General features: G+C 40.9%; 5 protein-coding genes and 2 non-coding genes across 15 annotated transcripts; 4 read left to right on the plus strand and 3 right to left on the minus strand.

Moving 5' to 3' along the window:
• Positions 1-18,308: 18,308 nt before the first annotated feature.
• Positions 18,309-23,310, minus strand: ACTRT3 (actin related protein T3). 2 transcript variants are annotated; one of them, XM_061168297.1, is made up of 4 exons: positions 23,226-23,310; positions 20,773-20,910; positions 19,980-20,226; positions 18,309-19,401 (listed from the first exon to the last, which is right to left on the minus strand). In XM_061168297.1, the coding sequence occupies exons 3-4, from the start codon at positions 20,174-20,176 to the stop codon at positions 18,483-18,485; spliced, it is 1,116 nt and encodes a 371-aa protein (XP_061024280.1). In that variant the 5' UTR covers positions 20,177-20,226; positions 20,773-20,910; positions 23,226-23,310; the 3' UTR covers positions 18,309-18,482. The 2 variants fall into 2 exon arrangements, with proteins under 2 accessions (XP_061024280.1, XP_061024279.1); XM_061168296.1 differs by lacking the exon at positions 23,226-23,310 and having other exon boundaries at positions 20,773-21,276.
• TRNAV-AAC (transfer RNA valine (anticodon AAC)) lies at positions 21,968-22,040 on the plus strand. The gene has a single exon. It is a non-coding gene; the product is annotated as a tRNA-Val (tRNA).
• A 314-nt stretch (positions 23,311-23,624) lies between the features above and the next one.
• MYNN (myoneurin) lies at positions 23,625-41,163 on the plus strand. 3 transcript variants are annotated; one of them, XR_009697097.1, is made up of 9 exons: positions 23,625-23,774; positions 24,717-25,013; positions 28,662-29,452; positions 30,154-30,313; positions 33,854-34,032; positions 34,908-34,991; positions 35,879-35,965; positions 37,619-37,939; positions 39,754-41,163. XR_009697097.1 is itself a non-coding variant. In XM_061168289.1 (8 exons), the coding sequence occupies exons 2-8, from the start codon at positions 24,748-24,750 to the stop codon at positions 37,879-37,881; spliced, it is 1,830 nt and encodes a 609-aa protein (XP_061024272.1). In that variant the 5' UTR covers positions 23,626-23,774; positions 24,717-24,747; the 3' UTR covers positions 37,882-41,163. The 3 variants fall into 3 exon arrangements, 2 of the variants coding, with proteins under 2 accessions (XP_061024272.1, XP_061024273.1); XM_061168289.1 differs by having other exon boundaries at positions 23,626-23,774; positions 37,619-41,163; XM_061168290.1 differs by lacking the exon at positions 34,908-34,991 and having other exon boundaries at positions 23,626-23,774; positions 37,619-41,163.
• A 111-nt stretch (positions 41,164-41,274) lies between these two features.
• On the minus strand, positions 41,275-64,548 carry LRRC34 (leucine rich repeat containing 34). 4 transcript variants are annotated; one of them, XM_061168293.1, is made up of 12 exons: positions 64,430-64,548; positions 59,345-59,459; positions 58,723-58,841; positions 58,562-58,626; positions 57,370-57,453; positions 54,450-54,578; positions 52,445-52,540; positions 51,039-51,193; positions 50,518-50,673; positions 49,767-49,893; positions 47,990-48,175; positions 41,275-46,170 (listed from the first exon to the last, which is right to left on the minus strand). In XM_061168293.1, the coding sequence occupies exons 1-12, from the start codon at positions 64,527-64,529 to the stop codon at positions 46,162-46,164; spliced, it is 1,341 nt and encodes a 446-aa protein (XP_061024276.1). In that variant the 5' UTR covers positions 64,530-64,548; the 3' UTR covers positions 41,275-46,161. The 4 variants fall into 4 exon arrangements, with proteins under 4 accessions (XP_061024276.1, XP_061024278.1, XP_061024275.1 ...); XM_061168295.1 differs by lacking the exon at positions 47,990-48,175; XM_061168292.1 differs by having other exon boundaries at positions 41,275-48,175.
• Positions 64,549-66,010: 1,462 nt separating this feature from the next.
• LOC133073886 (coiled-coil domain-containing protein 137-like) lies at positions 66,011-66,890 on the plus strand. Its single transcript, XM_061167870.1, is given in 2 exon segments — positions 66,011-66,561; positions 66,563-66,890. Coding segments are annotated over 2 exon segments (876 nt in total). The 5' UTR covers positions 66,011-66,013.
• Positions 66,891-68,531: 1,641 nt separating this feature from the next.
• Positions 68,532-68,621, plus strand: TRNAY-GUA (transfer RNA tyrosine (anticodon GUA)). The gene is given in 2 exon segments: positions 68,532-68,568; positions 68,586-68,621. It is a non-coding gene; the product is annotated as a tRNA-Tyr (tRNA).
• Positions 68,622-71,032: 2,411 nt separating this feature from the next.
• LRRC31 (leucine rich repeat containing 31) lies at positions 71,033-119,282 on the minus strand. Of its 3 annotated transcripts, none has more exons than XM_061167873.1 (10): positions 118,981-119,282; positions 112,621-112,764; positions 110,495-110,662; positions 106,608-106,775; positions 105,923-106,090; positions 104,973-105,137; positions 101,699-101,866; positions 98,609-98,776; positions 88,214-88,304; positions 71,033-71,373 (listed from the first exon to the last, which is right to left on the minus strand). In XM_061167873.1, exons 1-10 carry the CDS (start codon positions 119,165-119,167, stop codon positions 71,346-71,348), a joined length of 1,455 nt encoding a protein of 484 aa, XP_061023856.1. In that variant the 5' UTR covers positions 119,168-119,282; the 3' UTR covers positions 71,033-71,345. The 3 variants fall into 3 exon arrangements, with proteins under 3 accessions (XP_061023856.1, XP_061023855.1, XP_061023854.1); XM_061167872.1 differs by lacking the exon at positions 71,033-71,373 and adding an exon at positions 86,869-86,941; XM_061167871.1 differs by lacking the exons at positions 71,033-71,373; positions 88,214-88,304 and adding an exon at positions 92,127-93,064.
• Between the last annotated feature and the right edge of the window lie 24,897 nt (positions 119,283-144,179).

Raw genomic sequence — 144,179 nt, forward strand, 5'->3', positions numbered from 1 at the left:
GCACGCATTAACTCTTTTTAAACATTAACTTTTGTTTTTGTTTTTTACCTGTGCTGGATCTTTGTTGCTGTGTGTGGACTTTCTCTATTTGCAGCGAGCAGAGGTTGCTTTCTAGTTGCAGTGCTCGGGCTTCTCATTGTGGCATCTTTTCTTGTCACATAGCACTGGATCTAGAGCAGGAAGGCTCAGTGGTTATGGCACACTAGTTAGTGGCCTCGAGGCATGTGGAATCTTCCCAGACCAGGGATTGAACCTGTATCCCCTGCATTGGCAGGTGGACTCTTAACCACTGGACCTCCAGGGAAGTCCTAAACATTAACATTTAGGTAAAAATTAAAGTAGATGGATATCCTGACTTCAGATACAACATTACTCATAGGAACTTCCCTGTAATAAACAACCAGCCAAATAAGGGGAGAGCCTATTCTGAGAAAAGAAAGGAATGGGATTGGGAGATGGAAAAAGTCAAGTTTTCATTACTGTATATTTCATTATTGAAAAGCTGCACATCAACACACAAGACACACACATAGAAGAAAAGATTCTTTCTTCTCTTAGAATAAGCAGTCTAAGCATTCTTAGGAAGTTGTCTCCAACTTCCTAGTCTTTGGGCCTATATCCCTGAATAGCATAAGTCTCTTGTCAAGATTGGTGCTGCCTCTGCCTTCTGGCATCTATGCCTCTGCTGTTTGATATTATAAATATTCACATGCCACATCCATGGTAGTGGTAGCTACAAAACATCCCTAACAGGAGAAAATTTACTTGCAAATATAGTATCTGAAAGCTGCAAGTCCTGTCTTTAGAAAGGGCAATGCCTTCATCACTGGGCACCCAGGCTGTGGGAGTTCCCAGTGGAAGAAGAATAAGCCCCAGAGATCTCCGAGGCAGGCCTCCTATCTCACGGAGAACATTTTCTTCTAGGACAGAAGCCACCTAGAACAGGAACACAGTACCATTACTTGGCAAGATAGCAATCATCTACAGTCATGCCAGTCCTCCTGCATCATTACACCGATTTTAGTAGAAGCAACAAGAACCTCGACTCCAACTGGCTTGAACAATAAAGTGATTTATCAGCTCATGTGTTTGAAAAGTCCAGAAGTAGGGCAAGATTTACAGTACAGTCCATTAAGGACTCCACCTTTCTCTGTGTGTGTCTCTGGGTTCTGCTTCTCCTTATGTGTTGACTCTGTCCTCAGAATGGCTTCCCTCCTTGTTGCCAAGAGAAGCAACATCAGTTTCTTGCTTCTTCGTTCCCATCGGAAGTGACCCTTACTTCACTCATCCACTAAACTGAAGTGCGGGACTTGTACCAGCTGGACCATCCTAGAACCATCATGATGACAAGGGAAATGGGATTAGAACCGTTCCAGAAAGAGGCCAAGGTCAATCTATCCCACCTGCAATGCATGGCTGTAGCTGAATGCATGAGTCAGGTGTGATGTAGGAACGGCATCATTGTCTCCCTATCCAGCCTCTACACCGATGTTCTCTGTCCCTGTAACTTGGAACATCAGAGCCGTCCAAGAAAGAGACGAACTCTGTTCTTGGTTATTCTCTCTCTCTCTTTCCACTCTTTCCCTCTCTTTCTTTCTCTCATTCTCCATATCATCGTTACCTTCTGCCTTGTGAAAACTGATTGGTGGTGAAAGCAAGGTGGGAAAGGGGACGAGGATAAGACAAAAAAGATATAGTATGTCCTTCATTTAGTTTTCTAGAGTGAAAACTAGAAAACTTCTAGACTTGAGAAATGAATGATTAAATCTACACAGCTACCCTAAGTCTGAAACTGTGGTCCGAACTAATGCCCTAGATTAGCAAAGTGTGTGGTGATCCAGAAAAAAATTTATTATGGAGACCTCAGACGAGAAAGCAAAATAGGTAGATTACCTAGAGGTACTATACCAGTCTGGACAATTCTGCTTCAAACCAATACTATCGCTTGTGTTAGTCATGCACTGTCAGTAATTAAGTAAATGAATAATCTCAAAATATGTCAAGAAGTTCCCTGGTGGCTTAGTGGTTATAATTCCAGGCTTTCACTGCCATGGCTTGGGTTCAATCAATGGTCAGGAAACTGAGACCCCACAAGCTGTGTGACACAGGCAAAAATAAAAATAAAGGTAAGATATTAGGGACTTCCCTGATTGCCCAATGGTTAAGACTCCATATGCAGAGGACACAGGTTCAATCCCTGGTTGAGGAACGAAGATCCCACATGAAGTGCAGTATGGCAAAAAGAAATTTTTTCTTAAAGAAAAAAATCAAAATATGGCAAATGTGCATAATAATTATTCACAAGAGCAGGAAAATAGTTGAAATTAACTTAAATATCCATCAGTAGGTAAAATCTCATGTAGATTATCGTTCAACCATTCAATGGAACATTAAGTAACAGTATTAAATAACAGTTCTGAAGGATCTGCAATATCAAAAAGCAATGCCTATTCGGAGAAGGCAATGGCACCCCACTCCAGTACTCTTGCCTGGAAAATTCCACGGACGGAGGAGCCTGGTAGGCTGCAGTCCATGTGGTCGCTAAGAGTCGGACACGACTGAGCGACTTCACTTTCACCTTTCACTTTCATGCACTGGAGAAGGAAATGGCAGCCCACTCCAATATTCTTGCCTGGAGAATCCCAGGGACTGGGGAGCCTGGTGGGCTGCCGTCTATGGGGTCACACAGAGTCGGACACGACTGAAGCGACTTAGCAGCAGCAGCAGCAGCATGATGCCTTTACTACCAAGTGTAAAAAGCACAATTTGAAAAATAATTCTGTAAAATTTGCATGTCAGATATAATTATGTAAAATATACAGTCAAAAAGAGACTAAAAAGAAATATACCAAATGGTACTTGAGTTTTACTGAAATGCTGGTATCTAGTTCTCAATGTTTTTTGTGATACTGCTACATTCATTTATAACTGAAAAAAAAAATTAGAAAGCATTATTACTTGGCAGATATCTACTTAGCATTTGGCTTTTGTGCTGATAAAAGAGCAGTTACAATTGGTGGTCCGTGGTCTGTCCCAACAGCACTCATTCATTTACTCAACAGCTGTTGAGTAATTATTCACTACCTGCTATGTACCAGACAGGAGAAGGCAATGGCAACCCACTCCAGTACTCTTGCCTGGAGAATCCCAGGGATGGCAACCTGGTGGGCTGCCGTCTATGGGGTCGCACAGACACAACTGATGTGACTTAGCAGTAGCAGTAGCAGCATGTATTAGACACCAGGGATATTTCAGTGAGGTAAATGACCTTGTCCCTGCCCCTATCTCTACAGCCCAGTGAGGAAGACAGACAATAAGCAAATAATTTATTACAAATCAGGAAAACATGCTATGAAGGTAACCAACAAAATGTCATACAAGGAAGGGGAAGCTGCTTTAAAAGGGAGTCAGAGGCTTCCAAGGAGTTAGTATCTAAATCAAAATGAGGATGAGAAGGTGCCCAAAATTCCAAGTGCAGGAACAGAGCAATGCAAGCAGAGGAACTATGGTGAAAGAGAGCTTGGCAAGTCCTGGGAACTGAAAGGAGGGGGCCCTGGGGGGCTGGAGCACAGAAAAAGAGAGAAGAGGGGAGAAAATGAGGTTGAAAAGGTAAGGAGAGACCAGATCATGCAAAAGCTTGATAAGAATTTTAGACTTTATTCCAAGTACAATGTGAAACTATTGAAGAGAAGAAACACAGTCTGGTTTGCATTTTAATAAATTCATTCAGGCTGCTTTGTGAAGAATGATTTGGTGGTGAGTAGGGGACATGATAAGAAGCAGAAAACTAGTCAAAAGGTCTCTGCAGGAGACAACAGTGAACTGGATTAGGTGGTAATGGAATGAATTAGAGATAGACCAGAGGACATGGTGAGGTGAGGGGAGAATGAATCAGGGGTGAGGCCCAGATTACTGGTTTGAGCAGTTGAGTGTACAGCAATGGCACTTACAGAGATGGGAGAAGTGAGCAAGAATTAGGGAAATAAAATGAAAAATTTAGTTAAACTTAGATAACACTGTGGGAACTCCCTGGTGGTCCAATGGTTAAGATTCCACTTCCTTAATGCAAGAGGCATGGGTACAATCCCTGGTTGGTGAACTAAGGTCCTACATGCCATGTGGAATGGCCAAAAAAAAAAACAGATGCAATGTATAACCTGTTTATATAATCTTACTCTCCAGGAAGAACTTTGAGGAGGGGAATATGTTTCTCACCTTTGAAGTCTCAACAATGCAACATGTTACAGACAAAGCATTTAGTAAGTGTGAAATGAACGTCACAGTTTTGCAAGTATTTCATTCCTTCCAGTGTAATAAAATTCTACTTATTGTGAAAAGGCTGATTTTAGACAGTTTCCCTTACCAAGGCAGACAAAGAAAAAGTGATTGACCATTAATGATTCTTTAATTGAAAAAGAAAAAGTTTAAGATGCTTATTTTTGTAATTCTTTGTTTGTTTAGTTTTCTGTAGTTAGACTAAAATGGGAGTTAAAAGCTTTAGTGTGTATGTTTAAATTCTTGGGCCTGCTACTGACCTTCTTCAAGTGAGTTTTACCTCCCAGTGTTTTCGTTTTCTCCATTTGCAAAAGGGAGATAATGGTAGTTGCCTTATCTCACAAGGATGTCATGAAAATAAGTCAGATAAATTGCTTTGCCCTCCTTAGAGAGGGGCTCTAGAAAGTAAGCATTATTACATATGATGATGAATATTCCCAACTTCAAAGATATTTTTAAATTGCCCCCCAAGTCTTTGAACATGTTAAGCCTATGAATAGCACTGTGTTAGGTGTTTATACATTTCTGGCAAGCTTTCACCTCTTGTTAAAGCAGTAAATGGTCTTTGAACAAATGTATTTCTCATTCTTTGATAACTCTGCTTCCTTGTTTGTACACTTGAAAGATGATTATCATCTGGTATATGAGGTCAAGTTGAACTCCTTGGTGCCATTACAGTTCAATTGCAGCTTTAATTGAGTTTTTCTCCCAAGGTTGAAAATAAGTCAATGGTTCACTTTAGTAAGCTACTTACATTTTAAATAATTATGAGATGAATTCAACTATTTTCTGCAAATGATATGTACAAATAATGCTTTTCATTTTAGCTATAATATCCTCACTCAAAACTTGATATAAAAATTCAGTAATTTTATTTCTTCCTTTGCTGTATTATTTTTCTGATGGGTTCTCCTAAAATCAGGTTTAATAGCTATAATTATTCTTTTAACATTTCTAACATAGATAGCCATGATGCACACATAAATATCATCACAGTAAAGACCTACAGCCCTCAAGACGAAACATAGGATAGTAAACATCTTCTAGAACAACTTTTTTTCTTTTCTTTTCTTTCTTTCTTTTTTTTTTTTTTTGCTGGTCATGCAGCATGCAGGATCTTACTTCCCCCTGCTCAATCAGGAATTGAACCCATTCCCCCCTGCAGTGGAAACATGGAGTTATAACCATTGGACCACGAGAAAAGTCCCTAGAACAGTATGTCTTATTGCAGATGTGCACCAAGTTCATTATCAGTGTGACATAAAAAACCTGACATTAGCACTTCCACCCTTACCCATACATCTTTTACCTGTATACCCAACGCAAATCAAAACCACTTTCTGCTGGAGTAGAAACAATGCTCCCAACAGAGTGCTATAAAATCATTCCTTGCAAACTATGAGAATAAGACCCAGAAGGAAACAAAAGGAATGAATCACATCAAGATTAAGAAAATAGACTGTGGATATAGTGGGAAAACTATCCCTCTTAAAGGGGAGGCAGCCTTGTGGGAATGGAGTCCCCAAATTGCAAATATTTCAGGGGGAGACAAAAAAGAAGATATTTATGTGAAAGTGAAGTCGCTCAGTCATGTCCGACTCTTTGTGACCCCATGGACTGTAGCCTACCAAGTTCCTCCGTCCATGGGATTTTCCAGGCAAGAATACTGGAGTGGGTTGCCATTTCCTCCTCCAGGAGATCTTCCTGACCCAGAGATTGAGGTAACAGTACTCCAGGCATCTTGTGGTGACCCTGAAATTTCCACCCTCCACCTGGGTGGGGGACTTAGCTCTGCAGAAGAATTTAAAGATGTTGTTGGAGATATTCCTCGAGGACCCTGCCCCAAGGCTACAGAACTCTGCCTCAGGGCTAGACCATTGTTTCTTGACTGCCCCTCCACTGCTTCTGCATTCCCTCTCCTCCCTGATTAGCCCTCTGAAGCTCAGGGAAGGTCACAGAGGCTGAAAGAAGCCTATTTCCTACAAATTAAAAAAGGGCGACCCAGAGATGAGTTGTACCTGGGAGCCCCACAAGGTTCTACTCGGTTTCAATACTGCACACTTTGATGACTTTCTAAGAAGGGAGATCTAAACCAAGGTGGAGAAAGGGTATGGGGGGAAATGGCCTCAACCTCACCAAGAGATGGTAGAAGCCTCCTCACATCCCACCAGGATCTGACAGATGGACACTAAAGGACAGGCCTATCCCTCAGGCTGATTCACGAAACAAATGTCCTAGGTGTCCTAGGTCCTAAAACTGGGGAAGGAGTTCCAATTCTATTTTCACAATGTTATTAAAGTTTTATTTTTAAATTTCTGTCTTTAGTGATATTTCTGGGGGCCTATAAAAGTTGCCATGAGCATAGCCTGCTCTCAAATACAATTATCTTGCATAGGCCTTTAACTGGTGGGATGGCCCAAACTGCCCTACTTCCAGGAAAATCACTCCTATCTTCTGGTATTGTTGTAGCCACGCATTCTGGGAAACAAACTCACTCAGAAGGACAATGCAGATAGTGGAGTGCAGTCTATTACACTGGTGGGCCCAAGGCAGAGTCTCCTCTTAGCCAAGGACCCCAACCAGTTTTTGTGAAAACCTTGTTTACCCTAAATATACATGCACAAACCCACCTCCCCAAATTCCCTGACAATCAAAGTTAACCCATGATTCATATGCCTTAAGCCTAGGTAGTTAACAGTGGGCAATTATCAATAGGCCTGTGGTCATACCCCAATAAGCATAATAGAATGTATGATTCTGTCGGTTACACAGATAATTAGGGTATTCTTTTAGCAATGGAGACCTCTGGGGCTCTTCTTTCCGGGGGCCTGGTTTTCCAGTTGGTATATCGTTTCCATAGATACTGGGCATTTAGCTCAAAGTCCACAGTCTGGCCCAAGATAGAGTCCTGCTTTCAAGATAGAGCCTGTTCTGTTTCCTCCTTCAGTATTGTTGAATTTACCTAGGCCAAAGGTCACAGATTAGTAGGTACAGTGGGCCAGATTTTTCCTCAAAATGTTTTTGAGTGGCCCATTGCAATGACTTCTGACACCAACATTCAAGTTAGGCCAAACTTCACGGATTAAGGGCATAGTTCTCCATAAGGCTGCCCTTAGTGATATAAGGGGTGATACAGGGGTTCCCCAAGTCATCCTGACTTCTGACCAGCTGGCTACAATTCAGCTGACTACTCCTCAGGTTAGAGAATTCACTACAGTGACTCATAGAACTCAGAAAAGTGCTATACTTATGATTTCAGCTTTATTACAGAAATAAGATTCAAATCCAAACCAGTCAAAGAGAGAGATGTGTATGGTGAAGTCTTTGGGAGGGTCCCCAAAGTGAAGCTTCCTTGCCCAAGCTTCAAAATGTCCAGAGTATTTCTTGGGACTTCATTATGTCAGCATGACTGGTTGAGTCATTGGTCAGTCTCTAACCCCACTACTCTCTTGAGAGGTCTGGCTGATGAGGACATGTTTGGGATTGCTGGTATAATCAGCCTCCATCCTAGGTCATCCCATAAGCTATCAGGTGTGGTCTGAGGGGCCCACCATGAATAAGAAAGGCACTCCTAGGAAATCCCAAGGATATAGGAGCTACTTCTCAGGATTCAGGAATAAAAGCCATCCAAATTCTTTATTGGGGCTTTCCCAATGGCTCAGATGTGAAGAATCTGCCTGCCAATGCAGGAGACTCAGTTTCCATCTCTGGGTTGGGAAGATCTCCTAGAGAAGGGAATGGCAACCCACTCCAGTATTTGGATAGAGGAACTTGGTGGGCTACAGTCTGTGGGGTAGCAAAGAGGCTGACACAACTTAGCAACTTAACAATAACAACAACAAATTCTTTATTATACAACCATACTGAAATGGAGCAGGACTCGATGGTCTTCCCCCCTGAACCTCCACCCCCACCATGTCTTCTGCTTGCCTTTTGTCTGCGGAAAACTTTAGTCAAAGAATAAGTTTGATCAGAGAAGTGAGAAGTGCAGAAACAAAACAGAGAAAGAAGACCAAATAATAATAAGGTAGTCATTAAGCATAGTCAAGGACCTTTAGTTCTTTCTCAAGGGCTATAAATAATATTCTGAGCCATATCCTGTGAGCTGTCTTGGAGAAGTTAACTACAAGATTACCAGACTGTACCCACGACATGAGCTGCCACAATTCTGAGAACTGGCTTCAAAGAAATGGGAACAAATGGACCCTGAAACTGAAGATATTAACTGTACCTAAAACAACCAAGATTATGCTGGTCAGACCACCGATGGCCAATCTGAAGATGACTGTCAGAGCTGACTGTTCTGTTTTTGCAGGTAGCCCCTTCCTTCTATCTTTAAAAAAAAAGCCCTTGCCCCACTTGTTGCCAGAGCGGGAGTTGGCCTTTAGACAGATATTTGCCTTCCCTGCCTTCCTCCCCAGTTGCCAGCATAGGAAATAAAGCAAATTTTCCTTTCCACCAACCTGCCTGTTTATGAGTTTTTGAGCAGTGAGCAGCTTGATCCCACACTCTTTCTGTAACAATATTTAAATTTTATTTTAAATTAACTATCAACAGATGGTAAAGCATCTGCCTACGATGTGGGAGACTAGGGTTCAATCCCTGGGTTGGGAAGATCTCCTAAAGAAGGAAATGGCAACCCACTCCAGTATTGTTGCTTGGAAAATTCCATGGAACTTGGTAGGCTACAGTCCATGGGGTCACAAAGAGTCGGACATGACTGAGCAACTTCACTTTCACATAAATATCTTCTTTTTTGTCTCCCCCTGAAATATTTGCAATTTGGGGACTCCATTCCCACAAGGCTGCCTCCCCTTTAAGAGGGATAGTTTTCCCACTATATCCACAGCCTATTTTCTTTATCTTGAGGTGATTCATTCCTTTTGTTTCCTTCTGGTGCACTGCAGAGATTTAAGTTGTGAACCTTGGCCTAAGTCTTGGATATTTTTGCTGTTTTTAACTTCCATCACACATTATTACCTTAAAAGAATAAACGGGGAAGGAATGGCAATTACCTTTTGTCATTTCATTCTCACCTGAAATTAAAACCACTCTTCTCTACACTTTGTGTGAGTGTGGGTGCAGGTATCTTCTGCTTGTCTCTTACATCTTGAGCCAGGCCAATATGAAACTTTTCACTGCAGAACCAGGACAAACTAAATTAAAACTCATGACATCCTCAAATCAAAAACCATAGCCAACCTTAGAAAAGAAGACTCTCTTTTCAGAGACAAAACAAAACCCATGTTTCTCAGTAATTTAAAATTCTCACATTCCCCTTTATAACTTGAAATTTATCATAAGTAATTAAAACTAAGTTCATTGGTAAGTAATCTTTAAGGATGTTATTTTATTTTAAGCCAGAAAATGATGGTGGGGCTAACACTAATAATCTTTGCAGGCAAGCCAATGAAGCATTAAGGTGGCACATAGGAAATACAACACTGGACTTGAAAAGTTCAAGGGACTAGTTGCTGGTCCCAACTCAGCAAAAAATAAACTTAGATAAGGGAGTTTCTCCACCTGGTGAATGGACTAAAATCTTGTAGGAATAAGAAGTCATATTTGTCATAATTATTATCTACAAAACATTGTCATGTAAATTATCTCATTGGATATCAAATGTTCATACTACTGAGAATTTTCCTTTGGAATGTTTATAAGACATTTGTCAAGGAGAGGATTTCAAGTGTAAGAACAAGCTGTAGTATTTTTTGAACTGTATGTATTAAATCACTACTTTCCTTTTTAAAAACGAGAGAGGGAAAAAAAATAAAAATGAGAGAGGGGCCTATTATACACAATGATGTAAGTCAGAAAGATAAATATCGTATACTAATGCATATATATGGAGTCTAGAAAAATCGTACTGAAGAATTTATTTGAAGGGCAGCAATGGAGAAACAGTTTCAGAGAATAGCAGTTTGCAGAGTTCCAAAGAATAGGAAGGAGAGATAAGAAAGCCTTCCTCAGCGATCAATGCAAAGAAATAGAGGAAAACAATAGAAAGGGAAAGGCTAGAGATCTCTTCAAGAAAATTAGAGATACCAAGGGAACATTTCATGCAAAGATGGGCTCAATAAAGGACAGAAATGGTATGGGCCTAACAGAAGCAGAAGATATTAAGAAGAGGTGGCAAGAATACTCAGAAGAACTGCACAAAAAAGATCTTCATGACCCAGATAAACACGAAGGCGTGATCACTCACCTAAAGCCGGACATCCTGGAATGTGAAGTCAGGTGGGCCTTAGGAAGCACCACTATGAACAAAGCTAGTGGAGGCGAAGGAATTCCAGTTGAACGATTTCAAATTCTTAAAAGATGATGCTGTGAAAGTGCTGCCCTCAATATGCCAGCAAATTTGGAAAACTCAGCAGTGGCCACAGGACTGGAAAAGGTCAGTTTTCATTCCAATCCCAAAGAAAGGCAATCCCAAAGAATGCTCAAACTACTGCACAATTGCACTCATCTCACACGCTAGTAAAGTAATGCTCAAAATTCTCCAAGCCATGCTTCAGCAATATGTGAACCGTGAACTTCCAGATGTTCAAGCTGGTTTTAGGGAAAGGCAGAGGAACCAGAGATCAAATTGTCAACATCTGCTGGATCATCAAAAAAGCAAGAGCGTTCCAGAAAAACATCTATTTCTGCTTTATTGACTATGCCAAAACCTATGACTGTGTGGATCACAATAAACTGTGGAAAATTCTGAAAGAGATGGGAATACCAGACCACCTGACCTGCCTCTTGAGAAACCTGTATGTAGGTCAGGAAGCAACAGTAAGAACTGGACATGGAACAACAGACTGGTTCCAAATAGGAAAAGGAGTACGTCAAGGCTGTATATTGTCACCCTGCTTATTTAACTTCTATGCAGAGTACATCATGAGAAACGCTGGGCTGGAGGAAGCACAAGCTGGAATCAAGATTGGCGGGAGAAATATCAATAACCTCAGATATGCAGATGACACCACCCTTATGGCAGAAAGTGAAAAAGAACTAAAGAGCCTCTTGATGAAAGTGAGAGGAGAGTGAAAAAGTTGGCTTAAAGCTCAACATTCAGAAAACTAAGATCATGGCATCCAGTCCCATCACTTCATGGCAAATAGATGGGGAAACAGTGGAAACAGTGGCTGACTTTATTTTTCTGGGCTCCAAAATCACTGTGGATGGTGATTGCAGCCATGAAATTAAGACGCTTACTCCTTGGAAGAAAAGTTATGACCAACCTAGACAGCACATTAAAAAGCAGAGACATTACTTTGCCAACAAAGGTCCATCTAGTCAAGGCTATGGTTTTTCCAGTGGTCATGTATGGATGTGAGAGTTGGAATATAAAGAAAGCTGAGCACCGAAGAATTGTTGCTTTTGAACTGTGGTGTTGGAGAAGACTCTTGAGAGTCCCTTGGACTGCAAGGAGATCCAACCAGTCCATCCTAAAGGAGATCAGTCCTGGGTGTTCATTGGAGATTGATGTTGAAGCTGAAACTCCAGTACTTTGGCCACCTCATGCGGAGAGCTGACTTATTTGAAAAGCCCGTGATGCTGGGAAAGATTGAGGGCAGGAGGAGAAGGGCATGACAGAGGATGAGATGGCTGGATGACATCACTGACACAATGGACATGGGTTTGGGTGGACTCCGGGAGTTGGTGATGGACAGTCAGGCCAGGCGTGCTGCGGTTCACAGGGTCACAAAGAGTTGGACGCAACTGAACTGAACTGAACTGGAGAAACAGATGTAGAGAACAGCCTTATGGACATTGGGAGAAGGGAGGAGAGGGTAAGATGTATGGAAAGAGTAACATGGAAACTTACATTACCATATGTAAAACAGATATCTAATGGGAATTTGCTGTTATGTCTCAGGAAACTCAGACAGGGGCTCTGTATCAACCTAGAGGAGTGGGATGGGGAGGGAGATGGGAGGGAGGTTCAAAAGGGAGGGGACATATGTATACCTATGGCTGATTCATGTTGAGGTTTGACAGAAAACAAAAAATTCTGTAAAGCAATTAACTTCAATTGAAAAATAATTTTTTTTTTAAAAGGAAAAAAAAAAAAAAATAGGAGAGAGAGAGAGAGAGGGACTTCCCTGACTGACTGTTCAGTGGTTAACACTCCACACTTCCACTGCAGGGGGCATGGGTTTGGGGAACCCCACTGATTTACACAGCAGCCAAAGAGGGGAAAAAAAAGAGAGAGAGCCTCCCCAGCAGGAGGCTCGCTTCAGACCAGCCTCTACCACAAATTTTGTAAATGTGGGGAAGCAAAAGTACCACTAGATGGGGCAGGAACAAAAGACATCTATTTATTTATAGTTCAAGGAACACCAGCAGTCTTCAAAGGCGATCTTAAGAGATCCCTTTCTGAGTAAATGCAAGCTTAGTAAAGCTTGCTGAGTTACTTCAGAAACCTAGAAAAATCTTTGGCAAAATCAGAACTAGAACCTCATTCAATAACTTACTCCATGTTCCTGCCACAAAACCATGTTGATGGGAAGATTCTTCTTCCTTCTTACACAGACAGCATTATCAACAACGGTGTAATTTTTTTCACATTTCTTAACTGAAGGATAAGAATTGTATTGGACAACACTGAGGGACCTACTTCAGGCAGTAAGATGAAGTTCTAGACAGGTTCATAAATACATATACTCTCACAGTCCTCCTGATCTATCTTCTCAGGGTCAAGATCCCAAAAGGGTATCACACTGATTGCCTCTGAAATTCAGGCTGCCTGCTACTCTCTCTCCCAGCAACTGCTACCAGAATAACTGTCTTAAGAAAGTGAAGGCCTCCAGTCAAAACAGCCCTCATCAAAAAGTCTACAAACAAAAGCTGGAGAGGAAATGGAGAAAAGGGAACCCTCTTGCACAGTTGGTGGGAATGCAAATTGATACTACTATGGACAACAGTATGGAAATTCCTTGTGAAACAGGGAATAAAACTACCATATGATCCAGCAATCCCACTACTGGGCATAAACCCTGAGAAAAACCACAATTCAAAGACACATGTACCCCAATGTTCATTGCAGCAGTATTTGCAATAGCCAGGACAAAGAAGAAACCTAAATGTCCAGATTAAAGGATAAAGATGTGGTATGTGTGTGTGTAATGTTACTCAATCATAGAAAGGAACAAAATTGAGTCATTTGTAGTGATGTGGATGAACCTAGAGTCTGTCAGAGTGAAGTCAGAAAGTGAAAAACAAATGTCATATATTAACATATGTATGATATCCAGAAAAATGGTACTGAACCTATTTGCAGGGTAGGAATCCAGATGGAGTGGAGGTGCAAACTGACAGAGCAGCATTGCCAAACACACACAACCATGTATAAAATACTAATAGGTAGCCAGTAGGCAGCTGCTGTGTGGCATAGAGCTCAGCCTGGTGCGTTGTGGTGACCTAGATGGGCGGGATGTGGGGAGCTGCGGGAGGTTCAAGAGAGTGGGACAGGTCTATACATACGGCTGATTCACTTCTCCTGGACAGCAGAAACCACTACAACACTAAAGCAATTACTCGCCAATTAAAATGTTTTTTATTATTATAGAAGAAAGTGAAGGCATTGACTTGGGATGAATCCTCACATAACTTGAAAGTTAGGTTTTATGACAGGAGGGCAGAATGATTTGTTGGTTGTTTCCTAATGGGCCTTTTTCTTTTCTTTTTTTTTTTTTTTCCCTTCCCTTTTAGCAAAGAAACCTGACTTAATTCTTGCGGGTGGGGGCATAAATTTCTTCTTAAATTCCTATCGCCCCTTAATACTTTGCATCCAAAGATGGAGACAAAGATGAAAAGCAACGACCATTAAGGAACATGACTTCCACTGTTTTGAGAACACACTAGATCTTCCTGTTAACAAATAAGAATTAATGATCTCACCAAAAAAATCACCGCTGTTCCACATCCCAGGACTGATCGGGATCAAGTTCAGCAGAGGCAAAAACCTGGACAAAATCCGCAGAGCAGGAACTAGGTTGTGATACACTGATAAAGGCCAATAAAACCAAAGGAGGGGAGGAGGAAAAAACCCTATAAGATAGCCAACTACTCGGCCCATTGCCCATTCATTTGGACTGATTTTGGAGCTGCCTCCACTTGTCCTTCTGGCAGTTTATTTGCAAGCTCTCCGGTCCAATCTGCAAGCTTCGAGGTCCACTGATGGCAGGGAAGACAGACGCACACAGAACGGACTCCCTCCATTCAGGGAGAAAACAGATCCCCCCGCTACCCTCCCCCTTACCGCCTCCCCCCCGCAGTCCCTCAGGCTGCAGGTGTCTGAGCCGAGTCCCGGGTGCAAGTCCCACAGCTCAGGGAAGCGCACCGCGCGCGGGGACCCCGCTCCGTTCCTTTCCCTGCGGTTACAGCCATGCCTCGGCCCACCGAGCGACCCGCGGCTGACAGAGCCCAACTCTTCACGGCGGCAATGGGCACCTCCGGAGAAGCCCCGGGCCGACCGCGGCCTCAGGCGGGGCGCTGGGGCTGGGCGGGCGGGCCACCGCAGGTTCCCGGGAGAGGTGAGCGAGCCAGCGGCTGACATTTTTTGTTTGTTCCACACTGGATGGTGTCTGGCGGTAGGCCGAGGCTTTTCCGCCCGCTGAAAGTCAGCGAGAAAAACAGCGCGCGGTAAGCAAAAGCACAGCGCCTACGCCCGTCTCAATTAGGGTTAGATGAGAAATGGCTGCCACCAACCCGGGGCCCACCCTCCGCAACCCGCCGCGCCGGCGGCTGCGTCTCCTTATGAATGCAGCAGTCGGCCCCTACGCGGATTGGCCGAGCCTGTCCACAGCGGCTCTCGCGATAACCGGTCTCGCAATTTTTTTTTTTTTTCAAAAGTTCTGTTTCCGGCCTAAAGGATAGTCACCGCCCCACCCCACGTTTCTTATCCGCAGATTTGAATCTTTACTTCCGACATGTGACCTTGTGACTTGAAAATTAGCTTGAGTGCTTCTGAGCGCTGCTTTCCACCTCTTAAAACCAGGTACGGCGCACGATATCATCTTAAAGAAATGGGGTTCATAGAAAAAATTTAGGGCCAATACAATGATGCTCAGTTCTGATCATCACATTTGATAGAGAACTGTAATAGATTCCCTAGCAGCACCGACTAAACCAGAATCTTGGTTCGGCTCATTGGGCTGCCTCTGAGATCCTAACCTGTTCCCTCTTCCTTAGAATGTCCTTTCAACTTTTTGAGCAGAGGATGTTTTTATGACATATAACTACTTCATTCTTGATCTTAATATTAAGAACTGAGTCTCCCTTTTACTAGGAAATAAAGGCTTTTCAATCACGGACTTTGCTTTAATGTGTCATGATCACGTTAAGAACGAACAATCCACCATAAATTGTAGCAGGTTTTCATATTCGCTGGTACAATGCTGTTTTTCATATAATTGGCTGATCTTAAAAGTAGAACTTTTCAATTGGGTGAACTCCATGGAGCTGCCACTATTGGCATCTCTATATGAGAGAAAAGTAAAATGTTATAGGGATTGATTTGATACGGGAACAAAAAATACTAAACGAAAATTTTCACATTTTATTTCCCTTCCCTAGATTTCCTGAAAAGGATCATCCATAATCCTAAGAGGCTGGAGACTATTCCAGGCTAGTTGTTGGGTTAACTGCCTAAGAAGCCACAGTTAAATTAGTTAACCCAGTAAGCTACTTTGGGAATCACTTTAAATTTTTATCTCTTAATCTCTTTAAATCTCAGCTTCTTAATTTGTTAAATGGGAATACTACTTGTCTTGCCCATCTCTCTAAGCTGTTATTTAAATTAGGTAACGTGTTGGCTGAGATTTCTTATGGGAAAAAAGCACTTTAAGAACTCTGAAGTGAGGGGGTTGGGATCATTCTACAACGCTTGTGAATCTAGTGAGTATCTCACCAAATGTTCAGACTGCTCTCAGATAATCATTTTCTACACCATATGCAGTCTAGTAGTTGTGCTTACAATCACTATTAATTAAATGGGAAACACATGTCGAAAAATGAAATGCACCTCTTCACAAATGTATCCTTTACCGGCTAAGCCACAAGGGAAGCCCAAGAATACTGGGATGGGTAGCCTTTCCCTTCTCCAGGGGATCTTTGTAACCCAGATATTGATCAGGAATCGAACCGGGATCTCCTGCATTGCAGGCGGATTTTTTTTTTTTTTTTTTACCAACTGAGCTATCAGGGAAGCCCAATTAAATGGAAAACACATGTCAAAAAATGAAATGCACCTCTTCTCAAATCTTTCCTTCAGGCCAAACTGAATTACTTCCTGCTGCTTGTACATACCATCATTTTTACACCTTGAAGCCTTTGCCCTAATGTTCCCTCTGCCATCAGTATGCTTTTCGTCAGTTCTATATATCTGCATACCTACCGTAGAAGTCATGAGGGAAGGGGACAGAGATGAAGAGAAAGCCCACAACTTGTCTTCTAAGAACGTATCTAGTAAGGGAGAAAGACAAGCAAACCAAAAGAAAAGCCTGCATAAATTGTGATCAATAAATGTTCAAGTAACATAATGTGTGGTGAAGGACACAATCAATTTTTGACTCTGCGCAGGAATTAGCAAGAACTGGACCTATAAATTGTCTAATTCTCTAAGCAAAGTAACATTTTGAAAGTGCTTGTAGAAACATTATCTCATTTGTATTTCATAAGGACCCTGGTGAAACAAATAGGGATTAGGATTAGCAACCCCACTTACCAATGAGAAAATTTATATTCAAAATGTTTAAACAATTTGTTGAAATGCAGCTGGTAGGCTGGCAGGGCCTGGACCTGAATCCACATATACTGCCCCTAAGTCCAGAGGGATGGGCAATCTATTAGATTTAAATTCCAGCTTCAAGTTCAGCCCCAAGGCCAAATCTATCAGAAAGTCTTTCTGAGCACTCAAGGTGTTTTCCCTCCTACAAAACCCCATTTCACATTTCTCTTAGGACACTAACCCACTTTGCATCTTATTGTAGTAGGTATGAATTTCATCTCTTACACTGGACTGCTGAATTCCACAGGACACAATCTGACTCCTGATTTAGCATTTACTGCACATAGCACAATGCTTTGCACAGAGCAGATACTACACTTTGAGTTATGTCAACACTGCCAACATTCTCTCAGCCATCTTGGTCATTTCAGAGCCTTCTTTCCCCTTCATAACTAATTAAGCACCAAGACTTGTCAATTTTTCATTTCTTGCTTATAATTTTGAGTGTAAGACTTTACTTCTTTATATCTAGACTAATAACTTTTTAATTGATCATTGAATCTACAGGGCCTTTCCCAGTGCAATTTATCCTCCCAACTACCACCACATTCATCTTAATTTCTTTATGTCTCCTGTTTTCAAATCTTTTGCCTATATGACATTTAAAACAAAATCTTCCAGCCTCTGGCCTTAATTTACATTCCTAGTCATTGCTCTTAGTCTGCTCAATAAGAGCTCTTCATTTTAACTAAACCAGTGTATTAAACATGCCTTGAATATGCTTTGTTCATCCTCATATCTAGACTCTTACTCATTTCCATTATGCTCTTCTGAATATCTGCTCTTTTTTTTTTCACCCTGCCATGCCCATCCTAATGCTACCTCATTCATGATGGCTTCCCTCTGCTATGAAATCTTCCCTCATAGAAAACTTCCCTTCATAAACTTCAACAAACTGAAAGCTATATCACTCATTTGGCACATACCATGTTGTACCACAAATTGCTCTCTCTCTCTCTAAAGGAAATGTGAGATCTCCAAGGTCAAGAATAATGTCTCCTCTAGCATTTAACTTGCTTCCCAGGTAGTGCTAGTGATAAAGAACTGGCCTGCCAATGCAAGCGGTATGAGACATGGGTTCAATCCCTGGATCGGAAAGATACCCTGGAGCATGGGGCATGACAGCCCACTCCAGTATTCTGGCCTGGAGAATTCCATGGACAGAGGAGCCTGGTGGGCTACAATCTATCGGGTCACGAAGAGTGAAAACACAACTGAAGTAACTTAGTATGAGCATTTTAATTTGGTTCAACTCAGTAAGCATCTATTATTTGACTGCTTCTCCATTATCTCCATTATAGAAATGCAAGAGAGACATGGACATTCCAATAATTGAAATATTTTCTGTCTTCCCAGAAACATGTAATATCCAAAGATTTCTGTCACATATACTCAAAACATTTTCTCCTAACCATGTTATCTGTAGTCAGAAGCATCTCTGGTGTACTATATTGGGGCCAACTTCTTTATATTCTGCAGCAGTGATCCACATGTCCTGGAAGGCAGACAGGGATGCAAGAATAGAGCCTCCCATCCACACTGATATTTTCCTTTCTGGGGGAGCAATAACCTGCACAGGGGTGTTGGCAGGTACCATCTTTGCTATATCCCTAACTAGACGTTTATCTAAACCAGGGAAAGAGGTTGATCCCCCAGCAAGGATAATATTGGAGAAAAAAGCATTCCTCAGATCTGCATCGCATTTCATTATGCTGCTGAAGCACATCTTATCAATGCCAGGGGTCTCAAGGTGCATGAGACTTGGAGAAAAGAGGGCCTCTGGACAATGAAAGAGCTGGCTATGGAGCTTGAACCTCTTCCCATCAGGTAGTTGGTAAATCTTCTCTATACAGTCAGATTTCTTGGCCTTTTCTTCTTCAAAGTTCATTGCCACATAGCAATAGGTTTCCTTAATGTCCGTGACAATCTTTCTGTCTGAAGCACGAAGCAGCATGATGCCTTTCTCCTTCAGCAGCATCACGAGGTAGTTGGTGAGGTCAAGACCTGCCAGATCTAGCTGCTGGACACCATGAGGCAGACAGTAACCCTCAAAGATGGGTACACACTGGGTAACCCCAGCACCTGAATTCAGCACAAAGCCAGTTGTGAAGCCAGCAGCAAAGAGAGCTAGCACCCCCTGGATGGACATAAAGAAGGCAGGAACCTCCAGATGCTCAAAAAACACCTCAGTGACCCGTTGCCGGTTGGCCAGTGGGTTCAGTGCTGACTCTGTAATCAAGACTGGGCCATCACAGGGCTTTAGCCTGAGGTTATCATCATAGATATGCTTCCACATGATCTCCATGTCCCCCCATGAAGTAATGAGACCACGTTCCACTGGGTAGCTGTAAGAAGAGCAATAAGATAAATGGAAGCGTTAAATTTTTCCAATTTTCACTCTCTTCAAAACTGGGTTAATCCTTATTTTTATTACCAGTATCCCTTTATGGGTGGTGACTGCCAGCGCCTCTAGAGATGGTAACTGCCAGCAGAAGATAGCCTAGCTACCTTCCTCTGAAATTTTTTGTTGATTTCCATCTTCTCTGCCCCTTTGGAATACCCTTTTTAATTAAAAAGAAAATAGGGAGATCTTCACATAATAGTACAGTTTTCATATCAGTTAGTTGAAAACAAATAGCCCAAATGACAAAGGTACCAGGAATTAACATTTCTAGATGAACTTGTACTTTATGAACGACAGTGTTTATACGTTTGAATATATTCGAATAGATACAAAGAGCAAGTAATGTTCACTCTGTAGGTTTGTGGTGCCCTCAGAGATTTGTGCTCAAGCGTTTGTAACAACGCCGCCTGGCAGAGCCTCTCGTTACTCGCTTCTCATCCTTTCTCTAGCCTCGGCCCCTCCTCTGGGTTCTCCCGCCTTCCCCTCCACCCGGTCCTGCCCGCCGGGAGAAGGCGGTACCTGATGGAAAGCGAGTTTCTCCGCTGCTCCGCTTGGTCTCCCACGCACACTTCCTGCGCGCCCTCGACGCCCGTCAGGCCTTTGGCGCGGCCCACAATGTCCGGGTAGACAAACTGAGGCTCCCGGGACCCAGCCAGGCCCGCCTTGATCACTCCTGAGCCGTGGTCGATCACCACTGGTAGCTGGTGGTAGCTCATGCCGCCGCCGCCTCCTGTCTCCCGGCTGCTTGGACTGCCCAGGCTGCGGGCTGCGCGGGGAGCGCGAAAAGTGATGTGCGGGGTCTCAGGTCCTGGAACCCCGCGTCATAGTGGCCCTGGCACCGCCCCGCCGGGACTGAGCGGGGCTGGCTAGAGGAGGGGGAGCGGGGAGCCAGGGAGGGGTTGGGGGGCGAGAGAGCCCCAGGCAGAGGACTCGATGGATGCAAGGTGCGCCCTAAAGTGCCACCTACAATTGCGTCTCACTCGCCCTGGACCACTCCTCACCCCCTTGGAATCCAGGAATACCAATATCAGGAAAACCTGCCTTTCTTCCCCCAAAAGCTTAATAAAAAACGCTTCACAAAAGGCTGTCTCTAATATTTCCATGAGCTGTAAAACCTTTTATTTCTCAACATCATTAAAATGAAGTCGCTCAGTCGTGTCCGACTCTGCGACGCCATGGACTGTACAGGCTCCTTCATCCATGGAATTTTCCAGGCAAGGAGACTGGAGTGGGTTGCCATTTCCTTCTCCAGGGGATCTTCCAGACCCAGGGATCGAACCCGGGTTTCCCGCACTGCAGGAAGACTCTTTACCATCTACGTTCTGGTTAATAGATGTCTGTCCAGGGTCCTGCAGGAAGTTCTCAGACGCGCTCTTGAAATCGATAAAAGGTGCAGAGATTTGAACGGGGAAAGTGTAGAAGGCGGGGCACGGTTCACGCTTCTGAACTTCTTGAAAGAGAACTTTGTCAATTTTTAAAAGAAGAAAGGGGGAAATGCCAGGATTTAAAGTGGGTTTAACTTTAAAAGTATAATAATACTTTTATTATTATATCTATATATAATCGGCAATACTTTGTTTCTTTCCCGGTGGTTTCTAAACAAAGTGTACTCAAAACCGAAATAGTACCATCTCACTTTAAAATTTTTTTTAGCAATCCCATCAGATTACTCCTCCAATCTCCGCCCCCGGTGTAATATGGAAGCTCACTCTCATTCCCGAAAAATTATTGATTGTTTAGGCATCAGGGTGTATCTGCCTCTTTCCAGGGTAAACGATATTAAGTCATAAGAAGTTCAGGCTTAGAAAATTTATGCACGCTGTGTGGCAAAAAGTGCATCTTGATGTCTGATTTAAAAAAAAAAAAAAAAACACCTGAATTTTGCACACCCTATAGAAGATTTTAAAACTAAGTACTGTCTAAAACTAGTACAGAAGCAAAGGAGGAAATTCAAAACTAAACTACATGTCCTTCCACGAGAGGCTGAAAGCGTTGCTTTCTCTCTAGACGCTAAGATGACGGCTGGGGAGTTTGGTGCCCCTCCTCCGCACCCCGACCCTCCGCCCCTCCGCCCCTCCGCCCCTCCGCCCCTCCGCCCCTCCGCCCCTCCGCCCCTCCGCCCCTCCGCCCCTCCGCCCCTCCGCCCCTGCGTGAGCGAGGACTCCAGGATTCTAGCGAAGTCGCCTCTTCCTAGCTAGCCAAAGCCCCGAAATACACCCGAGACACTCAGCAACAAAGAAGCTAATATACTTCTTTTCCGTAGAAGAAAGTAAACCTCAAAGAAGGACCAACTAACGGGTGCCCAGTTTCTAACCAGGGGCTTTGAAAACAATGTACGTAAATTCCAACTTTTGAAATGCTAGCACTGTTTAACTGGACATATGGTCATTTCCCGTTGGGGTTTCTTTGTTCTTTTGTTAAAAGTTACGGCTAACTTTCTGAACGACATGCCACAACAGAACTATAGAGACCTATGAGGGAGTTTCTCAACCTTTCTCTCTAGGCAAGTTTCCGTAGTGTAGTGGTTATCACGTTCGCCTAACACGCGAAAGGTCCTCGGTTCGAAACCGGGCGGAAACAGCTTTCATTTCCCTTACTTTTTAACAGGAGCAAAAAGGAGCCTGTGATACTCCTTTTCTTACCCTTTTAAAATGTAAAATTCTGATAATAATTTGCAGTACCTTGGGAATTTGAACTTTTAACGTGGATGTTATTAAACAAATATTCTTATAAATGACATGCACGTGGAAGGAGTGTTCCAGACTTTAAACAATTGTTTTTAAATTCAACTCACAACCTGATACTGAAAAAATAATGTACAGCCTAGCAAGCGTAATTAAACGCAGGGTAAAAACTGGTAAGCCCTGTCACCTCGGCACTCTTTGTATTACAAGTCATTCGGTTTTCCATTAGTTTTCCCATTGAGATGGTTGATTTTTCTAAACGCCAGAGACCATGTTTTGCGCTTTCATATACTTGGTATCTGTTTGACACCTACTAGAGACTCACAGCTATCCCTGAATTAATAAATTACCGAAAAGGATTCCGACAAAAATAAATGTAATCAGAAAATTATACTCAAAGAGAAGACGAAATCAAGAAAGAACCAGGCTCATTTTTTCCCCTTATAAACCTAACGGTTGTGGGGCTTCCCCTCCCCCCCATAAACATGGTTCTAACCGAGAATTTACAGAGCAAAAAAAATATGGTTGTAAAAAAAGATCTCGAGAAAAAAAAGAATAAATTCAAGTTTACAATGGTCTTTAAAATAAAGTCATGAGTAAATTTCCCATGGTCCTGACACAACTTTTAACAAGTAAAAAAATGCCGAAGTTTTGGTTTTCTTGGATTTTTGTTGTCCGCATAAAAGTACTCACCCTAACATACCAGCACGTACCGTTTGTACGTCCTTTTAAAATCACGGAGCTAACTAGCACACCTTTCCCTCACTGTGGTTGACTGCGTGCTCAGTTCTGTCTGACTCTTTCCGACCCCATGGACCGCATGTAGCCCGCCAACCTTCCCTCACTGTACAAAATCTGCATAGAATGCAAATAATTGTATTAAATGTTTTCTAGTCCACAGGCAGAACCTTTTCCGGTATAAAGCCCACTTTTCCCCAAGCGCATGCCCAGTGTGCCCTACTGCTTTGCGCCGCTTTCTTGCATCTCAGACTTCTATCACCAGGTAAGGGTATCCTGGATACTGGGCTCCAGTTGGCTGATGCAAACAAGACTCAGTTTCTCAAGAGCTTTTTGGTAGTACCTAAAATAAAAAGGGGTGATCAGTCTCAGCTCCAAAATTCCCATGGCCCAGAGCCAGAGTACACAAAGCAGCTGTTCCCACTCGTGGGGCCTCACGGAACTGGAGGATAATGGGAGAAGATGAGCAACTAACTACAAGCCCCAGCATACAATGCACAATCTGGTTCCTGGAAAGAGGCCGCAACGCAGCGCGGCTCAGCCTCCGCGCAAAACGCAGGCGGAGCGCGAGATGCTGACTGTCTAGAATGCTCACGGTGAGGACGACAGTCGGGGATCCGTAAGCAAGCCCTTAGTCTCCTAGCCAAGACTCTCCCGGTTTCCGGGAGCTCCTGGGATGCTAAGTAGCGAGTTCTCTATGCACCAGCATGCTGCCCTCAGGCTGCTGTTGGACCTCCAGGGTCCTAGAGCCTACCGCGTAGCCGCGGAACGCGCGGGACCGGATGTGACGTCACCGTGGAGGAAGCAGGGAAAGGCGGAGCGTGGCGTGGTGACGTATTTCCAAGATGGCGGAGAGAGAGTGAAGAAACTGTTCCCCCTCGGGTTTCTATAGGTGAGTTCTGTCTTTGCCCCCAGGCCGCTATTCCCGCTCTCTCCAGACCTTGGGGCATTGGAGGGCAGGCTCCGTGGAGTTCGCATTCAGGCCGGTGTGAAGGTGTTAGGGTGGAAAGCTAGGGCGAGGCAGCCCCGGTGTTGGCCTTGGCCACAGCCTCTGCCGTGGGAATTGGGGGAGTGGGAGCTGGGCGAAGGGCAGGAAGGCGGAAGTCGGGAGAGACCGGCTTTTACTGTCACTCTCCTTGCGGCCTCGAGTAGACGGAGGTGGTGGTAGGGAGGAGCGTGGCCTTCTCGGGGCGGGTGACCAGATCTTTGACAACTCTTGGCCCTGCTGGTTCTCCGCCCCCTTCGGCACCCGCGTTGCGTTTAAGCCACTGTATGCTCTGCGGAAGTTAACGGGTTTCGGAAATTTGAGAGCAATTTTACACTTAATCGAAAGGCAGAGAAGCAGTTGAGAAAAATTTTAAAGAACTCGTACCATTTCCTTTGACCATTTGTCCCAAGGAATCATTTCTTAATGGTTTGTTAATTTTTTTTTTTTTTCGTAATTTACGTGTGCCTACTGAGCTTGAAACTGTAAAGGTTCAACTGATGTTCAGTTAAGTCGCTCAGTCGTGTCCGACTCTTTGCGATGTAGAAGTGTGAAATTTTGCGGTGCTTTTTTTTTTTTCACTTTGTGGAAATGTTTTCACACATCGTCATTTGTTGACGTGTCCAAAGGGTTGTGTTAGTTGACCAAGATGAAATAAAAACTAGGAAGGCTTTTTATCCCTTCGGCATTTTTATCCGTATTTGCTTGATAAGAATTTTCTGGGGGCGTAAAATGAGAACAGGCTTTGTTCTTGTTTGGATTCTATGTCTCTCTATTCACCAATGGCTTGGGAGAGAAGTTTGATGAAAACATAGTGGTACTGATTTACTCTCTCTCTTGTTTTTTTAGAACAAGGATAGAATTCGATTCCGATATCAAAATGCAGTATTCGCACCACTGTGAGCACCTTTTAGAGAGACTGAACAAACAACGGGAAGCAGGTTTCCTTTGTGACTGCACCATAGTGATTGGGGAATTCCAGTTTAAAGCTCACAGGAATGTGCTTGCATCGTTTAGTGAATATTTTGGTGCAATCTACAGGAGCACTTCTGAGAACAATGTCTTTCTTGATCAGAGTCAGGTGAAAGCTGATGGATTTCAGAAACTGTTGGAGTTTATATACACAGGAACTTTGAATCTTGACAGGTAAGGTACATGTGTTATTTCCACTTACAACAGCTGGTCAATAGTCTTGAGCTAAAGCAGATTAGTATTTTCCCATTCAATACCTGAACTCTCGGTCTTCAAATACTGATGTGCCCAGTGTTGTTTTTAATAAAGAGGTCAATATCACTGGTTTGCAGTAAACAGACTACATTTCATAGGCACGGAAAGTACAGATGTTCGTAGGAATACAGCATGGTTTTTGACATATTTGACTTATCTATTGAAACAAAGTGTGTGTTTTGAGGAATGGAAACTTAAAGATCGAAATAGAAATACGATGAATTTTCATTGAATTCCAATTTCCCCTTGCTTTTTGGCCTTTAGGTTCCCTCTGGTCTACTCACTCTTCATCCCCTACTTCATAAGATGTTTGGGTGGAAGGTATAGGTGGAGAAAGAAGAAAGAATCTGTTGGTTTTAAAGTGCCCCCTTTTCTAGCCATAAATAGCAACATGCAGGACCTCTTCCTGATCTTGATTCAGAAAAATACAATGCTTAAGTCAGCTAGAATGCTTCTCTGAGGTGTAGAATGCTGTCACTGCACTGAAAAGACGTAGGTTCTGAAGAACCTGATAAGGCAGGCATTTTGTCTTTCATTTTGATGAACTGTGTAGTTAAATTAATACTAATATGTTTACTCGTTGTTTGAGAGAAAGGCGATGGGGATAAAAGGAAAGAGAAACCCATGAAATTACTCCTGCCTTCTATTCTCCAGCTTTTTTGAAAGTGTAAACATGAATAGGTCACCATCTGACATAGCACGATCTTGCCTGTCAGTCTCTATGTTTCTTGGATCAATATACATCCTCTGTAGGCCTCAGTTTCTCCATATGAAAAAATGAGATGATAATAACTACATGGGTTGTTACTGTGAAGATTTAGGATTTACTATCTCCTAGTGAACATTAGTTTCCTTCCTTTATTTCTTTTCTGTCCTACTCTCCAAATCCTTTGAATCCACATTTATTGGAGAAAAATTAAGGAAAAAATCAAAAAAGGAAACATCAGAAATTCTGCCACCCACGGATAATCACTCTTAACACTTTGATAAATATTCTTTCGTTGTTTTCCAGATGATCTCTCTAGATACATATGTGTACACATTAAACAAAATCCTTCCCTCTCTTTACATTGCAGCTTATCATGAAAATATATTTCTCTGAAAAGCTGGAGTCAGGATTTTCCTTAATCCTATTAAAAAGGAAGCATTCATGCTGTTTGGAATTACTTTTAAATTTTGATGTAATGAAATTTTTGTGTCAGTTCTGTATAAGTTGCTTAAAGGAACAGTAGTGTCACAGATAAATGTCACATGATATTATTTAAGTTTCCTGAATATTTGGCTGTACAGTGCCTTTGATCTAAAAATTTAGAAGGTGTAATATAAAATAAACAATCACAAAACCAGTGAATTTTGGTTGATCTTTAATTTAGTGATTTCCCTTTCTCAGTTAACTTTGCCAGAAAAATCTTGAATTGATTTGCACACACTGCAGGGCAGCTTACTCTGAGCCTCCATGCGAGGACCGTGTGAAGAAGGGCCAGATGTTTGGTTCAGCCTTTTTTGATACACATCTTTCCTGGAAAGCTGGGGAGTTAATTGTTTGAGCCCAGCCATAAATGTAAGAGAAGATGTATACCAAAAATAGAAAGTCTGTACAACTTATTAAGAAAACAGAATAATAAAGAAATAAGTGGACTCAGGAGCTAGTTTGCTTGCTCAGATCTTGGTTCTAATGCTCTGTAATCTTGGACGAGTTACTTCTTTGAACCTCTGATCCTTTGTATGTAAAATGGCAATTACAATTACTCATATAAAGCAGTTAGCCATATATCTGGCATAGGTAATTAAATGAATTTCAGTGACTGTTCAAAAAGTGAAAGCAAGTTTGCAAACACTTTTAACTTCATGCTTATAAACAAAAGCAGATCAGTTACTGGCATAAACAAATGTTGGTTGATTTTCTTACCTGTAACTGAGCTTATAGGCTATCAATGAAATAGGTAAATAATTTGTATGAATTACAGTTTCAGTTCTGAACAATTCATGTGTGATTCAGTACTAGTTTGTAGTGGTCTTAAAGGTTATCTGACCTAGTATTGTGGTTCATTGACTAAGAACAATTGTAATTTGAGACCTTGGTATAATAAGTGATAGAATAAATGTGAGTTTCATTCTAATAGTGTCTCTCACTTATTGTAATTTAATAGTAGACTGTGTAACAAAAATCAATTAAAAAATGCTTAAGAAACAATGTTTTTACAGACTAAGTGGTATATACATGCAAAGAAATTCATATGGAAGACTAATAAGATTGTATTTATTTGGGGGGCATTCATACTGTACCTTTGCAAACAGAAAGTTAACTTGATTACAAGGATCATTCCTTATTTGTTCCAAAATTATAGCCAAAGGCCATAAGAATAGAGTAAGTAATGTATTCTTAGCTAAGGAAGTCAGTTTGCAAACAGATGATTGTTGAAAAGTTTGTTTGTAGTATATTTAGGAATTTGGGATGGATTTTCCCAGAATAAAATGTTCACTAAAACTGGTGATTAGGTTTCCAGACTAGTCTATAAATCTACTTAATTTTTTCTGGGGAAAATGACAAATAGGAAGGTTAGTAGAGGGTGTATTTATATGTGTGTAAGTATATATTCATTCTCAAATAATTAAAAGGGCGTGGTTTTGGTATTAATACCAACTCAGCTCTCTGACTTTACAACTAAGAAAATTGAAGCCCCCAAAGATGCTGACTTACTCTAATTAAGTCAGCTAGTAGTCCAGAGCCATTGCTAACATAATTGAACAACCAGCCTTCCCCTGCATTGTAAACTTCTGTAGGGCAGAGACTATTTGATACGTCTTAATATCCCTCTGAGTACCACACATGGTAGATGCTCAGTAAATATTGATTTGCATGTTGAACATTCAAATTGAACGTTAAATTTTTCTACGTAACTCTAATACGACAAGTTCTCCAGCTAATTTGTGTTGAATATCAAACACAAAAAAGCTGGGAAGGTTTCTAGAGAGCTGAGTGCTTTCTAAAACCTTGTTCCTTCAGCTGTGATCCATGGACCAGCAGCATTGGCATCACCAGGGAGTGTGTTAGAAATGCAGATGCTTGGGCCCCAAAACAGACCTACTGAATTTGAATCTACATTTAACAAATCCCTGGGTAATTGAAATGCACAGGAAGTTTCAAGAAATACTGTTCAAGTTCCTCATAGGGGAGCAGAGGAAGATAATAGTTTTTCAAGACTCTTCTTAATTACAAATAAAAGTTGGTTGCTATCTGAAGAGGCCTCAGGATAAATGGGAGGAGGCAGTAGGTTGCCAACAACTATTTTTGTGTTCCAAGTGTTTTTTTAACAAGTAGAGATATTAACATTTTGTTTTTCCATGGTTGTACATGTGAATGATCCGTTACTTTTTATCTTTTCAAATTCTGTAAAACTGAATATTTTTTCCTAAACATTCTGAGTGAATAAATTTGTTCTGTTAATCATTTTTCATCATTCTACTTCATTAGGTCTTTAAAAGACAGAAATATTTGTGTAGTTGTGTTTCAAAAACGTTTTTTCTTTGATCAGAATATTGTCATTTAGCCTTGTTTCCTTACAGTTGGAATGTTAAAGAAATCCATCAGGCTGCTGACTATCTCAAAGTGGAAGAGGTGGTCACTAAATGTAAAATAAAGATGGAAGATTTTGCTTTTATTGCTAATCCCTCTTCTACAGAGATATCTAGTATTACTGGAAACATTGAATTGAATCAACAGACTTGTCTCCTGACCCTGCGAGATTATAACAGTCGGGAGAAATCAGAGGTGTCTACAGATTTAGTTCAGGCAAATCCTAAACAAGGAGCTTTAGCAAAGAAGTCATCTCAAACTAAAAAGAAGAAGAAGGCCTTCAATTCCCAGAAAACAGGGCAGAATAAAACAGTGCAATATCCCAGTGACATTTTAGAGAATGCGTCTGTTGAATTATTTCTTGATGCAAATAAGTTGTCCACACCTATAATAGAACAAGTTGCACAAAGAAGTAATTCAGAACTTGAGTTGACATCAGTTGTGGAAAATACTTTCCCAGCACAAGATATTGTGCAGACTGTTACAGTGAAACGGAAACGTGGAAAATCACAGCCAAACTGTGCTCTGAAAGAACACTCTATGTCTAATATAGCCAGTGTCAAGAACTCTTATGAACTGGAAAGCTCTGGGGAAGAGCTGGATCAGAGGTATTCCAAGGCCAAACCAATGTGTAACACATGTGGGAAAGTGTTCTCAGAAGCCAGCAGCTTGAGAAGGCACATGAGAATACATAAAGGAGTCAAACCTTATGTCTGCCACTTGTGTGGAAAGGCATTTACCCAGTGTAACCAGCTGAAAACTCATGTAAGAACTCATACAGGTAAGACTTTGGGAAGTATAGTTGTCTTTATATTGTGGCTGAAGTGTTTTTATAGGCATTAATATATAGTGTTGACTATATATGTCCAAAATTTAGTATACACTTAAATTTGTAAAAATATTGAGCATGTTAGACTTGAAAATACCTTTGTAATCGTGACCAAATATTTAATGGCTCTTTGTTTTGTTGTAATTGGTACTCTGAAGTCCCAGTGCGTGAACTCTAAACCATTTTTCCTCACAGTTAAAATAAGCATAAACTTAGTTCTAGCTTGCTAACTGTTTAACAGACAATATATTAAAACTGATAAAAAGTAATTACAACTCAGGCTGATTCTCAGATTTTGCCAAGATATCTCACTACCTGCTTCCTTAGACTTTGTCAACTTCTGAATGTAAATTATATGTACATTCCTCCCTCAACTTTTATTAGTATACTAGATTTGTACTTTTCAGAAGCATTATATATTTCTCTCATCACCTTTCACTGTTATGAAATAAGAAACACTAATTTCTTTTAACTCTATTGGTGTTTTTAATAATCAATCTGGAAAAAGATCCTATATGTTTTTTTACTTCTAGCAGATAATATTTTCTGAATACTGAAACTAATACTGTTGAACTCTTTTGAAAGTTTGTATGACTTAAGCAACTAAAACAATATTTCCTTCTAAATGTAAATTTTACTTACTTTTCTTTTAGGTGAGAAGCCATACAAATGTGAATTGTGTGATAAAGGATTTGCTCAGAAATGCCAGCTAGTCTTCCATAGTCGCATGCATCATGGTGAGGAAAAACCCTATAAATGTGATGTATGCAATTTACAATTTGCAACTTCTAGCAATCTCAAGATTCATGCAAGGTAAAAATAAAAGCAAAAAAAAGACATTTGATCTTTTAAGTCTGTCATTCACTGTAGCCTTAAATAGACTATTATATGAGAATTTAGGACAGTAGAGTTCTAATTGTAGTACCATTACACAATATTATTAGCACAGTGAAGGAACCAGAAGGGAGCCATAATGCCTGAAGGAGAATAAATAAGGGAGAGAAATAAGGTCTGAATGGTGTTAAGGTGTTGAGAAGGTAAAGGTTTTGTAGGCCATTATGAAGCTTTTATGTTTGAGAATGAGAAATAAGTGATGTGAACTTACTTGCATTGTAAGATCACTATGGATGCTTTGTTAGCAAAAGATTGTAGGATTGCAAGAGGGAAGCAAAGTTACCAGTTAGGAAGCTATAGATAAAACCTGAGTGAGAGGGATGATGGTTCAGGTCAGCAAGGTAGTAGTGGGAGAGATAAGTGGTAGTCAGATTCTGCATGTACTTTAAAGGTATAGCAAACAGAATTCTCTGCACATTTGGATGTGGGGTATAAAAAAGAGTAGAATTAAGAACGATACGTAGGTTTTGAGCTTTATCATATGAAAGGATGGAATTACCATTAACTGAAATGGGAATTTGTGGATAGAGCAGTTTAAGTAGGAGTGTTTGAGTTTAGGAGTAGAATTTTGATCATGTTAAATTTGAGATGACTATTAGATACCTGAATGGAAATGTGTAAGAGATGGCTCAGTCTGGAAGTCAGGGGACTGGTTTGAGCTGAAGACATAAATTCGGTGGAGAAGGAGATGGCAAACCCACTACAGTACTTTTGCCTGGAAAATCCCATGGACAGAGGAGCCTAGTAGGCTACAGTCCATGGGGTTTCGAAGAGTCAGACACTACTGAGTGACTTCACTTTGACTTTTCACTTTCATGCATTGGAGAAGGAAATGGCAACCCACTCCAATATTCTTGCCTGGAGAATCCCAGGGACAGAGGATCCTGGTGGGCTGCCGTCTATGGAGTCGCACAGAGTCGGACACGACTGAAGCGACAGCAGCAGCAGCAGCATAAATTTGGAGTCGTTGGCATGTCGGTAGTATTTAAAGTCATAATGTTAGAGATGAGATCACCAGGAGAATGAAGATGGACAGAAAAGAGATCAAAGGATGGAGTCATGAGGCACACTAACTTTGAGTTCTGAGAGATAGGCAAGAACCAGCTGAAGTGACTAGGAAGGAACAGCAAAAATAGGGGCAAACAGGAATGTTGGGCAGTCTTGGAATCCAGGTGGAGGAAATGATTTCAGAAGGGAGCCGTCTTTGTGTCAAATTCTGATGATAGGAAGATGAGGACTGAGAATTGACTATTGGATTTGGCAAAGTAAAAGGTTAGCAGTGGTTTTGAGGAAAGCAGTGTTAGCAGAGACTAGTGGGGAAGAAATGAAAGTAGAATTCTTGGAGACTCAGGATCTTACTAAAAGGAGAGGAGAAAAATAGAGGAACAAGTAGGGTCAGGGTCTTTTTTGTTGTTTTTTTTTTAAGATGGGAGATGTATCAGCATATTTGTATTCTATAATCCAGAGGGGGAGGGGAATTGATGATACAGGATGGAAGAAATTTCAGGATTGGACCTGGAGTAGGCAAGGGGGATAGTGTCTCAAGTAAACAAATAGGAAGAACTACCGTTCTTGTATTAGAGTGAAGAAAAGCAAACTCTGTAGATACAGATGCCTATAGGTGGAGGTTTGTGGTGGTAGAAATTTTCTTTTGATTGCTAAAATTTTTCTTAGCAAAACAGAAAGCAAGGACATCAGCTGAGAGGATGGGTGCTGAAGGTTTAGGGAAAGCGAATGGACAAGCAAAAATAATTGCCTGTAGTATTGTGGGCATACTCGACTACCACATATTGCTGATGGGAAAACTTTGAACTAATCTCAGAACTAATGTTTTCATAACAACTGAAACATTTATTCTTGACATTATACATTGAAACTGTTGATTTTATTTTAAAAATTTTTTTAAACTTTTTATTTTGTATTGGAATAGAGCCAATAAACAATACTGTGATAGTTTCAGGTGAACAGGGAAGAGACTTAGCCATACATATACATCTGTCCATTCTCCCCTAAACTCCCCTCCCATCCAGGCTGCCACGTAACATTGAGCAGAGTTCCATGCACTATACAGTAGGTCCTTTTTGTTTATCCATTTTCAGTATAGTAGTGTGTACGTGCCCATCCCAAACTCCCTAACTATTCCTTCCCATCCTCCCCCCCCACCCCCCTCCACGCGACCAAAAGTTCTTTCTCTAAGTGTGTTGAGCCTCTTTCTGTTTTGTATGTGAGTTCATTTATATCATTTCTTTTTAGATTCCACATATAAGGGGTTTCATTTGTTTCTCCTTTTCTGTCTGACTGACTTCAGTCTGTGTGAAAGTCTCTAGGTCCAATCTTCTTGCTGCAAAAGGCATTATTTCATTCTGTTTGATGGCTGAGTAATATTCTGTTGTATAAAAGTATCCCATCTTTATCCATTCCTCTGTAGCTGGACATTTAGGTTGCTTTCATGTCTTGGCTATTGTAAACAGTGCTGCAGTGAACATTGGGGTGCATGTATCCTTTTGGATCTTGTTTTTCTCTGGATGTATGCCCAGGAGTGGTTTGCAGGGTCATGGTAGCTTTGTTTTTAGTTTTTTAAGGAACCTCCATACTGTTCTCCATAGTGGCTGTACCAATTTACATTGCCACCAACAGTGCAGGAGGGTTGCCTTCTCTCCACACCCCCTCTTCAGCATTTGTTTATGGATTTTTTGATGATAAGACATTCTGGCTGGTGTGATGTGATATGTTGTATAGGTCTTTTCGTGTTGTAGTTTTGATTTCCATTTCTCTAATAATTAGTGATATTGAACATCTTTTCATGTGCTTCTTGGCCATCTGTATGTCTTTGGAGAGATGTCTGTTTAGGTCTTCTGCCCATTTATTGATTGGGTTGTTTTGATGCTGTTAGGCATCATGTGAGCTGTTGGTTTGGAGACTAATCCCTTGTTGGTCACATCATTTGCAAACATTTTCTCTCAACCTGTGGGTTGTCTTTTTGTTCTGTTTATTGTTTCCTTTGCTGTGCCAAAGGTTTTACATTTAAGTGGGTCCCATTTGTTTATTTTTGTGCTTATTTCCATTATTCTGGGAGGCAGATCAAAAAAGATATTGCTGAGATTTATGTCAGAGTGTTCTGCCTGTGTTTTCCTCTAGGAATTTTATAGTGTCTGGTCTCACATTTAGGTCTTTAATCCATTTGTTTTTTTTAATGTCGCATTCAGTTTTCCAGCACCATTTGTTGAAGAGACTGTCTTTCTAACATTGTGTAGTCTTGCCTCCTTTGTCACAGACTAATTGATCATAGGTGTGTGGGTTTATTTCTGGGGAAAACTGTTGATTTAAAATACATATTCTGGATCTGTTCAGATGAAACAAAATGCTTCATGAAAAATTGTACAAAAAAGTTTGCTATGTAGCATGATCCTCAGGTTGTTTTACTTGCCATCATATATCTCTGTAATTATTTACTAATAGGAAGCATAGTGGAGAGAAGCCATATGTCTGTGATAGGTGTGGACAGCGATTTGCCCAAGCCAGCACACTGACCTACCATGTTCGAAGGCATACAGGAGAAAAGCCTTATGTGTGTGATACCTGTGGGAAGGCATTTGCTGTCTCTAGTTCTCTTATCACTCATTCTCGGAAACATACAGGTAAGGATGTGACACAGAGATTGCTTAAAACAAGGACAGTTGTAATAAAAGAATAAGGGAAATCAAGCCTTTACAGAAAGTAGGGTACAAGCTTCTGTGTTTGTGCTTCTTGAAGCTTTTTATGTTTCTGATTTTCACATAAGTATTAGATGTAAAAACAGACTGATTTTCTAGAATAATACACAGTGGGTGAAAATTTTTTTTATCATGTAACTTATGTACATGAAAATCAAGTAATTTTAACAGTATGTAAGTTTGAGTTAAGACATTTTTTATGGCGTTAGAGAAACTCCTTAGCCTCTTGAAGCTTCATTTCCCTGGAATAAAGCTGTAAAGTTAAGGGGTTGGGATGAGTTTGGATAGAACATCAATTTAGTAACTTCCTAGGACTTTTTCTACAAAATATTCTAAGATTTGTAAATTAAATAGATACTTAAAACCCAAAGTATCAATTTTTAAGCAAAATCTGTTGTTCAAAGATTTTCATTTTTTTGTAGGGTAATTTTTTAATAGATCTTCCTAAGTGATTTTAATTCCCCTTTAATAATCTTGTAGATAACAAGAATTGAAATATGGATTGATGAATTTTCATGTTTTTAACTTTATAAAAATCAGACTTCTTGCCCATTTTTAGTCTACTGGAAGGATATTTGGAGAAAGTTTTATTATATGAAAAAGTATCAGGTTATATGAACAGTGTAAAATAATTAGTAATGTTCATTTAAGTTGGATCACACTGAAAATACCTCTAAAATACAATATAAAGAGGTCTTAATTTAAATAATACTTGAGAACAGCTTACTATAGATTATTGTAATTGATAAATATTATATTGGTATAGTACACCACTTCGCTATCTTTTATTTTCCATCTAGGTGAAAAACCATACATATGTGGTATTTGTGGGAAAAGTTTTATTTCCTCAGGAGAGCTCAACAAACACTTTCGATCCCATACAGGTCTGTGTTTAGGGAGAACGTATTATTTTTTGTTCTCTCTAATTTCTTTTTATGTAAACATTGACTTTAAACCATTATGGACTTATATGGTATCTAGTCATACTCTAGCTATAGCTATATTTTAATGTATGAGTATCAGTTTTTATTTGTTTATTTTTTTGTTGTTTGGAGTATGGATTAAATTGGGTCAAAAATTATGTAGATTTTCTAAGACGTGTTCCAGGTAATCAGTAGTTTTTAAATGATTTGGATACAATTGCACAGATATGCCAAATAATGAAAAGGGATAGGTAATACTAAGTATCAGATTTTCTTATGAAACAATATTCAGTATGCAAGTTTTAGGGATATATTCCAACAATGACATGGTAATTCTAAAAGGTAGTGTATAGATAGTATGAAGAAAATATTAAATGTTCAAGGTTTTTTAAAACAAAGGAAAAGACCACTTTGAAAATGTACTGTTCTTTATCTTTCTAAAAGTTATTCCTCATAATAGAAAGGATTTTCTAATTTATAAGCTACCTGAGAGTAGAAACCATAATCATGCGTTTTTTTCCCCTTCAGCTACATCTCTTAGCCAGAGTCTGGCATGTAATTGGCACTCACTAAATGTCTGATAGAGTTAATTTTTTAGTTTGAGGTTTCTGTTAGTGAAAATGCTTGATTTTTTCCTTGAAATAGGGAAGCTTTGCATAAAGGAAAGGAGTGCCTATGTATGGAAGTTTTTATTTCACTATGTTAGAGCCAAGAGATTAAAATGGTGATTTGAAAGAAATTAAATTTAAGTAATATAATAATGTTAGTACTGTGTTCATGAATGTTGATATTTTTGCCTTAGCAGTTTCTGGAATACTGAGGCTTTGATTTTTTAATTTATTTTTCAGGAGAAAGACCATTTATCTGCGAATTATGTGGAAATTCTTACACAGATATTAAAAATTTAAAGAAGCACAAAACAAAAGTACATTCTGGTAAATGTTCGTGTTTTTTAAAAACTTGGAGCTCTCATACTTGTGCTACTCCTTAAAATATTGAGATACACGTTGTAACAGTTTAAATCAGATATGTATTTTTTAAAACAAGGTGTACCCATATGAGGAAGGTAGCTTTGTAATGTGTAGGTGAGTTCACTGTTTCTTTCCATATTGACCTTGTAATAAACATTGCTTTAAAATATTTTCTCCTTTAAAACCTGATGTATGAACAATTTCAAGAATGAAAGAATACATAAACAACTGTATGTCACTTTCCCATACTAGACTCTGGGTTACCTGGGTTTATTGTAGTTATTCAGAGAAAGGAGCATCATGAACACTAGTCCAAAAATTGTAGGAGAGTAAATAGGGAAACTGATATGCCCAAATTGTCATAATACGTGAAGTGGAAAACCATACTACAGAATTTTTAGTCTGTTTCTTAAAAATGAATCCTTGAAAAAGTTTCAACGTGCTTACTATTCTTTTATGCCTAGAAACAAAATTAGTCTTCCTCACTGTGTAGAGATGATAGTAAGTTTTTGGTAGTAAACATAAACATCATAAAGATTAAGGTAGTAACGTCTGAAAACTTAAGTGAGTCCTAAATTCGAAGAGCATTTATTAAGTACCTCTAAAGTACACATAACCATTCAGATACTAGGAAAGTGTAGTCCTAGTCCTCAAAGAGCTTACAGTCTAGTGTGGGAAACCAGAAATCTAAATAAATAACTATGATTACAAGACAAAATGTAGGATATGGTAAAGACATAAGAGTACTGAAGAAGAGATTAAGTCTTTCTGACATGAGTATTGGGAAGGCTTAATTCTAGAGAACCTGAAACATGGAGGATGGAAATGGGAAAGGAAATGTTCATCCAGGCAGAGAGAACAATGTGAAGAGAGGCGCTGCAACAAGAGACTGCAGGTTGTATTCTTGGCTGGCTGAACTGAAGAACAGTTTGGCAAAAATAGAGTTATAACTTTACAAAAGTATGCAAGTTTGTCTAATGAGGGTAGTGAGATTGAAATCATGTTAGTACTTCTGGAGTGACAAGAGCATGGGAAAGCTAGTGGAAATTTTGAAGAGAAAAGTGTGTCTTTAGTCATCAGGGTAATTAATCCCTTGAGTAATGCAGAATTTCTTTTGAAAATAAATGAAAGTGCCATACTTCTGAACTTGAACTCACAGAATGATATGAATTACTAATAACATTCAGTGAATTAAAAAGAGTACTTACCTGTGTAGCACTATAAGGTACTTGGAAGTAGAGAAGTATAATTAGACATTTGCTCTAAGGAATATATAGTCTGTTGAGCATTCAAGACATACCTAAGTAGGATGTTACATAGCAGTAAGATAGATAGCTAGGTGTCACAAGGTGGTATATGGAGTACTGACAAATGAGTGATTAAGAAACAGCTTACCCTGGTCTGGAGCAATGAAGTCCATTTTTATAATGGAGTTGATGCATGAACCTAGTCTTGATGCCCATAAGGGGTTTGTGCAGGTAATGAGAAGGGCAAATGAGCAAAAGAGAAACAGTGTGACTAAAGGTGGGGTTAGAATGGGAATGGTAAGTAGATGAGTCTTCCTCAGGGTTTTTGTTTTGTTTTTAAAGATAGTGATTTTTTTCCCTTCTCCTTCAGGTGCAGATAAAATTCTAGATTCCAGTATAGAAGATCATCCCTTGAGTGAACAAGACTCCATACAAAAAAGTCCTCTGTCAGAAACTTTGGATGTGAAACCTTCTGATATGACTTTACCACTAACTCTTCCACTTGGGACTGAGGACCAGCACCTGCTACTGCCTGTCACAGATAACCAGTCTCCTACGTCAGATACATTGCTGAGGTCGACCGTGAACGGGTATTCGGAACCACAGTTGATTTTTTTACAACAGCTGTATTGACTTTGTGAGGAATATGGAATTGCTAAGACGTCTCTGGTAGTAAACATAAACATCTCTGGTAAGGTGCACATATTCACATTAAATTGACCATTCATTTGAGTTGTGACCATTATTTTCATTCACTGAAGTAAAAGCACCTGCTGCTGCGTCATGGCTGCATTGCTTGTTTTGATGTTTGGCTTTTATGTCTAGGTTATACACAGCTTTTAAAGGAGTGAATTATACTGCAGTAGCACTATTTGGGGTGAATAAGTATAACTTTGCTTTAGAGTTGCCTTAATTCCATTTCTGTTTTTCATTTCAGAATTGACTTTCATTTACTGAAGTGAAATCTATCAGTTTATGATTGAGTTTTGACCTGTAGAATATGTTTATTTTCTTCTCAAAATTTAAATAATCCATAATAGTATCAGCCCATGACAGTGCTGTTAGCAAGCTTCATAGACCAGTATATAAACTATGAAAGTCACTCAGTCATGTCTGACTCTTAAGCAAATTCTCCAGGCCAGAATACTGCTTTCCCTTCTCTAGGGGATCTTCCCAGCCCAGAGATTGAACCCAGGTCTCCTACATTGCAGGTGGATTCTTTTCCAACTGAGCCACAAGGGAAGACTTTCACATATAAACTGTGAGGGGGGAAATTCATATTTCTACTAGACAAATTGAGGTACTGAATAAGATTTGTGCTATTTCTCCACTGAAGTAACTTTTAGTTACTTTGAAGTAACTATTAATCCACTGAAGGTAACTTTTCTAATGAAACAAAAAGTGCTTTTCTTAAAAACTAGAAAACTAGATATAAATTTTGTTGTGTAGAACTGAGAATTCTGGAGAAAACCAGTGGTCAGTACTTTTTTTATTTGAATTATCTGAGACTACATTTTCAAAATGAATTTTAGATAGCTATTTGGTGTTTTTATCTTATTAAAAGCAGTTTCAAATTTGATGCAGATTGTTTTAATAAGTTTCTAGATAATTGGAGATGAGGGAAATATACTGAGTTTTGAAAATTTTTGATAAGCTTAATACCTGTTATGCACTTTTTAAAAAATAAAATCCTAAAGAATTTTCTAAATAGAAACTTAGTGCATAGTATAAAACACTTGACTTCTGAATTTGGTACGTTATATTCATAAATAGTTAAAAAATTAACCAGTTATAAGTAGACATTTGCGTTATCAGAAAGCTAGTTTATTAAACATTTTATATTTGAGTTTTTTATAAGTTTCAAGTTTGAAATTTTTATAGATTAAACCATAACAGTTGGTGGTGGCTGTAGTTTCACAGTAGTCCTTTTCCTTTCTAATGAACTTAGAAAATTCAAATTTATTCTGATACTTAACTACCACTTGCCCCTTCCATTTTCCCCACGTATTGATTTAATCTCACTGCCTAGTCTTTGGACATTAAATTTTTAGTTCCACAAAGTCTGTTCCTATACTGCTGATCAAACACCATGATGACCTTATTTCCTATTTCTGCCATGCATTAGTTATGGCTCATTTGTTTTCTGCTTTTAAACTACACCTGTAATAAAATTAATGTATTTTCTATTGGTATTGATTTCTTTAATTGTATTTTCTCTGGGGTCCTAGTCATAGGAACCAACCAGAAGACTTAATAAAACTAAATTCTTGTAAACTGTACAGATCATCACCATTTCACAGCACAGTCAGCATTTTCACAATAGCCACCAGTGGGACTGACTTAAAGTTTGAAATACTGCCTTTGTACAATGTACATCAAACTTAGTATTTAATTTATCTAAGAAATCTAATTATTCATATGTATTAATTTAATATACAGGGTTTAAATACAATTTATAAAGTTGTAAAAATGTTCAACTAATCTATTCTGGCTTAAATTCAATAGGAATTTATTGGAATGTGAAGAAATTAAAGAAAATTAAGACTCAGCCTTTTTAAGAAGTCTGCTGAAATGGAGAGGCTATATTTAATTCACATCTTCATTAATCCAAGCATCTAATGAACAAAATTTCTTTTTAAAAACTGCTACAGTGATGTCATAATTCTGTAAGGGAAGTAGTTATCAGATTTCCTCTAACATGATGGTAATTAGTATTTTGTCTTTACATAAATTAGCCTTTCAATTTATTATTTTTAGGATTAAAGGATTGGAGTGGCTAAGGTTGATTTATTGTGTTTTTCTTCATCACATTATCTGCTTCTTAGCTAAAATAATTTTATTTTAAATTGCCATGGCATGACGCTCTTCCAGAATGACTTGTAAAGAAAGTTTGAAGACTTGAGTTTTTGTCTTGTCATTCTTCTTCTAATGCTGTATTATTGTCATATGCATATATTTTAGTTGTATCTGCTATCATTGTAACACTCATAATTATCAGTTAAGTTCATCTTTAAATATATTTGTTACAGTGCAGTGTTTTGGGAAAGGTCTATTTCTAAATTATGTAAGTATTACTAAGTTTTTTGAAAGTCTTTTTAGAATGCTGAAGATCTTGCTAAGAAATTATTTTCTAAATTAATTTTGTTTTGTATTTGTATTAGATAATTCCTTCTGTATTGTTAGATTTTAGGCTTTTTAAAAAGAAACCATAGATTATATATAAAGGATTTTTTGCTGGTATTTGTTTTATGTTTCATTTCATAGAATGATTTTGATAGACAGATTTTAGAAAAGTCTTTTATTTTTTTCCAGAAGAAAAGGTCCTGTCAGTTCTGTTGCAACAGTAGTTTGTCACTTTTCTGTATGTTTCATGTCTACAGAAATTGTACAAATGATAGTTGAAACGTGCTTATATAAAGACAGTTAATCTACATGTACTCATTTTTTAAAATATCCTAGCACGATTAACATTTGATACACATCAAAAATATTTTAAAAACAGTGGTGTCCAAGCCCCACCACACCTTGGGCCCTTTGAATCAGTCTCCAGAACATGCTAGAAAAGCTCCATAGGTGCTCTTAATGCATACCAAACATAGAAAATGATTATCCTAATCACTTCTTGGTGTTCTTCCTTTCGGCTCTTGATATGTGGTATGTAAGCAGTATCGTGTTTTTTTTTTTTTTTTTTTGGCTGCACCCTTCAACTTATGGGATCTTAGTTCTGTGACTAAGGATTGAACCTGGGCCCTCGGCAGTGAAAGTGTGGAGTCCTAACTGCTGGACTGCTAGGGAAGTTCCTATATTGTCTCTTGATAAATGAAGCTCTTAATATGACTTTCCACTTTTTACTCAGATTTTGGATCTTCGGAATTTGGCTAGAAATACCACCAAATAAATTGTATTTTAATGCCACTTCTGTAAATTCTATGTTTTTACTCATTAGTTATGAGCATTATTGATAGTTATCAGAGCATTTCTTGAGACAGTGATATGATTTACTTAACCTGTCCTTTGCAACCCCCACCCCACTTCATTCAGCAGAGGTGTGATGTATTTGCTTAATGGAGTTGGATAATTATCATGTAAACATAGTAGTCATTCAGAAATAGGGTATTTATTTTCAAGAAGTATATACTGAAATAAACACCATGCATATGAATCAGGTATTTGAATGAAAATATCTGGCTATTACTTGAAATGCTAGAAAATTATTGAAATCAGAATTACATAAAGCCATAAAGATGAACAAAATGGTTTCCTCTTTTAAGTTTACAGTCAAATGGGAAAGACAGGCCTGAATGCCAAGTGTTACAACAGAGGAAGGCACGAAAGGAAATGTCAAGCAGTCAGTGGAAGTTGAATGGACAGAGAAAGAGCTGTTGCTTTCCTGGATAGGTAGGCAGGAGGAGGTGGCTATTGGGAGGGATTTGTTCACAGCTGACTGAGGTAGGGGAATGGAGAGAAAATCTGGAAAGTGTTGGCAGAGATAGGAATCATTAAACACATCTAGCACTATACCTCTACCACCTTCTCTGCCTTTCACTTGTGCTGGGAGAATGGGATTAGATAGCCGGGTTTATACTTCAGGATCTCACACCCTCAACTATAGTTGAATGCTAAAGGGCAGGGAGTAGATGGCCACGTTTGTAACATGCTTGGGATTCCATGCTTGTGATCCCATGCTTGTGATCACATCTGATAGAACACCTTACCAGGAAGAAGTTGGGCTAAGAAGTTCTTAGCCCAAACGAACTACTTCAGACACTTGGTTTACATGTACATAAAAAAGACCATTTAGATCTGGTGCATAGTCAGTGAAGCAAGCCAAAAATCTAAAGGAAATGGTGAAGAAGCAGAGAAAGCTGATCTATAGAATAAAGCAAGGGGATGAAGTAGGTTTGCAGAACCAAATGACCATGACCCTGTGAGAAACCAAAGTTGCCTGGGACTTTGCAGTCACACTCGAGGTGGCATAGCTATGTTTCGTTTCCTTGTGCATGAGTGCCCATGATTTTTGCCTATTAAATCCTTACAGTAAATCCCCCTTTTCTTTTTTTGGCTATGCTGCGCAGCTTGTGGGATCTTAGTTCCCCAGCCATGGATTGAACTTGCAAATTCCATAAATCCCCGTTTTCTTAAGTAGGCTTGAGCCAGTTTCTCTTCCTGCATCCCCAATTTAGTAACCTAAGTTTTGATCCTTAGTGATTGAGTAGATGGTAATGCTATTAATTATGATAGGGAGATAAGATGGAGGTTTATGGAAGAAAAGACTTTTTATCTGCTGGATTTCATTGGCGGTGAGACACCTATGTGAAAATGTCTAGCGGTGGTTGGAAATGGGGACTGAAACCCAGTTGAGGGTAAAGCTAGAGATACAGATACAGCATAAGGCTAATAATTATTGTGACAAATGATTTAGGCAACCCTGGGAGATGGTATAGAAGAACAAAAGATGAGGACAGAATCATGGGGGAATATACATTCTTAAGAATGAGCAAAAGACAGGACAGGAGATGGAAATTGATTACAGGAAGAAAACTAGGGTGGTACAGATTTCACGAAGACGAAAGTGGCTCTGTACTGATCACAGAGTACAGAGAAAGGATTCCAGTCAAAGACAACAGTGGGTTGGGTAACTGGAGCATGATGATCCTTTGAGAAAGGCAGCTGCAGTAATATCAGTGGGTAGAAGCCAGGTGGATACATTTTGAGTAGATGTAAGGACTTTTCAAACTACTTAGTTTGAAAAGCAGAGTGAGTACAGCAAACAATCATTTTATCAAATATCTGAAAAGTATAAACCACTTTATTGCTTTCAAACTTGAAACACTGATAAGTGATGAGCATAATAGTCTGCAGCACTGTAATAGTAACATAATAGACTTATATTACACATAGTCTTAAAGGATGACTGCTAAGAAGGAAATGGAAGAAAATGTTTGACATGCATATGGTTGCAAATTTACTCATTACAATTCAGATGTGCAGAAGAAGTAAGAGTTTTCCTGCAGAACTTAACATGTTCGTCCCCTTAAGCTCCCACCCAGTGGGAAGTCTGGAAAAAAATTAAAAACCTAGTCTGATATAAAGAAGACAGCTTATATCTTAAGGGAGTGCTTAAACATTTTAAAACTTGTCTTATCTCTACCCTTTGTCGTCTCTCTAAAATGGTGTCCACCTATGTGGAGGAGAGGAGGCTTATATGACCAAGGGGCATGAGGGAAGACACTGTTCTTACTTTTCCATTTTCTGGACATCCTGCTGGCCTCTGATGCAGTAGGTAGCAGCTCATAAAATATATGATCAGGTTTTTTCCTAGCCTGGTCAGAGCCCAGTACTTCTTGGCAGACCTGGCTTCACTTTAGTTCTCTTGGATTTTAAAAAAGAGAGCCCTGAGACTTCTGCATAAATGCCTCAAACAGTCCTGTTTGGTTGCAGGTTTAGTACATGACACCCCACTGCAGGCTCCCGATAAGCCTACTTTCTTCACATTCACCTATTTGCTTCCCACTCAGCTACCTTGTGAGTCTCCCCTTGGGAGAACATTGGAACTTGTGGGTCCCCTTCATAGCACAGAGGAACAGAGTAGTCTGGGAAAGGAAACTGCATCACAAAGGTTTACTTTGATGTGACTGTGTCCTAGCCTGGGAGAATCTCTTTCAGAATCCTATTGACACCCCTACTACCCAGCATATTATGGAATATTTCAAAACAAAAGCTGAATGGATTACTGCTACATTAAACAACATGAATGAATTGCACTCCACCTGTATACAGGTCAGGAAGCAATAGTTAGAACTGGACATGGAACAACAGACTAGTTCCAAATAGGAAAAGGAGTACATCAAGGCTGTATATTGTCACCCTGCTTATTTAACTTATATGCAGAGTGCCTCACGAGAAACACTGGGCTGGAGGAAGCACAAGCTGGAATCAAGATTGCCGGGAGAAATATCAATAACCTCAGATATGCAGATGACACCACCCTATGGCAGAAAGTGAAAAAGAACTAAAGAGCCTCTTGATGGAAGTGAAAGAGGAGAGTGAAAAAATTGGCTTAAAGCTCAACATTCAGAAAACTAAGATCATGGCATCCAGTCCCATCACTTCATGGCAAATAGATGGGGAAACAGTGGCTGACTTTATTTTGAGGGGCTCCAAAATCACTGCAGATGGTGATTGCAGCCATGGAATTAAAAGATGCTTACTCCTTGGAAGGAAAGTTATGACCAACCTAGATAGCATATTAAAAAGCAGAGACATTACTTTGCCAACAAAGGTCTGTCTAGTCAAGGCTATGGTTTTTCCAGTAGTCATGTATGGATGTGAGAGTTGGAATATAAAGAAAGCTGAGTGCAGAAGAATTGATGCTTTTGAACTGTGGTGTTGGAGAAAACTCTTGAGAGTCCCTTGGACTGCAAGGAGATCCAACCAGTCCATCCTAAGGGAGATCAGTCCTGGGTGTTCATTGGAGGGACTGATGTTGAAGCTGAAACTCCAGTACTTTGGCCACCTCATGCGGAGAGCTGACTTATTTGAAAAGCCCGTAATGCTGGGAAAGATTGAGGGCAGGAGGAGAAGGGGACGACACAGGATGAGATGGTTAGATGGCATCACCGACACAATGGATATGGGTTTAGGTGGACTCCAGGAGTTGGTGATGGACAGGGAGGCCTGGCGTGCTACAGTTCATGGGGTCACAAAGAGTCAGACACGACTGAGCGACTGAACTGAACGTTGTACAAAAGCAGTCTGATACAAAAAGCATATATATGATTCCATTTATATAAAATTCTAAAACATGCAAAAGTATGGTGTTAGACATCATGATGGTGATTGTCTATTGGGGAAGATGGCTGGAAGCAGTTCTGACATTTACTCTATCTGTATCATGGTTAACACAGATGGGTTAGCTTTGTGATAATTCATTTAGCTATTGACTTAGATACTTCCATTTAAAAGAAGTATATATTAAAAAATAATAATAATTTCAAGAATGAGAAAACCAGAGCATTGGTTTTTAAACTTCAGTGAGATTAAAGATGACCTGGATTGTAAAAATGCAGGTTCCCCAGACTGTTTGGAAATTCTGATTCAGTAGATCCAACTCTTAAGAATCTATTTAAAAGAAAAAAAGAATCTATTTTTAACAGTTCCCCCATTTGATCCTCATTCTCCATACTTTAAAAAAAATGATGATTTAGTATCTTCATTTTAAACTATACTCTGGACAGATGTTCGAGCATAAGAAGTTTGTTATACTGTTACACAAGTCTGAGTTTATTGACTCTCTTAATTGCTAAGAGTAGCATTTCCTCATCAGCTTAATGTTTTCCATGACAATTGTTTAAAATGTTTTTATTTTTTCTAATAGCATGGTTTTCTTAGACATTGAATTCCGTGGCTTTTCAGATTTGATCAAAAAATTTTATTTCCTATTGCATTTTTAACAATATAGAAACCTGACTTTCCTCTGACATGCAACTTTTTTTTAGATAACAGTTATTTAGTTGTAGCTATATTCAGCATGTAATATAAAAGTGCCAAAGAACAGATGCGTTTGAACTGTGGTATTGGAGAAGACTCTCAAGTGTCCTTGGATTGCAAGGAGATCCAACCAGTCCATCCCAAGGGAAATCAGTCCTGAATATTCACTGGAAGGACTGATGCTGAAGCTGAAACTCCAATACTTTGGCCACCTGATTCGAAGAACTGACTGATTTGAAAAGACCCTGATGCTGGGAAAGATTGAAGGTGGGAGGAGAAGGGGACGACAGAGGATGAGATGGTTGGATGGCATCACCGGCTCAATGGACATGAGTTTGAGTAAACTCTGGAAGCTGGTGATGGACAGGGAGGCCTGGCGTGCTGCAGTCCATGGGGTCGCAGAGTCGGACACGACTGAGCAACTCAACTGAACTGAATGTAAAAGAACATTGTCAAAAACAAAGTCTTTTATATCTTCAAAGAAGAAGCCTTAAAAGAAAATAAAATCTGAAACATGCAACGAATTGGAAACTAGTTTGATTAAGAACTAAACTAAGAGTAAAATCAGTAAGTCAAATCAATCATTATAAGTGTCAGGATACATAAAGTCACACTTAGAATTTTGTAGTCTGTACAATTTTTTTGGTTCCATTGTAAACATTTGGTGACAGAAGATCTTCAATAAGTATTTTTTGCAAACAGTGGAAAGTCATGTTCTTTCTAAAATTCCATTATCAGATTGTAGTAGTTTTCTTTTAATATATGAACGATACTTATTCCAAAAAAAGCCCTGAAATCCATTTCACACATTTTGTTATTATTAACATCAACTAATGAGTGTATTTCTCAAACAACTGCAGATGTTTTTAAGGTTTTGTTTTTCAGCACAGACTCAACCTGATAGCAACCATCTGTCCTGGATGATTCAAGTTCATCTCTCTGAAAGCGTGAGAATGGATTTGGTAAGGCATTTAGGTCTTTTCTGGCTCAGTAGCTCAGTAACTCTAGAACATTAAGTGAAAAATAATGGCTCATATAATTTACTCAGATGTTCTTCCCATTTCATAACCATTACCACCATCTGTGCCTACCCCTCAACACCCCTGCGCGCACAAACACACATTTCCCTAGGGAGTATGGAAATGTGGTATTAGGTGATGAATATAAGGAAAAGCCTGATAAATTTTAAAAATCATTAAATCATAGGAAATTTTTATCTTAATTCTTTATTAAAGGAATGGAGAATAAGAGATTTGGGGTTTTTTATAATTTAAATTTTTGGAATAAATACAGTTATGATATGAGGAATTCACAATACTTAAGTGAAGGCAATACTTGGACAACTGTAAAACTGACCACCACCTTTATTTCACCTCTTCACTCAGAACATTTAGAGACAGATGGTTTTTCCTTTTAGGCGCAAAACTTAGAGTAACCTCTTTAAGTTGTCCACAGTTGTTGTTTTTTTTCCTCACACTTTGCCTGGCTTTAGCAGTAATCATTCAGGTTAAACAGTTAAGTGGTATATATGAATAAATTTGTGAACATGAGTCTGTAATCAAAGGATCATAGTGTCTATTGCCTCTTTGTAGAAATCTTAATTTGAAAACAGTTGGCCACAAACAAGGGTAATTATTTGCCATCAAATCATTAAAATGTTAGTGGCATCCTCCAAAAGAGAATTCTCTTCTAAAAGTTCACTGGCAGCACTGACATGTTTGTAAAGTATACACTTATATGTATTTATATGTGTGTCTGTTTATATGTATTTATATGTGTGTCTGTTTATGTATATTTGCCTGTATTTGTGAAATTGTACCAAAACCCATCTGTAAAATACCTTAAATACTTTTTCAACCTCTAAACCCCTTGATGGTCCCTGGAATCTGCCCCCTGAAACTGTTTTACTTCATGACAACTTTCAGTTAGGGTACCTAGAATGACCTTTCCTTCTATACTGCTTTACTCTTTGGGTGTATTTTCTTTATAAAAAGAAATTAGTTACTTGATTTCCTTCTCCAACTGTTCAAATTTTGGTCCCTATTTTGTCAAATTTTTTTGAAAAAACCACACTACTCAGTTTTTCACAGTGGACAGTTTGGAATTTAGTATCTTTTACCTGTCTAACAAAAGTAACTTCTTATAATGTATGGAAAAATTTAATAGACAATAAAATATTAGTATCTGAAAAGTAATCAGACACATAGATGAAAATTACTTTAAAGTTTGTTTTTCATAAATGTTGACCTACTGGTGCAAGAGAAAAACCTGCATTAGATGATGGGCTGCAAGCTTCTCCATAACCTGGTGTCCAGTAATAATGCCTTTTAAGGCCATTGGAGACTTCTGCAAGGTACACGTGTCCATCCACCACAAACGGCTCCACATCTGTATTGTCTGATTTTAGACGGCCTGTGTGAATTAAATCTGAATATGCCTAGGAATTTTAAGAAAAACTGTATCATTGAGAAAATAGCTTATTCATTTTACAAATTTCAACATTCACATTTAGATGTGATAATTTATAGTCTGAAATATTCTGAATAACTGCTGAATTTTAATATTTTTCAGGTATTGTTCACACTGTGGAAATTACAATCTCGTAAAACTCATTTCTGCATTTTAGCTTTAACTATGTTTTGTTGTCTTATGACTCACTGAGATAACAGTTCTATATATATTACCATTTTGTGGGCCAGAGGTTTCATGTCAAAATTTTCAAGTCACAAGGTGACTCATAAGTGAGGGTGGAGTGCTATTGTATATGCCCCTGAAGATCCAGTGAGAGCTGGGGATCCATTTTTAGAAAAATAAACACCCACAGATTTTGGCTTAAAACTGAGGTCATGGACTCCCTGAAGGTAACTGACAGATTTAGGCTGAGAGACCATTCCCTTAGTATTAAATGCTGGTGTAGCTGGCCACATAATTATTTCTTCATTGTAGAATTTTCTTTGTATATCATCTATGGATCATTGACATCTACATAAAGGTGTCATACAAACATGTTTAACTAGTCAGTAAGGTTGTGATTAATTACTGTAGAGAAAAGCAGAAATTAGTTAAAGATTCAAGTCTAGTTGCTTTCTGCTATAGCTTGTCGTTATTAGTCCAACTCAGTTCAGCTTCTAGTGTTATAGAATGTGGATGTGGTGTTTTCTGAAATCAAGCTTTTTTTTAAAATAGTGTACATATTATTAATCTTTTTAGTGATAGAATTCTGATTAGTCTTTTGGCAGTTTTTGAGAATCCTGACACCTTATTTTTCTTTCTATTCTTTCTAACTGAAAACTGTTCATTATGATGCTTTTTGTGTGTTTTGAAAGCAGTATTAAGGGTTCTATATATTTACATAAGCAACATACCAACTATTTTGACAACTTGTACTGTATTTTCAAATTCTGTGTCTTGCTTTAATTATTGGGTAGCAGGTTAGAGAGTGTGCCACATCAAATTTATAATAAATCAACAATTGTGATTTTTTTTTTTTTTAAACTTAACTTTGGAGTAAAATTAGGACTGTATAATTTCCCATTTTATTTACTGATTTGTCTTCAGCTGCACTGGGCCTTTGTTGCTGAGCACAGGCTTTCCCTGGGTGCAGCAAGCAGGGGCTCCTCTTCATTGCAGTGGGCACGTTTCTCACTGTGGGGGCTTCTCTTGTGGAGCACAGGCTATAGGCGCACGGGCTTCAGTAGTTGTGGCACATGGGCTTAGCTGCTCCATGGCATGTGGCATCTTTCCAGACAAGGAATTGAACCCGTGTCCCTTGCATTGACAGATGGATTCTCAACCACTGAACCACCAGAAAAGTCCCTCAGTGATATTCATACTAATATGTAGTATTTGATATCTCTCACTGTTTCAACCACAGAACTTTCCAGTAGCTAATTTTTAGAACCTATGTTAAAATTTATCAAAACTGCAGTGTCTCACTATACTTTGTAATCCTGACTAACTCATCAGTAAATACCATCTGATGTTGTAGGGAAAGTCCCAGGAAAAAACCTCAGTGAAGACAAACTTACCACACATGTAGCTTCATCAAATTTGTTTCCCCAGATGTAGATATGAGAGAGTGTAGGATTTGTTTTCATTGATTGTGAAAGTGCAACAAGTCCTTTTCCCTCTATGTTGTTGCTCACCACTGACAACCTGTGGAGAAACAAAAAGTAATAACTCTGGAAACAGTTCCACAGAGAGAATGGATGAGCTACCAACAGCATTTATTACATACATCTTACTGTGTTGTCTTAGCATTAAATATGTTCAATGTAGTAGATAAAATACCGATCTTATAATTCCTGAAATCCAAGAAACTTTTCTAATTGGATTCTTCATGTACCTAAGTAGAGCTACCTACGTTTTGGAAATAAACAGACTATTCTTCTACTTATTATTCAGTAAAGGTTTGGAGTGGATTACAGACATATTTTTCAGGATAAAGTCATCTGAGTAATATTTTCTTCTTGATTCATTCTTATTTTAAAGTCATCATATTGAATGATGACAACTTTTCTGTTAGAATTCAGGATAAATAAGTGATAAGAATTTTCTCATTAACCTTAAGCATTCATAACTGGTATCAATCTAATTTTAAAAAGACATTCCTTTAAAAAGAAAATAGAAGATACTGAAATGTTTCCTGTAACTTAATATGTCAGTTTAGAAACTGAGTTTTCATATTTCACCATGAATCTTTAGTGGTAAGAGGTTTAAGGTTAGTGTTCTAAACAACTTTTTTTCTGTTATTTTGATTAAATGTAAAACCATACTAACGCTTTAAGAGTCCTGTTGTGTGAAGCAAGAGCGTCACTGAGATAGTTTGCTCCTGCATTTTCCATTCTGTTAAAAGAAAGATCTATTACTTCCAGGGTAGTATTGCTTTTCAGAACATCGGCCAAACACTTCATTCCATCCTGAGTTATTTTATTGCTGGGAAAGGAAAAATATGTAGTTATATTTGAAAATATGAAGTGTCCTTTTATTCATAGAGATCGCAGGCTTAGAAACTTATAAGCAGTACTTTCTATTTTAGTTAAGATTTATTTTAATCACTCAATTTCCAAACATGTTAATGAAAATTTGCCATAAAATGTTGCTTCTATTCTGGTTTACATATTTAAATTGCTCACTCCAGTTATTAGGAGATATTATATCAGTTTAAACTGATATATAATTTATAACTGAAGCTCAAGATAAAAAGATAAAAATAGTTTTATTTTCTAGTTTTTGGATTTAGTGTCTAACAGAGAATCATACTATGAATCTTTACATAGATTATACAGATTATCACTTACCAGCTTACATCAAGGTATTGTAGGCTCCTATTCAGATAGAGTGCATCACATAACTGTTTCATACCACAGTTTTTTATATCATGTTTACACATGTGTAATTCAATAAGGCACTGATTTTCTTTCAACATGTGGCTTAGGTGAACTGTAGACTCTTCCTAAAAATAGATAGTCTTTTATAAAATATAATTTTAAAGCAGTACATGTTTATTTCAAACATGGTCTGTTATTTAAATTAGCTTTTTAAAAAGATTTTATCAGTTAAGACTGTTAGTCTCCAATTTGCTATTTGTTTAGCATGGCTTTTAAAAAGAAATCATTTTGTCACAAATGATATACCTTTACCATCTTAGAAACAGGCAGCAGGCACTTGTACAATGACTAAGTGATGTAAAAGAGGTTAGTTAAAAAGGCTGAGTGCCAAAAAATTGATGCTTTCTAATTGTGGTGCTGGAAAAGATTCTTCAGCGTCCTTTGGACTGCAAGGAGATCAAATCCGTCAATCCTACAGGAAATCAACCCTGACTATTCATTGGAAGGGCTGATGCTGAAGCTCCAGTACTTTGGCCCCCTGGTGTAAAGAGCTTGACTCACTGGAAAAGACCCTGATGCTGGGAAAGATTGAAGGCAAAAGGAGAAGAGGGCAACAGAGGATAAGATGGTTGGATAGCATCACCGACTCAGTGGGTGTGAGTTTGAGCAAACTCTAGGAGATAATGAAGGAGAGGGAAGCTGGCATTCTGCAGTCCACGGAATTGGCAAAGAGTCAGACATGACTTAGCAACTGAACAGCAACAACAGAAATCATTTAAAAAATATCGATCATCCCAGAAGGGAAAAACACAACAACTGGTACCATGGGTGAGCATGAGGGCATTTCCTGAGGGTCCAGTGGTTAGGACTTGCTTTCACTACTGGGCCCAGATTCAGTTCCTGGTTGGGGAACGGAGATCCCACAAGCTACAGAATGCAGCTTATCTATAGGATGAAGTCCAGACCTCCGGGACTGCTATTCTTAGGCAGTATGTCATTATTACTTATGATTTCAAAGATGCAGTAGTTAATCACATCAATATAACAAAACAAATGACAGTTAACACTGGGCTCTTAGAATTCTCTAGCCCTTAAACTCTAATCATCTATGTGTTCATCTTAAGCACGCTGCCCCTCGAAGGTTTACCCACTGCGAATGAGTTCATAAGAACAAAAGACAATATATTTGTTTAAATAAGCAACATCTAAAACCATATTTATAAAACTCTTAAAATTTTCCATTCAAGTTTTCATTTGTAAATGGTAGTTTACAAGTCTAAAAATACAGCGCATTCATGAACCTTGACATAACCCTCAGATAGTACCTTCGTTTTATTCACATACAGCATTATTAACTGCTCACGTGGAATACATACCTGTTCACCATACAGTATGGGTCGGTTTAGGTTTAATCCCTTAATTGTTTGGTTTTGAGTTAGGACTGTAGCAAATGCTATCACACTTTGCATTCCCTAAAAACAGATAAATTCATTAAGGAAACTGACAAAGTATATAAAGTAACCTCCTTAATAGTTCAAGATCAGTAAAACTGGGCTCTGATAAATCAAAATTGTGCTCTTAAACGTTTAATTTCCTAGTCCTTGAATGTAGATGGTCAAATTCGGAAAAAATTCATCTTTAACATGCACGGGCAGTTTCTTAAGGTTTCCTCAGATGTTTACCTCTAGGTTTGCTACTAAATCTTCAAGATTCTATATGATGCAGACGTCAGACATGTGGGGACACAAGTGGATCCCAGCTAGGGCTCTATACTACTTGTAATATATATCCTCAATGCAAACTTCCTTTTATATTCATACTAACACACTTTAAATGTGTGTTTATGGCGGCAAACCATTACTAATCACATTTTTCACAACTCCAGTAGGCCCCCTCTGCCTTTTGAAGGGCCTGATCCTCTTGCATCTCTGTGATGGATACATATCTAGTTGTTACACCAGAAAACCTAGGCCTCTTCCCACTCCATCAGTCCTCTTCCCTTCCTATCAGTTGGTTGCCAGATCTTAGAAGCAAATCTTAACAGATTCTGCTTCCAAAAGATGTCTCTAATTAGTCCATCTCTCTAGCTAACACCTCACCCAGGTTCTCATCACCCACCTGAACTAGTGCAGAAACTTCCTAAAACTGTGTCACTCCCATAAATGGGAAACCATAAACCCTTGAAATAAATAGAAAGCATTTGTAAAAATAAATACATGAGTATTAAAATTACTTCAATCTATGTCAGTCATGCTACACTTGGGGAAGCACTTTCTTAGCACCATACCACACTTGGGGAAGCACTCTCTTAGGGTCTGCATGTTCTGGATCCCTGGCCTGGAATATTCTGCCATGTCCCTCTTGAAGGCAGCTCTTTCTCATCTTTCACAGATGAGGCAGCTCTTTTCATCCTAGTATTACTTCCTCAGGTCTTAGGGATAACCATCCTATCACACGAATGACCTCCCACCCACCCATTATCAGAGTACTCTGCCATCTTTGTAGCACTTTGCTCTAATTTACTGATATTTTCCCAACTAAAATATAACCTTTATAAGGGCAAAGACTATATCTGATGCACTCCTGTATCCTTAGAATCTAGGATTGTGACTATTATGTGCAGAAAATATACAGTTGACCCTAAAGGGTCAGGGATCAATTGTTTACCTTGGTATCCATGGATTCAAAGAACCTTGAATCCTGTAGCAATTGTAGTATTTACTACTGTAAAAAGTCTGCATTTACCTGGACCCAACAGTTCAAACCCATGTTGTCAAGTCAACTGTATGTCGAACTAATGCTTTCCCCATTAATTACTTACTGTATCTAACTTAAACTTTAGAGCCTATTATACCAAAGAGCCTCCTTGGCCCATCTTCCTGTCATCCTGTCCCAGTGATTTTGCATTAACCTTTTAACTAGGTTCCTAACTGTAGGCCTGAAGGTTTGAAGGCATGTTTGAGAAAATGAAGCCTGGACTTTGAAGACATATCAGGTCAGATGAGGGCTCTTACAATTGTCTTAGGTTTTATGCTATAACTACTCACTGAAAAATGTTTCCACAAATAAAAAATTTATATTATACAAATGAAGTATTTAATTAAAAGGAACATAAGATTCTTCTTTAGAAAATCCCATGCAAGTTAAGAAGGGTAATAGATGCAAATTTAGGAAGATTTTTATTACACTGGATATTCTTCCATAAAATTATTATAATCTGATTTTTACTTAAAAATCTTTTTTCTCTGATACTAGATCTTAGAGATCAGCTTCAATCATTCATAAGACTGTCATGTAGCTGGTCTCTTGACACTTCTCTGTGCTACTTTCCAGGGAGAATGATCAAATATGTGAGTGACACTCATAACCAGTTTAACTCACCAGGTCACAGTCACCCAGATCTAATTTCTCTAAGGATGAATTAATTTGTAGCATTGCAGCAAAAAACATTCCACCCTTATTTTCAATCTTGTTTCCAGTCATTCTTAGGTGTTTCAGAGTTCTATTCTTCTGCAAAGGAAAAGAGGCAAAACTGGATTAAAATTTTAGCCCACAGAATTCTCTTCAGATTACGTGAGTCAGGAGACTGTATTACTATTTGCAGACTCAGTCAGTTTTTCATGGAGATTGAACAGAATATATTCCATAAAGGTAACATTCAATTTCCCATAATAGGTGAAAATATAAAGTGTACCATTTGGGAATTCCCTGGCGGTCCAGCAGTTAAGACTCTGCCTACTCACTGCTGAGGGGTTCAGGTTCCGTCCCTGGTCAGGGGACTAAGATCCGGCAAGCCACACAGTGCAGCCAAAAAGTACAATTCACGGGATTTAACTACATTCACGGTGTTGTGCATCCATCACCTCTAATTTCAAAACATTCTCTTTACCCTTAAAGGAGACCTACACCCATTAAACACTCACTTCACATTTCCCTGTATTCCTTTGACACAAGTTTTCAGATATTTGCAACATTTAATTCCTTCTCGTAATTCATTCTTTGGATAAATCATTCACAAGATTACAGACATTTCATTGTCCTAACGAATAAATATTTGAACCATAAGTGCACATAATTATCTTTAAAATTAAGTCAAACCCTGCCCCACCACCACCACCAAGAGTGGGAAGAAGGAAAGGATGTCCACTCTCACCACTTCTATTTTACATTGTACTGGATAGGGCTAGAGAAGGCAAGAAAAAAAGGCATACAGGTTGGAAAAGAAGCAAAACTTTTTGCATATGACATAATTTTATATGTGGAAAATTCTAAGGAATCCACCAAAACAAAAAAAGACCTGTTAGAACTAATATATGAAGAAACACATCCCATGTTTCTGAATCAGAAGACAATATTAAAACGGCACTATTCCCCAAGTTGATATAAAGATTTAAAGCAATCCCTGTCAAATCCCAGTTTGTTTGCTTTGCAGAAATTGATAAACTGCTCTTAAAATTCACGTGGAAATGCAGGGGACCCAGAAGAAACAACACAACATTGAAAGAACAAAGAAGACCCATACTTCTTCAAAACTTAACTACAGGACTACAGTAGCCAAGATAGTGTGGGACTGGCCTAAGAACAGATATATACATTAATAGAATAGAGAGTACAGAAATAAACTCACATTTATAATCAACTGACTCTTGACAAGGATGTCAAAATTAGTGGGGAAAGAACAGTTTTAACACAAGGTGTTGGGTTGACTAGATAGCCACATGAAAAAGAATGAAATTACTCCTATGTCACTTCATATACAAAAATTAAAATGTATCAAAGAACTGAATGAAAGAGTCAAAAACTTGGAAGAAAATGTAAGTGTACATCTTCATGACTTTAGGTCAGATACAACTTTAGATATAACACCAAAAGCATAAACAACAAAAAAAACATAAAATGCATTTTATTGAACTTCTAAAATTGTGTGCTTCTAAAGATACTACTAAGAAAGTGAAAAGGCAACCTACAGAATGTCAGAAAATACTTGCAAGTCATATCCTATAAGGGACTTATATCCAGAAAGGGCAAAACATTTGAAAAGACAATTTTCCAAAGAAAATATAGATATAACCACTTAACATGTGAAAAGATGTCAACATCATTATTCATTAGGAATATGCAAATCAAAACCACAAACCTCTTCATACCCACTAGGATAGCTCAAATCAAAAAGTACCAAGAATTGGTGAGGACATAGAGAAATCAGAATACCCATACGTTGTCGGTGGAACATAAAAAGGGGCAGCCACTTTGAAAAACAGTTTGGCAGTCATTCAAGATGTTAAACAGTTTCCAAATAATCCAGCAATTCCACTCTAAGGTATATACCCTAGAAAATTGAAAAGTGCACAGAAAAATGTGTGCAAATATTCATAGTAGCATTATTCATTATAGACAAAAAGTGGAAACCCAAATACCTGTTAACTAATGGATGAATGAAATGTGCAACGGAATATTACTTGGCAATAAAAAGGAATGAAGTATGTTACAACATGGATGACACTTGAAAGCATTAAGCCAGTCAGTAAAGGCCACATGTTATATGGTGATTCTATTTATATGAAATGGCCAGAATAGACAGGCAGAAAGTAGATATGACTGCAAGGTGCTGGAGAGTGAGGGAGAGAAGCATAGACAGGGATTACTAACAGGGTCTTCTGTGGGGAGGAGGTGTTCTAACAACAGTGATCGTGGGGATGGTTACAAAACTGCGAATATAGCTGATCATTGGACAACACAGGGGTTAGGAGCAGTGACCCTCTGTGCTGTTGAAAATGAGTTTAACTTCACAGTTGGCCCTCCATATCCAAGATCCTATACTCTTAGATTCGACTGACTATGAATTGTATCATACCGCAGCATGTATTTAGTGAAAGAAACCCATATGTGAGTGGACCCATGCAGTTCAAAGTTCAGGGTGTCCACTGTATACTAAAAAAGCCACTGAACTGAACACTTCCAAAGGGTAAATTCTGTATGTGAATTATGTCTTAATAAAACTTGATTTTTTTTATTGAAGTATAGTTGATTTACAATGTGTTAATTTCTGCTGAACAGCAAACTGACTGTTATAAATACTTTTTTAAAAATATTTTCCATTATGGTTTATCCATAGAACTGTATTAAAAGTGAGTTCAAAAGTACTCATGTGATGTCTAAATGTTAATGAAGTGCAACAAAAAATATACATTTGCACAATATTAAAACAAGTTGACATTAACATTTGTTTCTGTTGGTTTCGAGCTAAAATTAAAGAAATTAAAATCCCCAAATTGTTAGTTTGAGGTATACAAATGCTTACATGCAGGGCTTTAGCAATCAGTTCTCCACCTTCAGGCCCAATGTCATTAAACATAAGATTTAAGTAAATGAGATTACGTTGTTTCTAAAATAAGAGAAAAGAAGCTATTATACATGTATTACTAGAAATCAATCAAAAATATATGAGCTGCTTTTTAGGTAAAAGTGTTTACCAGCAAAGAAAATCTTTATAACCAGGAAATTTCAAGGTCCAGCAAAACAAAGGACAATTAAGGAAAAAAAAATCAACATTCTCATTTAAACACATATAATCACAGGATAAAGAAAAGGACTCTGTTCATTTTTTTTAAATTGGAGGACAGTTGCTTCACACTGTTGTTAGTTTCTGCTGTACAACAGTGCGAGTCAGCTATTAAGTAAACACACGTCCCTCGTGAGCCTCCCTCCCACTACGTTCATTTTTCATCAATGATTCAAAGTATGGATGTGCTTTATGTACTGAACCACAGTGTATCACTTTGCAAAAGATGACTCAAGAGGCTCTAGGTATGAGCTCTACTGAGACCATATACACAAATGTGCTTTTACTGTATTTCAAGTGTTATAGCACAGTCAAGACCCTTGATATTTTGCAAAACTAGGTTTTGTGTATATGTCACTAGACTAGGTGATTTCACCTTAAACAGATCTGAGAACATTTTGGTGGGTATGATTTTTGCAGCATTTTGATTTGTGGTTGTTGAAAATAACTTGGTTAGTTTTTTTTTTTTTAATCTTCCTTATATTCTGTGCCATTTATTTCATAGGTATGAGAATTTTAAGATCTCTTTTGGCTGAACAGAAACACTTGCAGCACATGAGAATGGGGCAAAGAGCTAGGAAATTAAAAAGCCAATTTAAGGGAAGAATAAAAAATGATATATGCTGCTTTAAACATTTTATTTTAACTGAAAATACAGACACACACATGTATATGCCAATCTTCTGAGGTTGAAACAAAGCCTTTTCTTTAAGGACACCTGTTCTTATTGGTGGACCATACTACCTTTCTTAAATAAAATACAATCATAAAGCAGCATTTCAGTTTGGGTATCTCCAAAGTGAAGTCTACAATAAAGGGTTAGTTTCGCAGGCTAGGGCTGCTGAAACCCTGCACATTCCAAGGAAAAGACTGGTTCTTAACTCGGTCCTGGAAAAAGAAAATGAACAAAGAACATTTTGCAGTAAAATACCTGGAGCAGTTTTGCAGCATAGTACGCACCAACATCACTTAGGAGGTTGTATCTAACATCCAAACCTGAAGAATACAGATGAATAGAAGCTGATATTCCTCCTAATGAATACTTAATCAGGAGAATGAGAGCAGGAAGGAATGATTCTTAAGGAGACATACCATTAATATATGAATTATTCTTTAAAACTCTGCAAAGAATCCAGAAATCTTCACCAGTTACTCTTTCTCCTGATAGTGAGCGACTGTTACCAGCAATATTTAATGTGATTCCTACTGATCTGTTAAAATATTAAAAGGAAATCCAATAAAGAAAATATTTTTCCTTCATGTTTAGTGACATCAGTGGATAGTATTTACTGGAACCAAGTACCACAATACATATTTTTATCAAGTAACTTAAAACTACTGAATATATACTACAGCTTTTGAAAAGCACTTTAATATATGCATAATTTAATTTCTCAACCACAGAAAAACCAAAGTATTCCCACTTGATAGGTAATGACATTGAACAATGATTTGCATAAATAAACCCAGCTCACAGGAGTTAACGACCAATCTGGAACTCAGACTTGGAGAATGCTGGTCTAGTGCTTTTTTTTTTAAACACTAAACTCGACTACCTCCAAGACCTGTGTCAGTCATCTACGCTGAATCAAAAAAGCATGTCAATTTCATCCAGCATTTGCAAATGGCTTTCAAATCACTCAGTATTCTAAGAGTTTTCACAGATGAGTATCAGTGACTGTTCCTAATGTAATTAAGTATATGTCTTCCTTACCCTTTTTCAATTTCTTCATCCACTTCTTGGAGTATTTGCAATATAAAAGGTTTAATTTCCTGGGACTTTTCCATACATAGATCATAATAATATTCCTGGAGACCACCAGTAGATGCTGCAACTTTTGAAAAATAAAAGCAATACTTTTCATCACATATAAATTATCCCAGGAGCTTCCTCCCACCAAAATTAGATTTCTTTCAAAGATATAAACGTGTGTGTGTGTGTAGAGTTGGGGGTGAGGGGAAGAAAAGGAAGAACAGAGAAAGTAAAATAAGGAATGGGAGAGAAGAAAAATGCTGTTTGGAGAACTAGGGCCATAGAAGTACTCACTGAGGATGGGCACACACTTAACTTGGAAGTGACAAAAAGGAGAAAGAACTGTTACATAATAGGCCTGGCAGCTGAGAAAATGACGTCCAGAAAAATGAAGTATTTTGCCTGAAATCATACAGCAGAGTATTGAATCAAACTTGACTCCAAAGCCTCTTTCCTTTCTGCCATGATGGATATGGGTTAACTCAAGTTTGCTTATAAAGGCTTCAAATAAAGACACTTTTATCATAGAGTCTAAACTCAAAAGGGATCTGAAAAATCAAGTCCAACAGCCTTCTTGAAGACCTTCTATACCCTGTAAGTTGATAGCATCTTTGAATACAGCTCTGTCTGTTCTTCCTAGAAGAACAGGTCTCTCCAAGTTGAGGCCTCACTCATAGAAGTGCTTTACCTACCATTGTCTTCTATTTCCTCTTTCTAAAGGTGATTTTTCCCTGTCCAGTCGCTAATAGGGAAGACAGAAACAAAACTGGAGTTGAAGTCTTCTTCCTCTGTTATACCTGCAGCTTTCCTCGATGGATCATCTTATTATTTTCAATACTACTTTTAAAAAAAATTTTTATTGGAGTATAGTTGATCGACAGTGTTGTGTTGGTTTTAGGTGTACAGGAAAGGGAATCAGTTATACATAAACATTGTGTGTTGTGTAGTCTGTTAGTTGCTCAGTCCTGTCCTACTCTGTGACCCCATGGACTGTAGCCCACCAGGCTCCTCTATCCATGGGATTTCCCAGGCAAGAGTACTGGAGTAAATTGCCATTCCCTTCTCCAGGGGATCGTCCCGACTCAGGGATCGAACCTGAGTCTCCTGCATTGCAGGCAGATTCTTTCCTGTCACAGCCACCAGGGAAGCCCACATACACATACATACATCCACGCTTTTTTTAGGTTCTTATCCTCCGGTCACTGGTTCATTTCTGGCTTGAAGGAGGTGCTGGTTGCTTTGGGCTCCCCCTGTGGCTCAGCTGGTAAAGAATTTGCCTGCAATGTGGGAGATGTGGGTTCGATCCCTGGGTTGGGAAGATCCCCTAGGGAATGGAAAGGCTACCCACTCCAATATTTTGGCCTGGGGAATTTCATGGACTGCATAGTCCACAGGCTCGCAAAGAGTTGGACACAACTGAGCAACTTTCACTTCACTTCACCCATATAATTCACTACAGTGTACCAAGTAGAGTTACAGTGGGTCCTTATCTATTTTATATATAGCAGTGTGTATATATCAACCCCAGTCTCCCAATATATCCCTTCTCCCTCCCCTTTGGTATTATTTTAAAAGCATCTTTTTCCAGGCCCAGGCTTTCCAGGGTAGAAGGTGTGCTAACACTTTTCTTAGAAGCACATACCACTCTCCGTCTCTTTTCTGTCCTAGCTTTTGTGTTTCTATGTCTCTTTAAGAAAGCTCAGCGATCTCACTACTCAACCACCCTGAGATCTTGAGGATCCAGCTTCTCTTCACCTCAAAAATGTTCCTTCATGAGTGGATTTCTGCACTATATGAACTAAAGAGTTTGCTAAACAAATGTGCAAAACAAGATGCAAGAGAAAGAACATTATGTTAAAAGCGAAAGCAAATAATCTTTTCTTACAGTTTTTTTAAAATAAACTTAAAAAAAATAAATTTAGGGGAATTCCCTCGTACAGTAGTCAGAACTCTGTGCTTTCACTGCCAAGAGTCCTGGTTCAATACCTGGTTGGGGAACTAAGATCCTGCAGCTGCATGGTGTGGCCTAAATAAATAAATAAATAAATTTAACCTACATTTATTTCAAATAACTTAGAAATTTCAATATCAAAAAGAAAATAAAAGAAAAGAAACATTGATCAGCAATCCCATTGCCAAAGAACCATTGCAACTGAGGTCTGGGAGTATTCCCTTTATTTTTCTTTTTCTATATCCTTTTCCTCTTCAGTTAAAATTAGGAGCATCTTTCCCATCTCATTAGATACCCTCTGAAAATTTTTAACAGCATAATTGTACATAAAAAATCTTTCACTTACTAAGCATAAAATAATAAGGACCTACTGTATAGCACAGGGAACTATATTCAATATCTTGTAATGACCTATAATGGAAAAGAATCTGCAAAAGAACATACATATATATTCTGTATAACTAAATCACTGTGCTGTCTACCTGAAACTAACACTATTATAAATCAACTATACTCCAATTTAAAAACAATTTTTAAAGAAATCTTTCACTTATTTTAGGACATGTATTTATGTATTTAAATAATGCTTTATTTCATGTATTTAAAGAATACTTTAGCACAGTATTTCCCAAACTGTGTTCTGTGGAATACTAATCAACCACATGATCAATGATATTCTAAACAGAATGGGGTTTATTGTAAAGTAAGTTCGAGAAATGATGAGTTAAACAATGCTAAACAGATTCCTATCTACAGTAATTCTCGGGACATTTAAAACTCTCAGGTACACAAGGACTCCTCAAGTTGTTGAACCCAGAGGGGAAGGAGGATAAAAATGCTCCTAGACTTAGGACTTGGGAGACCATGGTTCACATGGAATACAATCCAAAAAATGCTCGTTTAGCATCCTCAACAGAAAATAAAACAAGTAGACCTCAAACAAATTTACTTCTTGGAACTGGGCTCCCACTGGGTTTTTCCCTCTCATCTGGCTCCTACCTTCCTTGGTATTAAAAATGTTAAACAAAATCTCAGAAATGGAGACCCAATTGAAACAGAAGTAATTATCTGGTGTTTATTAAAAATGCAACCCAGGAGACACAGATCCAAGAAGCACTTGAATTGTGTTCCACCAGACTACAAAATGGTGGCGATTTACAAATGCAAAAAACCCAGGAGGTTACATAAATGGTTCATCAAGAATTGGGATTGGGGTTGGAGCTGGCAAGAAATGAGGTTGCTTGTTAAGCAAGGAATGACTGGGAGTCTGAAATGATTACAAAGTTGCAATGGAGGGAAGAAATTTGAAACTATAAGTGTGTAGCTAGCAGCTCCTATTTTGAAAACAGCTAGTAGTGTCCTTGAGTCTGACACTATGCTATATAGACCCAATGGACTGTAGCCCCCTAGGCTCCTCTGTCCATGGGATTTTCCAGGCAAGAACACTGGAGTGGGTTGCCATTCCCTTCTCCAGGGGATCTTCCCAACCCAGGGATCGAACCCAGGTCGCCCACATTGCAGGTGGATTCTTTGTCGTCTGAGCCACCAGGGAAGCCCAAGAAAACTGGAGTGGGTAGCCTATTCTTTCTCTAGGGGACCTTCCCGACCCAGGGGACCTTCCCGACCCAGGAATCGAACTGTAGTCTCCTGCATTGCAAGCGGATTCTTTACCAGCTGAGCTACCAGGGAAGCCAGTTCAAGTTCTCAGTGATGAAGGAATGCATCTGAAATCATATCCACAACAGCCACCCGGCCCCATTTTGCATGCCTGAACCACAGTTACTGTATTTTGATTTTTAAATAATTTTAAATATGTCATCAAAGAGAAGAGGGCTTCCTTGAGAATTTCTCAGATTCATTGCCTGCCCTCAGCTGGCAGAACCATATCCAGGACATGCAAACACATGTAGACTTACAAGTCACGTTAATGTGAAGGCATGAAGGAATCTTAGATTACAGGCTAAACAAAGCCAAAGAATATGTATACTTAACTACCTGGCCATGGATTTAAAGTATTTTTGAGCATCAGCTATATTTTTCTGCTACTCTCTCTTTTATTTAAAATTTACCCAAGAAATTGTATGTCAGGATTCTATGGCACCAACAATTTATTTCCTATACTGTATTCATATTAGGAGAAAATAATAAACCAGTTTTCAAATCGTAAAACAAAACCTAGGAATAACCAATTCTACAAGAAAATGTCAAGAATTTAACCTAGATTCATTTTTAATCCACACCTGACTCTTGAATTCCAAATAATTTTTACCTAATATCCCGTTTAAAAATTACTAGATAATTATTTTGGAGGTGGTTACCCTCTTCTATTGGAACAGTCAAGTGCTGGGAGATTGAACACTGAGGGTCAGTCAGACTTGGGTGCTAATCCGGAGGGGCTGTGTGATGTCAACTTACAGAAATTCTTCGATCTTAAAGTTCCTTTTATGCTAAAAGCAGAGCATGTCAACGCCCACCTCACAGTGCCGTGTGGAATACGTAAGGCCTGTGGCACCATTCCCTATCTACCAGCACACAAGCATCGAAAATGGAAATGGTGAAGGGAGAGGGGTGTACACATTCCGCTTAACATGAGGGTCAAAGTGTTAGTCACTCAGTCGTGTCCGATTCCTTGTGACCCCATGGGCTGTAGCCTGCCAGGCTCCTCTTCCCTTGGAGTTCTCCAGGCAAGAATGCTTAACATGCTACCAGATACTTCACGGGTGCAGAAATACTTAAAACCGTGCAGGCGTGAGCGTGCAAAGAGTGGTCTCCAGAGCCTCTAGCCCGCCTGGGCCCTGCTCTCCGGAAACTTCACAAAAAGGGGCCCAAGTAGTGCATGGAGACAGAGCGACACACACACGTGAATTCAGGACAACCCACCGCGAGAACCGCGCACCCACCGCGGGAGCTTGGGGCTGCCCTCTCGCCCACGTTTGGGGGCGCCCCAAAGTTCCGGGCTCAGCTAGGGTTCCTAGGGGTCCTCTCCCGCCGGGCAACCTCTGGCCCAAAGTCTGCTCGGAGGACTCGGCCTGGCCATGACGCCCCTCGCGCGTTTCCGGGCCAGGCTGGCGCCGAAGGGACCCCCTGTTTCTTACCGCTATCGTCCGCCGCAGCCCAGGCCGGCGTCGGGGTCCTAGAGGGAGCGGGAAGTGGGGACCCGGACGCCGGCCTGGCCTGCTTCTGGCTGAGCTCCATGCTCCCTACATCCGGCCGGCCGCGGCGGCGTTGTCTTGACGACCGCCCGCGTGCTCCGGCTCCGCCCACCGCAGCCGAAGAGCTGCGAGCGGTGTGGACTCACCTCGCGACCCTGAGCGCCTAGCCGGCTGGTTGTGCTAACCTCTGCCATTTACCCCTCGGTCCCGGAGGCCTGGCTGGGCAGGTAGTGACCGCCGATGCTGTGGAGGCTCCTTGTTCACCATCTGGGTCCTGGTCCCCTGCCTTGGGTTAAAGACACACGGAGGCAGGGCATCCCGGTTCTTTTGCAGAGGGAAGTTCTCCAGGTTTAGGGGGCATGGCTGATGAACTTAGGGCCGGGGGTACAAAGATGATTATGACACACGCGCTCCCCAAGTTGTGCTTATACCTGCAGAGGCCAGGTGCAAAACCTGAGTCGCCCACCACAGCTAGGGCGGACGGAGGTAAGGGAGCTTAAGGGGGCTAGTTGATCAGTCTTGTGGAAGGGCGGAGCCATCAGCGAGGGCTTCTTGGAGGAGGTATCGTCCTGACCGGTCCAGGTGAACTTGCCAGAGGGCGGAACTGCCTTGTGCGTTTTGGAGATGAGCAGACTGGGTGTCTTTTAGAGGCGAAGAAAGTCAGGCCGGATCCACGTGGAGTCCTGTGCATCCTCTGAGAAGCACAGCTGTTATGGGGCAGGGAGCTCTCAGATTGGGAACAGCTGATGGAGAGTGGATTTGGTGGCGCTAGTGGTTAAAAAAAAAAAAAAAAACCCTCTTATGCAGGAAACAGAAGAGAGGCGGGTTTGATCGTTGGGTCGGGAAGATCCCCTGGAAAAGGAAATGGCAACCCACTCTAGTATTCTGGCCTGGAGAATCCCATAGACAGAGGAGCCTGGCGGGCTATGGTCCATAAGGTCGCACAGAGCCGGACACGACTGAAGTCACTTCGCAGGCGCGCAGGGGAGAGGAGGTATGAAACATCTCAGGAGTTTGAGGAATGGGGAGACAGAACGCAGGGGAGAGGAGGTATGAAACATCTCAGGAGTTTGAGGAATGGGGAGACAGAACCCAGCGTTAGTTACCAGGTAAATGGTTCAGGATTTGGTACTTGGGCCTGAGGGAGAGGCGACAAGGAAGGAAGAAAGGAAGGCCTTCTGTTTGGGGTTGTCACAGGTCAAAGAGAAGGAAGTGAAAGGGCCTTGCAGACGACTCTGGAGCCAGAGACTCCTTGTCTGAAAAATGTGCGAGGAAGATCCTCAAGGTAAAAACAGGTCATTTATGAAGTTCATTATTTTCAGAGGTGAAACAGAAAATATCTGAGTCCTCTCTCCCTCCTGCTACCCAGCCAGGCATTTCCAGACCATGCTCCATGGCCGAGAAATGTTGCCACGCAAGGCAGAGGTCTCTTGAAACACTCTGTAACCCACAGATTTTAAGCACCACGGGCAAGTGGTTCTTCACATTAAACATGATGATAGAAAAGACAATTATGGGGGCGTGCAGATGGCTGGACTCCGGCGCGGAGTGGCGGCGGCGGAGTCGGCGGGAACGGCGGGGTTTGGGAGACCAGGGCGACCGCAGGGCCGGAGGCAGCAACAGTTGGAGAAGCAGCGCTCGGCGCCATGGCCGGGACCGCGCAGCAAAGAAAAGAAGAAAGTGAATTGCAAGCCCAAGAACCAGGATGAACAGGAAATTCCTTTCAGGCTGCGAGAGATTATGAGGAGCCGGCAAGAGATGAAAAATCCTATCAGTAACAAGAAGAGGAAGAAAGAGGCCCAGGCAGCCTTCAGTAAGACATTGGAGAAGGAAGCAAAGGGAGGGGAACCGGACATTGCCGTACCCAAATTCAAGCAGAGGAAGTGGGAGTCCGACAGGGCCTATGTCCGGCGCATGGAACAGGAGGCCCAGCACGTGCTATTCCTCAGCAAGAACCAGGCCAACCGGCAGCCCGAGGTGCAGGTGGCTCCCAAGAAGGAGAAGTCGGAGCGGAAGAAAGCGTTCCAGAAGCGGCGACTGGACAAGGCCCGGCAGAGGAGGGAGGAGAAAGCAGCTGAGGCTAGAGCAGGAGCTGCTCCAAGACACGGTAGAGTTTGGTGAGGTTGCGCTGCAGCCCCCAGAGCTGACCGCCAAGCCCAGGATGAGCCTGAGTAGGGACCAGCCTGGCAAGAAATCACTGATGCTGAAGAAGCTTCTAAACCCCGGCGGTGTGTCCCAGCCTCTGACCACCTCACTGGCCAGACAGAGGACCGTGGCGGAGGAGAGGGAGCGGGCCGTGAACGCCTACAGGGCGCTAAGGAGACTGCAGCAGCAGCGGCAGGGGACTCAGTCGCCGCAGCCACCCCACCTCGCGCCCGGGAAGAAGCCAGAGACGCAGCTGTGATGACGAGGGACCAGAGCTGCTGCACCTGGACTGGAGCTGGACAAGCAGATGGCCTACAGTCGAGAGTCCTTTCCCAGGACATATTCTGGGACTCAGGTGGGGGAGCGGGCTCCTGTTTTTTTCTCCCTAGACACTGCTCTTTCAGGAGTGACCATCCGCTGGACCCATATCTCGCACAGAGCATTGTCTGTCTCCTGAGCCCCCGTAGATGGAGCCACCACCTGGGTGAGATAGAGTCAGCGTCGCTTCCTTGAGCCTAGCGTCACATGCAGCTTTGTTCTGAACACACAGGTCCAGGCTGAGACACAACCCAGGGCCACTTTAGGGAGGGCCAATCCCATAATCCTGTCCCTAAATGCCAGTGAATTGTAGACACTGCTGACTCGATAAGCGAGGCTCTACCGGATTCGACAGAGCCACATGGCTGGAGCCAAAGCCAGACAGCAGGCTGGTGTGGAGCAGGGGCGGGGGGTCAGCATCTAGGCCACCTAGACCACTGTCACCACGGTCCCCACAGGATAGGTGGAGCCACCCCAGCTTATGTTGGGGTGTGAAGACTGAGCCACCCACACTGAGGTTGGGGAGGCTGAGTCCTTATGTCATCAAGGCCTATGGGGAGGACATGGCAGGGCTCTCCAGCAGGTCCAGAGTGGCTAGACAGCACGGACAGGAGCCCAGCCCAGGGCTCTCTTGCGATCAGAGGGGCCATGTAAGTTCCTGCTAAGGGCAGGGCCTGGCAGGGTTTGACCCTCACACGGGCGCCAAAGCACGGAGCACCTGGGTTTATCCTCCTGCTCAGGTGTGGGATATAAGTGAGAGCATGGGGATGTGGCTTACAGGCTGCTAGCAGTTGAACATGGAGGGACAGGGTCAGGCTGCTCATAGCCCTGTTGGAGGTTGACAGCCACTGGGCTGCCTTGCTCTCTACAGCTCAGGCTCCTCTAGCCAGCAAAGATGGCCTGAGCAGCTCAGTCAGTGCTAGGCCTCAGCACTGGCCAGGGCAGCCCTAGAGAATGAGTGTGGAATGGTATGGGATCTGTTTTGCTCTTCCCCAAGTTTGTATTTTATGCAGTGAAGTTTATTTTTTAATTAAAAGATTGAAGTTCTGGAAGCTGTAAAAAAAAAAAAAAAGACAATTATGTTTTCATTTACCCCATGTGCTACCAGCAAAGTTGAAAGGTAGCCTGAAATACTGAGATGTGAATGTAGGTACAGTTCGGCACACTCCCTTCCCTGTGCTGCGGCTCTTTAGTCACTAAGTCGTGTCTGACTCTTTGTGACCCCGTGGAATGTAGCCTGCCAGGCTCCTCTGTCCATGGCAAGAATGTTGGAGTGGGTCGCCATTTCCTTCTCCAGGGGATCTACCCGACCCAGGGATAGAACCTGCATCTCCTGTCTCCTGCATTGGCAGGTGGATTCTTTACCACTAGTGACACCTGGGAAGGCCCTTGAAGAGTAATTCCACTCAGAAACGTCTCAGTAATACTGGGTTGTAAAAGTACATCCAGAAAGCAATCCCTAGTTAAAAATAGCCAATGAAGAATCAATCTTCCCTATTCTTATTTACTGGCAGCTGTTGCAAAGCCTGGCTTTACAACCTCCTTTTATTAAGTCCACTAAAAATTCACATACAGTGCAATTCCTTCGATAGCTCAGTTGGTAGAGCGGAGGACTGTAGTGTGAAGTTTCTCAGGCATCCTTAGGTCGCTGGTTCGAATCCGGCTCGAAGGAATTGACATTTTGGACTTCCCTGGTGGCTCAGGAGGTAAAGAATCTGCCTGCAATGCAGGACACCTGGGTTTGATCCATGGGTTGGGAAGATCCCCTAGAGAAAGGAATGGCAACCCACTCCAGTATTCTTGCCTGGAGAATTCCAGGGACAGAGGAACCTGGTGGGCTATACTCCATGAGGTCACAAAGAGTCAGACATGACTGAGCAACTAACAACAATGCATATACAATATAAATAGCTTTCATAGGGCCATCAACTTGATTCCAAACACATGTGGGATATGATTCATGGGAGCTAATACACACATAGAGACCTTCTAGGCAGGTCTCATCATAGAACAGGATGAATTTTAAGAGAAATAAGTTCTTTTATGTGTCTGGAAGCCCAGACATACTTGTGCTAACTAACCTTAATTAGAGTGGCCAGTGCACACAAATTTCCCCCAGACAGCTCTGTTGGAGACTGAAAAAGAAAAATCAAGCCTGAACCTTCACATCCAAGAAGATTTTAATTAAAACCAGGTTTCTGGAGAAGAGTTCAGTTCAGTCACTCAGTCGTGTCCGACTCTTTGCGACCCCATAAACTGCAGCATGCCAGGCCTCCTTGTCCATCACCAACTCCTGGAGTCCACCCAAACCCATGTCCATTGTGTCAGTGATGTCATCCAGCCATCTCATCCTCTGTCATGCCCTTCTCCTCCTGCCCTCAATCTTTCCCAGCATCAGGGTCTTTTCCAATGAGGCAGCTCTTCACATTAGGTGGCCAAAGAATTGGAGTTTCAGCTTCAACATCAGTCCCTCCAATGAATACCCAGGACTGATCTCCTTTAGGATGGACTGGTTGGATCTCCTTGCAGTCCAAGGGACTCTCAAGAGTTTTCTCCAACACCACAGTTCAAAAGCATCAATTCTTCGGCGCTCAGCTTTCTTTATAGTCCAACTCTCACATCCATACATGACTACTGGAAAAACCATAGCCTTGACTAGACGACCTTTGCTGGCAAAGTAATGTCTCTGTTTTTTAATATGCTGTCTAGGTTGGTCATAACTTTCCTTCCAAGGAGTAAGTGTCTTTTCATTTCATGACTGCAATCACCATCTCCAGTGATTTTGGAGCCCCCAAAAATAAAGTCAGCTACTGTTTCCCCATCTATTTGCCATGAAGTAATGGAACCGGATGCCATGATCTTAGTTTTCTGAATGTTGAGCTTTAAGCCAACTTTTTCACTCTCCTCTTTCACTTTCATCAAGAAGCTCTTTAGTTCTTCTTCACTTTCTGCCATATGGGTGGTGTCATCTGCATATCTGAGGTTATTGATATTTCTCCTGGCAATCTTGATTCCAGCTTCTGCTTCCTCCAGCCCAGCCTTTCTCATGATGTACTCTGCATAGAAGTTAAATAATCAGGGTGACAATATACAGCCTTGACGTACTCCTTTTCTTATATGGTACCAGTCTGTTCCATGTCCAGTTCTAACTGTTGCTTCCTGACCTGCAGACAAGTTTCTCAAGAGGTAGGTCAGGTGGTCTGGTATGCCCATCTCTTTCAGAATTTTCCACAGTTTATTGTGATCCACACAGTCAAAGGCTTTGGCATAGTCAGTAAAGCAGAAATAGATGTTTTTCTGGAACTCTCTTGCTTTTTCAATGATTCAGCGGATGTTGGCAATTTGATCTCTGGTTCCTCTGCCTTTTCTAAAACCAGCTTGAACATCTGGAAGTTCATGGTTCACATATTGCTGAAGCCTGGTTTGGGGAATTTTGAGCATTACTTTACTAGCGTGTGAAGTGAGTGCAATTGTGCAGTAGTTTGAGCATCCTTTGGGATTGCCTTTCTCTGGGATTGGAATGAAAACTGACCTTTTCCAGTCCTGTGGCCACTGCTGAGTTTTCCAAATTTGTTGGCATATTGAGTGCAGCACCTTCACAGCATCATCTTTCAGGATTTGAAACAGCTCAACTGGAATTCCATCACCTCCACTAGCTTTGTTCACAGTGATGACAAATGATGTTAAAAACCCAGGTGAGGAAATGACTGAGGTTAAGTCAAAGACTCTGCTCCTTCTTCTACTTCCTACTATGTCTTGAGAAGAGCGTTTCGGTTGTTTCTTTACTTGTAAAACAGGGATTGTCATAGTACCTCCTTCTTAGAGTTCTTGTGAGGATTAAATAGGTTAAGTAAAACCTAGAACACGTAACTGTCCTTGGTATTCTCTATTTCTCTTTTATTTATAATTTCTTACTTTTATTTATATTATCACCTCAATCTGAATACTGTCGATTGCCTAAAAGCCATCAGCACTGCCAGTCATTTGTATTTAGGAAATGAGATTTTATCCTGCAGGACTCTACACTATTAAAGACAAAAATGTTAGAGACAACTAGTCCTAGACATAATTTAATCCATGATACATTGTCTCTCTTTTTTGGCCACGTGGCTTGTGGGATTCCCTGAGTGGGGGATCAAACCCTAACTGGGGATCAAACCCAGGCGCATGGCGCTGAAAGCAGGTAGTCCTAACCACTGGACCACCAGGGAATTCCCCATCTTTTTGTTTCTTTAAATAACAGCCGCACCATCTCATAACTCTTTGGGGGGCTAAGTATATAGAAATAAGGATCTGAATCACACACTGCTATGCTGCAAGGAGCAAAAACATTAAGTATGAGACTGGGAACTCACCCCTTTCCATCTTGAGTGGGCCTCTATGCTGGATGGGCGGTCTAGTCCTTCAGCAGAAAAGATCCTACCCTAGAAGGCAAGTCAGAGATGCCAAAATCAACCCAGCCACCTTCACGTCAAAGTCTTTCCTGCCTTCCCCCTTAGGCTGTGCATGTGTCTGTGTGTGCATGTATTAATAACCAAGGGCTTGGTTTGGTTTAGTCACTAAGTCGTGTCTATCTCTTTTGCAACCCTGTGGACCTATTGTTACCAAGCCAAGTTCATTTGCCTGAGAATAAAGCAAGTCAAACAGTGAGAGGTGGAGGTTTGCAGCAAAAACGGGTTTATCATGAATCAGTCAAGTGAGGAGAAAGAACAAATCACAAATCCACCTCCCCAAAGACAAGGGACTTGGGATATTTATGAGACAAAGAAGCAGGGTGGCCTGAAGTATGGGGAGCATGGGGAAAGGTGATTGTAGACTTTTAAAAGTGAGATAATTGTCCTCTGTGCAGGAACAACTAAGCTACACGCTGCCTCCTGGGATACATGCTCAGAATTTAGTGGCATTAGCTCACTCTGGGGGCAGAGTTCTCAAGCCTCTGATGGCAGATGGTCACCGATCAAACACGCATACCTAGGTACATGGTCAGTACTGCCAACCAGTCTTAACTGACTGGGGTGCCAGCTGGTCAACAGCTGACTTCAAGTTCCTGAAAAACAAACTGGGCAAACATCTCAAGATTCTTAGTGAGAGATACTATCCATAATGGTGGTGAAGGGTCTCTTAACATTGTTTAGGCTACACAATGCTTTTTGTTAAAAAACAAAGTGAGCTTGGTCAGTGAAGGCAGGTTAGTTTTTTATTAAGTAAGTTATAGTTTAATGGATCTAACTGATAACTACCCTTGGTTTCACAGATTCTAATCCATCATGCCAGCTCACACATGGCTGTTACCTATGCCTATGGAAGGCTTGATCCTCCACCTGCCAGTCCTAAAACTTCAAAGTTCCACCAGGCATGAAAGTGCCCACTGGTCTCTCCTTATTTAGAAGGGCAGCTCATCTCTTGAATTTAATTCTGTTGGCCTTTACATCTACAACTTTATGCCGGATTTAAGGAAAAATGCAATTTTTATTTTGTTTTTTGGCTGCATGGCTTGCAAGATATCAGTTCCCCACCTAAGAATTGGACCTGGGCAGTGAAATTTCACCAGGCAGTGAATGCCTGGAATTCTCTCCTCTAGACCACCAGGGAACTCCCCCAAATGCAATATTTTAAAATGCTATTTTTCCTAGTGTTTTCGGTAAGAGCAATGATCTTTTGCAGCCTTCTATACCCCCAACCTGAAAATAGAATCAAAATAGGCATTTCTAAAAACTGAAATTAGACAAACCAGACAATCCATTTTTTTTTATCAATATGAGTCAACCTAGGTTAAGAGAAAGAGGAATCTCCACTTTGATTTATCTTCCAACATGAAACACAAAAACTTACATTTTATGTTGTGTCACACTGAGCACTAAATTTAATCAAGTAGATTTCAATTTTATTTCTCTTAAGGATACTAAATCTGGTGACAGGTAAAACTCTGATACATGTTTCTTTCTTTTCGCAATATTTCAGGTTTTGAATATTTGAACTTTCCATCAGAATAATGTCAAGTGACAGCACAAAATGCGAACATTCATCTAGAATTCAGCAGAAAAGTGATCCACAGCAGGTCTCTGATAGGATATTTTTCATTGACGCTTCGAATCAGAGCTTGCTTACTATTCCAACAGACATTTTAGCATTAAGAGAATTAGAGGAAGTGCATTTGGAAAACAACCAGATTGCAGAAATACCCAAGGATATTCAGCATTTAAGGAAGGTCAGGGTTCTCTACCTGAACAAGAACAAGCTGAAGAATCTATGCCCGGAGCTGGGAAGGCTGAGCAACCTAGAGGGCCTGGACCTGAGCGACAACCCGCTGGAAGCCTCGTCCCTGCCGGTGCTTAGCGGCCTCCGCCAGCTCCGCCAGCTCCGCCTCTACCGCACCGACCTAGCGGACATCCCCGTCGTCATCTGCAAACTCCTTCACCACCTCGAGCTGCTCGGACTGGCCGGAAACCGCCTGAAATCTCTGCCCAAGGAGATAGTGAACCAGACCAAACTGAGGGAGATCCACCTGAAGCATAACCAATTTGCAGCGTTCCCTCTGGAGCTGTGTGGTCTCTACAACCTGGAGATCATCGACCTGGATGAGAACAAGCTCACGATCATCCCGGAAGAGATCGGGAACCTGACGGAGCTGAAGAAGTTCTACGCGGCCTACAACAGCCTGGCTGTTCTCCCGGAGTCGCTGGGCCGGTGCACCAAGCTGTCGGTGCTGGACCTCTCTTACAACCGCCTCCACGCCCTCCCGCCCACCCTGGGCGAGCTCTCGCAGATGACGGAGGTGGGGCTGGGTGGGAACCACCTGGAGAAGGTGCCGCGCCTCCTCTGCAGGTGGACCTCGCTCTTCCTGCTCTACCTGCGCAACACCGGCCTGCGGCTGCTACGCCGCTCCTTCCGGCGCCTGGTCAACCTGCGGTTTCTCGACCTCAGCCAGAACTTGCTGGAACATTGTCCGTTGCAGATCTGTGCGCTGAAGAACCTGGAAGTCTTGGCGCTGGATGATAATAAAATATGCCAGGTACTGATTCCTTGCCTGGCTGTTACTATGCTGCCCGGCCCTACACTGGTGTGGTTCCGTGTCTAAATATCAGAAAATTCGAGCTGAGTGTATGAGTGAAAAAGGTCATCGTTCATGTAACCTTTCCCGTCTGAATAGCTGCAGTAATCAAAATGGTAGCTGATGTTTATTTGCAGTATGTAGGTGCCAGTCACTGGGCTAAATGTTTTTTGTGTATTATCATATTGAATCCTCACAATGACTTTTTTTTTTTTTAATTTAAATAGCCTTTCTTTTTTAGGATAGTTTCAGATTTATAGTCAAATTGAGAACATATTTCAGATAATTTTCATACATTCCACACTGAGATTCCCCAACAATTAACATCTTAGATTACTATGGTATATTTGTTACAATTAATAAACCAGTATCGATACACTTTTATTCACTGAAGTCCATAATTTATCCATGTTTCCATAGTTTTGATCTAATCTTTTTCCGTTCAGGATCCCATCCAGGTTTCTACATTACGTTTAGTTTTTGCGTCTCATTAGCTCTTCCTGGCTATGAAAGTTTTTCAGGCTTTCCTTGTATCTGATGACCTTGCCAGTTTTGAGGTGTACTGGCAAGCTATGCTGTCGGATGCCCCCACTATTGGAATTTGTTTGATTTTTTTCTCATAAGACTGGAGTTACTGGTTATTGGGAGGAAGATTAATTTATACATTTGTAATACATTTGTATTGTCACACTCTGCTTTCCTTCCTGAGATCCTCTGACTTCCTGCATGATTTTTTTCTTAAATTGCATACCTTACTCACAATGACTTTCTGATGTGGGTGATATCATCCTCAATGATATAGGAGCAGAATGAGGCATGGGGCTTTTAACGTGTCAAGGCCACACACCTATACCTGATAGAGTCAGAATTCCAATCCATAACATTGGACTGCAGGGTTCATCTTCCAGAGTTCTGACACATGCAACCTTAGGCCCTAATGTTCCAAAACCAGATATCTGCAAAACCAGATTAGTCCTCAGAGAAGCTCTCCCATGTGTGTGCAGGGTGGTGTGTTCAGACATTCATCATAGTATTGTTGATAATCATGGCTTATGGGCGATAATGTGAATGTCAGTTGGGAGAGAAATTTGCAAGTAAATTGTGGTATATTTATATAATGGAATATTATACAATAGTTTAAGTGAACGGGAGCTATATGTGCCAGTGTGGATAAATCTCAAAATTGTGATGTTTATTAAAAAGTAAAACACCTAATTGCAGAATATTGTGCCACATAGAAATCTTTAATCACACAAAACTACATATACACAACATATAACACATATTTTATGTCCCCTGCATTGCAAGGCAGATTCTCAACCCCTGGACCACCAGGAAAGCCCCTTATTGTTTTTTAATATTTGAAAATTTGAAAGAACAGAGTTCTGTTAAAAGCAAAAGACTATTTGGGAGAGAAAGAGTGGAAGGTTTAGAAACCAACAATGGTAACCAAATATCATGTTTGTTTTTCCCGACTGTGAACAACACTCTCAATGTGTATCTTATACATTATAAAAGTCCTAGCTTTAAAGTTGTTTTTTGTTCTTTTTGAATCTTTTACTTGATTTTCAACTTTTAGAACTTTGGGATTTTTTGTTTTGTTTTCCTCATTGTTAGTTTCAAAACTGGAAGTAAACATTTTGATGATGACTTTAAGATTTAGGAAAAGAATCTAGTACTTAATTTCAACTTATTATATGCAGCAACCATCTTGGAGGATTTTAGAGTTTCTATGAGAAGCCCTCTGTCCATCCCCAGCTCTTCTGCTGCCAATGTAAGAATTCCTGTTACAGTGAGCAAAGTCTGTCATTCCATAGTGGGAGTGAAAGTATCAGAATATAAAGTGCCGTTGGGAGGTATAACACCGTTCACTTAAATTCTATTGAGTCATGAATGATACCTAATACTCTCTTGTGAGACTTTTTAAGAGGTCAGGGTGAAGGAGAGAATCACATGCAGACGGCCTCTTAGCAAAGATTCAGTTCAGTTCAGTTCAGTCGCTCAGCCGTGTCCGACTGTTTGCGACACCATGAACCACAGCACGCCAGGCCTCCCTGTCCATCACCAAAGATTAGCCTCATCCAATACCAAGCTTTACTGCAAGTCAGATTGCACCAAAACGTGGACATGTTCAGTGTTATTATGTTGAACGTGGAAATTTCCATATACGAGTACTTATGATTCTTCAGTTCTTATGATGGTATTACTGTGTTTTTTGTCTTCCTTTCTCAATTTCCTATAATTCCAGTCCCTCTAGGAACCTCCCAATCAATTCTCTCTCTAATGACACATGGCCTTTAAGCCAGCTTCTTCTTTCTCCCACCCCCAAATTTACCTCATGGACTTTTGGCACTTGAAGCCTAGCCAGTAGCTTTTTCTTGCCTAGATGGAGGTGAAAATAGCTGACTTTTCATGTATACCTAGATGGATTTTATGTGTATGGTCCATTCCTATTGTTGACTGAAAAAGTGATGCACAACCTAAAAGTTGAGAATTGTGTTTTATTTGGTGGACAGAACTCAGGACTTAAGCCCAGAAAGCGGCCTCTCAGATAGCTCAGAGGGACTGCTCCACAGAGATAAGGGAGGAGCCAGGATATGTAGGACTTTTCACGACAAAGAACACGTAGTCAGAACCTCAAATGATTTAACTGTTAATTAAAGAAAACCAAATTCTGACTTCCCTGGTAGTTTGGTGGCTAAGACTCTGTGCTCCCAATGCAGGGGGCCCAGGTTCGATCCCTGGTTGGGGAACTAGATCCCACATGCCACAACTAAGACCAGGTGCAGTCAAGAAACAAAAACAAAAAAACATTCACCCCTAAAAAAACCAAATTCTCAAATTAATTAATTCAGTGCTTTTCTATATATGGGAAGATGCAAGAGTCTAAGTTCATTGAAATCATGTATTTCAGTGACTTCATTGAAATCATTCTTTTGGTATGAGCCTAAAAAAGATCTTCACAACCCAGATAATCACGATGGTGTGATCACTCACCTAGACCCGGACATCCTGGAATGTGAAGTCAAGTGGGCCTTAGGAAGCATCACTAGGAACAAAGCTAGTGGAGGTGATGGAATTCCAGTTGAGCTGTTTCAAATCCTGAAAGACGATGCTGTGAAAGTGCTGCACTCAATATGCCAACAAATTTGGAAAACTCAGCAGGGGCCACAGGACTGGAAAAGGTCAGTTTTCATTCCAATCCCAAAGGAAGGCAATGCCAAAGACTACCGCACAATTGCACTGATCTCACACTCTAGTAAAGTAATGCTCAAAATTCCCCAAACCAGGCTTCAGCAATATGTGAACCATGAACTTCCAGATGTTCAAGCTGGTTTTAGAAAAGGCAGAGGAACCAGAGATCAAATTGCCAACACCCGCTGAATCATTGAAAAAGCAAGAGAGTTCCAGAAAAACATCTATTTCTGCTTTATTGACTGTGCCAAAGCCTTTGATTGTGTGGATCACAATAAACTGAGGAAAATTCTGAAAGAGATGGGCATACCAGACCACCTGACCTGCCTCTTGAGAAACCCGTATGCAGGTCAGGAAGCAACAGTTAGAACTGGATATGGAAGAACAGACTGGTTCCAAATAGGAAAAGGAATATGTCAAGGCTGTATATTGTCACCCTGCTTATTTAACTTATATGCAGAGTACATCATGAGAAATGCTGGGCTGGAGGAAGCAGAAGCTGGAATCAAGATTGCCAGGAGAAACATCAATAACCTCAGATATGCAGATGACACCACCCGTATGGCAGAAAGTGAAGAGGAACTAAAGAGCTTCTTGATGAAAGTGAAAGAGGAGAGTGAAAAAGTTGGCTAAAGCTCAACATTCAGAAAACTAAGATCATGGCATCCGGTCCTATCACTTCATGGCAAATGGATGGGGAAACAGTGGAAACAGTGGCTGACTTTATTTTGAGGGGCTCCAAAATCACTGCAGATGGTGATTGCAGCCATGAAATTAAAAGACGCTTACTCCTTGGAAGGAAAGTTATGACCAACCTAGACAGCATATTAAAAAGCAGAGACATTACTTTGCCAGCAAAGGTCCATCTAGTCAAGGCTATGGTTTCTCCAGTGGTCATGTATGGATGTGAGAGTTGGAATATAAAGAAAGCTGAGCGCCGAAGAATTGATGCTTTTTGAACTGTGGTGTTGGAGAATACTCTTGAGAGTCCCTTGGACTGCAAGGAGATCCAACCAGTCCATCCTAAAGGAGATCAGTCCTAGGTGTTCATTGGAAGGACTGATGTTGAAGCTGAAACTCCAATTCTTTGGCCACCTGATGTGAAGAGCTGACTCACTGGAAAAGACCCTGATGCTGGGAAAGATTGAGGGCAGGAGGAGAAGGGGACAACAGAGGATGAGATGGTTAGATGGCATCACCGACACAATGGACATGGGTTTGGGTGGACTCCGGGAGTTGGTGATGGACAGGGAGGCCTGGCATGCTGCGGTTCATGGGGTCACAAAGAGTCGGACACAACTGAGCGACTGAACTGAACTTAGCTACCTAAGGCCAGTATTCAGATCTTCCCATCCTGAGTTCCTTCAGGGTTCATGGTCCAGTAGCTGCAGTGGCTCAATGGTTGCTGCATCCTTTGTTTACTGATTTGGCAGGCAACATTTTACATTCACACTATAAGGGAGAAAACGCAGTTTCAGAATGCTTACAGCTCAGTTATACTGTCAGCAATAATTGTTCTCACCTGATGCTCTGCGGGCTTTCTGTACATCCAAATTTATTTCTGCTATAATATGACTATGATGGCATTAATTATTGGCTCTTGAATATCCTGGGAAAAAAATCTTTAGATATTCAGTGGGCTTTTGAAAAAGTAATGCTAAACCTATGAGCTAAGATCCAGCAATACGAATGAAATGACTGGGTTATAATGAAGTGGTTAGGTTAATAAATCTTTCCCTGTTATTTAGGACTGCACTAAATGCAGATGCTTTGTATGGAAGGGATCTAAGGGCCTGATGAAGAATTTTGAAATAGCCAAGAAGGAAAGCTTAAACATCAGTGTCTCTGGAGGTTGACTTGTTCTGAGTTTTCTTTTTATAGATGTAAATAAAACTGGAAATGTTTTATAACTTTTTAAGAAAATGAGCCCTCACCCTACATAACAAGGAGGAAAATGTCTTATGGTTTATTCCAAGTGTTGAAATTTTTGCCTACAGGTCAAAAGAAAGCCTACTATGGGGATAATCTATTCACTAATTATTTACCTATTCCACCCTAATCTAGGGAGAGGTTGGGTTGAGCTGAAGTCTACTAAACATTCTCATGAAAAATAGAATGGCAGGTTAGGGAATGGGTGGGAGGAAAGCCAAGGGTTAAACAGGGACCTGTGAGGAAAGGTTGCCCAGTGAAGAATAGAGCCTGGTAACAGAAGTGGTTCAAAATGAATGAGGTTATTAACATTCAGAGTTGGGCCTTTTTTTCCTACAAGAAAATAGGCGTCTATGTAACTTATTCAGTAGGGTGATTGTGTCATGTATTTAAAGAATGAGATTTTTCATGTGGTTCCAGAGGGCCAGCAAGAGGTCAACAGGGGATGTATTAGTGACACAGATTTTGGCAGAAGAAGGAAATCCGAGTATGTAGAAGGAAATCCAAGTGGTCTTCATCCAATGATCTTTTCATCCCAGGAGGTAGTGTTTAAATAAGAGCTGGATGGCTAACTATGGAACATATCCAACCACCATATTAGAGGGTAAGAACAGAGACATTTTTAAGGCCTTCCAACTCTGAAAGTCTAGGAATCTGTGCAATGCCTGCCTAATACCAGGGCTCATAGCCTTGGGATTCACTGCAGGGCAGAAGATACGATTATAATGGTTTTCATTGTTGTCTTTCCAACTGGTATTTTAACTAAAGTTTCAAAATTGCTGATCGAAAGCCTTTTAGGATGGAGGTCACATCACTAAATTGATCAGTGCCAATAACTGAATTAATTATGAATATTATAGTTGCAATAGTATACTAATAGGCTTTGTACTTTTTCTTTCAGTAGTGTCAAGCATTTGCTACACCATAGTTGAAAAATTTGCAGTAACATAGGTTAAAAATTGCTCTAACTTTATCCAGAGCATGAAAGTAAAGAGCACAGAGGTTGGAGAAAAAGTAGAACTCCAGACATTAGATCTACAAATACAAATACTATATATGCAAACATATGGGCCAATTTTGCATCTGCAGGAGATGTTAAATTGCTCCCTTTAAAAAAAAAAATCTGCCTCAAAACTAGAAGCCCAATTTATTTTCTTACTTTTAAAAATAATCCTGATCTGAAATTTATCTTTTTGAAATATTTCCAGTTACCTTCAGACTTTGGTTTACTTTCGAAACTGAAGATTCTTGGACTAACAGGAAATCAGTTCTCTTCATTTCCGAAAGAGATCCTTTCTTTAGCATCTTTAGAGAAATTATACATTGGCCAAGATGAGGGAGCCAAACTTACCCATCTGCCAGACTGCATTAGGAGACTACAGGTAAGCCTCCTCAAACGAGCAGGCAAAGAAGTATATGCCCACTGATTCCTTGGCTGATACTAAGAAAACATGGCTGTATTCTCACAGGTTGCATGTGGAATCATCTGTACTAGATTTCTAGCTCCCAGCAAGGAGTCATTATTACATTTTGAGGCTTCCACTGTCTTCCTGAACAACTGCAGGATCCACACTTGAAGAACATTTTATTGTGACTGGTCTTGGATATGTCAGGGCATACTCATTCCTTCTGTGTGGTTTGGCATGTTTTATTTGCAAAGTTGAGCCATACCACTCTCCAATCAATTTCCACTTTTTAAAAGTATTCTCTGAAAGTTGTACTTTTAAACTGTCATACAGATGTACTTTTAAACTATCATACAGATGATGTGGCCAGGAATCTGCATTTTGCATGAGAGAGTCTGATTCCCCTTCCTGCATGGTGGAAAGCATATCATGGTTTATTTAACTATTGCAACAGGTTCCTGCTGAAGATGGGTCCACAGCACTATGCTAAACCCCAGCAAAGCAACAATATAATGTTAATCAAAGTAGGTATACCGATGTGTCTTTATGTATGCATGCTTTAAAGCATGATTTTTTCATGTTCCTGGTGCTACACTTTTAATAATGAAGTAGGTATAAGCCACTACATAGCTCCCAGTCATGGAACTGAGTAATGACACACAGCACAGGTACTTCTCACCTATTCCTAATTCTTCATTCCTTTGCTCTGTGTTCACAGAACTCCTTTCATCAATATGCTCCTTGTACATGTCATGCCACACTCTCCAGAATCTTAGGGAGAAATGCAAGCATTAAATTTTTACCCAGTGAATCTGAAAATAGTCAACCTATTCTCTGTACATTTTGTCTACTTCCACATGGGCCATGTTGGGTTGATAATTGAGGCAATTGCAGTTCTATAGTAACTGCCACAGATAATTAGGTATTGAAAGGGAACAAATTATATTTATTGTTAAATGATCCAAATTGTTTTTCTGCATTAAGTTCTAGTGAAACAAATAAACACTGGATTCCCATGTTCTCTTTTCCCTGCATACCTGGGAACCATGATCAATGGCTTAACTCAAGATTAATTATATTTTTTGTTGATGATTCTTTAAATGTGTTTTCCCCTTAATCCTAATGAATACTATTCCCATTGAAAGAACATGGGAACTCATAGGTGATTCTAGTTACCATAATTCTTTTATTATGGTATGATAACATACTCTTCTGTTATTTCAGAATCTTAAAGAACTGTATATTGAGAACAATCATCTCGAGTATCTGCCTGTATCCTTGGGATCAATGCCTAACTTGGAAATTCTTGATTGCCACTGCAATCTAATTAAGCAACTCCCAGATGCTATTTGTGAAGCACAAGGTGAGAGATCTTTGTAGATCTACAACACAGTGGAGTTTGACTAGCATTTCCTATGATGGAAGGCATCCTTGTACTGCTAAAGATCAGTCTCAATGTTGAGGAGACTTCCCTGGTGGCTCAGACTGTAAAAGCTTCTGCCTACAATGCGGGAGACCTTGGTTCAATCCCTGCGTTGGAAAGATCCCCTGGAGAAGGAAATGGCTACCCACTCTAGTACTCCTGCCTGGAAAATCCCGTAGACAGAGGAGCCTCGTAGGCTACAGTCAGTGGGGTCACAAAGAGTCAGACATGACTGAGCAACTTTACTTTTCATCATTGAGAGCTTAGACCTACCCCATCATCTCCTTGCAGAGCTTCTTAGTTAGTGATACGGGGAAGGCAAGGCACCTGATTGGTACAGCTAAAAGCCTCACAAAGGCAGTTAGTTTATTGGGAATTGAAAAGAAAATATCAACTGCTATGAAGATTGGCATTCATCTTCATAGCCATTATACTGTGAACCAGAGCTTGCTGAATACCTATTATCTGCCAGAATTTGGGCTTGGGGGTCCTGTCGTAAATTTGCATTAGATCACTAAGTCACTTATGAGAAAAAGGAAAAGGATTGACCCAGAGTAATGAAATTAGCAAGGTAGTTGGGGCTGGGGGAGTTGGGGGTGGATGTATTTGATTGAGATGAAAAATCATACATCATTCATATTGGAACAGCAAATATTTTCCACTAGGTTAAACCACTCTGTATTTGTAAAATTAACAAGTTTTTGCTGAGATCCTCCTAGAACCAGATTTTTTAAAATGTTTCTTTGCCATATTGTGCTGAATCTTCAGGTGTATAGATATATTTTCAAACTGTGACTATTCTTTAATGAAAGAAAGATGAAGGAATATGAGTGGATTCTGTTGCCTGCTCACGGGACATTCCAAGACTAGCAGCAGGACTTCGCTGGTGGTCTAGTGGCTAAGAATCCACCTGTCGATACAGGAGTCACAGTATCAATTCCTGGTCTGGGAAGATCCCACAAGCAAGTAGGCTTGTGCACCACAACTATTGAAACCCAAGCTCCTTACAGCCAGTGCTCTGCAGCAGGAGAAGACACTGCAGCGAAGCCCACACACCACAACTAGGGTGTAGCTCCCACTTGCTGCAACAAGAGAAAGCCCACATGCAGCAGCCAAGACCCAGCGCAGCAAAAGATAAATTAAAAAAAAAAAAAAGAATGGCCACAGGGTTGGATCTGCGATACTCCTTAGTCATCTCCTGATTCTGTCCTTAATCTCTGGAGGAATGGAACATTCTCAACATTTTTCAGTATTTACTATTTTCCTGCCTCTAACACTTATTCACACTGACTTCAACAACTCTGAGTTGTTATAAAACATTAAATTTTTTTGTTGCATAGTCTAACAGAAAATAAACATTTCAAAGTGTTTGGACTAAGCAATGTATGCTTTAGTTTTGCTAGTTTTTAAGACAAATTCATTATTTTTTTTAAAAAATCATTTCAGCTTTGAAAGAATTACGGTTGGAGGACAACTTGATCACTTATCTTCCGGAGAATCTGGATAGTCTAGTGAATCTAAAAGTTCTAACACTAACAGGCAACCCCATGGAAGAACCCCCGATGTCAGTGTGTGTCAGAGGCACCGAGGCTGTATGGGAATACCTTAAAGAAAGGAGAAATATGAATGAATTGGCAACAAAGGTAAAATAAGCAATGATTTTGGATAACATATCCATAGTTTCTCGGAGTAGGGTATTGCTAAACTTTACAGATTATCCTATAGGGCTGCTCTTTGCACATCTACACTTTGAGAATTGTGATTCTTACTTATTGAATACTTTTACATCCTCAGGGCTAAGCAAGAGATTTTTGAACAAAAATCCTAGCATTTTTTTTTTTTTTTTTTTTTTGGTCTTTTCTGTTCCTTTTCTCTTTGTCAGATAAAAAGCCAACAAACAGGCAAAAGAAACCAAAACATCAAAGCCCCAAATGATCTAAAACTGTTGGGCTTGTCACTGGAGTGAAAGGCTATGTTAACTCAGTCAGATAAGCCTGTAAAGTTAAAAATGAAAGCATTGTGGAGCACAGGTCTAGAGGCCAGCATTCTGCTCTGCCACCAACACAGCTTCAAAGGGTTAAGATCCTCATTGCCCACTAAGCCAGTGGAGATATAAGGATACCCCAGAACCCTGGAATGTGTCCATTACAATCAGTATTCAGTATTCTCCATTCAGCTGGTCCAAGCCTGCATCATCTCACCCCCAGATGACTGCATTATTTCTCCAACTACAGTCCCTTGTTACTTGCCTGCTTCCCCTACCATATATATTCTTCCACTGAGCAGTCAGACCTACGCTGTTGAAACCTAGGTCAGATCTTGTTGCACTTTGCTGAAATCGACAACTCCCCATTTTACCTGGAATAAAAATTAGTCTTTGGTCTGTAAGACCCTTTATCAATGGCCCTCAATCAAATCAGACCTAGCACCCTCTCTTCTCTAATAAATACTATGCGAAACCTACCTTACTCTTTTTAAATTAGACTCATAGATAACATAAGCTACCACAAACATAATTTTAATAAATCAAAATAATGCCCAAACTTAATACAAAAGAAAAGTAGTTTATATTGAAATATTAATTTTAATATGTATATGCTCAGGGATGACTATGCTGGAAGAATGAAATTACTTATTACTCTTAGGATACTTTCTAGAAGTATTTTGAACAATGTACCCTCTTGTACATTTTAAAATTGATACTAGAACTTTTTTTGCCATTAAGTTTAGGGACTTCCCAGGTGGCTCAGATGGTAAAGCATCTGTCTACAATGCGGGAGACCCAGGTTTGATCCCTGGGTTGGGAAGATCCCCTGGAGAAGGAAATGGCAATCCACTCCAGTACTATTGCCTGGAAAATCCCACAGACGGAGGAGCCTGGTAGGCTACAGTTCATGGGGTCGGCGCAAAGACTTGGACACGACTGAGCGACTTCACTTTCACTTTCACTTAGTCATTGCAAAGGATTTACTTTCCAATAAATTTTTTATATCATCTTAAAATATTCTTGTTAAATCAATATTTTAAATGTACCTAATGGATTCTAAATACCATTATAATTTGATATCAGTAAACATCAATTTACAAAATATTTGAACAAACTCTTCCTTTACATGCAAAACTTTTGTCATTTATTTTTCTTCTTGAACATGTATTTCCATTCTACTTTCCCTTTATGTATGTATATATACATACGCACTTAATAAGTGCGTATGTATATATCAGTTCAGTTCAGTCACTCAGTCGTGTCCAACTCTTTACGACCCCATGAATCGCAGCACGCCAGGCCTCCCTGTCCATCACCAACTCCCGGAGTTTACTCAAACTCATGCCCATCGAGTCGGTGATGCCATCCAGCCATCTCATCCTCTGTTGCCCCCTTCTCCTCCTGCCCCCAATCCCTCCCAGCATCAGGGTCTTTTCCAATGGGTCAACTCTTCACATGAGGTGGCCAAAGTATTGGAGTTTCAGCCTCAGCATCAGTCCTTCCAATGAACACCCAGGACTGGTCTCCTTTAGGATGGACTGGTTGGATCTCCTTGCAGTCCAAGGGACTCTCAAGAGTCTTCTCCAACACCATAGTTCAAAAGCATCAATTTTTCGGTGCTCAGCTTTCCTCACAGTCCAACTCTCACATCCATACATGACTACTGGAAAAACCATAACCTTGATCAGACGGACCTTTGTTGGCAAAGTAATGACTCTGCTTTTTAATATGCTGTCTAGGTTGGTCATAACTTTCCTTCCAAGGAGTAAGCGTCTTTTAATTTCATGGCTGCAGTCACCATCCACAGTGATTTTGGAGCCCATATAGATATATATATAAAATCTAAATAATTAACAGATGAACTTTCATATTTCTAGGCTACAAAAATATTTATGTAAATTAAAAATTTTTTTCTATGATCATAGCACTTTAACATTCTGCATTGAATCTTTGTGCAATTAGTAGTAGTATACAATTGACCAAAACAATATAAAATCCAGTATAAATTTTGATATTCAATTATTTGACATATAGGATTTTTGGAAAGATTTTTTTCACATAGTTTATATGTTGTTGTTCAATTGCTAAGTTGTGCTCAACTCTTTGTGACCCCATGAACTGCAGCAAGGCAGACTTCTCTGTCCTTTATTATCTCCCAGGGCTTGCTCAAATTCATGTCCATTGAGTTGGTGATGCTGTCTAACTATCTCATCTTCTGCTGTCCTCTTCTGCTTTTGCCTTCAGTCTTTCCCAGCATTGGATCTTTTCCAGTGAGTCAGCTCTTCAAATCAGGTGGCCATAGTATTGGAGCTTCAGCATCAGTCCTTCCAGTGAACATTCAGGGTTTACTTCCTTTAGGATTAACTGGTTTGATCTCCTTGCAGTCCAAAGGACTTTTAAGAGTTTATATATCCTTGCATAAATATTACTTACTACTAGAATGAAATAGGGCTTGGCATCAGTTCCATTCCTATTTTTTATTTTCAGATGAAATGCTGAGAAAGCTTGTTCAAATTCACAAGTTGACAAGAAAAAGAATGGAAAAAATTTGTTTGCCTGTATTGTTTTGCTTTAAATGGCAGTGCTTCACACATCTCTGAACTCCCCCCAGATATAGCCCCCCGAAATTAGATCGTAGGCTCTCAGCTGACAAATCAACTTCAATTTTCTTGAAGGCAAAGAGCTGGAAACCACCTCTCTTATAAAAGGATCGGTTACCCAGTCCTTAGAGCCAACATCAATACTACTATTTTGAATTACCCCCTTTTCAGTGCCCCAGAGGTTTTTGGAGTCTTGGGCAACCCACCCTGGTCAGATTCAATTGGATGAGGGGCTGCCAAAGGGGCAGTTGGGAAGGGGTGGTGGGACTCAAGGTGAGACTGGAGGATCAGCAGTTGTGTTCCTTGGTAGACACGTTTTAGGGAGGGAGACGGATGAGAGTTGAAGCTCTGGAAATGAGTTGCTTCCAACCTATCCAGGCCTGCACACGCTTGGAAAGTCTCTGTGGACCAGAGTAAGTGGCGCACAATTGAACTCTGTTGAATCTTAACACACAAAAAGCCTTGTGAATCTCTGGAATCCCTCTCCTGGGCACTGCTGCTTCCCTGAAAAGTCACCACCTTAGCTGGTCTGCCGCTTTCAGGCTCGATCTCATCCTTCCCATTTTCACTTTACTTCAAGACTCATGCTTGTTCTTGCCTCTCTGTCTAGAGGTGCTTCCCCCCCGGGTGTGGGCAAGACTGTGGCCCTCACTAAGTTCAGTCTCTGTTCAAATATCCATACACCTGTCCTCAAGCCCCCTTATATAAAACAGCATACCTCCACCCACCTCATTCATTCATTCAACAAATATTTATGGAGCTGCAACTATGTACCTGGCACTGTTCTAGGCACTGGAAATACATTCCTGAACAAAATGGACAAATATTTCTGTCCTCATATTGCTTAAAGCCTGATGTGGTAAGAGTAAGAACATGAAGCATAACACATAATATATGTTAGAAAGTGATTTCTAAGTGATATTAGAAAGTGATTATGTTGTTTCTAACATAATCATATATGAGAAAGTGATTAAGTGGTATTGGAAAAAAGCTCAAGCTAAGGGGAAGTGAGGTTGCCAGAACTTGTGTGTGTGTATGTATTATAGGGGTTTTATTTTATTTTTTGGTCAAAACATGTACTTAGATAGGAAAACCTGGTAGAGTTCAGACTGCTCTTCCATTTCACTGGACAACTAAAATAGCCACTTACTCTATTTAGTCTCCTTCCATCTGATCTTGCTCTGTTAGCTGCTGCTTCCTTTTATTTTTTTTTAATTTTTATGTTATATTGGGGCCTAGTTGATTAATAATGTGTTAGTCTCAGGTCTAAAGCAAAGTGATTCAGTTATACATATATTAATATCCTTTTTCACATTCTTTTCCCATTTAGGTTGTTACATAACATTGAGCAGAGTTACCTGTGCTATACTGTAGGTCCGTGTTGGATATCCGTTTTAAATATGCAGTGTGTACACGCCCATCCCAAACTTCCAATCTCTCTCTCCCCCCAGCCTTTCCCCTCTGGTAACCGTAAGTTTGTTTTCTAAGTCTGGGAATGTATTTCTGTTTTGTAAATAAGCTCATTTGTATCTTTAAAAAAAAAAAAGATTTATAGAGGTTTCAGTTTATTGATATGGTCAGTGTAAGATTCTTTGGGAAATTGACTGTCTCAGGCAACTATTACAATATATCATAGACTGGGTGGCTTGAACAACAGAAATTTATTTTCTCACCTTCTGGAGGCGTGAAGTCCAGGATCATGGTACCAGCAAGGTGAGAGCTTCCCTTCCCGCCTCACAGATGCTGCCATTTCACTGCATCCTCCTATGACAGGGAGAGCAAGCTATCTGTCCGTTCTTGTAAGAGCACTGATTCCATCATGAGAACCTCACCCTTTCAACCTTATCTAAACCTCATTACCTTACAAGGCCCCATCTCCAAATACTAACACACTGGGGTTTAAGACTTCAACACATGAATTGGGGGGAACGTAACTCAGTTCATAGCAATGACCATCAAGCAGGTTCTTGAAGAAGTGGAGACATGAACCATCTGAATATTAGGAAGAGTGTTCCAGGCAGAGAAAGCAGCAAAGGCCAAGGTCCTGAGCTGAGATGGTGCCTACGTGCATCTGAGCAGCAAAGAGGCCTGCAGGGCTGGAGCGAGTGAGCAAGGGGAGAGTGAAGTAGTCCGGAGGGTGGGGGAAGATCGATAGGGCTTTGTAAGCAAGTGCAAGGACTTGAATTTTGGTTTTTTGTTTGTGTTTTTAAGAAGTGGATTTATTTAGAGAGATACAAATTCCAGGTGGTGCAGTGGTAAAGAATCCATCTGCCAATGCAGGAGACGCAAGAGACACAGGTTCAATCCCAGGGTTGGGAAGATCCCCTGGAGAAGAACACAGCAACCAACTCCAGTATTCCTGCCTGGAGAATCCCATGGACAGAGGAGCCTGGTGGGCTACAGTCCATGGGGTTGCAAAGAGTTGGACAGGACTGAACTGACTGAGCACACACATATACACATTCCACAGACAAAATGTTGTTGGTCTCAAAAGGTGAAAAAGACCTTGGGAGAAACACTCCACAGAGAAAGCATGGGCTGTCTCAGGAGGCAAGAGACCAGGACTTGAGTTTTATTCTGAGAGAAATGGGGAGCCACTGGCAGGTATGAAGAGTCTACTAGAGGAGGGATGTTCCTGGGTGGGTGTTAGGAAATACGATCTCAAGAACAAGTGAGGGCTCTGTAGCACAGGGGACTCTGCTCAATATTCCGTGGCAACCTGGGTGGGAGGGGAGTTTAGGGGAGAATGGATATTTGTATACGTTTGGCTGAGTCCCTTCATTGTTTACCTATAACTATCACAATAGTAATTGGCTATACCCCAATATAAAATAAGTTAAATTTTAAAAAAAAAGAACAAGTGACGATTCCCTGTAAGTAGGAGCACAAGTGGTCCCGGAACAAGAGAGAAAGCAGAGTACGGGCACACGCATCCCCCATGCTGTGCACTTGTCACCATCTGTCAAATTATACAGTCGTGTGTTTCTTGTTTATTGTCTTTTACCCTCACTGGACTGTGAGCTCCACCGACTCAGTGATCCTGATATTCAACTGCTGTTTCCCTAGAACCATGCCTGGCATGTAAAAGCACCAGATACTTTAAAAATGCTTTGCCTGGATGACTGGCCAACTGACAAAGAGAGAAGATAAGGTTTGCAGTTCTAGCTATATTCCATTCTCCATATTTTGAAAATCACATATAGCACACCAGAAAAAAGAGCTGTACCCGTCCCCAGTCCACTGTGATATGAGCTGATGCTGTTCTTATTTTCAGATTCAGGCTTGGTGGCGTGGAATGATGGTACGCAAAGGATGTGGGAGATTTGAAGAACTGCTAAAATTGCAAAAGAAGGGAAGGAATTCTCCAAAAGATAAGAAAGGAAAGAAAGATGTAAAAGGAAAACCTGTAAAGAAAAATAAATAATTTGATAAATGTATGAATTGAGGTAATGAAACCTGGTGGATTAAGAAGGCAAAATCTCTAGGAATTAGATGCCTATCATACAAAAATTATTCACAGAGTTATCAGTTCAGTTCAGTCACTCAGTTGTGTCCGATTCTTTGTGACCCCATGGACTGCAGCACGCCAGGCCTCCCTGTCCATCACCAACTCCCGGAGTTTATTCAAACTCATGCCCATCGAGTCAGTGATGCCATCCAGCCATCTCATCCTCTGTTGTCCCCTTCTCCTCCTGCCCCCAATCCCTCCCAGCATCAGGGTCTTTTCCAATGAGTCAACTCTTTGCATGAGGTGACCAAAGTATTGGAGCTTCAGCTTCAGTATCAGTCCTTCCAATGAACACCCAGGACTGATCTCCTTTAGAATGGACTGGTTGGATCTCCTTGCAGTCCAAGGGACTCTCAAGGGTCTTCTCCAACACCCCAGTTCAAAAGCATCAATTTTTTGGCGCTCAGCTTTCTTCACAGTCCAACTTTCACATCCATACATGACCACTGGAAAAACCATAGCCTTGATCAGACAGACCTTTGTTGGCAAAGTAATGTCTCTGCTTTTTAATATGCTGTCTAGGTTGGTCATGACTTTCCTTCCAAGGAGTAAGCGTCTTTTAATTTCATGGCTGTAATCACCACCTGCAGTGATTTTGGAGCCCCAAAAAATAATGAGACAGTTTCCACTGTCTCCCCATCTATTTCCCATGAGGTGATGGGTTATAGTTACATATAAACATAAAGATTCTTTTACTGAAATGTTTATGGATAAAATGCTTTGATGTCTGGGAATTGCTTCAGAATAATAGCAGAGAGAGATAAGTGTAGATGATCCAAATGAACCAATAAGTGTGCTTAGTCACTCAGTCATGTCTGACTCTCTACAACCCCATGGACTGTAGCCCACCAAGCTCCTCTGTCCGTGGGATTATTTTCCAGGCAAAAATACTGGAGTGGGTTGCCATTTCCTTCTCCAGAGGATCTTCTCTACCCAGGGATCGAACCCAGGTCTCCTGCATTGCAGGCAGATTCTTTACTGTCTGACCCACCTTGGAAGCCCTAAAATGAACCAAGATCAGCCATAAATTGTAATTGTAAAAGCATGTGATAGGTACGTGGAGGTTCACTATACTATCATGTCTGCTTTTAAAACTCTTAATTATGAAACAGTTCATAGGATGTTCCGAAGAAATGTGCAGAAAGGTCCATGCACCCTTCACCCTTCCTCAGTGTTGACATCCTCCATGACTATAGGAACGGACACCAGTACCATCCACAGGGCTTATTCAGATTCCGTCACTTATACATGCACTTGTCACTTATTTGTGAGTGTGTGTGTAGTCCAATGCAATTTTCTTACATGCAGCTTTTGTGTAGCCACCACCACAATCAAGGTACAGAATAGTTCTATCACCACTTGTGCTATTACCCTTAGTCACACCTACCACCTATCTCTCTTCCAGCCCCTAACCTGTAATTTTGTTATTTCAGGAGGATCATATAAATGGAATCGCATAATAAGTAGCATTTGGGGACTGGCCTTTTTATTTTGCATAATTCACTTCCAGTCCATCCAAATGGTGCATGTAGCAATAGTTCGTTCCTTTCCGGTTGCTGAGTAGTATTGCATAGTTTGCTCACCATCCACCCATTGAAAGGTGTTTCTCTGTTTCCAGTTTTTGGCTAGTATGAATAAAGTTGCTCTGAACATTTACTCAGAGAAGTGAAGAATCATTACCTAAAACATCCCCATTTATACTGATCAAGACTTCCTCACCCTGATGACTTTTTCTTTTGGAATAATATTGATTTCAAATTCAACATGTCCTTCAAGCAATGATTATAATATGAATTATTAGTGTAGCAAGAAGAAAGCAAAACATAATATGATTAGAATATATCAGAATAGAAATGTGTGAGCAGATCCCTCTGCCATGCAATGAATTTCATGCTCTAGTAAGAGAAAAGCAGAAATTCCCAAAATCACTGACAGCAACACAGGAACTTTAATTAATGAATTAAATAGGTTTTTATGAGGCAAATTCCATGTCCAAGAAGTGCTCAGAGGTATTAGTAATATGTTAATTTGTTTATTTTAGCAACAAAATATTTTATTTTAACAAGGTATGATTTTGATACTGGGTTTTGAATTTTTTATCACTTTTAATGAAGATCTGTATGTCAGTGACCATTATTTGTATTCATGGTTTGTATCTGATATAAAAGGCAAGAGAACAAAAAACAATAAACAACTGAAGGGCATACTTTCTGATGAAAATTACATTTCCATCAGACCACATTGAGACACATATGATGATAAAGATAACATGAAAATGTTCCACATTTTCACATTGGTGCCTTCACATTGGAATTTTACACACTCACATAAATACACACCCTTATATTTAAAACATTTAGTAAAAGAGGCAGAAAATTTTAGGGAAAGAAAAAAGGAGATGCGTTACTGGAATCTAAACACTTTGTCAGGCCTTCTAAATAGAAAATGAACTAACTATGTATCCAAACAAATGAAAACCCATTTAAAAATGCCACCATTGTTTCATAAAATAGAGTATAACGGCATGTTCTTATTAGATTATCCTAGACATATATTTACAAAGCTCTTGTAACATGAATCACAGCTCAGAAGCTGGTATTCCTTTGACTTCACTAGGATTCACTCATGTTCTTTTCTTCTTCCTTTTGGTGACATGTAGTTTAGTTGAGCCTTGCAAAGTCAGCTTACTGAAACCCACCATGGTCAAAGTGAATGCTGCTTCTCTGATCTTGGTCAAAGCCTTGTAGTTCTTCCTCCTGTGAAGCTGAGAGAAGCCACCTCTTCATTCCTATCTCGGTGATCTTGGGAAGTTTGGTCACGGCACTTAGCAAGTGTCTAAACCATTGTCCGCACTTCCTAAAAGTTGATGGCCGAAGGCTTATATCCAGCTCAGTTAATTCCTTGAGGAGCCACAGGTTTTGGCAGAAGATGGTCCATCCTGCCTCACAGATGCTGTCGTTATAACTCAGGTCCAGCTTCTGCAACCTGGCCAGGTGACCTGTCTGAATTACCGATGCTGAAAAATAAAATCACTCTGCTAAAAGCCAAGAACACTTGCTAGTCAACTGTTTCCCACTTCCAAAACACAACACACTAGCTCCAGGATTTGTAATAAGAGTGGCACTAAGATGACACCACCCTTATGGCAGAAACTAAAGAGGAACTAAAGAGCCTCTTGATGAAAGTAAAAGATGAGAGTGAAAAAGTTGACTTAAAGCTCAACATTCAGAAAACTAAGATCATGGCATCCGGTCCCATCACTTCATGGGAAATAGATGGCGAGACAGTGGAAAGAGTGTCAGACTTCATTTTTGGGGGCTCCAAAATCACTGCAGATGGTGATTGCAGCCATGAAATGAAAAGATGCTTACTCCTTGGAAGGACGGTTATGCCAAACCAGATAACATATTAAAAAGCAGAGACATTACTTTGCCAGCAAAGGTCCATCTGGTCAAGGCTATGGTTTTTCCAGTGGTCATGTATGGATGCGAGAGTTGGACTGTGAAGAAGGCTGAGCACTAAAAAATTGATGCTTTTGAACTGGGGTGTTGGAGAAGACTCTTGAGAGTCCCTTGGACTGCAAGGAGATCCAACCAGTCCATCCTAAAGGAGATCAGTCCTGGGTGTTCACTGGAAGGACTGATGCTGAAACTGAAGCTCCAATACTTTGGCCACCTGATGTGAAGAGTTGACTCATTAGAAAAGACCCTGATGCTGGGAGGGATCGGGGTCAGGAGGAGAAGGGGATGACAGAGGATGAGATGGCTGGATGGCATCACTGACTCGATGGGCATGAGTTTGAGTAAACTCCAGGAGTTGGTGATGGACAGGGAGGCCTGGCGTGCTGCAATTCATGGGGTTGCAAAGAGTCAGACATGGCTGAGCGACTGAACTGAACTGAACTGAACTGAAGTAATAGAATGTTATTAGCAGCAGTTTTTTTCAGGGCATTTAAAATTACTCTGGTAACACTTCTCTGTATCCCATGTACAACTTGAAAATGAATTTTTTTCTCTTTCCAAATTCCAACCCAAAGAATGTCTTTTCTGGTTGAGTTCATGCTCTCTGCTCTCATGGAGCCCCAGCTCTTGCTGCAGGCTTTCTCTAATTAAATGTGAGGAGTGACTGCTCACTGGCTTTAACTCAGGATCATTTGTCAATAGTCTTCTTGCTGTTTAATGCTGTTTTATTATTCATTGTTTATTTATTCATTCGTCATTCAACAGTTATTTAATTGAGTACTTTCCATGGACAACATATACTTGGATAATTTCTAATTCATGGGTCAATTAGAACCTTTCATACATGAGTCAGTTTTTCCTTTGAATAGCACACATTAGTTAGTATCACAGTGCTACCTAAAATGGCTCTTAATAAATAACAGTTAATGAGGAAGCTAAGAAAAGGAGTAAGGAGAGACAGCCAGAGCAGATAACATGTGCTTCCCTTTTCAGCCAAAAGCAGGAATGGGTTATAGAGATGAGATGGGCAGAATCTCAGAGCTGGAAGGGACCCTGGAGGGCTCCTCATGCAACCTCTAGATGGACGATCAGAGAAAAATCCCTCTCACAGCTTCTCTAAGGGGGACCAGCCCAATTCTGCCTGAAGCCCTTTCAGGTTGCCCCAACAGAGGGAAGCAGCTCTCAGCTGGAGGAAGCCGTGCCTCTGGGCCCCATCTGACCTTGCCACTGCCTACCTGCTGGGAATCTCAGCTCCCTCCACGTTTCAACCATGCAGTGTTGGACAACAGTCAGGTCCCTGCAAATGTCCCCCTTTTAGGACTAAACATGCCCTGGTCCTTCAATCATTTGTCACACATCATGGCTTCCAGACCAAGTGGGATGCTCCATTGCCATCAAGGCTTACTATAAAGCTTTAGTAACCAAGACAGTATGAAATTGGTAAAAGAATAGACGCATAGACCAGTGGAGGCTTCCCTGGTGGCTCAGTGGTTAAGAACTTACCTACATTTTCTTCTTACCCCCTTAACAGTATCTTTTGCACAACATAACTCACAGTTTTGATAAAGATCTATTTATCAATTTGCTAATTGGTGGGCAGAGCTTTCTGTGTTATATCTTAAAAACTTTTTGCAAAACTCAAGTTCCCAAGTATTTTCCTAGATTTTATTCTAAAGGTTTTACATTTACATTTTACTTATCCATTTTGAGTTATTTTTGTCCAAGTTGTGAAATATAGGCTGAAGTTAATATTTTTGTGTATGATAGCTCAGTTAATCAAGCACCGTTAGTTGAAAAGACTTACTGAATTGCTTTTGCATTTTTGCCAAAAATCAATTGACCAGTTTGCAACCCCATGGACTGTAGCCTGCCAGATTCCTCTGTCTATGGGATTCTCCAGGAAAGAATACTGGAGTGGGGTTGCCATTTCCTTCTCCAGGGGATCTTCCCGACCCAGGCATTGAACCCATGTTTCTTGTGTCTCCTGCACTGGCAGGCAGATTCTTTACCACTAGCACCATCTGGGAAGCACTCATTCATTAGTCATTCAGTTCAGTTCAGTTGCTCAGTCGTGTCTGACTCTTTGCGACCCCATGAATCGCAGCATGCCAGACCTCCCTGTCCATCACCAACTCCCAGAGTTTACTCAAACTCATGCCCATTGAGTCGGTGATGCCATCCAGCCATCTCAAACTCTGTCCTCCCCTTCTCCTCCTGCCCTCAATCTTTCCCAGCATCAGGGTCTTTTCCAGTGAGTCAGCTCTTTGCATGAGGTGGCCAAAGTATTGGAGCTTCAGTTTCAGCATCAGTCCTTCCAATGAACACCCAGGACTGATCTCCTTTAGGATGGACTGGTTGGATCTCCTTGCAGTCCAAGGGACTCTCAAGAGTCTTCTCCAACACCACAGTTCAAAAGCATCAATTCTTCGGGGCTCAGCTTTCTTCACAGTCCAACTCTCACATCCATACATGACCACTGGGAAAACCATAGCCTTGACCAGATGGACCTTTGTTGACAAAGTAATGTCTCTGCTTTTTTTTTTTTCTACATTTCAGTGGGTTTTGTCATACATTGATATGAATCAGCCATGGATTTACACATATTCCCCATCCCGATCCCCGCTCCCACCTCCCTCTCCACCCGATTCCCCCGGGTCCTCCCAGTGCACCAGGCCGGAGCACTTGTCTCATGCATCCCACCTGGGCTGGTGATCTGTTTCACCATAGATAGTATACATGCTGTTCTTTTGAAATATCCCACCCTCACATTCTCCCACAGAGTTCAAAAGTCTGTTCTGTATTTCTGTGTCTCTTTTTCTGTTTTGCATATAGGGTTATCGTTACCATCTTTCTAAATTCCATATATATGTGTTAGTATGCTGTAATGTTCTTTATCTTTCTGGCTTACTTCACTCTGTATAAGGGGCTCCAGCTTCATCCATCTCATTAGGACTGGTTCAAATGAATTCTTTTTAACGGCTGAGTAATATTCCATGGTGTATATGTACCACAGCTTCCTTATCCATTCATCTGCTGATGGGCATCTAGGTTGCTTCCATGTCCTGGCTATTATAAACAGTGCTGCGATGAACATTGGGGTGCACGTGTCTCTTTCAGATCTGGTTTCCTCAGTGTGTATGCCCAGAAGTGGGATTGCTGGGTCATATGGCAGTTCTATTTCCAGTTTTTTAAGAAATCTCCACATTGTTTTCCATAGCGGCTGTACCAGTTTGCATTCCCACCAACAGTGTAAGAGGGTTCCCTTTTCTCCACACCCTCTCCAGCATTTATTGCTTGTAGACTTTTGGATAGCAGCCATCCTGACTGGCGTGTAATGGTACCTCATTGTGGTTTTGATTTGCATTTCTCTAATAATGAGTGATGTTGAGCATCTTTTCGTGTGTTTGTTAGCCATCTGTATGTCTTCTTTGGAGAAATGTCTGTTTAGTTCTTTGGCCCATTTTTTGATTGGGTCATTTATTTTTCTGGAATTGAGCTTCAGGAGTTGCTTGTATATTTTTGAGATTAATCCTTTGTCTGTTTCTTCATTTGCTATTATTTTCTCCCAATCTGAGGGCTGTCTTTTCCCCTTACTTATAGTTTCCTTTGTAGTGCAAAAGCTTTTAAGTTTCATTAGGTTTTTAATATGCTTTTTAATATGCTGTCTAGGTTGGTCATAACTTTCCTTCCAAGGAGTAAGCGTCTTTTAATTTCATGGCTGCAGTCACCATCCACAGTGATTTTGGAGCCCAAAAAAATAAAGTCTGACACTGTTTCCACTGTTTCCCCATCTATTTGCCATGAAGTGATGGGACCAGATGCCATGATCTTAGTTTTCTGAATGCTAAGCTTTAAGTCAACTTTTTCACTCTCCTCTTTCACTTTCATCAAGAGGCTCTTTCGTTCCTCTTCACTTTCTGCCATGAGGGTGGTGTCGTCTGCATATCTGATATTTCTCCTGGCAATCTTGATTCCAGCTTGTGCTTCTTTCAGCCCAGCATTTCTCATGATGTACTCTGCATATAAGTTAAATAAGCAGGGTGACAATATACAGCCTTGACGTACTCCTTTTCCTATTTGGAACCAGTCTGTTGTTCCATGTCCAGTTCTAATTGTTGCTTCCTGACCTGCATACAGGTTTCTCAAGAGGCAGGTCAGGTGATCACACGTTAGTCATTAGGGAAATCCAAAATAAAATCGCAGTGATTTGTCCCCATCTTCTAATTACAGTGTTTGGCCATAACACTTGTTTTGAAAGCACGTATTTATTCCAACTAGATTGAAATATCAGAGAACAGTGTGAACATAACCCGAATTTCTTGTTTGCTTACACATAATTCATCCACAGGAAACACAAGGTGAACAGAAAAAAACAAGACCCAGCTGAGCAAAGCCAGGCATAGACGTAAACAAAATCCACACATGCACAGCCCTCCCAAGGACAAGGAGCCTTGCCCATCCACATCCGGTTCCAACTTTCTATTCTATGTCAGATAATCCTCCTTCTTCCACCCCATATCTGTATCTATCTCCTTTTTCTTTTTTTTTTTAATGGTTCGCTGCACCTGGTGGCTTGCAAGATCTTAGTTCCCCAACTAGGAATAGAACCTGCACACTCAAAAGTGAATGCATGAAGTCCTAATCACTGGACCACAGGGAATTCCTCCATCTCCTTGTATGAACCAGTCTCTACTGTGTATTTGGTTTTAGAATTGCCTGTGTCTATTTTAGGGCTTGCCGGGTGGCTCAGTGGATAAAGAATCTACGTGCAATGCAGGAGGGATGCAGTTTCGATCCCTGGGTTGGGAAGACCCCCTGCAAGAGGGCATGGCAACCCACTGCAGTGTTCTTGCTGGAGAATGCCATGGACAGAGAAGCCTGTTGGGCTCCAGTTCATGGGGTTGCAAAGAGTTGGACATGACTGAAGTGACTGAGCACAAACCAGCTTTCTCCCAAGCAGATGTCAAGGGGCAGAGAAGGTGCACAGAGGGCTTAACTCCAGGCCTCATTGCCTCCTCCGCCTCCCTTCCCCTGGGCTGGCAGGGCAGGCACACTGGGCTCTGAGAGTCAGGACAGCTTTGGAACCAGAAGATACACACCCAAGAGAGCCACGTCCTCTGTCACCAGGGAACAGCTGCTCAGCCTCAGCACTTGAAGAGACATTGAACACTTTAGCGTCTCCAGGAGCAGCTTCAGGTCGCCGCCAATACACTTATTCCAAGAAAGGTTGACTATTTTCAGAGCAGGGAGGTGAATGGAGGCTTCAGCTGAAATTGACAGCGATAAGAATAGCAATAACTTAGACTTCCTTAGAGGTCATAAACTTTGAACTTGAGCAGCCTAGGCTAGGGCAACATATTATTATCACTGAGTTAAGAGAGTCGTGGGCTTCCGTGGTGGCTCAGATGGTAAAGAAACCATCTACAATGCAGGAGACCTGGGTTCGATCCTTGGGTTGAGAAGATCCCCTGGAAGAGGGCATGACAACCCACTCCAGTACTCTTGCCTGGAGAATCCCCATGGACAGAGGAGCCTGGTGAGCAACAGTCCATGGGGTCACAAAGAGTCAGACACGACTGAGCAACTAGCACTTTCACTTTCAGAGACATCTTAGTTGCAGCATGTGGGATCTAGTTCCTGACTGGGAATTGACCCTGGGTCCCCTGCATTGGAGTGTGGAATATTAGCCCATGGACCACTAGGGGAATCCTGAGATCCAGCAGTCTTTGGATTAAATTGGGTGAAAGAGGGACATCATTTCTGGGTGTGGGCAGTACCCTCCATAATTCCTTGTTTCTCCTGCCTGAAATCCATGGATTCAATTTATGTTGCCTATTTTCATTTGGAAGAAATTTTGGAAACTTCAGAAAAGTAAAACTTGGTTAAATGGTTAATTCACTATCAACTGGCATTTCTTTCCTTCACCTCGAGTTTAAGAAGGAGAGAGAGATAAACAGTTTTCTCATCTAGTCAAGATTTCCAGAGTGTGTTCTGCTTTTACACATCCCACTGGCTTCCGAAACAGAGACAAAGCCAAACCTTCCTGGAACTCTGGAACACCAAAATGTATTGTGTTTACTTAACTGCAGTTACAGAAACAAGGAAGGGAAATCGTGTATCTTGGAAAGATGTTTAAAGGAAATTGAAGGATTTTCTGCCTAGTTCACAGTTTCCTCTAACATTAAAACTAACCAGAGCAACTTATTCACAAGGTATAGTCATCAATTACATTTTACATTTTCTTTCTAAAAAATGTTTGAGGGGTAGATATATATTCTTTTTATAATATCTAATAAGAACACCCCTCCCACTCATATGATACAGTGACCTATTAACAAGAAATTGAACTTTTTATTCTAAAAATGATATAAAGAAATATGTATATATTTACTAGATATATATTTATATATGTGTGTATATTTATATGCATAAATACATATTTATATGTGTGTGTTTATATGCATAAATACATATATATGTGTATATATTTACCTGTATATATTTACTTCTTTTTTATTGTTGGTTTACTTCTTAATTCAAATGGAATTAAACAGATCTTCCCTGACTTATGGTGGGATTGCATTCTGATAAGTTGAAAATATCTTAAGTAAAAAATGAATATAGTACCCCTATACTAAATGAATTTAGTATAACTGCCTAACCTGGTGGGCTACAACAGTCCACGGGGTTGCAAAGAGTCAGACACAAATGAAGTGACTTAGCACACACGCACACAACCTACCTAAACATTCTCAGAACACTTATATTCATCCACAGTTGGGCAAAATCATCTCACACAAACTCTATTTTATACTTAAGTGTTGGATATTTCGTCGAATTTATTGAATACTATACTGAAAGTGAAAAACAGAGCTGTATGGGTACAGAGTGGTTGTTAAGTTTGCCTTTATGATGGCATGAGAGAGTATCATACCACATTATGTATCATTAGCTCAGGGGAAGATCAAAATTCTAAGTGTGATTTCTACTGAATGTATATTGCTTTTAGAAAGTAAAAGCCACTCAGTCATATCCGACTCTTTGGAACCCCATAGACTATATAGTCCATGGAATTCTCCAGGCAAGAATACTGAAGTGGGTAGCTGTTCCCTTCCTTAGGGGATCTTCCCAACCTAGAGATCAAACCCAGGTCTCCTGCATTGCAGGTGGATTTTTTAACCAGCTGAGCTACCAGAAAAGCCATTACATCATCTTAAAGTTGAAAACTCTTAAGTTAAACCATTGTTAAGTCAGGGATTATCTGTAGATTCATGTCACATGATGCAATTTAGTGTAATATCTACTTGATTATGATTCTTGATTGTGTAGCTATAATTGAAAAGAGTTATGCCTTCGGATGGCCCATCAGACTCACAGCAATCTCAATTTATATTGAACTCGGTGGAATTACAAGGTACTACAAATGTGAACCTCCGAGTTGGTTATACAGCCATCCCTCCATATAGACAGGGATATTGTTTCCAGAATCCATCAATACTGAAGTCCCTTATGTAAAGTGGCATGGAATTTGCACATAATATGTACACATCCTCCCATATATACTTTAAATCATCTCTGTGCTGGGCTAAGTCGCTTCAGTTGTGTCCAACTCTTTTCAGCCCTATGGACTGTAGCCCGCCAGGCTCCTCTGTCCATGGGATTCTCCAGGCAAGAGTACTAGAGTGGGTTGCCATGACCTCCTGCAGGGTATCTTCCCGACCCAGGGATTGAACTCATAACTCTTCTGCATTGGCCGGTGGGTTCTTTACCACTAGCACCACCTATATAATACCTAACACAATATAAATTATATCTATATAGACAGTTGCCTGAATGAGGCAAATTCAAGTTTTGCTTTTTGGAGCTTTCTGGAAATTTTTTTCCAGAAATTTTTTCCAAATTATTTTTGACCTGCTTTTGGTTGAATCCATGGATTTGGAACCCCTGGATACAAAGAGTCAACTATGCACACCTTAAAATGTTAAAGGTTAAATTTGCAAAAGCCAGAAGTCATCCATGTGTCTTTGAAAGTCACTTTTAAGAGAGCCTATTTCCTGAAAAGAAGACAGATTGATACTTCACTGTGCCTATGGTTGGGCCTTGGAATGAAATTCACTTGGAGGGAAACAGAGGCCTCCCTCTTGGGTGTTACTGCACCGGTGTCTGCAGGGATCCGGAGAATTGCTTACCCAGGGCAGTAAAAGTCTCACTCTCCAAAGCACAGTTGCTGATTATCAGTGACTTCAACGCTGGTAAAAATCGGAGCCTGCTGAGTAGGTTTTCAGAAGAGCTGCCCATCTCTTTGTTGGCAGATAAATCCAATTCCTGAAGACTCGAGAGTAAAGGGATAACGTGAGCTGTTAAAACATCAAGAGGGACGTGGCTCAGGCAGCATCTCACAAGGGGTCTCTGGGTGTTGAGGTGCCACAGTCTTCTCGATCAGCAAGCATGGCTCTTGCCTATGTGACCCCTGCCCTTCCTTACACACCATTCCTCACCACACACGCCAGCCACTTTCCCCAGCATGCAGCTTGGGCTCTTCTCTAAGCCTCTCTCCAGGCCGGAAGTAGAGAGCAAAGACTTTGGAGACAGGGGAAACTGGGTTCTCATCCTGTTTGTTGCTAAAGAACAGTGTGACTTTGGGTAAGTTGCTTAACTTCTCTGAACCTCAGTTTTTCGATGATAATAACGACAATAACTACTCCATAGAGACAACAGGAAGATAAAATGACCTGGTATATATAAAGTGCCTGGTAGAGTGCCTGGCACACATTAACTGCTCAGTTTATGTTTGATATGATCATCCTTTCCTCAGAATATAAGTCAGAAGTACTAGGAAGGCAATGAAATCAAGCAATCAGAACAGATGTCTGTTGGGACTTCCCTGGCAGCCCAGTAGTTGGGACTCCACGCTTCCAATGCAGGGGGCCCTTGTTCAATCCAGGTTGGGGAACTAAGATCCCACATACAGCTAAATTTTTTTTTTTTAATTAAGGTATGTACATTGGTTAAAAAAAAAAAAAAAAAAACCCCACCAGATGTCTGTTGGTAACAGCACCAGAGTGGGGTCCTGAGGGCCCCTGCTGTGCCAGGAGGGACCCCTGTTTCCCTGTCTTGCTGCTGCTTTTCCTACCTTTAGGCCTTTGCCCTAGTTCTTCCCAGTGTGGGAAATATAGTTTCCTGGGACCCCTGTGGGGCTGACTCACCTCCTCAGAGCCTTCCAGGGCCACCAAAGCCACAGGAACCCTGTGTTCACAATGACATCACCCTATTCTCTTTTCCTCCCAGGACCCCTATTTCGTGACTTGTTTGTGTATCTATTGTTCGTATGCAGATCTTCTGCCCTCCCTCACTGAAGGTGAGCTCTTCGTGTAGAGGCTGCTTCCTGCCCAGAATGTGCATCAGAGTCTGGAAATCGGAGGCACAAACATTAGTGGAAGGAGAGAAAGACAGGAGAAAGGAAGGGGAAGGAAAGGAGAAAAGAGGGCAGGGACTTGTGATCCCTACAGATGCAACCATGTCTCCCTCGTCTGATGCCCACAGCACGTTGTATTCACCATGCGTGCTAAGCCACTTCAGTCACGTCCGACTCTCTGACTCCATGGACTGTAGCCTGCCAGGCTCCTCTGTCCATGAGATTTCCCAGGCAAGAAAACTGGAGTGGGTTGCCATTTCCTTCTCCAGGGGATCTTCACCATGTATTTGGTTTATTTCCACCCTCTCCAAACCGAAGCTCCTGACTCTGAATTTACCTTGGCCTGCAGCACAGGGCCTTGAACAACTAGATGATTAATCAGATGTCATTGGCTAAGTGATCCATAATTCCCTTTCTTTAAAGCCATTGAGAATGATCAGATAAAAGAATGTTCAATTCTTTAACATCACAAGGTAGAAAACAGGATGTATTTTCAATTCTGTCTTTAAAACTGAGCAGGAGGACCATGCAATTCTTATTAAATAACCATTACCTTTCTGGGGCCATTTATTCCCATTGGTGGCTGTGAATCCAGACAATAGAGGCTAATCTCTCAGTTGCACTATCGGTAACAATTCAAGTCCTCTAGCACTTTAATCTTCATCTGAGCAGCAAGATGAGATGTGAGGTTTGTGTTATTCATTTGTAGCAGGGGAAATTCATTATTTGGAATCTGATGGCCTGATAATTCAGGAGTGTCTCCGCAGGTATGACACTCATAAGTAAAAGGGATGCTGATCCCATGACAATCTCCATTTAAAGCTCAAAAAGGTATTGTTTACTATTTTAAAATCTTCATGAAAGACTCAAACTCATCTCATTTTCCCAAATTGAGGGATAAGAGTCTAAGAAATAAATTAGCAGGGCTAAAAGATCGATATTAGACCCAGAGACCTATTTTGCTGTTTTCTTCCCCCAACTGTACGAAAAATGACAAAAAATGTCTTTTTCTCGTTCTTTACTGATTGATTCATTCAATCGCACATTGAACAGGCATTTGCTGGGTGCCAACTCTGTGCCAGACCTTGTACACAAACAATAGAGAGATACCGAAGAAAACCATCCCTACCTAGAGGAGCCCATAGTTCGGAGAAAGGAGCAGAGCATGGCTGGTGTGCGTGGGAGTCAGCACAGCGTAGCTGGAGAAGTTGATGGGGGAAAGAAATAGCGAATGCCGTCAGAGTGACAGGAGCAGGAAAAGCATCTAGACGCTTGCAATAATCTAGGCATGAAACTGACAGTGGGCTGGAGCAGGATAGTAGAGGTCTAGACAGTGAGCCGTGGTCAGATTCAGGATATATTCTGAAGGTTTATTGTGGCTGCAGATGGAATAAAACCCTTAATCCCTATGGCTATGCTTGCTGTTTGTTAGGGGAAACTGCATATACATTACCTGTTACAGGACTATATCTGTGGTAGGAAAGTAAAGGTGGTGACCTAAAATTGTAATTATCCACTATCCACTGACTTTCTGTAACTTCACCTTATCTAAGTGCCTTGGCGTAACTTGTGAGAGAGAATGCCTCAGCGCCCTTCGTTTTGACTTTCCCTCTGCGTCCTTCTTTGCAATATGCTTTGTGACATTCACAGATTCATTTCTAAACAGTCACAGGAATTCAAAATTTCTTCCTCGAGTGCCACATCTATCCTTCACAGATGTGTATAGGAGTTTAGATTCACTAACATTCACCAACTCGGTGGACATGAGTCTAAGCAAACTCCAGGAGATAGGGAAGGACAGGGAAGCCTGGCCTGCTGCCATCCATGGGGTTGCAAAGAGTCGGACGTGACTTAGCAACTGAACAACAACAACAGCAATATTTATTGGGTACCTAATATTTGCCAAACACTATGTTGGGACATTCACAGAACTTTTATGATGTGATCCTCCCAGTAACTTCATGAACAGTACATCTCAGATTTGCCAGTTTCCCAAACATACGCCAAGGCTCTGAGAGACCTCCCTCAGCTCTGCAGCACCTACTTACTCAGGGACAACACGTCGTCGGCCGTCAGTGAGCACTGGTGAAGATCCAGCCCCTCCAGGTGCTCCAGCGTGGCCAGCCCTGCAGTGTCTTCAAACCCTCCACCCAGCTCCTTGTTGCAGGAAAGGTCTAGTGTCCTCAGCTCACGCAAGTATCTAAAGGCAGCATCTACAAAGAAGGTCAAAATCCCACTCTGACATATTACAGGACAGTCGGCAGGCGTGGAGCAGGGGAGGGAGCAGGAGTGGAGAAGGGAGACTAAGAAAATGCATACACTGTGATGACAAAACCCCAAATGGAGGGATAACTGTCTGCTTTGTACCACGAAGCCCTTTGGACCTGACGATGTCTTCGAACACTGTCCGTTTGACCTACATTGATTGCTAGTGCTTTTGCTCAGATTTCTGCACCTAATGGTTCTTCCTCTACTATCCTTGAGCATTTGTACATTAGCAGCATTCTAGACTTAAACTGCCAAGGAGAAGGATAGGACAGGCTCTAGAAGATGAAAGGATAAAAATACATTTCACTTTGTATTCTCATGTAATGTGGGTACTCTATACAGCAGAGTAAATTTTAACTACAGATATCACTGAAGTTGTTTTGATCAGCACCAATTCCTTCTTACTACTAAGCATAAAATAATGCTGGCACTTTCAAAAGTAAGAGAGAAATGGAGAGCTTTAGTAGCTAGCATACTTTTATTTTGCACACTGTCTCTCTCAAATCTGAAATACCCTGGCCTTTTCAGAGTTGGCCATTTAGTTTTGTAATTCTAAAAATACATGCTCACTGTAAAAGACTTGGAAAATCGATAAAACTTGAAGATTTAAATTACCCATGATCTCGTTCCCCAACCTAACCTCTGTTTCTAGTTTGTTATATTTCCTAACAGCTTAAAAAATTAAATGTAAAATAAAATTATATAGAAGCTTCAGTCATTGCTAACTTACCCAGTAGCGTGACACTCTTTTGTGACAACCCACATGAATGTAACTTCAAGACTTTCAGGTTTGAGGTACTTTTTAGTCCATGAGCAATACTATTGAGACTGCCACCGATGTTTCTGTTAATAGAAAGATCAAGTACTTCAAGGTTTTGCAGTCTAGGTAGCAACTGACCTGGAAGAAAAGAAATCCAAAGAACAACTCAGTAAAGATGCAGGGTGTGGGACTTCTCTGGTGGTCCACTGGTTAAGAATCTGTCAGCAATGCAGGGGACACGAGTTCCATCCCTGGTCTGGGAAGATTTCATATACCATGGGGCAACTAAGCTTGCAAGCTGCGACTATTAATACTAAAGCCGGTGCTCTGGAACCCATAGGCTGTAACTACTGAGCCCATGCACCCTAGAGCCAGTGCTCCGCAAAAAGAGTAGCCCCACTCACTGCAACTAGAGAAAGCTCACTTGCAGCAATGAGGACCCTGCACAGCCAAGAAAACAGATGTGGGCATGAAAGTTGGGGCAGGCGGGGGGTGGGGGTGGGGGGAGTGTTACATCATCACGTGACCTGGGATATACTGAGCTACTCTTTCAATTCAGGGTGAGAGGAAACACAGCCAATGTCAACTCCCAAGCTCTCCAATTATGGGCGTCTTCACATGTTTCCTGGGGAGGACTCTACCAAATTCTACTTACCCACAAACACCCCATCTTCTGATGTGAGGCTACAGTCCACGAACTCAAGGGTTTGCATCTTGCTCCCTTCTTGCAGTGTCTGGAAGATCAGAGGCAAGTTTCCTCCCACTTTACTGTTCCAGGACAAATTCAACTCTTCAAGTTCAGGCAGCACTTTAAGTGCTTCTCCTGTTTTAAAAAAAAAAAAAAAAAGGTCCAAAGATCAGGTTGGTTGTCAAGTTCACAAAGGAGGGAATTCATTGCAAAGTCAATACAACCATCATTTACAAAGTATTGAAGCCGGGCCAGGTCTTGGTTAGATGCCAGGGAACAGGGAGGAGAAAAGGACCCAGTTTCTACCCACAACCAGCAGGGTGAGCTTCTAGGCACAGCCAGGGTTCTGAAGCCATGCTCATAAGCAAAAATTGTAAAAAAAAAAAAAAAAAAAAGAAAAGAAAGAAAGAAAAAAATCCACCTGTCGGTAAGGTGTGTGTGTATGTCTTAGTCGCTCAGTTGTATCCAACTCTTTGCGACCCCATGGACTGTAGCCCGCCAGGCTCCTCTGTCTGTGGGATTCTCCAGGCAAGAATATTGTAGTAGGCTGCCATTCCCTTCTCCAGGGGATCTTCCTGACCCAGGTATCAAACGCAGGTCTCCTGCATTGCAGACGGATTCTTTACCTGAGCCACCATGATTTTACCAAATCATTTTTATGGTAGTAAATATTTCTACCAGTCCATCTACTTTCTCCCATCCACCCTCTTTAGGGATCATTATTGCTGAGAAGCTTGTCCAGAGGTAGAAATATAAAAGATTTAGAAAATAAAACATGAAGATTTAAATCATCCATAATTTTATTCCCCAACATATCCACTGTTTCAGCCAGAGGTAGAAGCAAAAGCAGGGCACTGGCCATCACAGAGGAGAAGCTCACTCTGACATCAAGAATATCACATACAACTGATCCAACCACTGCAGGGAGGGATGAAGAAGAGAACACTAGGCATTAGCAGGAGAAGGCAATGGCACCCACTCCAGTACTCTTGCCTGGAAAATCCCATGGACGGAGGAGCCTGGTGGGCCGCAGCCCATGGGGTCATGAAGAGTCGGACACGACTGAGAGACTTTCACTTTTCATTTTCATGCATTGGAGAAGGAATTGGCAACCCACTCCAGTGTTCTTGCCTGGAGAATCCAAGGGACAGCGGAGCCTGGTGGGCTGCCGTCTATGGGGTCGCACAGAGTCGGACACGACTGAAGCGACTTAGCAGCAGCAGCAGGCGTTAGCAGCTCATCATGCCTTGGGATGCAAGCAGCTCATGACCGCCCTGGGGTAAAGAAGGATGCAGTGAGCAGGGATGGAACTTAACATTTCTGACACCATTTCACACAGGAAACACTTGAGGGCTACAGAGTGGAAGCCGGGAGAGAACGGGGGATCAGCCCTTAGGAATGATTGTCATTGCTTTGGGGGCAGAACAGAATGGTGAGCTGCACACACACAAAATGTACTTTCTCAACATGTGGAGTCAATCTGAACACCAATTAAGAGTGTTGGAAGGTCCACTGAGTCCAGAAACCTCTATTCTACTGCTGGATACTGGGCGTGAACTTCTGCCACAGATAATTTATTCTATGGTTTAAGGTTTTGCGGGCTTCCCTTGTGGCTCAGCTGGTAAAGAATTCACGTGCAATGCAGGATACCTGGGTTCAATCCCTGGGTTGGGAAGATCCCCTGGAGAAGGAAAAGGCTACCCACTCTAGTATTCTGGACTATATTCTGATATCATGGACTGTACAGTCCATGGGGTTGCAAAGAGTCAGACATGACTTAGCAACTTTCACTTTAAGGTTTTTGGAGTCCAAGAGCCCCACTTAAAAATGCAAATTCTTCAGGAAGTTTAACAACATAAGTCGATAAACAGGTATCACTTTGTATGCCATTGCCAGTCAATGGAGTGTGACTTTAATAGCCCTGAGGCATGCCCAGGATCAGGGAGAAAGAGGGCATGATTGTCTGTAGTACGTCTAATATTGGAGCACTATACACTTGCCATCCTGCACTAAGCAATTGTAACAGGTGTAATAATGTTGGAATGACTCCTGATTTATGCTTTCTTAACAATAAACCATTTACTCTCCTACTTTTCTTATGCCCCATCTGCCATTACGGCTAAGCAGAGTATGGATGATAAGAAAGCTCCTCCTGGTAAAGAGGACACAGAAGTCCTTCCAGAGAGGATAACTTCTTGAGGAGAGGGAAAAGGACACAGAATATCAGTGACAAGGTTGCAGACTCTCTCCTGGACCAGATGAGTTTGGAGTGAGTCCCAGGGTAGAAATTCCACTTGCTGGGTTTCCCTTGTGGTCTGTGGTAAAGAATCTTCCTTGAAATGCAGGGGACACTGGTTCGATTCCTATTCAGGGAAGATTCCACATGCCTCGGGGCAACTAGGCTCCTGTGCCACAACTACTGAAGCCTGAGTGCCCTAAAGCCTGTGCTCCTCAACAAGAGAAGCCGCCACAGTGAGAAACTCATGCCCTGCAACTAGAGAGTAGACCCCGCTTGCCACAACTAGAGAAAAGTCTGTGCAATGAAGACCCAGTGCCTAAAAAAATAAAATTAAAATTAATTTATTAAATTTAAACATTAAAGAAAATTTAATTTCTGGTTCCTTAAGGTTGGAGGATCATGAAAAAGATTAGATTAGTCAAAAATTAAGAAACTATACTTCTTTTCATGACTGAGTAACAGTATGTTAAATTTGAGACTCTGCTACATGATAACCAGCTGCTAACCTGTGAGGCTAAATTGATCATAGAAAACCACAGAAAGGTAATTTTGGATGGGGAAATAGGGAAAGAGGGACTTATCGATTATTGAGCGCCTACTATGTGTCAAGCATGTAGTAGGTACTTTATAAAAATTATTTAATCCTCACAATTTTTTGAGGTGGATATCATTCCCACTTCAGAGGTAATAAAACCGAGGCTCGGAAAGGTTGTTTTGTCCATGGTCACAAAAGTAGTTAGAAGTGGGACCAGTATTTGAACTAGGATCTGGCCATTTTCTAGGGAATGATTAGAGAGAAGTGCATCTGTGCATGCTCAGTCATGTCTGACTCTGTGACCCCCATGGATTGTAGCCCACCAAGCTCCTCTTTCCATGGGATATTTCTGACAATACTAGGGTGGATTGCCATTTCCTCCTCCAGTTTAGAGAAAAGACATTGGCATAAATTTTGTTGCTTTTACAGAAATCTTTGCCAAGATGTAAATGATCAAAATACATCATTGAAATAAAGACTTGAGATGAAAAGAAGACTAAAAAAGTATGTCTGGCATCTAAAATCAGCAAGCATTCCAGTAAAGCAGCTGGGTTAGCAGCATGACAAATTTTAGCCTACATTTTAGGTTATTCAATGTTCAACATACAAAACTAACTTAACTGAGGTTCTGGTTCTACTTAAACCATTGCTTTTATTTGAAAAATCTTGTTTTGATCAATTTTTTAAAAATAGTAATGGGAAAAGAGAAGAGTATTTTGAAATTGGAAAGGAACTTAATTTATCTATCCCAGTTTCTCTGTGTTACAGATGAGGTAACAGACCCAGAGTGAGCAAAAATTTTGCAATTATTATTTCCATTTAAACTCCCTGAGACCAGAGGCTTGGTCAGCCTGTTCCCCTCTTTATCCCAGGGCTTAGTGCAATTCAGGGTGCAGGTTACACAGTTCTCTAGAAAGTATGCAAATCCTCAACACAGCATTGCATCATGTATGGACAGCGCTTTCATCCTCGTCCACGGGAATCCACAGGGAGTGGTCACCCAGGTAATTTGCCCTTGAGGGTTTGGATTGCAGAGAGCCTTCCAGCCAAGCACTCTCTCAAGGGAAGTATTTATCATACCCAATGCCCGAACATCCTCAGCGGTAAGTCTGCAACTACCCAGCCTCAGGATTTTTAACTTGGTGACAAGATGCATTTGCTGGGTGAATACATGGAGGTTTCCACCTATGACATCATTCCAGGAAATATCCAGTTTTTCCAAGTCTGGGAGAGAAGGCAGCAAAGCAACTAGAAGTGAACACAAGAAAAGACAGATTTACATGTGGAATTTGTGATTTGTAGTAAACAGGATCCATCTGCTGCTTGTTGCTCTGTAAGAGGATAGAAGGATGGACGGGCTGACTTTCCGCACAGCAGGGCTCCCTCAGGGGTGCAACTGGAGATGTTGTGATACTACATATCCTATTTCTTGGGACCTTTTTTATTTCTGCCAAATAACTGCATTCTGAAAAGGCAGTGGTGTTTCTCTGAGATTTCATAATAATTCCTTTACTGTAGTGGAAATGGTAATTCAACTACAACTGTCACTACTGCTGTCACTACAGTGTGTATACTGGTCCTATTATTTTGCAAACCCTCTAACATCCACCACCCTGTCATTCTATTGGATCTTCAAGCTGAAGGCCTGGGGAACACTCCATTGGCCAGGACTGCTCAGACCGTGCCCATTAACTCTTTTTCCTTATCTAGATCACCTGGGTAGCACCATCTTACAAACCTCCTGTTATACCTACATGGGCCAATATGTGGAGGTTTAGACAGGCACAAAGCCTGACCAGAACCTTCTCTGAGTCTCCTCCATTGCCCATGAAAAGTGAAGCTGCTCTCCGTGAACAAAATCCTCCAAGGTTATCTTTATCTCCTGCGGCAACAAGAGTTGAGAGTGGAAATGCCAAAGTCGAGGTTGAAAGGTGTCTTTGCTTGCTTGCTTTAAGTAAATATCTTGGATGTCAAAACAGTGGCAGGATTTAGACGTTACATGGTGAGCTTCTAGAGTTACAGGCACAGCAATTCCTGACCTTCCACCATTCTGAAGAAATTCTGAACACATACTTAGGGGCAAAACTTTGTTTATGTTTTCTTTTTACCAGCATTCAAAGCATTAGTCACTTAGTCATGTCCTACCTACTCTTTGCGACTACATGTACTATAGTCCACCAGGCTCCTCTGTCCTTGGGATTCTCCAGGCAAGAATACTGGAGTGGGTTGCCATTTCCTTCTCCAGGGAATCTTCCCAGCCCAGGGACTGAACCCAGGTCTCCCACATTACAGGCAGATTCTTCACTGTCTGAGTCATCAGGGAAGCCCAAAGCATTTCAGCAATTTCATTTTGTTTACCATGAGCCTAACTTTACAAAGTACGAAAGTCTATTGAACACATTAGAAGGCAAAAAACCAGGATTCCTGGGACCCACTCTGGAAGATTTCAGTTCAGTGGGTTTGGGTTGGACTCAAGCGTCTGCATTTCCACAGCTTCTGCAAGATTCTGACACGTACACAGGCATTTGAGAACCACAGGCATGGTTACAGTTTCCTGTTAAGAGATCTGTCTCAAATGTAATGGCATGGATTTTCATTAAAATAGCCAAGGACTGACCCCCCTCACTCAAAACGCAGTTCTTTTGATTCCTCTGTTGGTAGACACATTTAATGAGATTAAATACTTGACTTAAGATATCCAAAAAAAGAGATTCTTTAAGAAGGTGATGATGGTGTTGTTGGAGAGAGGGTTCTTTGCAACCAAACTCCTACTGGAGTGTCACAAACAGTAGTTGTACTCTTGTGTAAAAAAAGATGTGAGCTGTAATCACTAGGAATGATACTTTTCATTCCACAGACAGCAACATGATGCCCCTTTAAATTCCCAGCAGGGCTTGCTTTTATGGATGAGTTTATATCCTATGCAGGAGCAGATGAATTTCAGAGAGTTAAAGGTAATTAGTAGAGAGGTAAAATTGCTCAGGGAAAACAAACTTCCCTCCTAAACTTGGGCTCAAATCTTTGAAACTTGAGGAAGAATCAATTGATTAAAAAAAAAAAAAAAATTAGCGATGTAGCTGCTCTTCCCGAATTGTCTAGGCCACCCTGCAGACCTCGGGTTACCAAGTGAGGTCGGAGTGCTTTGCCTGCTCATCTCAGCCCTCTGCGCCCTCTGTGCCTCTGGATAAGGTTGACTCCATACAGACCCGTCTCCCTGACATCCGCTGCTGTCAGCCTGCAGTTGTTCAGATCTAGACACTTGTTGACAGCCTTTCTGCCCAGCTTCTGCAGAAACCACTCGTTTTCCTCCATCCTGGATCCCAATTCTGTTTCTGAAGTGAGAGTCTTGGCTGTATGATAAGAATAAAGAAGAATTTGCTGTGAATGACAGTATTAAAGATGAGACACGTGAGAAGACAGACAACTGTGACCGAGTCCTCTGTGACACCTCAACTCAGAAGGGGACAAAACCTGACCTCTGTCCCGGTGGCTGGTGCTCAACACTGGCTGCTCTAGGGACCCCTTTCCTACAATGGAGCCTGAGGAACTCAGAGGCTCTTCTTTCATGGCCTGACCTGGGCTTCTTGCATGGAGGCTGAATCATGTTCCTAGACGAAGTGGTAAACTTGTTAGCACCGCGTTTAAGACAGCTCTGGTGAAAGGATGCACAGACATCCTTGGTGAACGCACTGCTGGGGGAGGTGCCCACATGCTGGCCTCCTAACAGGATAAACAGGGAAGGGAGAACATTGCAGTCACTCCCAACGAGCCTCAGATGGCTAAAGGGAGCACATGAAGCCCTTGCTGCTCATTTCATGCTGCTCATTCCTAGACCCTTCAACTGATAAATCCAGAGAGAGTAGTGCCTACAAGAGCTTTTGTATTTTCTCAACTTCTGCCAGAGAATATATTTAGAAAACCTCATTTGTCTTTGTTATTAAGTACTTTTTTTTTTTAGGGACATATGTAACACCCTTGCCAAGTTCCTCTGTAATAATGCTGCACTAACATGTCACTAACATTCAAAAAGATTAAATAAAAATAAAAAGCTAATTAAAAAATAAAAAAATGAAAAATAAAAAGCTATAATTTTGTGTGTATGTTAGTCTCTCAGTCATGTCTGACTCTTTGCAACTCCATGGACTATATAAATTTTATTAATTAATAATTAATAAATGTATTAACTTTATTGTTTACTACTGCATGTGTCAACATGTAAGCCACATGTGGAACATACTGTACTTTTGTAAGACAAAATGAATAAGCATGTTCAGACAGTGACTTTAATGAGGTCCTGTAGTGATAATACATATAGGGACTTCCCTGTTGGTGCAATAGTTAATAGTCCACCCTCCCACCACAGGGGGCATGGGTTCAATCCCTTGTCAGGGAACTTAAATCCTGCATGCTGTGTGGTCAGGCCAAATAAGTAAGTAAAATACATACAAACAGTATGCATACTGGAATCCATAGGAAAACATAAGTTCAGAATGTACAGTAATACTCTACTAACCCTGACAAAAAAGTATACAAATCATATAAAGAAAAAGAAGTATATTGGCATCAGGGAAAATGAAAAGATAGCAGCATTACCATAGTAGTAAATTTAGACTAAAATATTAGCAGGATAATAAAGACTCCATCTCTCTTCTGCAGTGGGTCTAGTGGCTTGCCATTCTTAAGAAAACCACCTACAGGCTGTACATCTTTGATAGGATGGTTGGTGTTGCCACATTCTACCAGCAAGAGGCAGCATCATCCTCCCACTGTTTACCTCTTCACTCTGGCCTTCAATTTTTATTATAGTAAGTTGGATACAAGGTATTTTATTTTAGGTAGGGTTGCAGATTTAAGAAAAACAAAAATACCATGTCCAATTTACCTTAAACTTCTGATAAAGGAAGAATCATTGTTTAGTAAAAGTACATCCCAAATAATGCAGGTATTTTTCTTTTTCTGACAACCCTAATTTGGGGTGGATCAGAGGAGAGTTATGGATGAGGGAGACGAGGAGGGACTGCCTCTTACATGCCAGTGAGGACAGAACATTTTGTGTACACTTGATGCGAGGAGTCGTAAGCACACTGTCTCATAGATTTGGAAGCTGAGACTCAGACTGTTAATTGGTCAGCAGCAGAGTCAAAATTTGAACCCAGAACAATCTGCTCTGAAGCCCATTATGTGTGTGTGCTTTTAAAATTTTTGTGCTTAAAGTTTTTTTCTCTGCATTGTGTCTTATGGTGCTCCTTTTTGTCTTTTAGCTTTTTCATCTCTGTAGGTTCAACATACAACCGTGCTCAAGTTCCAGCTTCACCAAGCCTTCTTTTTCTGTTTTCTCCTCAAGCCACTGTTCTGTCAATCATTTCCTTTACTGTCAAATGTTTGAAAAGAGTGGAGCGTGCTTGCTGACCCCACTTCTTCAACACAGTTACCAATTAATCCTCCACTTTCTGGTTGCCACGCTCACATGGCCAAATAAATTGCTTCTCCAAGGTCACCACCACCAATGATGGCTAGGCCATTAAGGATGGTTGTTCTCTTGATCTCTGTCCATCCCCTGCTTGACCAGGCCCTGCTTTCCTCACATGACTATCCAATCCTCTTAATTACAGGGCTTTATCAGTAACTGCCTGCCTGCTTGCCCCCTGCCCCAGCTGCTGGCTTCCCTGGTTACTGATGAGCCCACCTCCCCTATAAATGGGAGCCTCCTTCTCCTGGTGAATATCAGATTGCTGCCATGTCCTGCCCGTTGTCTGTCACACATGGTGGGGTGTGACTCCAGGACCTTTCTGTAAGATGCCCCGAACCAATGAACACTGATGCCTCTATTGCTGTCACCAGGCTTTTTCTTTGGTCTTAAGTCGGGGCAACTACAAGATTTGCAGGCCAGCGGGGTGCAGCCCAACAACCAACTGACAGATTCTGAAATCCCTTTGCAGACCACATCCTACTTGGGTGCTCTGTAATATATATTTTATATGATTGGCAAGTCCAAGGCAGCACAACTGGAAAACCTGGATCAACTCGTGGGTCCATCAGGTAAGCAAGTCATTTAACTTCTCTGAGCCTTCATTTACTCATCTATAAAATGGAAACTATAATTCCCACCTGAATCATTTATCAGGAGTGTAGTGACTTAAAGTTGCTGAACCTTCCCAGGAAGATGGCCTCTACAATACCTTTGACATGATACATACTTTGTAAACACTGTTGAATGAACAAATAGCTAAATGAGTGAATGAATGAATATTAGCTTTATAGTTCCTCAATTACCAAAATCAAGATGATAAATCTGTATCAAAACACCTAAGTATAAATATGAGTACCAGTTTTTGAGGCCCCCACACATCGTCTTACAGACCATATATATGTTTTTTTAAATCTGAAGCTCTTCCTTCAAAAAATATGTCACAGCTCAATATATATAAGAGATGAGTCAGATCTGCTACAGGTTGGCTGTTGCTACAGGAGGGCTGGTGCTTCGTGGGGGGGGGCCGGCAAAGTGACCACATATGAGCAGCTCCGTGGAGCGATTCAGGGCCTTTTCTGGCTGCTGTTCTGCTGAACCAAATTCTTGCTTCTCCAGGAGATTCTGTGAGCCAAGCAGGATCTTCTCACCTTGGTTCTTTTCCAAGTTAAACCTGGAGAGGTTGGCTTTTGTTGTTTACAACCAAGAATCCTAATATTCTCATAAAACATGATTATATGTTTGTAACGTGGGTGGTGCAGTGCAAGGAATCAAGATAACAAGCTCCTGTTATCAAGGAGCTACCTGTCTGATGGAGGAGACAGATGAGAGAGCCAGGGTCACAGTACAGAGGAAAAGTGCAAGGGTGGAGGCCAGCAGGGGTGCCAGGTGGCCCAGGGTAGAGACAGTAAATGCTTCGGTTCTTGGGATGGGTCTTGGCAAGCTTCCAAGTGAAAGCATCAGTCGCTCAGTCATGTCCAACTCTTTGCAACCCCGTGGACTGTAGCCCACCAGGCTCCTCTGTCCATGCCATTCTCCAGGTAAGAATACTGAAGTGGGTTGCCATTTCCTTCTCCAGGGGATCTTTCCAACCCAAGGATCGAACCCAGGTCTCCCACATTGCGGGCAAGTTTTTCACTGTCTGAGCTGTCAGGGAAGCCCAAGTGAAAGTGGTAGATAAATTGCACCTTAAAGATGAGTTGGAGTCAGCCAGCTGGGTGGTCAGGAGGGAGGGATAAGTGGGGGAGGGGTGCAGAGGGAGAACAGAGACACAAGGGAAGGTCTTTTATGGCACAGGGAACCATTCTGGGGGAATGTGGCCAGATCAGGAAACAGCAGGTAAATCAGAATATCAGCAGTAGAGGATGAATGTGAGGCTGGGGGAAGGCAGAGGCCATGAAGAGATATTCAGCTTACCACAAACACCATGAAGATCATGCTTGAGAGTATAGACTTTCTCTTCAAGGCAAGAAAGACTCAGTGAAGAATTTCAAACCAGTGGAAGACATCCGTGGTTTAGAAAGAGCATCCGGCGGAAGTGTGGGGGACAGGCTGGCAAGACCAGGAGGAGAGAAACCAGGTAAGAAACAGTGGAAGTGGTCCATGCAATAGACAAGAAAGCCAAGACAGCAACAGAGAAGACCAACCAGGTCCCAGAGCCATCTGGGGGACAATTCATGTAACTCCAGGGGCCGCTGAGTCTGGGGAGAAATGAAAATAGAGAGCCACACACATCTTGAGGGGCTGGTATTGGCCAGCTGAGATAACCAGCTGATCGCGCTGTTAATTTAATCATGATAATAGGTATCCATTGGGGCTTCCCAAGAATTCACTTGCTGACAGAGGAGATGCAGGTTTGATCCCTGGGTTGGGAAGATCCCCTGGAGGAGGAAATGGCAACCCAATCCAGTGTTCTTGCCTGTGAAATCCTATGGACAGAGGAGCCTGGCAGGCTACAGTCCATGGGGTTGCAAAAAAATCAGACATGACTGAGCACTACTACATGGGTATCCATTAACCAAGTTCCTAAAGCTCCAAGTCATATTTTAGAACAAATAGCAACAACTTTCTGATTACCTTCTTTTAAAGATGGACTTCTTAATTTTCCACTTTCAAAAATGTATTCAAACTGCTCACAGATAAAGTGATATTTCTGGTATTTGGTACAAATAATCTGACAGACATGGGGGTAAGTATAAATGAAATAAGACTGGCCATGGGTTGATAATTGTTAGAGGGAGGTAATCATGGGGACTTGTACTGTTCTTTTATATGTGTTTGCATGAAAAGTGTAAATGCTTTAAAAATACATTTACTCTAATAATGTATTGATGACCCTGTATATGTCATGACTTTAGAGAGATTGGCAATATTTTCATAACCCTTGAATATGTAATCTCTGTGCTGGGAACTTTCAGCTATTTAGTGTAACACAGGGAAGCAGAAGACAAGGGAGAGGGAAAGCCAAAGATATTCACCAGAGGGCAAAAAGAGGAACTTAAATAATTATGCCATAGGCATGGAATGGAATATTATGCCACTGTCAAAAGTAGGCACATGAACATCATGTAACCCTGTGAGAACTGAACAGTATAATAAGTCCCAGAAGTAGGATCACAGCTCCATGTAAGCTCAGGGGGGTTTTATAAGCTCTTCTAATTGTGCAAAGTATGTCCATTTGGCCTCTGCTACCTTGTCCTCTCTCCATCTTTTATCCTACTTCAGCATCCCTAACCTCCTGGCCAGCTCTCAAGCACTCCAGGCTCACTCCCATATTGGGCCTTTGCATTCACAGATCCCTTTGCCTGGAAAGCTACTCCCTAAAATATCTATATGGTTGGTTTCATTCATTCTACGTGGCTGACTTTCAGATCTCAGCTCAGAGTTTCTGCTACTAAATCAGAAACTCCTTCCTGCCAACTGCATCTAAAATTACCCCAGCCCACCATTCTGTCTCTCCTTAGATTGCTTATTGGTTTTCATATGACTTATCACACAAAAAGTATGCCTGCTTTTGGTTCTTTGTGTATGTAAAGTTCTCTTCTTCATGGCTATATTTCTAATAAGTGACTGGCACGTAGGAGGTACTCAATATTTGTTGGCTGACCATAGATATATGCATATGAAAAGAATCTTGAAGAGATAGCACTTTGTGTTAAAATGAAAGGAAACTGGGTATTTTTCTCTAAACCTTTCTGTGACATAATTACCTTTGATAATTTAAAAGTAAAATGAGCAAATTATTTAAAACATTTAACAAAATATATGTTTAGAACAGATTTTATTATATTAGGTGTCATTTAACTCATGTCATCTCTTTAGGGGAGAATGCTAAGTCTCTCAGTCATGTCCAATTCTTTGTGACCCTATGGACTGTAGCCCACCAGGTTCCTCTGTCTATGGGATTCTCCAGGAAAAAATACTTGAGTGGGTTGCCATGCCCTCCTCCAGGGGATCTTTCCAACCCAGGGATCGAAACTACTTCTCTTGCAACTCCTGCATTACAGGCTGATTCTTTACCTCTGAGCCACCGGAGAAGCCCTTAGGGGAGAAAATTGTTCTAAAAAATTAAGAAATAACATCTTAAGCAGAAGCTTACCAATGTCTGAGATTGTCTTCGGTGTCTTGTCCTGGGATTGGGAATCAGTTGTTTTAGGGTCAATGCTCTCTTTTCTGCTTCCAGCTTTGGGGAACCTGGATTTTGACCCCCTGATGCTCTCATTGACAAGTGGAGCCTGGGGTGTAGTTTCTCCATCTGAGGAGCTTTTCTTCCCTGTTCGACTCATGGTCAAGTTGAATAGGGTCTTTCTCAATAAGCCATCTTCCTGTGGTTTTCTGTTTTCTAGGATTTTGGAAAGAAAAGGGAATAAGACTGTCAAGCCTCTGTGAAATCCAGCTTCCCTACACACGTTTTTGTTTCCCCTTTCTGTTCTTATTGCTGGTAATGTTTAACGTAGTAATAAGAAGGACGTAACCCAGGATCCTGGAACTAACAGATGGCAGCAGATACAAATCCAAAGCAAATTTGAGTTTGAAACTTTGCCCTATTTTATTGTGAGAAACGATTCTTTAAACACCACTTCAACAAGTGCATTGAATGTGTCGATACCTTTTATATTTCAACAGTCATAGTTATCTTCTGAGAGAGATTGTATAAAAGAAGTTGGCATGCCTCTAAGCTCCCTGGCCCTTTGCAAAATTGTCACCCAGAGGAGACTGCTGCAGTGACTCCAGGTGCATCTCTTGGCACACTGTTCCTTTTCTCTTGGCATTTTCACCTTCCCTACTCAGCCCTGCACTTATTCCCATAAAAACACATCGGCAGTCAGGAATTAATTCACTCCACGAAGTGAACGTCTCTGGGCCAGATACTGTTCTTGACGCAAGAGAGTCAGTGACTAACAAGACGCAGCTTATGTTACTTAAGTCTTAACCTGATGGAAAGATGTGCCCATATGCCAATAATTACCCTGGGACAAAGGCCGTCAGGGAGGAGAGACCCCTGTGGTCAGGAAACCCACCATTGAACTAAGCCTGGCTTGGAGCATAACTCTGAGCAATGAATGACATTATCTGGGGTTTGAGATAGTTAAAAAAGAGAGGGGAAAGTGTCCCAGGCAGGAAAAATCAGTCTCACAAGCTTCCAGGTATGAAGACCTAAAGAAGCCTGGGGTTGCCTCTAGGAGAGGATTCTGGATGCCTGGAGCAAGAGATGTGGGGGCTGGAGGTTAGGGGTGGGTCTGGTGTGACTTGAGGCTCAAAATTCATGAGGGTTTAATCTATCATCCTTCCTGGGATCTCCTTACATTTTACAGGAGGATTAAAGACTTAAACAGGGTTTCCCAGGTGGCGCTAGTGGTAAAGAATCCGCCTGTCAAGGCAGAAGATCCAAGAGAGATGCTGGTTCCATCCCTGGGTAGAGAAGATCCCCTTGAGTAAGAAATGGCAACCCACTTCAGTATTCTTGCCTGGAAAATCCCATGGACAGAGGAGTCTGGCAGGCTACAGTCCATGGGGCTGCAGAGTCAGACACGACTGAGCAAAGCAACTAAGTACTAAAAACTTAAACTAAAGGGATAAAACAATAAATGGAATTTTAGATTCTGCTATTAAAGTTTAGATTCTGTCCTTAGGCTCGGGCCTAATAGATATTCTTGAAATAACGATGTTCATGGCTCCCTCCCTATAATATAGGTCTTTCTGTAATACTACATTCCAGAATGGTTCAAGAAACATTTTGCTCACAGGGGATCCTCAATGACCTTGCAGAGCCCACCTCCATGCTTGGGGGATGGAATGTTACTAATACCTAGAATACTACTTTAATTATTTCACTTATTTATTTTTGGCCCTGATCAGGGATGGAACCCATGCCCCCTGCAGTGGAAGCTCGGAGTCTTAACCACTAGACCTCCAGGGAAGTCCCCTGGAGTACTATTTCATAAGTAACAGCTAGGGGTCTTTTTTTTTTTTTTTTTTTGGTCTTTTCAAACTAGAGCAGGATTCAGCCCAGGTGTAAAGAGGAACAGACAGCCCTGGGACCAGACAGTTGTCCAGCTACAGCTCCACAGCTGACCAAGCCTCAGAAGGTTAGATGGGAGAGACCTTTAGCTTGTGAATCCAGCCACAGCCTGCAGCCGTGCCTGCCCCATTTCGATTCCACCATCTCCCAAGGGCCCTTTTCCTTTCACTGCTTCTCTGGCATCCACCCAAGATTTACCTCCATGGTCACTTTCACTCAATTTCACCTTTTGGAGGTATATACACAGCCATTCTCTGGAGAGCCATCCCAGTAAATGCTTTCCCTTTTTCTCCCCGCTCCTTAAATGTTGTGACTTCAACTCCCAAGTCTTAAGAAAACCCTGCGGGGTGGTGCTCCAGGATGTGGTCATTTACCCGCATGAAACCCCACCCAGCTGGTGTGGCCCTGCTGGGTTCTCCGTGTACACGAGGACGCTACAGAGCAGAATGGGAAGGGCCGGGAGCCAGGGAGGGCTAGAAACTACACAGAGGAAGTAACACACAGTGGGGAACGAGGAAAGCAGAAAGGAAAAGAGAGCTTCTGAGAGGCACCAGGGAATCAGAAAAGTCCCAAGTACGAGGAAGGCGGGCTTGTGGGAGCAAAGGGGAAAGCACCCGCCTCTTTCATGATACACAGTGGGTTAAGCAGTAGGTTACCATGTTCATGCTTAGGAAAGAAGTGTTTTCAAAACGTCTTTGGGAAATTCCTCTTTATATACAAACTTGAACAAGTTCTCAGGATTTCTCACAGCAACTCAAGCTTTAAGTCTGGCCTCCCCCTCATCTCTGTGCTGGGTTTGACACTGCGAAGGTAAACGACTCCTGGAAACTGAATTTGGGGAACTTTTCAGATCATAACATAATTAGACTATAGCCACAAAAGAAAACCGAGGTTTTGCCTCTTCTCCCAGAATTGGAGACATTCACTTAAAAGCTCTTTGGGAAAACCAATGGCTGGCATTTAGCTGAGTAATTATTGTTGATAATTAACTGTATTATAAGTTGGTAAGGCTATTTGCCATGAAACCCCAAGGATGATACATGTTTGACACATTATTTCTCTTACTTTTAAGTGGTTTTCATTTATTTTTTCAAAAGTGAGGAATATCTTTTTTTTTTCCCATCCTTAGGTTTTGGCTTAATGTTTATTTAAAATTTTCAAGGAATGCTTTCAAAGGCCTTATAATTTTGATCCAATGTTTTCAGAGTGAATCATACTTTCAGTGTTGCTTGTTAAGGGGAAATGTGTTTCTCTTTCTTCCCAAAACTTATTTCATTAAAAAGCATGACACATACTACAACATGAATGAAGCTTGAGAATGTAAGAGGAAAAAGCCAGTCACCTAAAGGCAAATACTATATGATTCCACAGGAATAAAATATATAGAAACAGATTGTACAGTGGTTGCCAGGACTTGGGGGAGAGGAAAATTGGGAGTTGTCTTAATGCATACAAGGTTTTATTTTTGTAAAGTAAAAAAGCTCTGGAGATCAGTTGTTCAGCAATGTATGTTTAACACTACTGAACTGCAGATTTTGAAATGGTTAAGATGTTAAATTTTATGTTTTGTGAGTTTTTAAAATTTTTTAAATTAAAATATATTTTAAAAATATGATTCAGAAGGCTGACTCTAAATGTAAAGAAGTTTTTAAAATGCTTTAATCACTGTTTGCTTTTTACTCCTTATGTATTTACAAATATGGCATAATTTTTAAAAACCCAAATGTCTAAATGGGTTTTAAGAAATACAAAGTAAAACTCCTAGGTAATTTTTAAAAACTGACTCAGTCACTCAGTTCTAAAGCATTCTGGTGGCCCACGGTATCTTAGGTCACTTGTCTAATGGGCCTATTACTTCAGCCCTATTCAGAACTCTTGTCTTGAAAACGTATTATTGTAGATACATTTCTAGCATTGGTTAATACTCCTATTCTCAATGAATTTAGGCAAGGAAAGGGGTTTACTAAAAGGATGACAACACTTCTTTTAAAAAGGTGGCAAGAGGAAGAGGACATATGTATACCTATGTTTGATTCACATTGATATATGGCAGAAACCAACACAGTATTGTAAAGCAAATGTCTTCCATTAAAGATAAACAAAATTTTAAAAGATTACAATGTGATCTGTTTTGCAAATAACAACAGAAAAGAAAATTTATTTAAAAAAAGAGATGGCAAAGGTAAACATGTGTTTACCCATGTTAGGAATTTAAAAAACACAACCACTTAAGAAATCTGTAAGGATATATAAAACTGGATAGATGCCAACAAAATTTTGGAATCTAGAGAGCATGAAGATGCGTTTACCTGACTTTATGCTTAATTCCCTGCAAAGGCTGGGGTAAATATTTTATAATTTTTCAAATTTCAAAGGTTCAGTAAGTGTGCCCGTAATTGTACCAGGTAACTTGGAAGGAAGACGTGGGTATGGGTAGGGGTGAAAACAATATGATTAGTTTAAAAGTGTAAGAAGTTAAACTATCCAATTCCATTTCTCACCCCCGGGCAGACCAAAGACTGCTCTTTTTCCCACCCTGGAAAAGACAGAAAGTTTATATTCAGAACCAGTTGAAACACAGAGGATCTGGATTCAGAGACTCTGGTCATGTTTTGAGTACCTTATTGGATACAGAGGTTGAATAAAGTCTATGTACAGAAAAATGAGATCTCTCCCTATTTCCCCTGTAGGTCCCCGAAGAACACACTGGCAACCAAACTTAGTCACTCTCTTCCCCCACCCAGTGGAGGTAGGTGGAAGGACACCTATGCAGGAAACGGACCAACCCAAGAGAAGAACCCTACAGATACTGATTGTGTCTAGTCCCTCAATTAAATGAAGCTGCAGCTGCCCAAGCAATTACAGAGAGGCCCACTGATCAATACACCTTATGGGCTTCCCTGGTGGCTCAGATGGTAAAGAATCTGCCTGCAATGCAGGAGACATGGATTCATTCCCTGGGTCAGGAAAGTCCCCTGAAGAAGGGAATGGCTATCCACTCCAGTATTCTTGCCTAGAGAATTCTGTGAACAGAGAAGCCTGGCAGGCTGCAGACCATGGGGTCACAAAGAATCAGACATGACTGAGCAACCAATACACTATTATGCATATACACAGAGCCCTTCATTCTGTTCCCCTGGAGGAGGAAATGGCAACCCACTTCAGTATTCTTACCTGGGAAATCCCATGGACAGAGGAGCCTGGTGGCCTACAGTCCACAGGGTCGCAAAGAATTGGACACGACTGAGCACACACACACTTCATGCTGTATGTGCCTGGGTTGGGCCAAAGATCTCAAGGTAGTTGAGGAAAGACTCTAAGAAGAAAATGAGATGCAGAAACAGTAAGAAAAAGGAAACTTGAAGGAAATAAGGGCAGTGTAAGGAGAAGAAAAGAATTTTTTAAATCTCTATTACACTTTGAGAGTTCTTGGGTCCATAAACCAAGAATCAGAAGATGAACAAGAGGGGAACTCCACGGGACAAAGGAAATTTTAGAAATTAAAAATGAGATAGTTTCTGTGCTAGATTAAAGTGACATTCTGTAGTTTTGAATCCACCTAATCCTACAGTTCATGGGGTGGCAAAAGAGTGGGACATGACTGAGCACACAATCACGCAAGATTAAAAGATAAATGGAAAAAGCAGAATAAACCAGCATGTCAAGTCCTTCAACAATAACATCATCACAACAAATGCATGACAATCATCTACTATGAAAGTAGTAAGATATCCTGCAAACTCTGAAATACAAGAAAAGGGCTGATTAACAGACATCGGTGAGACCTACAGGGTATCAGCAAGTGGGCAAGAGGACGTAGAAAGCAGGCAAAGGGTCCTGGGGTGACACTGAACAAGAGCAAAGTCTAATCAAACTGCCAAAGGCACTTAGGCTGAATTCTAAATGTGCCCACTTGGTATAGAAAGACAATTGGGTTTTTCCTGGGAACAGTGCCAGAGCTGGGTTCTAAGGGTGAAGGCAAACGAAAGGTTAGATGGTATGGGAAAATCTGGGTCCTATTAAATCTCAGAACTAACCAACTGAACCTCCTTTCCAGGACAGAGTCCTTCACAGAGAAGGGTCTGTGGTGGTAGAATCTGAATTGAGTAGCACAGGACTTCCCTGGTGGTCCAGTGGTTAAGAATCTGTCTGCCAATTCTGGGGATATGGGTTAGATCCTCAGTCTGGGTAGATCCCACATGCTGTGGGGCAACCACGCCTGTGAGCCACAACTATTGAGCCTGTGCTCTAGAGCCTGAGAGCTGCAACTACTGAGCCTGTGTTCCCTAGAGCCCGTGCCCCACAGCGAGAGAAGCCACTGCAACGAGAAGCCTGTGCACTGCAATTAGAGAGGAGCCCCAGCTCACCACAGCTAGAAAAAGCCCATGCATAGCAACAAAGACCCAGTGCAGCCAGAAATAATTATTTAAATTATTTAAGAAAATAAATTGAGTTACATAGATACTACAAGCAAAGGCAAGAGAAGATCCAGATAAAGTGGGGGACAGGGCAGAAAAAGCAGCTTCAAAAAGCCTGAGGCAATATTGTTTAACTGCCATAACAGTAGCAAAGCCATCAAGCTAGGAAAGCTGTCCCATTGTACCCTCCTCTCCGAAGGTAACTACGTGGGCCTCTTCATAGGCTGCCTGATATATTCTCACAAAACCACAGCTGACTTGCCAGAGCACATGATTCACGGATCACACACCATCCCTCCCACCTTATTCCAGGCGTTAGAAGTGAGTCCCTAAGTCCAGTCCATACTCTGGGTGCAGGGAGTTTCACTCTGTAAAAGAAGGCATATCAAAGAATTTGTGGCATTCGAAAACTGGTCTATGATATAAAAAGACTAGAGAGAAATTGAGAGATATGAATAGAAGATAGGCAAAAACAAACACTAGCGTGTGAGATGAGTGCAATCATGTGGTAGTTTGAGCATTCTTTGGCACTGCCTTTCTTTGGGATTGGAAAGAAAACTAACCTTTTCCAGTCCTGTGGCCACTGATGAGTTTTCCAAATTTGCTGGCATATTGAGGGCAGCACTTTCACAGCATCATCTTTCAGGGTTTGAAATAGCTCAACTGGAATCCCATCACCTCCGCTAGCTTTGTTCGTAGTGATGCTTCCTAAGGCCCACTTGACTTCACATTCCAGGATGTCTGGCTCTAGGTGAGTGATCACATCATCATGATTATCTGGGTCATGAAGATCTTTTTTGTACAGTTCTGTGAATTCTTGCCACCTCTTCTTAATATCTTCTGCTTCTATTAGGTCCATACCATTTCTGTCCTTTATTGTGCCCATCTTTGCATGAAATGTTCTCTTGGTATCTCTAATTTTCTTGAAGAGAACTCTAGTCTTTCCCATTCTATTATTTTCCTCTATTTCTTTGCACTGGTCACTGAGGAGGGCTTTCCTATCTTTCCTTGCTATTCTTTGGAACTCTGCATTCAAATGGGTATATCTTTCCTTTTCTCCTTTGCTTTTCGCTTCTCTTCTTTTCTCAGATATTTGTAAGGCCTCCTCAGACAGCCATTTTGCTTTTTTGCATTTCTTTTTCTTGGGGATGGCCTTGATCCCTGTCTCCTGTACAATGTCACGAACCTCCATCCATAGTTCTTCTGGCACTCTGTCTATCAAATCTAGTCCCTTAAATCTATTTCTCACTTCCACTGTATAATCATAAGGGATTTGATTTAGGTCATACCTGAATGGTCTAGTGGTTTTCGCCACTTTTTTCAATTTAAGTCTGAATTTGGCAATAAGGAGTTCATGATCTGAGCCACAGTAAGCTCCCGGTCTTGTTTTTGCTGACTGTATAGAGCTTCTCCATCTTTGGCTGCAAAGAATATAATCAATCTGATTTTGGCCATCTGGTGATGTCCATGTGTAGAGTTTTCTCTTGTGTTGTTGGAAGAGGGTGTTTGCTATGACCAGTGCATTTTCTTGGCAAAATTCTACTAGCCTTTGCCCTGCTTCATTCTGTACTCCAAGGCCAAATTTGCCTGTTACTCCAGGTATTTCTTGACTTCCTACTTTTGCATTCCAGTCCCCTATAATGAAAAGGATATCTTTTTTGGTATCTTTGTTAGTTCTAAAAGGTCTTGTAGGTCTTCATAGAACCATATATAGTATCTAAAACTGAAATAACAGTATAAGTGTGTTATGTAGAAATATAGAGGTAAATAGTAGGCAAAAGAATAAAAGAGTTGAAATATGTTGCCCAAACAAAGTCTTACTTATTATACTTAGGTTTTTCAACTACTATTTTGTGTAATCCTAGACATTTGTAATCTATAAATCTCAATATCTTCTTCTGTAAAATAGAAGTTATAATAATAACAATTTTAGCTCAGTTGGTAAAGAATCTGCCCGCAATGCAGGAGACCACAGTTTGATTTCTGGGTCAGGAAGATCTGCTGGAGAAGGGAAAGGCTACCCACTCCCGTATTCTGGACTAGAGAATTCCATGGACTGTATAGTCCATAGGGTCACAAAGAGTCAGACAGGATTGAGCGACCTTCACTCACTCACTGCTTGTACCCAAGGCTCCTCTGGGGTCCCAAGGTAACAGAAGACAGAGACCAGTCTTGGGTGCAGGATTTTGGGTGCAACCAATACATTCCTGGCCTCTCTACAACCCCTAACACTTAGTCGTTTCTCATTATCTTCCACCCATGCATCCCTTATTACGCAGAGTTACCATAACGATATAGTTACAAGCCTGCTCATGGGATCTTCACTCCCATTGTAGGGCTTTAGTCCTCAGTTATTTCCTACAGGGAACTTGTTTCCTGATTGGAAAATTGCAATGTGAAGAGTGTATCCATTTGAGCTCAGAAGTACCCAGATGGATTTAGATACTCCCAATATTTTCCTGATGTTGGGAAGAGTACATCATGGGAAATGCCAGGCTGGATGAAGCACAAGCTGGAAGCACAAGCTGGAATCAAGATTGCTGGGAGAAATATAAATAACTGCAGATACACAGATGACACCACCCTTATGGCAAAAAGTGAAGAAGAACTAAAGGGCCTCTTGATGAAAGTGAAAGAGGAGAGTGAAAAAGTTGGCTTAAAACTCAACATTAAGAAAACTAAGATTATGGCATCCGGTCCCATCACTTCATGGGAAATAGATGGGGAGACAGTGGAAACAGTGACAGACTTTATATATTTGGGCTCCAAAATCACTGCAGATGGTGACTGCAGCCATGAAGTTAAAAGACACTTGCTCCTTGGAAGAAAAGCAATGACCAACCTAGACAGCATATTAAAAAGCAGAGACATGATTTTGCCAACCAAGGTCCATGTAATCAAAGCTATATTTTTTCCAGTGGTCATGTATGGATGTGAGAGTTGGACTATAAGAAAGCTGAGCACCGAAGAATTGATGCTTTTGAACTGTGGTGTTGGAGAAGACTCTTGAGAGTCCCTTGGATAGCAAGGAGATCCAACAAGCCCATCCTAAAGGAAATCAGTCCTGAATATTCATTGGAAGGACTGATGCTGAAGCTGAAACTCCAATACTTTGGACACCTGATGCAAAGAACTGATTCATTTGAAAAGACCCTGATGATGGAAAAGATTGAGGGCAGAAGGAGAAGGGGACAACACAGGATGAGATGGTTGGATGGTATAACCAACTTGATGGACATGAGTTTGAGCAAGCTCTAGGAGTTGGTGTTGGACAGGGAAGCCTGGTGTGCTGCAGTCCATGGGGTTGCAAAGAGTCGGACACGACTGAGCAACTGAACTGAACTGAACATTTTCCTTGCCTAGATATCACCATCTCTGTGCCCAGCACCAGGAGAACAAGACTTATACAGAATTCTGAGAATCAAAGTTCTATCTAGACATAGCCTGATCATGCAAGCAGCCTTAGATAAGGGAAATACAAAGAAAATCAGAGTTATAAAAGCACTATCCAAATAGTTACAGAAAATAATATAGGCCCAGAGACGTTTGAGGTATCTCCCTCCTCTGGTCCTTAAGCTGGATACGCAGAGTAGCTCATCCCAATTACATTACTTCTGCTCCCTTTTAAGTATTCTCAAGTAGGAGCAGCTTCTTATAGAGAAACTTAATTAGACAAATAACATTTGTATAGTAAGCATGTGTATTTACATTACACAGTGCTAGGTTCTGACAAAGCTCATTTGTGATGAAGAACTTGCCTTCTTACAGCTTCTAATGTTCCTAAAGCAAGGAATAGATGGATAGAAAGGCAGGGACATGATTTAGCCAAAGGCAAAAGAAGTGGAGAAATACACACTTTTACAGTGACTTGATTCTTGATAGGGGGAAAGACAATGGGAAGACATGGACAGTGGCACTAGGTAAGGACAGGATTTTAAAGAGCTAAAGTGAGGACTGGAAGATTTTCAAAAGCAGGGATCTCACTTTTATTCTTTTGATATGTGGTATGATGAACACTGTGAATTATATGCTCAAAATCTCTTTCAACCCCCCTTCCAGCAGGTTTTCCCTATTGCAGAAACTACAGACTTAAAATGCCTTTCCCCAGCCTCTCCTCAAGCTAGGCTCTGGTTGTGATTTAGGTTCTGCTGACCCGGTGCATTTGTGCAAGCATTGAATTTGCAGCTGAGGTGCATGGGGACAGGGGCAGGTCACGTGATGTCTAATTTCCTGATGCGTGTGGTTTTGAGTTAACAGATATAGCAGCTGCTTCCAGTTTCAACTGGCAGCAGCTTCATTGTGACAGGGCAGCAGTTTTCTTGGTGGCCCAGTAACATGGGGTGGCTTTGTGGTCTTCCCGGAAACACAACTCACAATCCATTTCTCCATGATTCTGTAACCGATATACTACCTGTTACAAATCCCTTTTTTAAAAAAATAATATCTATTTTTATTTATTTAATTATTTGGCTGCACCAGGTCTTAGTTCAGGCCTGGGGGAATCTAGTTCCCCGACCAGGGGATTGAACCGAGGTCCCCTGCCCTGGGAGTTCAGCATCTTAGCCGCTGCACCAGGGAAGTCCCAGATCCTGGTCCCTTCTGAAGAACCCTGCCTGATTCGGTGGATGGCACAGTGGGAGCTGCAGAGGAGTGGGAGATGCCACACGGGGACCTCATTGGACAGGGGTACCTGCTCAACCTCTCAACTTGCTTAAATACCCCTCAGCAAGAAGGAATTCAGTACCGCTCCACAAGGCTGCTAGGGTGGAGAAAAGTATAATAGGGGAGTGATACATGACCATTAGTTGTTTGCTTCAAGAATACCTGAGTAAGTTTTAGAAAAGAGATTGAAATCTTTAACAAAGCCCACAAGGCTGTACAATGTAATTTCTACATGATTCGTCAGCCTGGTGCACTAGGCCCTTAGTTTTTCCTGTCTAGCCATGCTGTTCTTTTCTTCAGATTGAATTCTCCCTTCTGTGCCTCAGAAAACCAGCCAGGGATATTTTTTAACTGGTAACTCCTACTTGTCGTTAAATCAACCCTCCCATTAGACTTCAGGATGTCCACATAACATGCTCTCTTGACACATTCTACTTCCCTTCATGACATGAGCCACAGACAGTTAAATGCTGATTTACATAAGTGAAAAATAGATGTCTGCCCTGCAGACAAGAAAGTCCATGCGCCTGGAGACTGCTATATTCCATCCGACAGTGCTTCACACCAAGACTGGTACTCAGTAAGTGTAGCTTAAGTGAATGCACTCCATCAGCATGCTCTGATTTTGTTGCATCTCTATCCAAATATCTGCTCTCATGATTGCTGCAGCAAAAGAAGACAGGTTGGAGACTTGGCCACAGACTCTTAAATGCTTCTACTGGGGAATGACATGCATCGCCTCCATGAACATTTTGTTGGCCAAAGCAAGTCACAAGGCCACCCCCCTTCAAAAGGACAATCCAGGAAGGGGAGGAGAACTGTGACTACTGGCCTGCTGTAGCCCCCTACCCAGGAAGCTGGCCTAAACATTAGGATGGGGAAGTATTGATTATTCTATAACTCATGTTGTGAGTCTTACTTCCTAAAGCAAGCTCATTGTATTCTTTGTTTTGAGGCGTTTGTTTTCCCCACATCACTTTTATTGTCATGTTCTCTACTGGCTAATGTGCATTCTTATCTAGGCAGTGCTAAGCTCAGGGCTTTACCAGCAATGTCCCTGTGAAAATGAACTTTAGGTCAATAGCAAATTTGCTTACCCAGGCTGGCTCATCATCTATTCAGTGCCTTAATGAGGACAAGCAGATTTAGTCCCTTTGTTATACATGAACCCTGGCTGTGCTGCTGTTCTCATTTGTGTTGAAATTAGCTGCTCTTGGAGCGTGGCAGCATAGGGCCAGCATCCACAATCAATCATGCATTCAGCAAACATCTGTTACCCATAATTCCTTTCCCAGGTATTGGTAGGTGCAGAGGAGCACAGTTCATGACCCTTGTCCTCAAGGAGCTAACCTTCCAGCTCAGGAAACAAACATAAATCCCCTAATATTACCTAAATTCATGGCTGTGTATGTTTAAATACAGAATGGGTGATCGGGCAATAAAAGAATTTCAGAGGCAAGAGAGCTCCTCTTAAGTAATGAGGTAGTGAGTGTTTCCTGGTGGCTCAGATGGTAAAGAAACTGCCTGCAATGTGGGAGACCCAGGTTCAATCCCTGGATCAGGAAGATCCCCTGGAGAAGGGAAAGACTACCCAGTCCAGTATTCCTGCCTGGAGATATCCATGTACAGAGGAGCCTCGTGGGCTACAGTCCATGGGGTTGCAAAAAGTTGGACACCACTAAACGACTAACACACAAATATCTATCTGATTTTTAAAGTAGTATTTACTCTATGGAATATCATAATTTATATAATCAATTCTCTATTCACTCTTCTGATAAGTACTTTGATGGACATCTTTATTTGTGTAATGTCTTCTTTTCCCAAACTGTTTTACTTTGATATTCTTTTTCCTGCCCAAGGCATTGGGAGAAATATCCTGGCCTGCACTTTATTAGGATAGGCCAGGATTGATAGACTCCAGGTAGTAAAGCCAAGCTGGTAGGGATTTTTGCAGGGCATACAAATGTGCCTTTAAACTTGTGAGACTTCAGTCAACTGAGAAGTGAGAAGAAATGCCTGACATGTGTCCCCTCCTCTTCAGCCTCTCTCCCACCCCCAACCCCATCCTTCCCCTCTGTGTTGTCACAGAGCATAGAGCTGAGCTCGCTGTGTTATATAGCAACTTCCCACTTGCTATCTATTTTACATATGGTGTGCATGCCTGCTAAGTCTCGTTAGTCTTGTCCAAGTCTTTGCGACCCTATGGACTGTAGCCCACCAGGCTCCTCTGTCCATGGGATTCTCCAGGCAAGAATACTGGAATGGGTTGCCATACCTTCCACCAGGGGATCTTCCTGATCCAGGGATAAAACCTGCATCTTTTAACATCTCCTGCATTGGCAGGCAAGTTCTTTACCATTAGAACCACCTAGGAAGCCCTTTACATATGGTAATGTATATTAAACCCATTATTTCTCACAGTTCTAGAGCCTGGTAAGTCCAAGATAAAGGTACCAGCAGATTCCCTGACTGGTGAGGACCTGCTTCCTGGTTCATAGACAGCCCTCTTGAACTGTGTTTGTACATAGCAAAAAGGGCTAGGGAGCTCTCTGGGGTCTCTCTTAGGACCGAATTCTATTCACCAGAGCTCCACCCTCATGACCTAGTCACTTCCCAAAGTCCCCACCTTCAAACACTATCACATTAGAGATTAGGTTCAACACATGAATTCTGGAAGGTTGCAGTCCATAGCTGAAGGGATTTCTCAGGCTTTTGCCTGTTTTGCCACGCCTCTGCTCTATCTAACATGATAATAACAACACAATATTATATTAATTCTGCAGTACTGGATCTGCTGCATCTCTGTTCTTATCTAATATTACCTCAAGGGCTTATCTCTACAACCAACGTGTTGACTCTGCTCCAGGGTCAGAGGCCCCCTCACACCTGTGCCTACGCAGCACGTTGCCCAGCACAGCACACTTTGATGACACTGCTGGAGAAACACATAGTAGGGGTTCAATAAACATTTGCTGACAATAAAACAATTGGCATTTTTGTCAGTTGGTTTGCAGATATTTATGTTACATCCACAGTATGTATTGTTACTTTGTTCTAAATTTAGAAAACAAGCTCCTTTATCCTCCCCTCCCCATTCTTCAGTTACAAAGCTCTGTACCACAAGTTCCAGCAAAGCCCCCAGGAGTAGCATTCCCTACCTATTCATCACATCCATTGATCACAAATGTTCTATGCTACACTGCGCTACCCTGACAAGGTGAAGCTAAACATGACTGAATGCAAGCAGAAACCATCTGAGTGTGGGAAAGGAGAGATTTGGCCATTGGAACTTTACTCCAGTTTTTAATGTTTTTTTTTTCCTCACTGAGAAATTAAGCAATTAACCTCAACAACCAATGCACAACCAAAGCCTACTGACTTATTGTTCCCTTGTTTATGCCTTTCCTGCAGTCACAATTACCACCAGTTCTCAAATTCTGTGGTGAGGAACAGTATCATGAACATGCAATACCAGATTTTCACACATAATTACGTGATGTTAATCCACTGGTTCAGACATGACTGACTGGAAGACCATATTCTGCCCAAAGTGAAGTTGTTCAGTCGTGTCCGACTCTTTGTGACCCCACGGACTGTAGCCCACCAGGCTCCTCCATCCATGGGATTTTCCAGGAAAGAATACTGAAGTGGGTCGCCATTTCCTTCTTCAGGAGATCTTCCCTACCCAGTGGTTGAACCTGGGTCTCCTGCATTGTAGGCAGATGCTTTATTGTCTGAGCCACCAGGGAAGTCCAAAAGAACCCTTAAAGACTAACAATTATTTACAAAAAGAGTGAAACTCTGTGCCATTCAAGAAAAATGTGGTCAGGGGACTGTCACCTTGGTGACTAACGCAACTCGAGCTAGTGTGTCCATTTTCAGAGTAATTTGGCCATAATAAAGTTTTTTAAAGTCTAGTTTTAGATACATTCTTTTAGACTTTGGGGACAAATATTAATCAGATATATGAGCATTCTTTGTAATATCTGGCCTTATATCCATTTTTACCAACGTTCCCGAGGCTCCAGCTGTTTCACCTGGTAAATATTTTATAAAACTAGGAATGTTGTTAACTCTGTTTTAGTGACGCCTTGTAAAACAGAGTAGTGTCAGCTAGATGCTGTGAGAAGTGTGATCCTAAAGACATTAGCTCAAGGTCACTACCAGAGAAGAAATCTGAGGCTGATAAAACCCTCTCACTGAGGTCCTTGTGGTAGGGACAGATAGGTAATTAAGTAATTGATCTCACTAGGAGATTGTAAGTAAAGAAAAAAGTATGAGAAACACCTGTAAATTAATGATTACTCAAGAAATAAGGTTTGCTTAGCCACAAATCTCCTAGAGATCTCTTGAAGAGATAGATAAAGCTCTCTTCAAGAAAATTAGAGATACCAAGGGAACATTTCATGAAAAGATGGATTCAATAAAGGACAGAAATGGTATGGACCTGACAGAAGCAGAAGATATTAAGAAGAGGTGGCAAGAATACACAGAAGAACTGTACAAAAAAGATTTTCATAACCTAGATAATCATAATGGTGTGATCACTCACCTAGAGCCAGACATCCTGGAATGTGAAGTCAAGTGGGCCTTAGAAAGTATCACTACAAACAAAGCTAGTGGAGGTGATGGAATTCCAGTTGAGCTGTTTCAAATCCTGAAAGATGATGCTGTGAAAGTGCTGCCCTCAATATGCCAGCAAATTTGGAAAACTCAGCAGTGGCCACAGGACTGGAAAAGGTCAGTTTTCATTCCAATCCCAGAGAAAGGCAATCCCAAAGAATGCTCAAACTACTGCACAATTGCACTCATCTCACACGCTAGTAAAGTAATGCTCAAAATTCTCCAAACCAGGTTTCAGCAATATGTGAACCGTGAACTTCCAGATGTTCAAGCTGGTTTTAGAAAGGGTAGAGGAACCAGAGATCAAATTGCCAACATCCGCTGGATCATCAAAAAAGCAAGAGAGTTCCAGAAAAACATCTATTTCTGCTTTATTGACTATGCCAAAGCCTTTGACTATGTGGATCACAATAAACTGTGGAAAATTCTGAAAGAGATGGGCATACCAGACCACCTGACCTGCCTCTTGAGAAACCTGTATGCAGGTCAAGAAGCAACAGTTAGAAGTGGACATGGAACAACAGACTGGTTCCAAATAGGTAAAGGAGTACGTCAAGGCTGTATATTATCACCCTGCTTATTTAACTTATATGCAGAGTACATCATGAGAAACGCTGGGCTGGAGGAAGCACAAACTGGAATCAAGATTGCTGGGAGAAATATCAATAACCTCAGATATGCAGATGACACCACCCTTATGGCAGAAAGTGAAGAGGAACTAAAGAGCCTCTTGATGAAAGTGAAAGAGGAGAGTGAAAAAGTTGACTTAAAGCTCAACATTCAGAAAACTAAGATCATGGCATCTGGTCCCATCACTTCATGGCAAATAGATGGGGAGACAGTGGAAACAGTGTCAGACTTTATTTTTTTGGGCTCCAAAATCACTGCAGGTGGTGATTGCAGCCATGAAATTAAAAGATGCTTACTCCTTGGAAGGAAAGTTATGACCAACCTAGACAGAATATTTAAAAGCAGAGACATTACTTTGCCAACAAAAGTCCCTCTGGTCAAGGCTATGGTTTTTCCAATGGTCATGTATAGATGTGAGAGTTGGACTGTGAAGAAAGCTTAGCCCCGAAGAATTGATGCTTTTGAACTGTGGTGTTGGAGAAGACTCTTGAGAGTCCCTTGGACTGCAAGGAGATCCAACCAGTCCATCCTAAAGGAGATCAGTCCTGGGTGTTCATTGGAAGGACTGATGCTGAAGCTGAAACCTCAATACTTTGCCCACCTGATGTGAAGAGTTGAGTCATTGGAAAAGACCCTGATGCTGGGAGGGACTGGGGGCAGGAGGAGAAGGGAATGACATAGGATGAGATGGCTGGATGGTATCAATGACTCGATGGACATGAGTTTTGAGTAAACTCCAGGAGTTGGTGATGGGCAGGGAGGCGTGGTGTGCTGCGATTCATGGGGTCGCAAAGAGTCAGACACAACTGAGCGACTGAACTGAACTGAGCCACAAAAGCAAGCAGGCTTGCTTAGCAGCAAAACCACGCCACAGAAGCATGAGACATGCCCCAGAACAATAGAACAACAGTGGCCTGAGACCCACACCCTGCCCAGTGAGTTCAACAAGTTAATGACCCTTAAGACATACTCTGTGTACACATAAATGTCAATAATTTATAGAAAGCTGACATATCAAAGTGAAAGACTCTCATTGTTCTGAGAGCTGAAATAATTTTTCCAGAGTGCCGTGATAGTCCTGACTTGACCATGTAGGGATAAAATGCCCCCAGCCAACATGGAGGAGGAACTGATGAGGGAAGTATGTCTACTCAAGAATGAGGAAGAAGGTGGGCTTCTCCCTCTCCCCACTTTTCCTTGGATTTTAAAACTGTATCCCACTAAGTTCTCAAGGTGAGGCACATTCTTGCCTGCCTACTCATAAGCCTGTCCTAATAAATCTCTTCTTATCTATCACTTTGTCTCACACTGAATTCTTTCTATGCTGAGACACAAAGAACCAGAGTTCCTTGGAGCCCCCGAAACACCATGTAACAGTTTCACTTGGAGTAAAAATAATTCTCACTTTAACAATGCTAAGATTTTTTTTCATTTTTTAAAAAACTTTTTATTTTATATTGGAGTATAGCCAACTAGCAATATAGTGATAGTTTAAGGTGAACAGTGAAGGGACTCAGCCATACATACACATGTATCCACTCTCCCCCAAACTCTCCTCCCATCCAGGCCACCACATAACATTGAGCAGGGTTCCCTGTGCTTACAGGAGGTCCTTGTTGGCTATCCATTTTAAATATAGCAGTGTGTACATGTTCATCCAAAACTCCCTAACTATCCCTTCCCCCACACTTCCCCCAGTAACCATCCATTCATTCTCTGTGTCTGAGTCAGCTTCTATTTTGTAAATAAGTTGATTTTTATCATTTCTTTTTAGATTACATATATAAGGGATGTCGTACGATATTTCTCCTCTGTCTGACTTACTTCACTCAGTCTCTAGGTCCATCCATGTTGCTAACAATTCTAGGATGTTATTTGCCTTGTTTACCCCAATACTCTCATGACTGGACATGATATGTGAAGTTTTCCAAAGGCTATGTGATATGTGATGTCACAACAGATTGAATAAAGAAGGAGAATTCATCTGTCTTTGTCTAAGCCAGACATTACAGAGACTGGCAAAAATGCAAAACAGTGCCATTCTTCTCACTAATTTTTTGGGGGGAAAAATATATTTTTTTGTAAAAATATGTTACTTATATTAACATGCAATGGGTTCATTGTTGTTTTAAATGAATTGATATTTTTAAATTCTTCTGTAACTTCTAACATGGGAAATATTGACAAACATTCCCATTTGAATAGAAGTTTTTAAAGGCACCCAAAACATTTTGAGAGCAAAATGAATCCCGAGGCCAAAGAAGTTTGAGAATCACTGGTGTAAGGCAAACAGCTTTGAAGTGATATATCCTGCCACTTACTCAGCTCTCCACACATCCCAACTTGAAGAGTGTGCACATACATACACACACATGCACACATCCCAGTCAAGCTCTTCACCATCTCATACTTAAGGGGGAAAAAATGGTTAAATTCAATAAGTAAATATTAACTGACTCAACAAAGCAATTAAAAGAAAAAATTCCCCAGTTGAGTGTTGAAGGTAAGGGAAAACAGAATATGTTACCCCATATACAGTTGTAAGCTGTTACTCTTGCCCTACCTCCTGAAGTCCTAACACCACTGTTTTACTAATTTTCTAAATATTATTTGTATAAGATTATTCAAGTCCAATTGCAGTATAGGATGTCGTTCAATGAAATATTAAGCAATAGGAAATAAATCAATGAGTCCTCTATTTATGCTGATGTAGGACAATCTCCTCCGGAGAAGACAATGGCAACCCACTCTAGTCCTCTTATCTGGCAAATCCCATGGACGGAGGAGCCTGGTGGGCTGCAGTCCATGGGGTCGCACAGAGTCAGACACAACTGAAGCGACTTAGCGGCAGCAGCAGCAGGACAATCTCCAAGACATATTATATGATAATAATAATGCCTAACATATTATAGGGCTTTCTACATGCTAGACACTGTTCTGAGCATTTAATATACCTTAGAGCATTTAAACCTTAACAAACACTCATATTTTCCTCTATTTTAGAGACTGGAAAATAGTCTCAGTGACTTTTGCCCCAGGTCACATTGGTAAAAAATGACAGAGCCAAGATTAGAACACAGGCTCCAGAATCTCAGCTTTTTTTTTTCTTTCCAGTTTTATTAAGATACAATTGACATACAGCGCTGCATAAGGTTAAGGTGAACAGCATGATCATATGACTTACATACATCAAGAAATAATTACCACAGTATATTCAGTGAACATTCATCATCTCATAAAGATACAAAAGAAAAAAAACATTTTTTGATTGGGTCATTTATTTTTCTGGAATTGAGCTGCAGGAGTTGCTTGTATATTTTTGAGATTAATCCTTTGTCTGTTTCTTCATTTGCTATTATTTTCTCCCAATCTGAGGGCTGTCTTTTCACCTTACTTATAGTTTCCTTTGTAGTGCAAAAGCTTTTAAGTTTCATTAGGTCCCATTTGTTTAGTTTTGCTTTTATTTCCAATATTCTGGGAGGTGGGTCATAGAGGATCTTGCTTTGATTTATGTCGGAGAGTGTTTTGCCTATGTTCTCCTCTAGGAGTTTTATAGTTTCTGGTCTTACATTTAGATCTTTAATCCATTTTGAGTTTATTTTTGTGTATGGTGTTAGAAAGTGTTCTAGTTTCATTCTTTTACAAGTGGTTGAACAGTTTTCCCAGCACCACCTGTTAAAGAGGTTGTCTTTTTTCCATTGTATATCCTTGCCTCCTTTGTCAAAGATAAGGTGTCCATAGGTTCGTGGATTTATCTCTGGGCTTTCTATTCTGTTCCATTGATCTATATTTCTGTCTTTGTGCCAGTACCATACTGTCTTGATGACTGTGGCTTTGTAGTAGAGTCTGAAGTCAGGCAGGTTGACATGGAAGCAACCTAGATGCCCATCAGCAGATGAATGGATAAGGAAGCTGTGGTACATATACACCATGGAATATTACTCAGCCATTAAAAAGAATTCATTTGAACCAGTCCTAATGAGATGGATGAAGCTGGAGCCCCTTATACAGAGTGAAGTAAGCCAGAAAGATAAAGAACATTACAGCATACTGACACATGTATATGGAATTTAGAAAGGTGATAACGATAACCCTATATGCAGAACAGAAAAAGAGACACAGAAATACAGAACAGACTTTTGAACTTTGTGGGAGAATGTGACGGTGGGATATTTCAAAAGAACAGCATGTATACTATCTATGGTGAAACAGATCACCAGCCCAGGTGGGATGCACGAGACAAGTGCTCCGGCCTGGTGCACTGGGAAGACCCAGAGGAATCGGGTGGAGAGGGAGGTGGGAGGGGGGATCGGGATTGGGAATACATGTAAATCCATGGCTGATTCATATCAATGTATGACAAAACCCACTGGAAAAAAAAAATAATAATAATTAAAAAAAATGTATAAAAAAAAAAAAAGAAAAAAAGCATTTTTTCCTTGTATAAGAATACTTTGAATTTACTCAACTTTCACATATAACATACAGCTGTATTAATTAATCATGTGTAACATTGTATCCCTAGGACTTAACTATCTTATAGCTGGAATTTTGTACCTTTTGACCGCCTTCCTCCAATTCCTCCTCCTCCCACCTCCTGCCTCTGGTTACCACAAATCTAATCTCTTTTTCTATGAGTCTGTTTGTTTCTTAAAGTATTGATATAATTGACCTACAGCACTATGTTAGTTCCTGGTGATAGTGATTCAGTATTTCTATACATTACAAAATGATCACCACAATAAATCTAGTTGCCATCTGTCACCATACAAAAATATTTCATGATTATTGACTATATTCCCCACACTGTACATTTCATCAGTCACTGTACAAAATGAATCATATTTTGTAACTGGAAGTTTGTATCTCTTAATCTCCCTCATCTATTGATAAGAAAGCCTTATCTTTTAATAGTGAGCTACACCATAGTACCTCTGTGTTTCAAGGCACAGAGTAGTTACCATTTGTAACTCTAAAAGGGGAGAAAATACCTACACACGTTTACTTATAGATGCATAAAATATATAAAAAATATGTTAAAAGGCAGTAACATTGATTGCCTTTGAGTAGGAAACTTAGAGTTGAAGGACAGGGGAGAAAAGAAGATCTTTGGAAATTTTGAAATTTTTTACAGAAAAATTTTTTTTATTTAAATAATTTAAAATAAAAATAATAAAAAAAAAAAACACGTGTCCAACTTTTTCCAAAGTGCCTCCCAGAAACTCAATACCAGATCCGTGTTGTGTAACACGGATTTGTGTAACAACTGGCATTTGGTTCTTGATTATTTTTCCTGTACTCATCTTTCTCTACCATATTATAAACACTTCAAATGAAATACCAGCTTCATACTTTTAAGTCTTGGAGTTCCCTGAAGTACTCAGCACAGTACTGGGCATTAGCAAATGCTTAATAAAAACTTGTTTATTAACTGGTAAGCCCGTTACCAAGAAATTGAAATCCTGACACGAATCCAACTTTATGTGGCAAGTTGTCTTTTGTGATGAAAACCCGTGAGACCAGGTCAACCAAGGAGACGATCAGGCACATGCTGATCAGCAAAAAGAGAAGCACCAAAACTCCTCTTTTTAAAAAAAAAAAAAAAAAAAAGATATTTTATATTTGAAAAAAACTAAAGTGGTCATCATGGGAAATATAAACAGTTTGCTGGATTCCCTATAAGCATCATATAGTTTGCATACTTTTTTACATAATAGTGCACTGTTGTCTTTTCGAACCCTGCTTGTCAGCCCCAGGCCTCTAAGCACTTAATCTAGTTGGGAAATCATAGGGAATGGGAGACTGTTCCGTGATGATGTAGTCTATTTGTCATCTTTTTGGACAAGTTGGTCATGCTGAGCATTTGTAGAAAAGTCATTTAGAATCCCAAGGTGTTTTATAAATGAAGCAGTAAGGGTGGTGGGTTACATCACATAATTGAAGAGCTAGCCAGCCCTCCTAAAGGTGAAGGTGATTGCAACAATATAAAAGCTCAGGCCTCTTGTCTCCAATTCTGAGAACTGAATTTTTGGGACAAATCTCTAGTATAGATGCTAAAATTGGTCAAATTTTATTTTTCACTAGGAGTGGTTGGCATTACAAAAAGAAGGCTTCACTGCTTGTATAGAAAAAAATAAGTAGGTGAGAAAATTTTCCATCATTTGAAGAGACTGTCACACAAAATTTGCAAAGTGTCTCTACCTAGGTTCCTCCAATCAATAGGAAAACTGACACACACAATGTTATATAATATTCACCCACAATATTCTGCTTCCTAGGGACTGCAAGGAGATCCAACCAGTCCATCCTAAAGGAAATCAGTCCTGAATATTCACTGGAAGGACTGATCTTGAAGCTGAAACTCCAATACTTTGGCCACCTGATGCAAAGAACTGACTCATTTGAAAAGACCCTGATGCTGGGAAAGATTGAAGGCGGGAGGAGAAGGGGACAATAGAGGATGAAATGGTTGGATGGCATCACCGACTCCATGGACATGAGTTTGAGTAAACTCTGGGAGTTGGTGATGGACAGGGAAGCCTAGTGTGCTGCAGTCCATGGGGTCACAAAGAGTCAGACATGACTGAACGACTGAACTGAACTGAACTGAGGCAAATTTGCATTATTCTAAGGTCAGCAACCCTTAACTTACAGAAATGAATAAGTGAAGTCATTCAGTCATGTCTGATTCTTCACAACCCCATGGACTGTAAGCCTGCCACACTCCTCTGTCCATGGGATTTTCCAGGCAAGAATACTGGAGTTGGTTGCCATTTCCTTCTCCAAGAAATGAATAACTCAGGGTAAAATTTCAGGTGGTGAAACATTTAGAAATTTCTGCTTCTTACATATGATCTTACTAAGTTCCTTTCAGTTCTTAACTCCCTTTGCTACTACAGCAAATTATGTGTAAAATTCCATGTTTAAATTTAGAAACTGTCAGAGGAGAAATTTTTATTTTATCCAAATTTGCTTTTAAACTTTTAAAAAAAGGAGGCAGGAAGGGTGGGCTCCATTTCAAAGTCAGATGCTGTTCTGAATTTTTTTATCGTTTTGGAGACTAAAAGATTATTTTTGAAGATATCAAAGTTGACTTTATGTTCAGACACATTGAAAAGATAGCCACAGTTTCCTTTCATAAACCACCATTACTTCCAACACCAGTCTTACTTATTAATGTTTCATAATTTTTAAACATGTTTCAGAGCTATTGACAAGTCTGAAGGTTTGCAATTTAGACCAATATCAAAGCAATTTGGTAGTAAGAGAGTCCTCATAAACTGAATATCATAAAAGTACAACAGAGGAAATCTGCTACTTAGGATGGAACAAAATCTTTACTTGAGTCTTCGAGAGTTTATCTCAACCAGATTCCTTAAACAAGCCCTCTATTTAGCAACCTGAGTCATAAATATATGTTTATCCTTTGGTTTTGTTTATCAGCATTGAAAGGCAACAAAAAAATACTCTTCAGTAATTTGCTTTATCAATTCTTTTTAATCAGAGCTCATTTCCTTCTCAAAGAAAGTCACACTTCCTAACTTCCGATTTGTCCTTCTTGGAGAAAGGAAGAGGATTCTCTTTCTACATCTGTGAAGTTGGCCTGTGTGTCTCCTCTCCTAAACATTCACCCAGCTCAGACATGCTCACCACATTGTTGGACATTGAAAGAGCCTGGTCAGGTGCCAGGACACTTTAGGAATCTCAGCTGTGCTCAAGGCCAAACTCTTGGCAGGAAGCTGGGCTGAGCTTTCCAGGCCCCAGGATTGGTGGCCAGCAGCCTGGTGTCTTTTATGTCTTTGGCTTTCACCAGGCAAAGGTGGCTCTCTCTGCCGTTGCCAAGATTCCTCCCCATCCAGTGCTGTTGTGTTGGCTAGAGAGCTATATCCAGTGACCTCCTAGGTAGCCATCATTTTTAAAACAGTGTTTATTTCAAATTTATCTCATCATTTTAAATTTCTACTTGGGGTATCTTATTTTACACTGTAAACAACAGTGCATGTGTATAATTTATAAATAAGTATACCGTGGTGATTCATGCTTGAAAGTATTTTCTAATGAGAATTCACAATACAAAAGTTTGGACACCATTACTTTATGAGAGAAAGTTCTGGAAAGAGTCTCTATGCCCTTTTCCCAAAAGCATTTAAAAATCTTACATGCAAGACTTCAAGCATTAGCTTGAAACAGCACCAAGAGGCCAAAGATGGGACAGTGAGCATTAATGCAAACAATGGATTAAGACATTAAATTTTTAAAAAAGACATTAAATAAATTTAAAAGTCATGGGTTCATAATGATATTTTTAAATAATCTCATTGGTCACCTGTGGAGGATGTTTTATTTTGAAAAGAAAATCAAGCTTGAATCTGCCCTTCCTGGATGAGCTGTACCCTCACACTCAAGGAATAGCAGACTTAAAACATCATCATTTGGCAAATCTCAAATGAAATACCATCTACGCTATGACTATCAATAGCCACTAACATCACAAGAAGAGAGAGAACTGAACATGATGTGCCTCTTGATGGGAGATCCACCCCCATCTTTGACAAAATTCCAAACTTAAATCAGATTGAGCATATAAATTTCTTTTTTTTTTTTTTGAGCATCTAAATTTCATAATGAAATTTTAGGAAATACAGAGGGGGATTTCCCTGGTGGTAAGACTCCTCCTTCCAATGTAGGGTATTCAGGTTCGGTCCATGGTCAGGGAACTAAGATCCCACATGCCCCAGGGCAGTTAAACTCGTGGGTGCATTTGGCAGGAGGATTCTTTACCACTAGCGCCACCAGGGAAGCTATGCAATTTCAGGGGCTCCTGCTTATAACCCCAGGTACAAACTGATATCATTATCAGTTTGCATGCAAAAATGCAGCTCTTGTTTTACAACGCTGTTCGCTTCACCTTGTGAGTCATAGGATTTCATTAGACCCCAC

Source organism: Dama dama, chromosome 19, assembly GCF_033118175.1.
Source record: "Dama dama isolate Ldn47 chromosome 19, ASM3311817v1, whole genome shotgun sequence".
NCBI lineage: Eukaryota > Metazoa > Chordata > Mammalia > Artiodactyla > Cervidae > Dama > Dama dama.

Coding starts and splice junctions, on each gene's coding strand:
- ACTRT3 (XM_061168297.1), bottom strand. CDS start 20,176: ATGAGCTACCACCAGCTACCAGTGGTGATCGACCACGGCTCAGGAGTG. Junction 19,402..19,979: donor AGAAACTCGCTTTCCATCAG/GTACCGCCTTCT, acceptor CTCTTCTTACAG/CTACCCAGTGGAACGTGGTC.
- MYNN (XM_061168289.1), top strand. CDS start 24,748: ATGCAGTATTCGCACCACTGTGAGCACCTTTTAGAGAGACTGAACAAA. Junction 25,014..28,661: donor GGAACTTTGAATCTTGACAG/GTAAGGTACATG, acceptor GTTTCCTTACAG/TTGGAATGTTAAAGAAATCC. Junction 34,033..34,907: donor TCATTCTCGGAAACATACAG/GTAAGGATGTGA, acceptor TTTTCCATCTAG/GTGAAAAACCATACATATGT.
- LRRC34 (XM_061168292.1), bottom strand. CDS start 64,529: ATGGAGCTCAGCCAGAAGCAGGCCAGGCCGGCGTCCGGGTCCCCACTT. Junction 57,454..58,561: donor ATGCTGCAAAACTGCTCCAG/GTATTTTACTGC, acceptor CTCTTATTTTAG/AAACAACGTAATCTCATTTA. Junction 54,579..57,369: donor TGATTGCTAAAGCCCTGCAT/GTAAGCATTTGT, acceptor TTTCCTTTGCAG/AAGAATAGAACTCTGAAACA.
- LRRC31 (XM_061167871.1), bottom strand. CDS start 119,167: ATGAGTCGAACAGGGAAGAAAAGCTCCTCAGATGGAGAAACTACACCC. Junction 106,091..106,607: donor AGAAGATGGGGTGTTTGTGG/GTAAGTAGAATT, acceptor CTTTTCTTCCAG/GTCAGTTGCTACCTAGACTG. Junction 105,138..105,922: donor AAAGAGTGTCACGCTACTGG/GTAAGTTAGCAA, acceptor CCTTCTTTGTAG/ATGCTGCCTTTAGATACTTG.